This window comes from Haematobia irritans, chromosome 1, assembly GCF_050003625.1.
Source record: "Haematobia irritans isolate KBUSLIRL chromosome 1, ASM5000362v1, whole genome shotgun sequence".
Taxonomy (NCBI): Eukaryota; Metazoa; Arthropoda; class Insecta; order Diptera; family Muscidae; genus Haematobia; species Haematobia irritans.
In genome coordinates, this window is record NC_134397.1 from 29,498,448 (window position 1) to 29,642,626 (window position 144,179).

The 144,179-nt window shown below is 33.6% G+C and overlaps 2 protein-coding genes across 2 annotated transcripts; one reads left to right on the forward strand and one right to left on the reverse strand.

Moving 5' to 3' along the window:
• The first annotated feature begins 15,206 nt into the window (after nt 1-15,206).
• dpr17 (defective proboscis extension response 17) lies at nt 15,207-93,436 on the forward strand. The gene is made up of 6 exons (XM_075309594.1): nt 15,207-16,446; nt 62,457-63,463; nt 85,263-85,500; nt 85,715-85,926; nt 86,168-86,273; nt 92,696-93,436. Exons 1-6 carry the CDS (start codon nt 15,546-15,548, stop codon nt 92,797-92,799), a joined length of 2,568 nt encoding a protein of 855 aa, XP_075165709.1. The 5' UTR covers nt 15,207-15,545; the 3' UTR covers nt 92,800-93,436.
• Nucleotides 71,393-80,372, reverse strand: LOC142238060 (uncharacterized). Its single transcript, XM_075309586.1, has 2 exons — nt 79,874-80,372; nt 71,393-72,856 (listed from the first exon to the last, which is right to left on the reverse strand). The coding sequence occupies exon 2, from the start codon at nt 72,852-72,854 to the stop codon at nt 72,138-72,140; it is 717 nt and encodes a 238-aa protein (XP_075165701.1). The 5' UTR covers nt 72,855-72,856; nt 79,874-80,372; the 3' UTR covers nt 71,393-72,137.
• Nucleotides 93,437-144,179: the final 50,743 nt, after the last annotated feature.

The following is a 144,179-nucleotide window of genomic DNA, read 5'->3' on the forward strand; positions in this document are numbered from 1 at the left end:
CAGAATTTCGCCACGACCCAGAATATATATATATATATATATATATATATATATATATATATATATATATATATATATATATATATATATATATATATATATTATATATATATATATATATATATATATATATATATATATATATATATATATATATATATATATATATATATATATATATATATATATATATATATATATATATATATATATATATATATATATATATATATATATATATATATATATATATATATATATATATATATATATATACTTTACGGGGTCGAAGAGCAATATTTCTATGTGTTACAAACGAAATGACAAAGTTAATATACCCCCCATCCTATGGTGGAGAGTATAGTTAATTCGGTTTTGTAATCAACAGCAATTAAACTTTTAATTGTATCAATTAAAAACTTAATTGAAATTTGCTAATGAAATCAATTAATTTTTTTATCAAGTATTCTTTTATGTCCAATTAAAACTGTGATTGATACTATAATTTTCGTGATTGAAGACATTTCAATTAAAAAATTAATTGAATCATTACCCAGCAAAAAAATTTGGAAGTTCTTTCAAGGGCACAACTTTAAAAGCACAATGAGGTTTTTTATTTTAACTACCCAAGAAGTTCTTTTAATTCAGTTTTTTATAACTTGTTTTTTTCATACTTTTAATGGGTAATTTTAACTTTTTTTGTTTCAAATATGTTAAAAATAGAGTAAGAATTCATAAAATGATACAAATCATTTAAATTTTGTCGAAAAAAGTGCTAAATCCAATCTGAAAAAATTGTGAAATTTTGAAAATATTTGAGGTCAAACGTTTCCGATAGGCGTTATAATCCATTAAAATTATAAAACATTATGAAAATTATTTATTTGACAAAGTATCACAGATATTGAATTCGGATCACACCTAAAGAAGTGATGCAAATTCAGTGCAACGGCTGTTGAAGTAGAGGACTTCTGTCCTATGACAAGCCCATGTTAAATTCATCGCTTCTGCTTCAATTTTGCACCGCTTCCGGTTCCAAAAGAACGTTTTCATTACTTTTTTGGCGACGCTTTTTTTGCTGGGTAATTTCGTGATTGAATCAAAAAAAAAAAAATGTGTGTGTGGAGGTGATTCTGAGTTGATCGGTATATATTTTTTGGGGTCTAAAATCAATATTTCTGGTAGGCACATTTTTTGGCAGATCAAAGTTATTATACCCTGACCACATAGTGGGTATAAGGGTATTATAAAATAAATAAATAATGATTGGAGTGAGAAAATTCGGTAGTCCAAAATTTTAAAAAGTCGAACAATCAACAACGACACAGTCGAAACATCGAACAGCTTCCGAACACCTTTGTGTAGGATTAATGTAGGGCATCATATATACGACTCTACCAGAATTTTCTAAATTACTCGCAGAACATATTTTATGATATTTTTTGTTGTTGTCACAATTCCAATTGCAATACTGCTTTAAGCAATATACACATTTTCCCTTGATATATAAACCAAAGCATTTATATCTCATTCTCTATATCCAATTTAGTATGTGAGTAATACGATTATTTTATTTATACAACAGCAACAACAACAACAACAAAATATCCACTACAATATAATCGCAAATAGTAATGGAAATTGAAAACCTCTTAAAATCCTACTTGGCATTATCATCACTTTTCTAAACACAAAACTCTTGAAACATCTAAAAAAACAACAACATAAATGGGAAATTTCTTAAATCTTCGAAAGCTATTACCCCCAATTCCAAGTCATACACGTAATCCTTTTATCAACACAAAACTGTGTTAAAGCCAGTCTGAATCACTACCTGACTAACTCTTAACCATATAACATGGCTTTCATGGATGTTGAATGGTAGGTTGGTATGTAGGTTCTATGCGTTTGCATGACCCATCTACCACATTGCTGACAAGGACGACGAAACCCCGATTTGAGAGAGAGAGCGAGTATAAAACAACCTCATAATATTTATTATGAAAAGTTCCTTTTGTGTGTGTGCCGTCGTTTGCTTTCGAGGGTATATATATTTATAGTATTTTACAAACAAATAACCAGAAAAACTGTTACTGTTTAAAAGTTCATACCTTTTTCATGGGTGTTTTGGGGTTGTGGCTATTGGGGTTAGAGTTAGAGTTTAAATCGTGCAGTTTATGCTATTGTACCTTAGGCCTTTTTTATTTAAGGCCATTAAGAAAATCCTAAGCATGGGTAAGTGAGAAATAACAAATATATGCGACCTACAGCGGAAAGGAGGTTAATTCGTCAGCACCCCCAATAAATTGAAAATTCAATCCAAATCCTCAAAAAACAAAAATTTTATATGAAAAACTTCTAACATATATACCATATGCTAGCTATATCTAAATCTGAACCAATTTCAATAAAATTAACCACAATTGACTACACTACTAATTGAACTCCTAGTGCAAAATTTCAACCAAATTGGACTAAAACTCTGGCTTCTGGGGCCATATAAGTCCATATCGGGCGAAAGATATATATGGAAGCTATATCTAAATCTGAACCGATTTCAACCAAATTGTGCACACTTGACTGTACGACCAAGTGTTATATTTATGCAAAATTTCAAGCAAATTAGTGAGCTATATCAAAATCTGAACCGATTTCTTCCAAAATCAATAGGGTTCTATTTTGAGCCAAAACAGGTACTTGTGCCAAATTTGAAGTCGATTTGACTAAAACTGCGACCTAGACTTTGATCACAAAAATGTGTTCTCAGACAGACGGACATGGCTAGATCGACTCAGAGACCCACCCTGAGCATTATTGTCACAGACATCATGGGTTTTTATCTCGTCTCCTTCTGGGTGTTGCAAACATATGCACTAACTTATAATACCCTGTCTCAGAGGAAAAAGGAGGTTAATTCGGCCCAAGAACTTAAATATTCTACACAAATCCTCAACGATTTCATGAACGGCATTCGTTTTTCTTTGGCCATGAAAAGTCTTAAAATAATCGTTAGACGTTATTATGGCAACTCCCTCGGTGGTGCAATGTGCTAAGGCGACTGTTAACGCGTATGGTGCAGAAAACGCAGGTTCGAATCACGCTAGCGGGAATCTTTTTATACCCTCCACCATAGGATGGGGGTATATTAACTTTGTCATTTCGTTTGTAACGCATCGAAATACTGCTCTAATACCCCATAAAGTATATGTATATATTCTAGGTCGTGGTGAAATTCTGAGTCGATCTGAGCATGTCCGTCCGTCCGTCTGTTGAAATCACGCTAACTTCAGAACGAAACAAGCTATCGACTTGAATCCTGGCACTAGTAGTTGTTATTGATGTAGGTCGGATGGTATTGAAAATGGGCCATATCGGTCCACTTTTACGTATAGCCCCCATATAACCGGACCCCCAAATTTGGCTTGGGGATCATCTAAGAGAAGCAAATTTCATCCGATCCCGCTGAAATTTGGTACATGATGTTAGTATATGTTCTCTAATAACCGTGAAATAATTGGTCCACATCGGTCCATAATTATATATAGCCCCGATATAAACCGATCACCAGAGTTGACCTCCGGAGCCTCTTCGAAGACCAAAATTCATCTGATTCAGTTGAAATTTGGTACGTGGTATTAGTATATGTTATCCAACAACCATGCAGGAATTGGTTCATATCAGTCCATAATTATATGTAGCCCCATATAAACCGATCCACAGATTTGATCTCCGGTGCCTTTTGGAGAAGCAAAATTCATCCGAGTGGGATCCACCGTGGTGCAATGGTTGCATGTCCGCCTTGCATACACAAGGTCGTGGGTTCGATTCCTGCTTCGACCGAACGCTAAAAAGTTTTTCAGCGGTGGATTATCCCACCTCAGTAATGCTGGTGACATTTCTGAGGATTTCAAAGCTTCTCTAAAGGGTGATACGGTAAAAATTTGGTCAATATAAACTTGACGTATTTCTTTCAATTTTGCATTTAAGAAACCTGGACACCCCTCATTTGGAAGATGTGTGTGTGTAGAATGTTGCTCCTATTTTGATTTTGGAATTCACTCTTCAGTTGTCAAAATGCCGTCCAAGCAAGAAGAGCAGCGTATCAAAATTTTGCTCGCGCATCGCGAAAATCCGAGCTACTCGCACGGAAAGCTGGCAAAATCGTTAAAAGTTGCCAAATCAACCGTTACAAATGTAATTAAAGTGGTTGGGGAACGTTTGTCGACAGCCAGGAAGTCTGGATCGGGGGGAAATCGAAAACCGGAAGCCGCTGAGACGACAAAGAGAGTTGCCGGTAGTTTCAAGCGAAACCCTAACCTCTCTCTCCAAGATGCCGCAAATAAGCTAGGTGTATCGTACCGTGCATCGAGCCAATAAACGAGCCGGACTATCGACTTACAAGAAGGTAGTGACTCCAAATTGCGATGATAAACAAAATACGACGGCCAAAGCGCGATCCCGGAGGCTGTGCACGACGATGCTGACGAACTTTAACTGCGTGGTAATGGACGACGAAACCTACGTCAAAGCCGACTTCAAGCAGCTTCCGTGGCAGGAGTTTTATACGGCAAAAGGAAGGGGAAAGGTAGCAGATATTTTCAAGCACATAAAACTGTCAAAGTTCGCAAAGAAATATCTGGTTTGGCAAGCCATCTGTACCTGTGGCTTGAAAAGCAGCATTTTCATAGCTTCCGGGACTGTCAACCAAGAAATTTACGTGAAAGAGTGTTTGAATAAACGTCTGCTGCCTTTCCTGAAGAAACACAGTTGTTCCGTACTGTTTTGGCCGGATTTGGCATCTTGCCATTACGGTAAAAAGGCCATGGAGTGGTACGCCGCCAACAACGTGCAGGTGGTTCCCAAGGACAAGAACCCTCCCAACACGCCAGAGCTCCGCCCAATTGAGAAATACTGGGCTATTGTCAAGCGGAACCTAAAGAAGACCAAAAAAACTGCTAAGGACGAGCAGCAGTTCAAGGCAAACTGGCTTTCTGCGGCGAAGAAGGTGGACAAGGTGGCTGTACAAAATCTGATGGCAGGTGTCAAGAGTGAGGTCCGTCAATTGGGATTTGGAAAGCGAAAGCCTGAATATTTTTCCTGAATTTTACACTAATTAACTTGAAAAAGAAATTTAATTTAATTTTTTAAATAAACGATTTCACCGATTTACACGCGTTTTCCCTTGACCAAATTTTAACCGTATCACCCTTTAAGTGGTTTCACTGCAATGTGGAACGCCGTTCGGACTCGGCTATAAAAAGGAGGTCCCTTGTCATTGAGCTTAACATGGAATCGGCAGCACTCAGTGATAAGAGAGAAGTTCACCAATGTGGTATCACAATGGACTGAATAGTCTAAGTGAGACTGATACATCGGGCTGCCACCTAAGCTAACCTAACCTAACCTAATCTAAAATTCATCCGATCTGGTGGAAATTTGGTACGTGGTGGTTGTATATGATATTTAACAACCATGTCAAAAGTTGTCCATATCAGTCCATAATCATATATAGGCCCCATATAAACCGATCGCGAGATTTGGTTTTGGAGCCACTTGGAGGAGCAAATTTCATCCGAGTTAGTTGAAATTTGGTACATTGTGCTAGTATATGGCCGTTAACAACCATGCCTAGCTAGGTCCATATCGGTTTATAGTTATATATAGCCCTCAGATCCATATCACTAATTGTATATAGCCCCCATATAAGCGACCCCCATATTTAAATTCTGGCTCTCTACGTACCGTGCAAAAGTCCATAACGATTCGTAATTTGTAGACTCACCTATACATACCTTTTTTGTCTAGTATATACCACGTATGGGCTAACTCACAATTTAGAAAACGATGTTAAGAAGTTTTAAGATAACACAACCCAATTAACTCGATTGTGGATGACAGTCTTTCGTAGAAGTTTCTACGCAATCGATGGTGGAGGCTACTTAAGCTTCGGCCTGGCCGAACTTACGGCCGTATATACTTGTTTCCAATTGTGAAAGTTTTACAATCTGAAAATATTCTCGCTCCGACCGGGAGTTGAACCTGGGTTTGTTACCAATGTAACAGAATGTGTGAGTATACTCAGCAACAAACGCCATTGAAACGCCCCAGCAAAAAATTTGGGAGTTCTTCTAAAGGCACAACTTTAAAAGCACTTCCAAAAATGACCTCCCAAAGAAGTTCTTTATTTTAGCTGCATGGGAAGTTCTTTTAATTCAATTTGTTATAATTCGCTATTTTTCATATTTTTAAGGGAAAATTTAAATTTTTTTGTTTCAAATAGGTTAAAAATAGATTAAGAATTAATAAAATAGTAGACATTTTTCTGAAAAAGATGTCAAATCCATTCTAGAAAAATTGTGAATTTTTTAAAAATATTTGATGCCAAACGTTCCACACAAGCGTAAGAATGCATTAAAACTCATAAAAAAAAATTAAAAAGTATTTATTTGTCAAAATATCACAAAATTTCTTAATTCACATTTAAAACACTGAATTCGCATCACACCTTAAGAAGTGATGCAAATCCAGTGCAACGGCTGTTAAAATGGTGGCCATCCGTCCTATGACAAGCCCATGTTAAATTCATCGCTTCTGCGCCAATTTTGCACCACTTCCGGATCCAAAAATACCATTTTTACTTCTTTTTTGGCGACGCTTTTTTTGCTGGGACGTTGTATGGAAACGTCATTTCAAATGTCCCTTTTAATTCAACGCAAAAAATCCAAATAATTTTCAGGCCACTAATACGAAATCCTTGCGAATTATTCTAAGGGGTTAGTTAAGCGTTCTTTTGTTGACGGTGTTAGTGGTACCGGTGATGTTGGCAATAGCGGTTTGTGGTGAAAGGATGTTGAGTTCTGAAGCGTGATAATGCTTCCTATGGAACAAATCTGAAAATGTAAATGTGCTTAACTTGAAATAGTTAAAACAAAATGCAAATTTCAGCTCCTTTTTTTGTGTGTGTTGTTATGGGTTTTAACCCAAAAACATTTAATGTATTCGAATAAATAAATATCTCTGTGTATAGAGATGTAGTATGAATAAATGAGTGTGAGTTCACTGAGAGTCCTTTTGTTTGAATGAATGTTTGAGTGTGCGTGTGTAAGTGTTCAACATAAGAGTGATTGCGTTGTTTTATGCAAATGGTGTTTTTCTTCTTATGTGTTGCTGTGTGTGTGTGTGTGCGTGTGTATATTTTAGTGACTGAGCGTATTTATTCCATTTCATTCATTCTTTAGCCACAAAGAAACCTTTTAACCCACACGAAAATGCCAAGAAAAAGAACAAAAATATTTGGTCTGATCGGAAACAACTTTGGCATAGATGCCCTAAGACATTTCTCTGAATGCCAACAATAACTTTTGGTTAACACTTCTGGTGATGGTATGATGGCAAGAGGATGCCACGAAGAGATCTGGTATGATTGTATAAATTCCCCTAAGGCATGGAGTTGTTTTAAATTGGATTTAATATAGAGTTTGTGGTGAATAAAAGCAATATCATCATAAAATATAATAAAAATTTAATTAAACATAGTTATTTCAAGTGGTGGTATTGTGAGTCGAATATTTTGTTAACATTGTTTTATGTTGGATTGGAAAAAAATGATGCCAAAGAAATAGCCTTTGGCAAAAAGAAATTAAAATATGCATTTTATTAGAAATAAATTAATTTAGACAAGAGAGTAAGCGTGTGTATATATTTTAAAAGATATCGATGAAATATGACACAAGCAAAGATGGTAGGAGAAATGTCGGTCGAAGCTACTTAATATACATCATGTACTACCACAAAAGCCAAAACATATTTGATAAGGAAATTTAAATGTAGATAAATTTCAATGAAATTTAACATATTAGGATATTTAAAAAAAAAAAAAATCTATTGCCCTTGTAAACCGATATATGTTTGTTCCCACTATTATTGCAATAAATCTGTATGAAAATTATAAAGTTCAGCGGAATCGCATATATGTACTATCAACAAAGGTTTACTTGGAAAGATTTTGACCTTCCCTTAAAGATTTTGGTATTGATTCCGAGCCAAAGATACAGCTTCTTTAAAATAAAGAAATTTTTTAGCTACCTATCTGGCTTTATATTTAGGACCAAATTAAAATTTAAAATTAAAGTTAGAATACAGATCTCATTTATCAAATTTTCATTCTCTTTTCGCGGTTTATTAATAAAAGTAATGACGTGCAAGCAAATGCCAGTTTAAAAATCCAAATTATAATGGATACTTCAAAGTAAAAAATATTTTCTTAAATCAAAACAAGTATATACGGCCGGAAGTTCGGCCAGGCCGAAGCTTATGTACCCTCCATCATGGATTGCGTAGAAACTTCATCTAAACACTGCCATCCACAATCTAATTACTTAAGTTGCGGTAACGCTTGCCGATGGCAAGGTATCTTAAAACCTCCTAACACCATCTTCTAAATTGTATGTAAATCCATACGTGGTATATCTTTAATCAAAAAAGGTCGATCCAATACGTACATAATTCAGTTTGACAAAGTAGACATACAATTTTGACAAAATTATCTACAGAAATAAAATTTCAACAAAATTTTCTATAGAAATAAAATTTTCACAAAATTTTTTATAGAAATACAAATTTTGACAAAATTTTCTATAGAAAGAATTTTTTGACAAAAATTTCCGCAGAAATAAAATTTTAACAAAATTTTCTATAGAAATAAACTTTTGACAAAATTTTCTATAGAAATAAAATCTTGGTAGATTATTTTTGGCTCGAGTGGCAACCATGATTATGAACCGAATAAAATTTAAACAAAATTTTCTATAGAAATAAAATTTTGACAAAAATTTTCTATAGAAATAAAATTTTGACAATGATGAAAATTTTATTATGAACCGAATAAAATTTTAACAAAATTGTCTCTAGAAATAAAATTTTGACAAAATTTTCTCTAGAAATAAAATTTTGACAATTTGAACCGGATCGGATGAATTTTGCTCCTACAAGAGGCTCCGGAGGTCAAATCTGGAGAATGTTTTATATGGGGGCTATATATAATTATAGACCGATATGGATCAATTCTGGCACGGTTGGTAAAGACCATATACCAACACCATGTACCAAATTTCACCCGGATTGGATGAAATTTGCTTCTCTTGGAGACTTCGCCAGCCAAATCTGGGGATCGGTTTATATGGGGGCTATATATAATTATGAACCGATATGGACCAATTTTTTCACGGTTGTTAGAGACCATATACCAATACCATGTACCAAATTTCAGGCGGATCGGATGCAATTTGCTCCTCTTTGAGGCTTCGCAAGCCAAATCTGGAGATCGGTTCATATGGGGTCTATATATAATTATGGACCGATGTGGACCGCTTTTTGCATGATTGTAAGAGACCATATACCAACACCATATACCAAATTTCAGCCGGATTGGATGAAATATGCTTCTCTTAGGGGCTCCACAAGCCAAATCTGGGGATCGGGTTATATGGGGGCTATATATAATTAAAGACCGATATGGACCAATTTTTGTATGGTTGTTAGAGACCATATACCAACATCATGTACTAAATTTCAGCCGGATCGGATGAAATTTTCTTCTCTTTGAGGCTCCGCAAACCAAATCTGGGTATCGGTATATATGGGGGCTATATATAATTATGGACCGATATGGACCAATTTTCGCATGGATGTTAGAGACCACAGACTAACACCATCCATCAAATTCCAGCCGGATCGGATGAAACTGGCTTCTCTTAGAGGATCCGCATGTTAAATCTGGGGATCTGTTTATATGGGGGCTATATATAATTATTGACCGCTGCGGACCAATTTTTGCCTGGTTGTTAGATACCATATTGTAACACCATGTACCAGATTTCAGCGGGATCGGATGAAATGTGCTTCTCTTAGAGGGTCCGCAAGCCAAATCTGGGGATCGGTTTATATGTGGGCTATATATAATTATGGACCGATGTGGACCAATTTTTGCATGGTTATTAGAGACCGTATACTAACACCATGCACCAAATTTCAGCCAGATCGGATGAAATATGCTACACGTAGAGGCTCCGCAAGCCAAATCTGGATGCCCGTTTGTATGGGGGCTATACGTAAAAGTGGACCATTTGCAATACCATCCGACCTACATCAGTAACAACTACTTGTGCCAAGTTTCAAGTCGATAACTTGTTTCGTTCGGAAGTTAGCGTGATTTCAACAGACGAACGGACGAACGGACGGACATGCTTAGATCGACTCAGAATATCGCCACGACCCAGAATATAAATACTTTATGGGGTCTTAGAACAATATTTCGATGTGTTACAAACGGAATGACAAAGTTAATATACCCCCATCCTATGGTGGAGGGTGTAAAAAGATCGATCCAATACGTATATAATTCAATTTGACAAAGTAGACATAAAATTTTGACAAATTTTTCTACAGAAATAAAATTTTAACAAAATTTTCTATAGAAATAAAATTTTCACAAAATTTTCTATAGAAATAAAAATTTTCACAAAATTTTCTATAGAAAGAAAATTTTGACAAAAATGTCTACAGAAATAAAATTTTAACAAAATTTTCTATAGAAATCAACTTTTGACAAAATTTTCTATAGAAATAAAATCTTGGTAGATTATTTTTGACTCGAGTGGCAACCATGATTATGAACCGAATAAAATTTGAACAAAATTTTCTAAAGAAATAAAATTTTGACAATGATGAAAATTTTATTATGAACCGAATAAAATTTTAACAAAATTTTCTTTAGAAATAAAATTTTGACAAAATTTTCTATAGAAATAAAATTTTGACAAAATTTTCTATAGAAATTAAATTTTGGTAGATTATTTTTGGCTCTAGTGGCAAACACGATTATGAACCGATATGGACCAATTTTTGTGTGATTGGACCAATTTTGGTATGGTTGTTAGCGACCATATACTAACACCACGTTAATAATTTGAACCGGATCGGATGAATTTTGCTCCTCCAAGAGGCTCCGGAGGTCAAATCTGGAGAACGTTTTATATGGGACTATATATAAATATGGACCGATATGGACCAATTTTTGCACGGTTGCTAGAGACCATATACCGATACCATGTACCAAATTTCAGCCGGATCGGATGAAATTTGCTTCTCTTAGAGGCTCCGCAACCCAAATCTGGGGATCGGTTTATATGTGCGCTATATATAATTATGGACCGATGTGGACCAATTTTTGCACGGTTGCTAGAGACCATATACCAATACCATGTACCAAATTTCAGCCGGATCGGATGCAATTTGCTTCTCTTTGAGGCTTCGCAAGCCAAATCTGGAGATCGGTTTATATGGGGGCTATATATAATTATGGACCGATGTGGACCAATTGTTGCACGATTGTTAGAGACCATATACCAACACCATGTACCCAATTTCAGCCGGATCGGATGAAATATGCTTCTCTTAGAGGCTCCACAAGCCAAATCTGGGGATCGGTTTATATGGGGGCTATATATAATTAAGGACCGATATGGACCAATTTTTGCATGGTTGTTAGAGACCGTATACCAACACCATGTACCAAATTTCAGCCGAATCGGATGAAATATGCTTCTGTTAGAGGCTCTACAAGCCAAATCTGAGGGTCCCTTTATATGGGGGCTATACATAAAAGTGGACCGATATGGCCCATTTTCAATACCATCCGACGTACATCGATAACAAATACTTGTGCCAAGTTTCAAGTCTACAGCTTGTTTCGTTCGGAAGTTAGCGTGATTTCAACAGACGGACGGACGGACGGACGGACATGCTTAGATCGACTCAGAATTTCACCACGACCCAGAATATATATACTTTGTGGGGTCTTAGAGCAATATTTCGATGTGTTACAAACGGAATGACAAAGTTAATATACCCGCATCCTATGATGGAGGGTATAAAAAAAAAAAAAAAAACAAGTAAGTAAAGTAGAAAGTCGGACGGGGCCGACTATATCATACCCTAAACCACCCTTACTGAATTAGTCATCATAAGCATTTGTGGGGTAACATTGATATAGGTCTGGAAGATAAACCGCAGTTGCATATTTAAGAAATTTAAGGGGTACATGTTTAAGGGTGCTTTGTCTCAATCTGACTATAGCTCATAGTCAGTGTTGCCAGGGAAAATGTTCGGTTTACCCTACAAGGATAAAAAAGTTCCCTACTTTCCCATACATTCCCAAACAATTTGCCCTATAATATTTTCGTTAAATTTAAACAAATTTTACAAAATAAAAATGGTTCTTAGTACTTTATTATCTTAAAACATGAAAATGCAACGTATATAACCTAGAAAATAAATTTATATTACCACCACGGTTGCCACAGTTGGTAGAATTCTACCAAAAATGGTATTTTTTTTGTTCAATCTCTATAGAAATTAAATTTTGGAAAAAGTTTCTATAAACAAATTTTTTTTTGAGAAATTTTTCTTTAGAAATAAAATTTTGATAATAAATTGTATAGAAATAACATTTTGAGACGGTTGCCACAGTTGGTAGAATTCTACCAAAAATGGTATTTTTTTTGTTCAATCTCCATAGAAATAAAATTTTGAGAAAATTTTTTTTAGGGAAATAATATTTTGAAAAAAAATCTATAGAAATACAATTTTGAAAAAATTTTCTCTAGAAATATTTGTTTGGTAGATTTGTGTTAATCTTCAAAATTTTTTTATATTTTTTTTGGCACGAGTAGTAACTATTGTTACCACAAATTGTTAAAGATCAAGCTTTGCCGGCTTCTAATTTTCTCTTCTAGAGCCACCAAAATGTAAAAGTTATTACAAATTGTGTTGAGTGAAAATGTCCCTACATTGTGGCCCTACGTCCTACAAGACGCTAAATATTAGAAAAAACTTACATATAGGGAATTTCCCCTACTTCTAGCAACACTGGCTGTAGTTGATATTGCACCTACGGCATTAGTATGCCACTAATATTGAGCCCATTATTAAAAAAGATAAAATCGCTCAATTAGTGTGGGTAATAAATCCAAGTTTGTAAAAATCGAGCAATATTCTTATGTAAGAGCTACAAGTACGTATAAGTACGATTGGCTAGTACATGAAAATTCGAAATGTGAGTAACATTGGTTAATAAATAAAAGTATTATGGCCAAATTTGGGGAAATCGGGCGGTACATATATATGAGAGCTATATCTAAATCTGAACTGATTTGAATGAAATTTTGCAGACTTGAAGGGCGATAAAAAATTATTTTTTTTTTTTGCAAATTTGGTGACGTTTGTTAAAAAAGCACAACGTAACCCCATTTGTCGAAATCGGCCGATACATATATATTAACATATGTAAAATTTTGCATATGGAGTAGAATTTCCATTGTAACTATATATTTAGCTTTCGCCCGATTTACACTCATACACAGAAAAAAATATCACCAAAATATTCCCAATTAAAAAGTTGATTGAAGTTGAAAACTTTTTCAATTAAAAAATTAATTGATACTATTAACCTTTTAATCAAACTCGGAAGAGTTAGACACTTAATTCTGGATATGTTTTTTGGTAAATCTTAATTAAAAGAAATTAAAACTATGAATTTTTAAATCAAACTAAAATTGATTAAAATTAGTTATAGAAACTCATTGAAATATACTATAGCTCCCATATATATGCACAGAAAAAAATTAACTCTATCAAACAGAATGAACTACCTTGTGGAAAAATTGAACTAAATTATACTCCACATTTTTGAAATTGCTACAAAACGTTGTCTTAACCCCGAAAATTTAATGCCCTGGTGTACTAGAGCTCATGAAACTACAATAAATAAATGAACTGAAAATAAAAAAATCATTGGCGCTAAATCATGACCATTGTAACCACACAGTAGTCCATTCGTACTTTTTTTGAGAATTGTCTTCTGCTTTGGTTGGTATTGAACTTATTGAAATATTTCCCATAAAAATATGGGAAATATTTTAATTCAAACGTTTTGTACCAAGGCATTATCCGACTTAAATTTCAGCACCCAATAATTTTGAAGGATTTAAGATGGTATCAAAAATGTATAATGTATATAGTCGTATAGTCGGCCCCGCCTGCCTTTAGACTTTCCTTATTTTTTTTTTTTTCAGTGTAAAACAAGAAATTTATAATAAAACATCGGAAATAATATGAGTAGTTCAAAGCCATACGACTTCAAATATATGAAGTTTTAATTTAATGACAAAAATTTAAAGCAAAGTCTACACCGACAAAAAAGTGAACTGTTTTATAGGAAGAATGAACTACCTCGCACGAAAATTAAACTAAATTTTACTCCACATTTTGAGATTTCCACAAAGCGTTGTTAAAACCAGGAAAATTTAATGCCCTGTTATACTTTTTAACTGCAGTTCACGAAATTACATCATCTCATAGAAGAAAAAATTAACCAAAAGTAAAGCAGAAAATCACTGGCGCCAAATCATGACCATTTCTTACTATTTTTGGGAATCGTACGAATATCTTCTTTTGCTTTAGTTCATATTGAATTATGTGTACGGTCATTGAACTTTGTGCTATCGTCTAGTTCATAAAATTTTTGAAGCATACTTAAAAAAAGTAAGATTTCATTAAGCTGTGGAAAATTTCGATAAAAATAATAAAATTTAACTACATGCAAATAATTTTTTTCCAATAAAAATAAGTTAAATTTAGCGTTAGTTTAACTACGGAAATTTTTTTCTGTATATAACCTTCCTTTTTGGTTAAATTTCTTTATTTAAAAAAAAAAATATTCCCTAATTTTGTATAAATTTTGTATCTTAAAAATAAGTTTGCATTGTCCTTAATATTATTTTAGTATTTTTCAATGCAATAAAAAAGACTGTTACTCACATACACATTTCATGAGGAATTCTAATGACAGTTGACATTTAAAAACTTCCAGACCTCTGGTGGAATGTCAATTTGTATCCCATATAAAAGTGCAATTTCATATCAATGGTATTAATGGGGGGAGTTCCACGACAGCAAAACTAGTAAAGTTCATAGTATATGTAATTGTGGTTCATTGTGGGAATATAAATCGTGTTCACAAGATGAAAACTTATACAATAATCGATTATTTATTCTATCTTTCACTTAGGTATGAAATGCCAACAGATCATCCATAACATATGCTAGAGCAAGGTGTTAGAGCATACGGCCAGGATACTAAACGAAAGGCCAGAAGTGACTTTCCAATCCAATCCAATCTTCTACTTTTACTTCCACTTTCATCTTCTAAACCATTCTGGCATAATGATGAAGATGACGACGTTACTGGTGATGATAATGGGGGCCAAGTAAAGTACACAAAAGAATATTGAGGTTCCCAGCAACAAACAGCCAACCACAATAACAATGGTAGTGCCATTAAGGATACTGACAGGAAAGTATTAAAGGAAAACGTGTATGCATCCTTTTGCAATTGAATTGGAGAGAGAGAGCAAAAGAGTGTAAGAAGGACAAGAAACTATTTTATAAAGTTAACAAGTATTTGCAAAGTGTATAGTGTCGTCCAAATGAATTTCTATCGAAGTTTAAGAAAAAACCCAAACGCATCGTCAACTCCGATAAAAACGAAGGGGACAATAGCAACAGAAGGCTACGAAGATGTAGCATCGACATCTGTATTGGGGGTAACAACGATAACAAGTGGCACAAATGTTAAAACCACCACAACAACAACAACATTGGCAGCAACAGCATCAGCAACAAGACCACGGCCACCACCAGTATCAGCAACACCAACATCAACATCAAGAGCACTTGCCAACACCCAGGATACCATTTACAGAAATTTTATCTCAACTTCCCATCCAGCCCATACTTCCGCCATACCAGTGGCCTCTACTATTACTATCCCTTATCAAAGTTCATCCTGCAGTAGTAGTTGTTGCTGTCCTACAACTAACGCAATCTGCTGCTGTTCCACCTCCTACTACGCCTTGATGTTGTCTTCCAAAAGCAAGAAAAACTCGAGGCGATTTTGCGATACAACATCAGTAACAGATATCAGAAGACAACCCACAAAAGAAATGGAGGGAGATGTAATGCCACCATCACCTCCACCACCAACAACATTACTAGTACCACCACCATTATTCCATACATCAATGTCGGCACAACAACAAATATCACTAACGAGTCGAGTCAACGCAATGGTGGACAATGGCGGTATGCCAAATGAAGAAACAATAACATCAACCAGAGCCAGCGTGAAAGCATCATCTGATGAAACATCAACCACATCGCAGACAAGCAGAAGAAGGCCAACATCACATTCAACATTGCCATCGCAATCACCTTCAAAGCTGAGAAGGTCCTATTCGAGTGGTGGCAGTCGAAACTTGTATCGCAACATTAAGATGCCCCTAAGACGTTTAATGCTAACAATAATGGCAGCTGTTCTTCTTAGTACGGGTAAGTTCCATTTTCTGTCCATGTGACTTGTTCTTCCAAGGATTTTATGTTCGGTTGGGTAATTTGTCCATGGAGAGGAGAGTGAGGAGAGGGAGGCAATGTGATGGAATCATCTTATTTACTTATTTATAAGAATCTTCACCAAATTGACATATGTCAGCAGGCAATCTTTTTTACTTGTACATCATCAGATCTTACTGTGATTGTTAGTGGTAAAATACACTGAGCAAAAATTGCATAGTAAGGGCATAAAAAATAAAAAAATGCATTGGATTCTATACTATAACCTTTACTGATGATTGATACTTTATATATTCTAGAATTAAACTATACCATCTAATTAAAAAAACGTTCCGAAAACGTCCGGTTAAGACCTAGCGAAAATGTTTCCATAATATGAAATCTAATAAATTTTCCCATAGTGTATCTCTGTAAATTTGTTTGTTCTTTTATTTTCTGAAATAGACTTCCTGCTTGTGTTTGCAATAAAAAACTTGGAACACAAATCATTTTAGCTATTAATGGATTTGATCAAATTGTTAAGAAAAAATCTGGAGGGGGAAAACAACAAACAAGCGCCATCCTTCAAAAATGCTGTGGGATGTTAATTGTTTGTTCCCTGTAAATAGGAAGAATCTTTTAATCTATAAATTAAAGATTTCTTGTTCATTCCAGGAATAATTGATTCGTGCAAGAATGTTACTGGGAAATTATTTTTTTTTTGTCATATTTGCTTTAAGATAAAGTTTTAGAAAAGTATGGGCTCGACCAACAGTTCTGGGAATATTGTTTTAAGTGGGAAATGATATTAAAATATTTCATAGATTTATGAAATGGATATTAGCTTTTGTAATTTATTAATCATATTTGAGTGACATGGAGATTTCATCGTTGAAGATAAGTTTCAACATTCCTCTATTTATTTAAGATACTTTGAAATCTTGAGATTTTTGTATTATGATAGGAATATGATGGGAATTTTTTGATTCCTGGAAAACAAATGCATTGTGAATGAGTAGGAACAGTTGATTGAATTTTTTAGCACTACCTCCCATTCTGCTTCGCAAACACAGTTGCCACTCGAGCCAAAAACAGTCTATCAAAATTAAGCGAAAATTTTGAAGTTTGTCAAAATTATATTTCTAGAGAAAATATTATAAAAATAGTATTTCTATAGAAAATTTCCCCAAATCTTTATTTCTATAGAAAATTATCTCAAAATTTTATTTCTATAGAAAATTATCTCAAAATTTTATTTCTTTAGAAAATTTTGTCAAAATTTTATTTCTACAGGAAATTTTGTCAAAATTATATTTCTATAGAAAATTTTGTCAAATTTTTATTTCCATAGACAATGTTGTCAAAATTTTATTTCCATAGACGATTTTGTCAAAATTTTATGTCTATAGAAAATTCAGTGAAAATTTTATTTCTATAGCAAATTTTGTTAAAAATTTATTTTTATAGAAAATGTTATCAAAATTTTATTTTTTAATAAACTTTTATGAAAATTTTATTTCTGTAGAAAATTTTGTCAAAATTTTAATTCTATAGAAAGTTTAAAATTTTATTTCTACTGGAAGTTTTCTCAAAATTTTATATCTATAGAAAATTTTATTTATGTAGAAAATTTTGTGAAAATTTTATTTCTATAGAAAAATTTGCCAAAATTTTATTTCTATAGAAAATTTTGCCAACATTTTATTTCTATAGAAAATTTTGTCAAAATTTTATTACTATGGAAAATTTGTCAAAATTTTATTTCTATAGTAAATTTTGTCAAAATTGTATTTCTATAGAAAAATTTGTCAAAATTTTATTTTGATAGAATTTTTTTTCAAATTTTATTCCTATAGAAAATTTTGTCAAAATTGTATTTCTATATAAAAATTTGTCAACATTTTATTTCGATAGAAAATTTTTTCAAACTTTTATTTCTATAGAAAATTTTGTCAACATTTTATTTCTACAGGAACTTTTGTCAAAATTTTATTCCTATAGAAATTTTTTTAAATATTTTATTTCTATAGAAAATTTAATCAAAATTTTATTTTTACACAAAATTTTGTCAAAATTTTATTTCTATAAAAAAATTTGTCAAAATTTTATTTCTATAGAAAATTTTGTCAAAATTTTTTCTATAGAAAATTTTGTCAAAATTTTTTTCTATAGAAAAATTTGTCAAAATTTTATTTCGATAGAAAATTTTGTCAAAATTTATTTCTACAGGAAATTTTGTTAAATTTTTATTTCTATAGAAAATTTTGTCAAATTTTTATTTCTACACCCTCAAAAAAAATCGCTTCTCTAACATATGTTCCAAACATATTTTGCAGGAAGCATATATGTTATTGGATACTGCCGAAACATTAATATGTTTGTTTTATGTGAACATATTGTATGTTTGGAAGCATTTTGAGCCCAAAAATATTTTATGCTTAGAAGAATTTTCCTCAAAGAAGATTATGCTCATTCAAATCTTGAGATTTTTATATTATGATAGGAATATGGTGGGAATTTTTTGATTCCTGGAAAACAAATGCATTGTGAATGAGTAGGAACAATTGATTGGATTTTTTAGCACTACCTCCCATTCTGCTTCGCAAACACAGTTGCCACTCGAGCCAAAAATAGTCTATCAAAATTAAGCGAAGATTTTGAAGTTTGTCAAAATTATATTTCTAGAGAAAATATTGTCAAAATAGTATTTCTATAGAAAATTTTCCCAAATCTTTATTTCTATAGAAAATTTTCTCAAAATTTTATTTCTATAGAAAATTATCTCAAAATTTTATTTCTTTAGAAAATTTTGTCAAAATTTTATTTCTACAAGAAATTTTGTCAAAATTATATTGTCAAATTTTTATTTCCATAGACAATGTTGTCAAAATTTTATTTCCATAGACGATTTTGTCAAAATTTTATGTCTATAGAAAATTCAGTGAAAATTTTATTTCTATAGACAATTTTGTAAAAAATTTATTTTTATAGAAAATGTTATCAAAATTTTATTTCTGTAGAAAATTTTGTCAAAATTTTAATTCTATAGAAAGTTTAAAATTTTATTTCTACTGGAAGTTTTCTCAAAATTTTATATCTATAGAAAATTTTATTTATGTAGAAAATTTTGTGAAAATTTTATTTCTATAGAATTTTTTTTAACATTTTATTTGTATAAAAAATTTTATTTCTATAGAAAAATTTGCCAAAATTTTATTTCTATAGAAAATTTTGCCAAAATTTTATTACTATGGAAAATTTTTCAAAATTTTATTTCTATAGTAAATTTTGTCAAAATTGTATTTCTATAGAAAAATTTGTCAAAATTTTATTTTGATAGAAATTTTTTTCAAATTGTATTTCTATAGAAAAATTTGTCAAAATTTTATTTTGATAGAAATTTTTTTCAAATTTTATTCCTATAGAAAATTTTGTCAAAATTGTATTTCGATAGAAAAATTTGTCAAAATTTTATTTCGATAGAAAATTTTTTCAAACTTTTATTTCTATAGAAAATTTTGTCAAAATTTTATTTCTACAGGAACTTTTGTCAAAATTTTATTACTATAGAAAATTTTTTAAATATTTTATTTCTATAGAAAATTTAATCAAAATTTTATTTTTACACAAAATTTTGTCAAAATTTTATTTCTATAAAAAAATTTGTCATAATTTTATTTCTATAGAAAATTTTGTCAAATTTTTTTCAATAGAAAATTTTGTCAAAATTTTTTTTCTATAGAAAAATTTGTCAAAATTTTATTTCGATAGAAAATTTTGTCAAAATTTATTTCTACAGGAAATTTTGTTAAATTTTTATTTCTATAAAAAATTTTGTCAAATTTTTATTTCTACACCCTCAAAAAAAAAATCGCTTCTCTAACATATGTTCCAAACATATTTTGCAGGAAGCATATATATTATTGGATACTGCCGAAACATTAATATGTTTGTTTTATGTGAACATATTGTATGTTTGGAAGCATTTTGAGCCCAAAAATATTTTATGCTTGGAAGAATTTTCCTCAAAGAAGATTGTGCTCATTCCCTCACATAATTTTCATTTCCACGAAATTTTTTAGTTGTTGGCACCTTTTTCTGTAATACAAATAATGTTGAAGAATTTATTCAATTATATAAATTTTTTAAATTTTACCTTTCTCCTGGACGGAGAATCGAACCGAGGACCATACAGTTTGTAAGCCATCACACTATATACTGGGCTACGTAGCTGTTATGGCCATCAATAGACAATTATCGTTATAAGTTATATTTATGTAGCATAGTCTGCAGCGCTCACGAGCCGATGCAAACAAAACATTATTTAACAGAAACATACATTTGTTTGCCACATGAAGCAATGGTTAGCATGTCCGCCTTTCATGCAAAGGGTCGTGGGTTCAATCTCTGCTCCGACCGAACACCATTTTTTTTTAAATTTACACATTTATATTTATACTATATAAAATTTTTATAATGAAACTTCGAAATGTGGGTTATTAAAGATTTACAGTCAGAAACTGTGCTTGATATAAACGAAATGGACTGAGTTTTTGGATAAAATATTATTTTTTTATTGCAAAAATAACAATTTTGTAATAAAAAACTGTTTTTGGTATAAAAGTTTGAAATTTTGGAAGGAATTCAAAAACTCTAACAAAAGAAGAACCAGAGGTCGAGTATAAACATACATAAATTTATTTAGGCGTGAACAGTTTTTTACTAGCATTTAACACCATTTTAAATGCATTTAAAACTTATCATGTTTTGTACTTAATTTAATTTTTAACTTTAAGGCCGGTACTAAGTTGGCATTATCGCTCTAAAATGACCCTGTTTTGCCTTTTACTTTTCTTTAAAAATTCATTCTAAAGAAAATAAACTTTTTCAAATGTTTTAGCTGCAAAACTCGATCTTAATGCCCGCTTTTATATTTGGAGGTGTTGACGGACACCTCTTGGACTACTTATTAATAAAGAGGAACTAAACTTTGTTCTTATACATTTTACTGTTTAATTTTTCACCATTTCCTTTTTTTTCATTTTACTGTCCCAACTCTAAAAAGATTATAATGCCCTTTCGTTATTTTTATGAAGATCCCTTTGTAATTTGTGTATATTTTCCACCGTTTTTTTTATTTCCTTTGCCTGAATATTTTGACTTACATATGTGTCCCAAACATTTAGTGTTAGTTTGGGAACATTACATGTTTGCACTTAAATATTTTGTGTTTAAAAATTGTGCCCGAAACACATTTTGTTTATATCGAAACATATGAAAAACATATTTTTCTAACAGTGTATAGACAATTTTGTCAAAATTTTATTTTGTACAGGAAATTTTATCAAAATTTTATTCCTATAGAAAAATTTGTCAAAATTTTATTTCGATAGACAATTTTGTCAAAATTTTATTTCAACAGGAAATTTTGTCAAAATTTTATTTCTATAGAAAATTTTGTGAAAGTTTTATTTCTATAAAAAATTTTGTAAAATTTTATTTCTATAGAAAATTTTGTCAAAATTTTAATTGTATACAAAAAAAAAAATTGGCAAAATTTTATTTCTGTCAAAATTTCTCTTCTTTGTTGTCTGTCAAACAGTAAAAAATTTACATTCACAATTCACAATTGAAAATGATCCAATCTACTCTTGATTATTTCTGTCACACAAGGGTTGCCTTTTATATTTCGGGATTATACAACAAAAACAAATATTAATAATCGAAAAGCACTTTATTGTTTCTCAAAATATTCCCCATTAAGATCTAAGTACTTTTGCATGCGTTTGAACGCATCAACTGCTACTTCAGGTGTTGAAAATGTTGGACTTCTTATTTTATTTTTTATGTATGTGAATAAAAAGAAGTCAATCGGTGCAAAGTCAGAAGTATACGTCGATGTTTTGGTGTTTGAGCCGATGTGTAATGCGCTTTTCAGACTATCAGTTATTCCGGACGACAGTGCTCGTGTCGAACATATCCCATATATTGTGCACATTATAAGTTAAGTCCGAAGGCATAATCGATACTGCTGCATGTTTATGGGATCGATAACACATTTACCGATTATTTAGTCATCGCCGACAAGTCGTATCGATCCGACACACTGTAAGATTCTTTACAAACACCGACATTCCGTCCGGAATAACTGATAGTCTGTAAAGCGCATAAGAGCTGGCATTATCGTGGTGAAGAGTGTTTACTTTCGGGGTCGTACGAGATCTCGCGATTTCTTAGACCTATTTCGAAGGACCGCGATCGTATTTTTTCGACCAATCGACACGAGCCCTTTTTGAGCGATTGACAAATTGTTTGGGATCCAACGCGAACAATTTTTTTGACCGTCAAATGCACTGTTCTTGAGTTAATCCACGTCGAAAGTATCGCACGAAAATGTTCACGGTTCAATTCGATTTTTTTGAAGCAAGATGAGTCTTTTATTTTCTCGGTTTCTGATTTTGACAACCAGTTTATGTTTGACGAAAAGACAACATGTTTGCAGCACAAATGTTTCATCCAAAAAGAACATTTTGCTCTAGAAATTGATCATATACATTCTGTGCATGTATTTGAGAAGTGCACCGATCTATACCTCGGCATACGGTGAATAGAGATAAAATCCGAAAAAGTTAAGAAAAATTTTATTTTTGTAAATTTTCCCCTAATTTCCAGAATGATATTCAAAACTAATGCGGATGCTTAAAAATATGAAATCTGAAATTTTTTAACTACTTCCGCAGTCAAAAATAATATTTGAATTGCTTGTTTGGCTACGTGTTGTTACTGGGAAGGCCAATGGCCCATAAGGGCGACATGGGTTTCAGTAGAAATTGTACCAATAAAAAAAAAAAAAAACAAGTATGTACGGCCGTAAGTTCGGCCACGCCGAAGCGTGGATTTCGTAGAAACTTCTTCTAAACACTGCCATCCACAATCGAATTACTTAAGTTGCGGTAACGCTTGCCGATGGCAAGGTACCTTAAAACCTCCTAACACCGTCTTCTAAATTGTATGTGAGTCCATACGTGGTTATATTAAATCAAAAAAGATCGATCAAATACTTATATAATTCAATTTGACAAAATTTTCTATAGACGTAAAAAAATTTTAACAAAATTTTCTATAGAAATACAATTTTCACAAAATGTTCTATAGAAAGAAAATTTTGATAAAATTTTCTACAGAAATAAAATTTTAACAAAATTTTCTATAGAAATAAAATTTTGACTAATTTTTGTATAGAAATAAAATTTTGACAAGATTTTCTATAGAAATAAAATTTTAACAAAAATTTTGACATTTTCTGTAGAAGTAAAATTTGGAAAAAAATCTATAGAAATAAAATTTTGACAAAATTTTCTATAGAAATAAAATTTTGACAACATTTTCTATAGAAATAAAATTTTGACAAGATTTTCTATAGAAATAAAATTTTAACAAAAACTTTCTATAGAAATAAAATTTTAACAAAATTTTCTGTAGAAATAAAATTTTGGTAGATTATTTTTGGCTCGAGTGGCAACCATGATTATGAACCGATATCATATGCTGACACCACGTACCAAATTTCAACCGGATCGGATGAAATTTGCTTCTCTTAGAGGCTCCGCAAGCCAAATCTGAGGATCGATTTATATGGGGGCTATATATAATTATGGACCGATATGGACCAATTCCTGCACGGTTGTTGGATACCATATACTAACACCACGAACCAAATTTCAACCGGATCGGATGAATTTTGCTCCTCTAAGAGGCTCCGGAGGTCAAATCTGGGGATCGGTTTATATGGAGGCTATATATAATTATGGACCGATGTGGACCAATTTTTGCATGGTTGTTAGAGACCATATACTAACACCATGTACCAAATTTCAGCCGGATCGGATGAAATTTGCTTCTCTTAGAGGCTCCGCAAGCCAAATCGGGGGATCGGTTTATGGAGGCTATATATAATTATGGACCGATGTGAACCAATTTTTGCATGGTTGTTAGAGACCATATACTAACACCATGTACCAAATTTCAGCCGGATCGGATGAATTTTGCTTCTCTTAGAGCAATCGCAAGCCAAATTTGGGGGTCCGTTTATATGGGGGCTATACGCAAAAGTGGACCGATATGGATCAATTTTGGCATGGTTGTTAGAGACCATATACTAACACCATGTACCAAATTTCAGCCGGATCGGATGAAATTTGCTTCTCTTAGAGCAATCGCAAATCAAATTTGGGGGTCCCTTTATATGGGGGCTATACGTAAAAGTGGACCGATATGGCCCATTTGCAATACCATCCGACCTACATCAATAAAAACTACTTCTGCCAAGTTTCAAGTCGGACATGCTAAGATCGACTCAAAATTTCACCACGACCCAGAATATATATACTTTATGGGGTCTTAGAGCAATATTTCGATGTGTTACAAACGGAATGACAAAGTTAATATACCCCCATCCTATGGTGGAGGGTATAAAAATGGTATGAAATCTTACTAACAATATATCTCTTCAAAATTAGTTTCAGGATACAAAGCGAAGTTAAGATATAGTGGACCTACCTTATATTGACCTCACCTAGAACATTCAGTCCATTGTGATACCGAAGGTAGTGAAATTCTTTCTCCGATCGAGTAAAACTCCTCTACTCAGCTTTTGGTTTCGGCTATGAGACTTAGGGAGATACAGTGTTACAATGATTAGCATTCCCGCCTTGTGTCCAAAAGGTCATTAGTGCAATCCCAATTTCAAACAAACACCAAGACGTTTTTCAACGTTGGATTATTCTTTCTCAGTAATACTGGTGACATATTTATGAGTTTATCAAGGCTTCTCTCGTTCGGACTCGGATATATAAAGGAGGTCCTTTGTCATTGAGCTAAACATAAAATCAGTAGTAGTCTAAGAGAGCCTGAAATATCGGGCTGCCACTATACATAACCTAACCTAGCTATGAGAAGGATAAATTTATTCTTCAACACTAGGATAAATTTTAAGCTTTTGACACAAACAGAATTTTATTAATTTCTGTTATGAATGAAATGAGTTATCAATGAATGAGATCGTTCATATTTTCTGTTTACTATACTAAGTAAACCACCAAATGGTTGTCGACCATCATCTCGCCCACTATGTAATTAGCTTCCAATCAAAATTTACGATTTCATTTCGAAACGAAAATAAACTTCAATAAAATTTTTTTCCAAAAACCAAAAATGCCAACGCCCAAGCCAATTGCTATTAAGATTCTATCTTTGGGGGGTGTTAACCCTCAGATGATACTGTCATAAAATAGAAAGTTCTAATCTAAAGCTTGGAGTGATTTTATCTCTTCGGTTTACTCCCATTCACTTTATCACTGATTGCAGTGCAACATCTTCACTTAATTTTATGACAACAATTTGCAAAGGAAAATTAAGATTTTCCTTTATCTTAAGCATAGCCTATAGGGAAACTAGAATTTCCGTTTTATTGATCTTAATGAGACACGTACTTTCCATGTCGTAAAAGTGACGCAACCTACAAATTATGACCACATGTATGAGTGTGTTTGTATTTACTTGTGTAATTGCAAACGATTTGATAAACATGTAAAGATATACATGAATATATTAGGGTGGATCGAGAAAAATCTATGGTCATGGTATACAAGCTAATTGTAGTTGGATTTCATGTACAGTTGTGGGTTTGTACAATACTGGATTAGATTGTTTCGATAAGAAGAGCATTTTAAAAATTAGGTATGCCGTTTTAAAATACTTCCATCAACCAACTACACTGAAAGAATTTTCTTTTCTGAGGATCGAAATTTTAGACAAACAAAGTTTTTGTTTGGATTAAAAAAATTTTCTTCAAAAGCACATAAAACAAGTATATACGGCCGTAAGTTCGGCCAGGCCGAAGCTTATGTACCCTCCACCATGGATTGCGTAGAAACTTCTACTGAAGACTGTCATCCACAATCGAATTACTTTTGCCGATGACAAGGTATCTTGGACAAAATTTTCTATAGAAATACGATTTTAACAAAATTTTCTAGAGAAATAACATTTTGTCAAAATTTTCTATAGAAATAAAATTTGACAAAATTTTCTATAGGAATAAAATTTCGACAACATTTTCTATAGAAATAAAATTTTGACAAAATTTTCTATAGAAATAAAATGTTGCCAAAATTTTCTATAGAAATAAAATTTGACAAAATTTTCTTTTGGAATAAAATTTCGACAACATTTTCTATAGAAATAAAATTTTGCTAGATTATTTTGGCATGGTTATTAGCGACCATATATTAACACCACGTTGCTAATTTCAACCGGATCGGATGAATTTTGCTCGTCCAAGTGGCTCCGGAGTTCAAATCTGGGGATCGGTTTATATAGGGGCTATATATAATTATGGACTGATAGGGACCAATTTTTGAATGGTTCTTAGAGACCATGTACTAATACTATGTACCAAATTTCAGCCGGATCGGATGAAATTTGCCTCTCTTAGAGGATCCGCAAACCAAATCTGGGAATCGGTTTATATGGGGGCTATATATAATTATGGACCGATATGGACCAATTTTTGCATGGTTGTTAGAGACCATATACTAATACCATGTACCAATTTTCAGCCGTATCGGATGAAATTTGCTTCTTTTTGAGGCTCCGCAAGCCAAATCTGGGGATCGGTTGATATGGGGGCTATATATAATTATGGACCGATGTGGACCAATTTTTGCGTGGTTGTTAGATACCATATACTAACACCATGTACCAAATTTCAGCCTAATCGGATGAAATTTGCTTCTCTTAGAGCAATCGCAAGTCAAATTTGGGGGTCCGTTTATATGGGGGCTATACGTTAAAGTGAACCGATATGGACCAATTTTTGCATGGTTGTTGGAGACCATATACTAACACCATGTGCCAAATTTCAGCCGGATCGGATGAAATTTGCTTCTCTTAGAGCAATCGCAAGTCAAATTTGGGGGTCCGTTTATATGGGGGCTATACGTTAAAGTGAACCGATATGGACCAATTTTTGCATGGTTGTTGGAGACCATATACTAACACCATGTAACAAATTTCAGCCGGATCGGATGAAATTTGCTTCTCTTAGAGCAATCGCAAGCCAAATTTGGGGGTCCGTTTATATGGGGGCTATACGTAAAAGTGGACCGATATGGTCCATTTGCAATACCATCTGACCTACATCTATAACAACTACTTGTGCCAAGTTTCAAGTCGATAGCTTGTACAATACTGGATTAGATTGTTTCGATAAGAAGAGCATTTTAAAAATTAGGTATGCCGTTTTAAAATACTTCCATCAACAATCTACACTGAAAGAATTTTCTTTTCTGAGGATCGAAATTTTAGACAAACAAATTTTTTGTTTGGATTATAAAAATTTTTTTCAAAAGCAAATTAAACAAGTATATACGGACGTAAGTTCGACCAGGCCGAAGCTTATGTACCCTCCACCATGGATTGCGTAGAAACTTCTACTGAAGACTGTCATCCACAATCGAATTACTTTTGCCGATGACAAGGTATCTTGGACAAAATTTTCTATAGAAATACGATTTTAATAAAATTTTCTAGAGAAATAACATTTTGACAAAATTTTCTATAAAAATAAAATTTTTAAAAAATGTTGAAAAGTTTTAAAATTTTGACAAACTTTTCTACAGCCTGAATTTATTCTGATAATTGGTTGATAGTTTTGCTGCAAGTAGAGGATGCTGATGAGGAATGTGGTAATTCCGAAACGTGCGTCCATCCAACCATCTTGCAGTCTATAGGGCTTTGCCCAAATAAATTTGACAAACATTCTTTTCCTCTGTTGGTTAAGCTACTCTTGTAGTTTAGTCAATGTATGGTTTTAAGCTGAAATAAAAAACAACAACAATGCTTAAAGAACAAAACCAACAATAACAAAACAAAACAAATGGAAATAAAATTTTGCCAAAATTTTCTATAGAAATAAAATTTGACAAAATTTCCTTTTGGAATAAAATTTCTACAACATTTTCTATAGAAATAAAATTTTGACAGAATATTCTATAGAAATAAAATTTTGCTAGATTATTTTGGCATGGTTATTAGCGACCATATATTAACACCACGTTGCTAATTTCAACCGGATCGGATGAATTTTGCTCGTCCAAGTGGCTCCGGAGTTCAAATCTGGGGATCGGTTTATATAGGGGCTATATATAATTATGGACTGATAGGGACCAATTTTTGAATGGTTCTTAGAGACCATGTACTAATACCATGTACCAAATTTCAGCCGGATCGGATGAAATTTGCCTCTCTTAGAGGATCCGCAAACCAAATCTGGGAATCGGTTTATATGGGGGCTATATATAATTATGGACCGATATGGACCAATTTTTGCATGGTTGTTAGAGACTATATACTAATACCATGTACCAATTTTCAGCCGTATCGGATGAAATTTGCTTCTCTTAGAGCAATCCCAAGCCAAATTTGGGGGTCCGTTTATATGGGGGCTATACGTAAAAGTGGACCGATATGGTCCATTTGCAATACCATCCGACCTACATCTTTAACAACTACTTGTGCCAAGTTTCAAGTCGATAGCTTGTTGCGTTCGGAAGTTAGCGTGATTTCAACAGACGGACGGACGGACGGACATGCTCAGATCGACTCAGAATTTCATCACGACCCAGAATATATATACTTTATGGGGTCTTAGAGCTATATTTCGATGTGTTACAAACGGAATGACAAAGTTAATATACCCCCATCCTATGGTGGAGGGTATAAAAAATTAGCGAAAATCGTTGAATCGTTTGCTGTAAATATGGATTTGTTTGTTCTCAAAAAAAATATTTGATTACAAAAAATAATTTCGTGTGTCTAAAATGTCGTTCCGAAATAAAAGTATTTTTTTCTTTATGAGTAATTAAAGGGAAGAATGTATTCAAGCCAGTATCAGAGACGATACCGTATCAGTTCGTATCGCACGATAATGGTTGTGGAAATGTTGATGTGAAAGACGCATCTCGCTCTGGTTGACCTATGGAGAAGATTAAACATGACATTCGGGACTATTGGATACATTTTCTTGAAAATCGGACGGTTAAATCAGAGAAGTTCCACGGTCATTTATCTCCGGCGGATGTGTATCGGAATCTAGAGTAAAGGAGACTTTTTTAACCGTTTGATACCCCCGAACTTAAGGCAATTGCTCAGGCAGAAGTGTAAGCAGAGACTGACAGAATTATTCAGTGGTTGTCGGTGAAATACAAAGGCGGTATTAACTTATCTTATATTCTAGGAAAGGGGAAAGAGACAGAAGTTGTTTTCATCCCTAATCTAGTTTGAAGGATTTTCGTCCCATCAAATTATCCTCATTCCGCCTTAAGACTCTAGAGAGGCTGATATATATTTATAGTTCAATATTCAAAAGTAAATGTATTATCAAGTCGAACTGTTGATCGAAGGATACAAAGGCTGTTGACCAAACTTTCAATGAAGAGACGTATTTCAGTTACTCTAGGGCACGCAAACTCTTAATGTTATGTGAACAGTTAATGTGGGAGCCACCGTGGTGCAATGGTAAGCATGCCCGCCTTGCATACACAAGGTCGTGGGTTCGATTCCTGCTTCGACCGAACACCAAAAAATTTTTCAGCGGTGGATTATACCACCTCAGTAATGCTGGTGACATTTCAAAGCTTCTCTAAGTGGTTTCACTGCAATGTGAAACGCCGTTCGGACTCGGCTATAAAAAGGAGGTCCCTTGTCACTGTGCTTAACATGGAATGGGGCAGCACTCAGTGATAAGAGAGAAGTTCACCAATGTGGTATCACAATGGACTGAATAGTCTAAGTGAGCCTGATACATCGGGCTGCCACCTAACCTGTTACGGTCATTCAAAATCATTTTGTGGATTTTTTTTTGATGTTTTCATCGGTAACAGGTTGGCTGATAAGTCCCCGGTCTGACACATAGATGGCGTCGCACCCACGACCTTATTTATGCAAGGCGGGCATGCTAACCAGTGCACCACGGTAGCTCCCTTCTCCCAGACCATAGACTCGACCCTTGCGCACTTCTAATTATTTTATATGCATACACCTATAATGCATTAACTGTAATTGAACCTTAGGAATATCATTAGATTGATATCTATCTTATGTTTCTGTCTATTCCCATCTAGTGAAATTGTATTAAGTCTCGTCCTTAATTACTCTTCATGGATGATACTAATCTTTCTTGCTTCCTTATAGACATTCTTAAGTTCAACTAAGACATCTTAATGTCCAGAGTCATTGTTATTTGTATTTGCTTACAAAAATTCTAATACAAGTTTGTGTACATACTAATGTATTTGTTTGTATACATGAATAGGTTTGTGTGCTGGTGTGTGTGTATACATGTTTGCTCTTTATATTACACCATAGTAAAGATTTTAGGATTCGCATGACATCATTGTGATTTCAATTGTCTTGATGTGACAATTTCAAGATGTTCTTGCCATTTTGGGTTTTTTGCCAATTCTAGTGGAAATTGTATATTTTTATAAGCATGTAAAATAGAAGAGGCTTAAGCTCATAATAGCGTGATTTCTTTAAGAATATCTTTTGTGTTTGCCAAGAGTACTACATATTCAAATGAAATGAAGCCTATAAGAGTGGTAATGGAATATTTTCCAATAGAATTGAAGATGTTTGATTCCTATTTCGATTAGTGATAATGGAATGCTTGGAATGGCTCGGAAATAACACGAGATCAGACAAAGTTGAGATATTCACGGATAGACGCAGGGCAATGAAAGCAAAGCAGATATTACGGTGTGATCGTGAACTGTTGCATTGAAATACGTAAGGATAATCAATGAGTGAAAATGGGAGAAAAGTTAGGATTCACATTATATGGGAGCCTGGATATGCCGGAATAAGATGAAATGTAAAGAGAATGCACTGGCGATAATAGCCAGGACACAAAGGGAAGTGAACTTGGAGAATATAATGACCGTAGAGGCTAAGTGAGCCGAATTACATGAAAGGTCATATAAGAAACATCATAAAGGGTGATACTGTCAAAATTTGGTCAAGGGAAAACGCGTGTAAATCGGCAAAATCGTTTATTTAAAAAATCAAATTAAATTTCTTTTTCAAGTTCAATTAGTATAAAATTCAGGAAAAATATTCAGTTAGGCTTTCGCTTTTCCAAATCCGAATTGCCGGGCCTCACGCTTGACACCTGACATCAGATTTTGTACAGCCACCTTGTCCACCTTATTCGCCGCAGAAAGCCAGTTTGCCTTGAACTGCTGCTCGTCCTTACACTCAAAAAAAAGTGAACTCTCTATTTCACTAAAGCCAATTTAACTTTCGTTTAGTTCATGGAATTATTATGTTTGGAGAAAGTTTCCTCTACTCTAATAATTTTTTATGTACGTTAGTTAAATTAACTAAAACCGAGGAAAAAAATATACACAAATGAAGGATAAAGATTAACTAAATTCGTGTCTTCCACAAAATAGTTCAATATTTCTTTAAATTTGTAAATTTTACTACAAATGCGTTCATCATGAACTTCGTATGTCACTAAAGACATTCTTGCAATTTTGAACTCCAATTTTTTCCTTCAAGCTACAAAATTTTCATTAACAAGTGAAAAAACTTAATTATGTCTAATAAATGTTCTTGAATTTGTCGAAAAATATTTACTCATTTTTATGACACCGGCGTGATGCCAGCGTTTGTTATACTGTTAAGTTAAAATTTTCCAAAAATATTCAAAATTTTCTAAAATTAACCGAAATTTTTCTTCCTGGTGGGTTCACTGTTTTTTCAGTGTAGCAGTTTTTTGGTCTTCTTTAGGTTCCGCTTGACAATAGCCCAGTATTTCTCAATTGGGCGGAGCTCTGGCGTATTGGGAGGGTTCTTGTCCTTGGGAACCACCTGCACGTTGTTGGCGGCGTACCACTCCATGGCCTTTTTACCGTAATGGCAAGATGCCAAATCCGGCCAAAACAGTACGGAACAACCGTGTTTCTTCAGGAACGGCAGCAGACGTTTATTCAAACACTCTTTCACGTAAATTTCTTGGTTGAAAGTCCCACAAGCTATTAAAATGCTGCTTTTCAAACCACAGGTACAGATGGCTTGCCAAACCAGATATTTCTTTGCGAACTTTGACAGTTTAATGTGCTTGAAAATATCTGCTACCTTTCCCCTTCCTTTTGCCGTATAAAACTCCTGTCCCGGAAGCTGCTTGTAGTCGGCTTTGACGTAGGTTTCGTTGTCCATTACCACGCAGTCAATATTCGTCAGCATCGTCGTGTACAGCCTCCAGGATCGCGCTTTGGCCGTCGTATTGTGTTTATCATCGCGATTTGGAGTCACTACCTTCTTGTAAGTCGATAGTCCGGCTCGTTTTTTGGCTCGATGCACGGTTGTAGACGATACACCCAGCTTATTTGCGGCATCTCGGAGAGAGAGAGAGGTTAGGGTTTCGCTTGAAACTACCGGCAACTCTCTTTGTCGTCTCAGCGGCTTCCGGTTTTCGATTCCCCCCCGATCCAGACTTCCTGGCTGTCGACAAACGTTCCCCAAACACTTTAATTACATTTTTAACGGTTGATTTGGCAACTTTTAACGATTTTGCCAGCTTTGCGTGCGAGTAGCTCGGATTTTCGCGATGCGCGAGCAAAATTTTGATACGCTGCTCTTCTTGCTGAACGGCATTTTGACAACTGAAAAGTGAATTCCAAAATCAAAATAGGAGCAACATTCTACACACACACACCTTCAAAATGAGGGGTGTTCAGGTTTTTTAAATGCAAAATTGAAAGAAATACGTCAAGTTTATATTGACCAAATTTTGACCGTATCACCCATTAAAGCGATGTGGTACAGACCAACGGTTGGAAGGTAATGTTAGGTGGCAACCCGAAGTATCAGGCTCACTTAGACTATTCAGTCCATTGTGATAGGACAGTGGTGAACTTCTCTCTTATCACTGAGAGCTGCCCGATGCCATGTTAAGCTGAATGACAAGGGATCTCCTTTTTATAGCCGAGTCCGAATTGCGTTCCACATTACGGTGAAACCACTTAGAGAATCTGTGAAACACTCAGAAAGAACGGTTGGAAAGGCGACGACGAAAATATTATGGATTGATCCAAAACTTAAAAGGACTGAAGGAGAGTAGGTCGACAGTCAGAAGTGCCGTATGAAGGAGAGTAAAGCAACAGTAAGAAGGACCGTGAATATCTTGATCGGGCATTTGAAGTTAAGAGCTCATCTGTGCTGAATGAGGGCATCAAATGATGATGTATGTAGGGCGTATTCTGAAGAGGAGGAAGCCTGGGTAAACTTTCTATGCCATTCATAAGCGTAAAAAGTCCTCTGGGAGAGGGACAAGCAGACAAATTTTAGCCACCCCCCCCCTGAATTTGAAACCTTTTTGATGATTTTCCATTACTGTATATTAGATAGGAGGAGATAGGCTACCTAAGTGGAATTTGTGAAGATACAGTAAAAATGTCACTACCATGCTTTTGCAATATATAGAGTCAATCGTAAGGAAGCGCGTCGAATTCCTGGAATAAAAAAGAAGTTTAATGAAACGAAGTCAAAACCTGGGACGATATAGCCCAAACATGTATAGTGAAGTATAGTGAAGCCTGTAGCGAAATTACAACAGACAGACAGAGCGTGGGTTCTGTTGCAAACTTATTTTACCTTCATCTTATGGTGGTGGCTATACAGGATGGCTGATATGTAATGAAACAATTTCCGACTATATTCTTGATCAGAGATAAATTCTAAAATGATATAACCATGTCCGTCTGTCTGTCTGTCTGTCTGTATGTTGTAATCACCCTGCAATTTTCTTCTTGAAATTCAAAATCTGGAGGTATTTTGGGCCCATATATAAGTGTGCCGAATATGGTGCGTATTGCACCATGGTTTGGTATAGCCCTCCTATAGCCCCATCTCCCGATTTGATTTCTTGGTCTTCTAGACACCACAATTTTTATCCGATTTGCCTCAAATTCAAAATCTGGGGGTAGTTTGGGTCCACACGTAAGTCCGCCGAATATAGTGTGTATCGGTTTACGGTTTGATATAACTCCCATATAGCCTGATCTCACGATTTGACTTCTTGAGCGTCTGGATATCCAAATTTTTTATCCGAGTTGCCTGAAATTCAAAATTTAGACGTATTTTGGGTTCATGTGTGCGGAAGATGGTGCATACTGGTCCATGTTTCGGTATAGCCCCCATGTAGCCCAATCTCATGATTTCTTGGGCTTCTAGAAATGATGCTTTTTATCCGACTTTGCCTGAAATTGGGAACCTAAAGGTACTTTAGATCGACAAACGAGTGTGCATATTGTTTTGATGAGTTTGTTTCTTTTTATACCCTCCACCATAGTATGGGGGGTATATTAACTTTGTCATTCCGTTTGTAACACATCGAAATATTGCTCTAAGACCCCATAAAGTATATATATTCTGGGTCGTGGTGAAATTCTGAGTCGATCTGAGCATGTCCGTCCGTCCGTCCGTCTGTCTGTTGAAATCACGCTATCGACTTGAAACTTGGTACAAGTAGTTGTTATTGATGTAGGTCGGATGGTATTGCAAATGGGCCATATCGGTCCACGTAAAGCATAGCCCTCATATAAACGGACCCCCAAATTTGGCTTGTGGATCCTCTGAGAGAAGCAAATTTCATCCGATCCGGCTGAAATTTGGTACATAGTGTTAGTATATGGTCTCTAACAACAATGCAAAAATTGGTCCACATCGGTCCATAATTATATGTAGCCCCCATATAAACCGATCCCCCAATTTAGCTTGCGGAGCCTCTAAGAGAAGCAAATTTCATCCGATCCGGCTGAAATTTAGTACATGGTGTTAGTATATGGCCTCTAAACACTATGCAAAAATTGGTCCACATCAGTCCATAATTATATATAGCCCCCAGATTTGACCTCCGGAGCCTCTTGGAAGACCAAAATTCATCTGATACAGTTGAAATTTGGTACGTGATGTTAATATATGGCCTCAAACACCCATGCAAAAATTGGTCGAAATCGATCCATAATTATATATAGGCCCCATATAAACCGATCACCAGATTTGACCTCCGGATCCTCTTGGAAGAGCAAATTTCATCCGATTCGGTTGAAATTTGGTACGTGATGTTAGTATATGGTATCCAACAACCATGCAGGAATTGGTTCATATCAGTCCATAATTATGTATAGCTCCCATATAAACCGATCCCCAGATTTGACCTCCGGTGCCTTTTGGAGAAGCAAAATTCATCCGATCTGGTTGAAATTTGGTACATGGTGGTAGTATATGATATTTAACAACCATGCCAAAAGTTGAAATTTGGTACATTGTGCTAGTATATGGCCGTTTGAAATTTGGTACATTGTGCTAGTATATGGCCGTTTACAACCATGCCTAACTAGGTCCATATCGGTCTATAGTTATATATAGCCCTCAGATAAATTGATCCCCAATCACACAAAAATTGGATACATCAAGTTCATAATTGTATATAGCCCCATATAAGCGACCCCCATATTTCAATTCTGGTTCCCTACGTACCGTGCAAAAGTCCATATCGATCCGTAATTATTTGTTGACTTACATACTTTTTTGTCTAATATATACCACGTATGGACTAACTCACAATTTAGAAAACGATCTAAGATACCACAACCCAAGTAATTCGATTGTGTATAACAGTCTTTCGTAGAAGTTTCTACGCAATCCATGGTGGAGGGTACATAAGATTCGGCCTGGCCGAACTTACGGCAGTTTATACTTGTTTTTTTTTTTTGTATAGATTCACATATACCGATCTTCCAATTTGACTTCTTGGGCTTCTAGACACCACAACTTTTATTCGTATTTGCTCGAAATTTAAAATTTTGAGGTACTTTATGTTCGTAAATAGGTGTAGCGAATATGGTGTGGATCGGTCCATGTTTTGGTATAGCTCTTATATTTTAATTCTACCGATTTCTATGTTGGTATATATCTTTACTTGGTAGAGTATGTGTCATCAAATCCACCAGAAATTCTATATATTTTCAAATAACTTGAGATTGAGCCAACTATAGGCATTAGTGAGACCAACATACATTCAATATTTCATGAATTTTTTGTTGGATCATATACAATTTGTCAATTGCTAAAAAAGCTCATATCGATTGGTCGAAAGAAATATTTCAAAAATACGGCCGCGATGCTTCGAAATACGTTTATGTCATAGTGACAGGTGACAAATAGTGGATTTACGCATACGAGCCCGAAAGTCAATAGCAGTAGGAATTTGACGAAGCGGTTGATGTGTTCAGAATGCAATCAAAAGTGCCTCGACAATCGGTTCAAACGTTTGCAAAAGTGTGTATATCTTAATGAGAAATTTTTGTTTTTGTTCTCTAATCCCGAACTATGAAAGGCAACATTCCTAAGTTTGTCAGATGTTCGACGAGTGATTTTGAAATTGATTGCAATATACTTCAGCCACACTGTTTTAGTCTCCAGGACTCTCAATATGTTAAAACTGTATGATATTCTTTGACCATCGTTCGGATCTGAGATCTCAGTTTTGTAATTCTAGGATTGACAAGCTGTATTCCATGAAACTCATCGAGTCAGTGACTATAAAGCCAGCTACAGGAACTATCTCTAGGAAACATGAATATGAGTGAGGTTGTACATGACTAAAGCGGCGATAGAAATATCTTCTGACGTCTGCATAGTTTTGTTTTCATTTTATTAAAAAAAGGTTCGGCGTTCACAGATTATGAAATTTGAAGGTCAATAGAAAGAATTATGGGAAAGTGGTCCCAATCAGTGTTACCGTTGTGCGACTTTAGTCGCATTTTGCAACCTTTTTGACCTCATGCGACTTTTTGTGCAACTTTTTTAAAACGTGTAAAATGTGCGACTTTAGTCGCACGCATGCGACAAAGTCGCACAAAAGGGAAGTGCTTAAATTTTAAGCAATTTTTATAAGTGGGAATTCATCGCCGTGCGCCTTACGCGAAGCCACCGCAATAGCCTGCCTTGTATACAAAGGGCCATGGATTCAAACCCAGTTTCGACCAAAGGGAAAAATGTGTTTCTACGGTGGATGTTGAATGTTACAAAGCTTCTCCACCACAAAGTGAGACGCCAGAACTCGGCTATAAAAAAGTTCACTTTTCAATGACAAGTTGTCATTGAGCTAAACATAGAAGCACTCATAACTAAAGAGAAGTAAATCACGTATAGTATCACAATGGACACCTAACCTACGATACCTACCCTACACGGTGTTCTGGTTGGTTAAGTCGTTGTTTTGTTGCATACCATTTCAACCACTAGCTCCGTTCGAGTACCCACTAATTTTTGATAATTATCACAAATTTTTACTGGAGTCTTTCGTTTACTACAAAAAGCCAGCAAAAGAGAGCCAGAGTTAGATCAAATTTGAAATTAGAGGAATAGATAAGTTGCAAGTTTTTGCTAGTTAGCCATAAACAAATAATACGTGTAGTATAAAAAATAAATATTTTTGTTTTTTTTTTTAATTGATTTAAATGCTTTTAATTGGCTGATAGTAAATTGGCACTTGATGGCGTTCTCGTATATTTCTGCTAATTTTAGGAAAGAGAAAAAATCAATTTTTCATTTATGGCAAGTTTATGTTTTACTGGATTTTATGATACAATAAGTTGCTAAAATATCTCTTTATGTTAAAGGGAGTGTTCCTTTATTGTTTTTGTGTTGATTTATAGAAGATTTTTTGTAATAAAAATACTTCACAAATGTATGCGACTTTTTTATCATTATGCTACTTTTTTGTGCGACCTTTTTTTGAGTATGCGACTTTTTCAAAATTTCCAAAGCAAACACTGGTCCCAATCCCTTGCAACGACGATTTGTCAGGAGGTTACCTAGGGGGTAATGCCAAAGGTGTGGATGGATATAATGTCCAAAATTTTGTGGTGGCCTTTCAACTCATTTTAATTAGTAGTAAAGTCATTTGAAATAGTATCAAAAAATTTTACAATTTGTGGACTTTGTGTAGGGCATCAATTAATTGCTAAAGTGAATGCCCAGGCGTAATTTCACAAGCCATAATCAAATTTACACTTTATATATTCTATAAAAGAATTCATTAATTTCTTACAATTTCACACACACACTCATATAATTTTCATGGACATACGCACATCCATATATACATATCAACTATTATTTTAATATATATTTAAGTACTATAGTTATAGCATCACATCTACGGAAATGAAAGTACACACCATATGTCATCGCATACACTTTGTGTCAGCTCTATAATTAACATTTTGCATTGCTGCAAAATCTGGTGCTATTGCTGATGTAGCTCTCCATACCTCATCCTATTATCACTGTAGTTGACAAAGTCAATTGGCAAAAGTCTTAATAGTTGAGCGTACCACCATAATAATCCTTTATGGCTTTCGTTAAGCACAACCTCATGCGTCGCTCTGTGCTGGATGTTTAATGGCAACTTTTATAAGAAATACATATGCGTAAGGCTATATCATACAAAGTCCTTCTCTGTTATGTGAAGATCATCAAATCTTGGCATATAATAAATCTGCAGTATGACTGACATTATTAATAGAATATATAGTATAAGGCATTACGTTTTCTCATTACTTTGCAGGATGTAGGATAGTTTTATGACAAGTGCGTTTAATTAAATCATACGCTATGATATTATGTAGAATAGCAATGATGGTGTGACATGATGATGACGTTGAGAAGCTTGGAATTCGAAATGCATGAGATTAAGATATACTCATAAGAATTGCGTATTATTTTAGTGTGATGAAGCACTTGAAATTTATAATGAGAAAATTATATGGGAAATACAGAAAGATTTATTATTTGCCTATTAGTAGCATTGCAAAAACTAATAGGAGTTCATTGATATAAATTTAAAAAAAAGTTAAAGAAGTAAGATTGGCCAGACCGAGTTTGATATACAGGGTCAAACGAAAATTTCTCTACAATTTAAAAAAAGTGAAATAATCGAATAGTAGTTTCCAAATATCAATTTCATCTTATATCAGATGAAATTGATATTTGGGAGGGTGCAATGGTTAGCATGCCCGCCTTGCATACACAAGGTCATGGGTTCGATTCCTGCTTCGACCGAACATCAACAAGTTTTTCAGCGGTGGATTATCCCACCTCAGTAATGCTGGTGACATTTCTGAGGGTTTCAAAGCTAAATGGTTTCACTGTAATGTGGAACGCCGTTCGGACTCCGCTATAAAAAGGAGGCCCGTTGTCATTAGCTCAACATGGAATCGGGCAGCATTCAGTGATAAGAGAGAAGTTCACCAATGCGGTATCACAATGGACTAAGTAGTCTAAATGAGCCTGATACATCAGACTGCCACCTAACCTATGTTATATCATAAAATACTAAGTGAAAATTTTTCGACATGAGAGAAATTGTACCTATTTCTGGTGGTTTTAAGTCTCATTTAAACGCTGATTAAGACTAAACCACGGTTTCCACAGATGGTAGAATTCTTCTAAAATAGTAAATTTTTTACTATATGGTAAGTTGGTAGAATTCTTGATGTTTTGGTAGATTTTGCAAAATATTTCTCTCCAACTAAGAGGTATTTCAATTTATAAATAAAATTTTGAAATAATTTTCTATATAAATAAAATGTTTGAAAAATTTTCTATAAAAATAAAATTTTGAAAAAATTTTCCATAGAAATAAAATAATTAAATTTTCTATAGAAATGAAATTTTTAACAAAATTTTCTATAGAAAAAAACATTTTAGCACATTTTCTATACAAATAAAATTAAGACCAAATTTTCTGTAGAAACAAAATTTTGACAAAATCTTCTATGGAAATAAAATTTTTTTCTATAGAAATATTTTTTTTACAAAAATTTCTATAGAAATAAAATATTAACAAAATTTTCTACAGAAATAAAATGTTGAGAAAATTTTCCATAAAAATAATATTTTGAGAAAAAATTTTATAGATACGCAATTTTGAGAAAAATTAAAAAAAAAATTACTAAATTTTCTATAAAAATAAAAATTTTGAGAACATTTTCCATAGAAATAAATTTTTGACAATCTTTTCTAAAGAATAAATTTTCTACAAAATTTTTATAGAATAAGTCTTGAGAAAATTCTCTACCAAAATAAAATATTGAGGAAATTTTCTATAGAAATAAAATTTGTACAAAATTTTATTATTATAGAAAATGTTCTAAAAAATAATATTTAGACGAAAGTTTCCATAGAAATAAAATTTAGCAAAAGTTTCTATAGAATAAAATGTCGGCAAAATTTTCTATAGAAATACAATTTTTTGAAAATTTTCTGTAGAAATAAAAATTTGAGCAAAATCTCCATAGAAATAAAATTTTTTCAAAATTTTCTACAGTAATACATTTTTGAGAAAATTTTCCATAGAAATAAAATTTTTACAAAATTTCCTTTATAAATAAATTTTTGAAAAATTTTTCTATAAAATTAAATTATAAGAAAATTTGCTATATAACAAGTATATACGGCCGTAAGTTCGGCCAGGCCGAATCTTATGTACCCTCCACCATGGATTGCGTAGAAACTTCTACGAAAGACTGTCAACCACAAATTTCAACTCACATGGTTGTTAAATATCATATACTACCACAACGTACCAAATTTCAACCAGATCGGATGAATTTTGCTTCTCCAAACGGAACCGGAGGTCAAATCTGGGGATCGGTTTATATGGGGCCTATATATAATTATGGACCGATATCGACCAATTTTTGCATGGGTGTTTGAGGCCATATATTAACATCAAGTACCAAATTTCAACTGAATTTTGGTCTTCCAAGAGGTTCCGGAGGTCAAATCTGGTTATCGGTTTATATGGGGGCTATATATAATTATAAACCGATATGGACCAATTTTTGCATGGATGTTAGAGACCATATACTTACACCATGTACCAAATTTCAGCCAGATCGGATGAAAATTGTTTCTCTTAGAGGCTCTGCAAGCCAAATCGGGGGATCGGTTTATATGGGGGCTATATATAATTATGGACCGATGTGGAAATTTTGAGAAAAATTTCCATAGAAATACAATTTTGACAAACTTTTCTAAAGAATACATTTTCTACAAAATTTTTATAGAATACAGTCTTGAGAAAATTCTCTACTAAAATAAAATATTGCGAAAAATTTTCTAAAAAAAGAAAATTTTAAGAAAATTTTCTAAAGAAATAAAATTTAGAGAAAATTTTCCATAGAAATTAAATTTCGACAAAATTTTCTATAGAATAAAATTTCAACAACATTTTCTATAGAATACAATTTTGACAAAATTTTCTATAAAAAAACTCGACAATATTTTCTATAGATATAAAATTTTGAGAAAATTTTCTGTAAAAATAAAAATTTCTCAAAATTTTTCGTAGAAATAGTTTTTGCGAAAAATTTTCATAGAAATAAAATCTTAACAAAATGCTATATAGAATAACAATTTTGAGAAAATTTTCTATCCAAATAAAACCATCCAACCATCTTGCAGTCTATAGGGCTTTGCCCAAATAAATTTGACAAACATTATTTTCCTTTGTTGGTTAAGCTACACTTGTAGTTTAGTCAAAGCATGGTTTTAGCTGAAATCAAAAAAACAATAACATAAAAATAAAATTTTGAGGAAATTTTCTATAGAAATAAAATTTGTACAAAATTCTATTATTATAGAAAATTTATTAATGAAATAAAATTTAGACGAAAGTTTCCATAGAAATAAAATTTAGCAAAAGTTTCTATAGAATAAAATGTCGGCAAAATTTTCTATAGAAATACAATTTTTTGAAAATTTTCTGTAGAAATAAAAATTTGAGAAAAATTTCCATAGAAATAAAATTTTTTCAAAATTTTCTACAGTAATACATTTTTGAGAAAATTTTCCATAGAAATAAAATTTTTACAAAATTTCCTTTATAAATAAATTTTTGAAAAAATCATATATATATATCATATCATATACTACACAACGTACCAAATTTCAACCAGATCGGATGAATTTTGCTTCTCCAAACGGAACCGGAGGTCAAATCTGGGGACCGGAACCAATTCCTGCATGGTTGTTGGATACCCTATACTAACATCACGTACCAAATTTCAACCGAATGGGAAGAATTTTGCTCTTCCAAGGTGCTCCGGAGGTCAAATCTGGGGATCGGTTTATATGGGGCCTATATATAATTATGGACCGATATCGACCAATTTTTGCATGGGTGTTTGAGGCCATATATTAACATCACGTACCAAATTTCAACTGAATTTTGGTCTTCCGAGAGGTTCCGGAGGTCAAATCTGGTTATCGGTTTATATGGGGGCTATATATAATTATAAACCGATATGGACCAATTTTTGCATGGATGTTAGAGACCATATACTTACACCATGTACCAAATTTCAGCCAGATCGGATGAAAATTGTTTCTGTTAGAGGCTCTGCAAACCAAATCGGGGGATCGGTTTATATGGGGGCTATATATAATTATGGACCGATGTGGACCAATTTTTGCATGGTTGTTAGAGACCATATACTAACACCATGTACCAAATTTCAGCCGAATGGGATGAAATTTGCTTTTCTTAGAGGCTCCGCAAGCCAAATCGGGGGATCGGTTTATATGGGGGCTATATATAATTATGGACCGATGTGGACCAATTTTTGCACGGTTGTTAGAGACCATATACTGACACCATGTACCAAATTTCAGCCTGATCGGATGGAATTTGCTTCTCTTAGAGGCCTTGCAAGCCAAATTTGGGGTCCGTTTATATGGGGGCTATACGTAAAAGTGGACCGATATGGCCCATTTGCAATACCATACGAACTACATCAACTAATTGTGCCAAGCTTCAAGTCGATAGCTTGTTTCGTTCGGAAGTTAGCGTGATTTCAACAGACGGACGGACGGACATGCTCAGATCGACTCAGAATTTCACCACGACCCAGAATATATATACTTTATGGGGTCTTAGAGCAATATTTCGATGTGTTACAAACGGAATGACAAAGTTAATATACCCCCCATCCTATGGAGGAGGGTATAATAATAGTTTTGCGAAGAATTTCTATATAAATACAATTGTAAGAAATTTTTCTACAGAAATAAAAATTGCAGAAAATTTTCTATAGAAAAAAATTTGACAAAATTTTCTATAGAAATAAAATGTTGACTTAATTTTCTATAGAAATAAAATTTTAACAAAATTTTCTATATAAATAAAATTTTGAGAAAATTTTCTATAGAAATAAAATTTTGACAAATTTTTCTATAGAAATTAAATTGTAACAAAATTTTCTATAGAAATAAAATTTTGAGGAAATTTTTTCTAGAAATAAAATTTTGAGATATTTTTCTATACAAAAAAATACGTATAAAATTTCAGCAAAATTTTCTATAGAAATACAATTTTGATAAAATTTTCTGTAGAAATAAAAATTTGATAAAATTTTCTGTAGAAATAAAAATTTGAGAAAAAATTCTATAGAAATAAAAATTTTTCAAAATACATTTTTGAGAAAATTTTCCATAAAAATGAAATTTTGAAAATTTTTTCTATAGAAATACAATTTTAGCAAAATTTTCTATATAAATAAATTTTTAAACAAATTTTCTATAAAATTAAATTTTAAGAAAATTTGCTATATAAATATAGTTTTGAGAAGAATTTCTATATAAATAAAATTGTGAGAAAATTTTCTACAGAACTAAAATTTTGAGAAAATGGTCTATAGAAATTATATTTTGACAAATTTTCTATACCTGACTTTCTTACTTGTTTTATAGAAAAAAAAATGTTTTCTTTCTCATAAATTTATTCCTTTTTTTAATAAAATCAACTTGCAACCCACTAACTTCCCTAGAGCATATACCCATAAATGTTCTCGAAAAGAATATGTGATTGCTTAATCATTCATTCTCCATGTCAACTGCAGTCTTCCTAAAATGTTGATTATTTTCCCTTCCTATTACCCGGATGCATGTATAAATCAATTTCTTTTGCTTCACTTCCCACTCAACTGCAGTCCACACCACACACACCACACACACAGAGACACATAAAATAAAGTCATATCCTCAACACCTGTCCACAATTACCTTGTCACAAACCGTTGCAAAAATAGTTAACTTTATAACTAAGCTTGGGTAAACCTTATTTCTGGCTATACATAGTCTATTTTCAGTCCATAATTTGTTTTAGTTTTTAAGTTTTTTTCTTTTTTTCTCTTTTTTTTTTGTGGGTGGAGATTTATAAATTCTTTTTATACTGGGTCAGAGACACAGAATTTTTGTAGTTTATTTTGTGTGGCTATACAGTTGTATGGTGTTGCTGTATTCCATGTCAAAATCAGATGACATCATTTGGATGGTTTACACAGTCCAGCAGAGATTTGAAGTAGAGATATTCGGAAAGATTGAATTATCCTGGCAGGATTCATATATACTCTTGGCTATGAACTGATCCAATACCAATAAGGCATCAATGGATCATGCATAGTGAAGCCGACTTAGTAGGCTTTGTTAGATATAGTGGTAGCCCGATATTACGGGCACACAATGATGACCTTCTTTCTTATCACCGATTGCTGCCCGATTTTGCGTTTACTTTATTTCGACTGTCGAAATGGTGGACATCCGTCTTATAACAAGCCCATGTTAAATGCATCGCTTCTGCGCCAATTTTGCACCACTTCCGGATCCAGAAAGAACATTTTCAATACTTTTCTTTGGCGACGTTCTTTTTTGCTGGGAGTTCATGATCGTATACCTCAGGTGGTTATGGCTACCGAGAGTGACATTATTACGCCAGTAAGATGGTCCTGCGAGAATGGGATTCCAAAACAGGTACCATAGGGAAATAGCTGCTACACCGATGGATCGAAGATGGGTGAGAGGAGGGGACTGCGAGTTTATGTGGAGGACCTAGATATCCGATTCTCTTCCGATTGCCGGATAACAGCACAATCAATATTCCGTTATAGCAAAGGCGTGCTATAACGGAGTATGTTAAATTGCATAAGAAGTAAGAGGAATCATAAAGGCAAATGAACTGGCGATAAGTGCTAGAATACATAGGGAAGTGAATGTGGAGAACGTAAAGCCCATAGAAGCAACGCTGACCGAGTTGCATGAATGGACACGGGAGGCATATAAAGCGATGTGGACCAATGCCACAGTTAGAGGGGCGCCGTAAATGCTATGGAGTGACCCAAACAATAAAAAGACTGGAGATATACTCAAGAAGAGTAGGACAACAGTTAGGAGGGTCGTGGAAATAACGACTGGGCACCAAGAATTGAAAGTACATTTGTACCGACTAGAAGCAGAAGAGGATGGTGCATGTAGGGCATTTTTTTTTTTTGATGATGACACCTTGGAAAACTCCCATTGTCACTCAGGTAACCATAGTGGTGAAGAGGACCTGACCCAGTTTAGCAACAGGTACCGGAAACAAATTGGAAAATTCGACGGATTCTAATCCGACTTCCGGACTACAACACAAACCTGCAGGCAGAAGTTCGTGCAGCAACGGAATGTGTTAAATGGCATAAAGAAACGTAAATCGAAATGAACTGGCGATAATATGTAGGACACGTAGTGAATTGAACTTAGAGAACGCAAAACCCATAGAATCAACGCGGGCCAAGATGGATTAATGGACACAGGAGACATATAAAGCGATGTGGACCAATACCATGGTCGGAGGGGTGACGAAAAAGCTAGGGGGTGACCCAAACAATAAAAATACTGGAGATCTACTCAAAGAGAGTAGAGCGACAGACAGGAATAACGACTGGGCACCAATAATTGAAAGTACATCTGTGCCAAATAGAAGCAGAAGAGGATGGTGCATGTAGGGCATTTTTTAGGATGATGAGACCTTGGAAAACTCCTATTGTCATTCAGTTAACCATAGGGGTGAAGAGGTGATTCGGGTTCTGACCCAGCTTAGCAACAGGCACCGGAAACAAATTGGGGAATTCGACAGATTCTAATCCGACTTCCGGACTACAACACAAACCTGCAGGCAGAAGTTCGTGCAGCAATGGAATGTGTTAAATGCCATAAAAAACGTAAATCGAAATAAACTGGCGATAATATATAGGTCACGTAGTGAATTGAACTTAGAGAACCCAAACCCCATAGAATCAAATAGGGCCAATATGGATGAATTGACATAGGAGACATATAAAGCGATGTGGACCAATGCCACGGTCGGAGAGGTGACGAAAATTCTAGGGTGTGTCCCAAACAATAAAAACACTGGAGATCGACTGAAAGAGAGTAGAGGATCGTGGGAATAATGTTCGAAAATATGGTACACATCTGCCGAAAAGAAGCAGAAGAGAATAGTGCATGTAGGGCGTGTTTTGAGAGTGATGAGACCTTGGACAACTACCTCTGTCACTGCTCTGCTTTTACCAGCAAAGAGTTGACTATATCGGTGAAGGAGTGATTTGAGATCGGCCCAGCTTAGAATCGGGGAGGGGAGACAAAATTAGGGAATTCGTTAGAGACACAGAGTTCGTGGAATAAAAGAAGGGATGTTAGGTTAGGTTAGGGGGCAGCCCGATGTATCAGGCTGACTTAGACTATTCAGTCCATTGTGATACGACAGTGACGAGCTTCTCTCTGAGTGCTGCCCGATTCCATGTTAAGCTCAATGACAAGGGACCTCATTTTTATAGCCGAGTCCGAACGGCTTTCCATATTGCAGTGGAACCATTTAGAGAAGCTTTACTGAGGTGGGATAATCCACCTCTGAAAAACTTTTTTTGTGTTCGGTCGAAGCAGGAATCTAACCCACAACCTTGTGATGCAAGGCAGGCATGCTAGCCATTGCATCACGGTGGCTCCCAATGAATATATTAGAGCGCACATTAAGCCGAATATTGATATGATAGCGGGTAACCTGAATTCCCTTTTTATACCCTCCACCATAGGATGGGGGGTATATTAACTTTGTCATTCCGTCTTTGTCAATATTTCCACATCGAAATATTGCTCTAAGGCCCCATATAGTATATATATTCTGGGTCGTGGTGAAATTCTGAGTCGATCTGAGCATGTCAGTCCGTCCGTCCGTCTGTTGAAATCACGCTAACTTCCGAACGAAAGAAGCTATCGACTTGAAACTTGGCACCAGTAGGTATTGCAAATGGGCCATATCGGTCCACTTTTACGTATAGCCCCCATATAAACGGACTCCCAAATTTGGCTTGCGAGGCGTCTAAGAGAAGCAAATTTCATCCGATACGGCTGAAATTTGCTACATGGTCTCTAACAACCATGCAAAAATTGGTCCATATCGATCCATAATTATATATAGCCCCCATATAAACCGATCCCCCGATTTGGCTTGCGGAGCCTCTAAGAGAAGCAAATTTCATCCGATCCGGCTGAAATTTGGTACATGGTGTTAGTATATGGTCTCTAACAACCATGCAAAAATTGGTCCATATCGGTCCTTAATTATATATGACCTCCAGAGCCTCTTGGAAAACAAAAATTCATCTGATTCAGTTGAAATTTGGTACGTGATGTTAATATATGGCCTCAAACACCCATGCAAAAATTGGTCGATATCGGTCCATAATTATATATAGGCCCCATATAAACCTATCCCCAGATTTGACCTCCGGAGCACCATGGAAAAGAAAAATTCTTCCCATTCGGTTGAAATTTGGTACGTGATGTTAGTATAGGGTATCCAACAACCATGCTGGAATTGGTTCCTATCAGTCCATAATAATATATAGCTCCCATATAAACCGATCCCCAGATTTGACCTCCGGTGCCTTTTGGGGAAGCAAAATTCATCCGATCTGGTTGAAATTTGGTACGTGGTGGTAGTATATGATATTTAACAACCATGTGAGTTGAAATTTGTGGATGACATCTTTCGTAGAAGTTTCTACGCAATCCATGGTGGAGGGTATATAAGATTCGGCCTGGCCGAACTTACGGCCATATATACTTGTTTTAGTACATTTGTGCCAAATAGAAGAACAAGAAGATGTCGCATATAGAGCGTGTTTTGAGGATGGTGATCAGACCTTGAAGCACAACCTTTGTCACTGCATTGTCTTTACTAGACAAAGAGTTAACCATATCGGTAAGGAGGTGATTCGGGACCTGGTGCAGCATGGAAACAGGGACAGGAAACAAATTAGAGAATTCGTTAAAGACTCATAGTTCCTGGAATGAAAGAAGGGAACCATGGGAAGATCGCATATTAGGACGAATAATGAAGGTCTACGTTAGCCGGCGTGAGACAGGGCAACCTGAATTCTCCTTGTTAGTACATCTGTGCCGAATAACAGCAGTAAGGGATGGTGCATATAGGGCGTGTTTTGAGGGTGATGATCAGACCTTGGAACATAACCTTTGTCACTGCCTTGTCTTTACTAGACAAAGAGTTAACCATATCGGTAAAGAGATGAATCGGCATATGGCCCAGCTTGGAAACAGATACTAGACAAAATTAGAGAATTCGTTAAGGACTCAGAGTTTCTGTAGTAAAGGAGGGGTACGATTAACATAAGAAGTTAGTTAGAAGAGTATACAACAAACCGAATACTGGCTTAGATCTATGTCAGCCAACATGATTAAATATTTAACAAGGCCTTCACAAAAAAATATTATAACTCCTCTTTTGTCCACTGTTTAACCACACTGCTCCTTCTTTTTGTGACACTATCTGTTTACTCTTTGCGGTTTAGAACAGAAGGAGTTCACTACAACATATTTCATTTTATATGTCTCAGTGACCAAATTGTGTTGGTTTTTTTGCCATGGTCTGTTTTTTTTTTTTTTTTTTTTGCCATCAAAAAGTCACGGCCGGTGTTCTTCTTGTTTTATGTTCATGTTCAATGTCCATGAGTGATATATAGATCACCTCTTGCATGGCATGCACTTGGGAGTAAAAAGGCGGATTGAAATAAATGTACATAGTTGGTCATTTAGTAGATATAAACTGTTTCTTTGTGCAACATAAGCATGTAAGATTCAATGAAGTTGAAACCTAGTGAAGATTGGTGAAGCAAAATACCCTGAATCATCAGACGTTATGGAAGATTACCTTTTTAACCATTTTGCTGTGGATATTCATGGAAAATATTAAATTACTGAATTAATCTGGAATTTGTTAAAGATGAAAATTTTTCATAATCAACACAAAAACTTCATTAAACGAGAGTTTATATGAAAAATCATAATCATAAGTTAATCGGAAATAATGGGAAACCAATGTAACCTAGCATGACATTAGAATAGATAAAAAATATATTTTTTTACTTTTTTATACCCTCCACCATAGGATGGGGGTATATTAACTTTGTCATTCCGTTTGTAACACATCGAAATATTGCTCTAACACCCCATAAAGTATATATATTCTGGGTCGTGGTGAAATTCTGAGTCGATCTAAGCATGTCCGTCCGTCCGTCCGTCTGTCCGTCTGTCCGGCTGTCCGTCCGTCTGTGGAAATCACGCTAACTTCCGAACGAAACTAGCTATCGACTTGAATCTTGCCACAAGTAGTTGTTATTGATGTAGGTCGAATGGTATTGAAAATGGGCCATATCGGCCCACGTTTACGTATAGCCCCCATATAAACCGATCCCCAAATTTGGCTTGCAAAGCCTTCCGGAGCAGCAAAATTCATCCGATCCGGTTGAAATTTGGTACGAGGTCTAAGTATACGGTCTCTAACAACCATGCAAAAATTGGTCCATATCGGTCCATAATTATATATAGCCCCCATATAAACTGATCCCCAGATTTGACCTCCGGAGCCTCTTGGAGGGGCCAAATTCATCCGATCCGGTTGAAATTTGGTACCTGATGTTAGTATACGGTCTCTAACAACCATGCAAAAATTGGTCCATATCGGTCCATAAATATATATAGCTCCCATATAAACCGATCCCCAGATTTGACCTCCGGAGCCTCTTGGAGGAGCAAACTTCATCCTACCCGATTGAAATTTGGTACCTGATGTTAGTATACGGTCTCTAACAACCATGCAAAAATTGGTCCATATCGGTCCATAATTATATATAGCTCCCATATAAACCGATCCCCAGATTTGACCTCCGGAGCCTCTTGGAGGAGCAAAAGTCATCCGATACGGTTGAAATTTGGTACATTTCGTTAGTATATGGCCTCTAACAGACATGTAAAAATTGTCAAATTTTAATACTATAGAAAGTTTTGTCAAAATTTCATTTCTATAGAAAGTTTTGTAAAAAGTTTATTTCTATAGCAATGTTTGTCAACATTTTATTTCCATAGAAAATTTTGTCAAAATTTTATTTCTATAGAAAATTTTGTAAAAAATTTGTTTCTGTAGAAAATTTTGTCAACATTTTATTTCTATAGACAATTTTGTCAACATTTTATTTCTATAGAACATTTTGTCAACATATAATTTCTATAGAAAATTTTGTCAACATATAATTTCTATAGAAAATTTTATCAACATTTTATTTCTATAGAAAATTTTGTCAACATTTTACTTCCATAGAAAATTTTGTCAACATTTTATTTCTATAGAAAATTTTGTCAAGTTTTTATTTCTATAGAAAATTTTGTCAAAATTTTATTTCTATAGAAAATTTTGTCAAACTGAATTATATACGTATTTAAACGGACTTTTTTTTGTTTAATATGTACGCCTTATGGATTAACTGACAATTTAGAAGACAGTGTTAAAAAGATTTACGATACCTTGCCATCGGCAAGTGTTATCGCAACCCAAGTAATTCGATTGTGGATGACAGCCTTTAGTAGAAGTTCCTACGCAATCCATGGTGGAGGGTACATAAGATTCGGCCTGGCCGAACTTACGGCCGTATATACTTGTTTTACATTAATATGTTAAATATTTAGCTTTTGCACAAACCAAATAAATATTTAAATACTTACATTAAATAAACAGACAAAGTAATATTTTCTAATGACCCAAGTTCAGCACATAAATATTTATAACTGCTATTATTCTATTACATTAATTTTGCCCTATACAAAAAATTATAAATATTTTAATTAAAATTTAAATCAACAAATTATGGTTTTTAATTATTATATATGTACAAAAAGATTTAGTTATTCTTTTAATAGGGATTTTATTAAATTTCATTTGATTTCATTTTGCAAAAAACAAAATAAATATATATTCTAAAGTATGTACAAATGTGTGTGGTGCCTTCATTAAAATGAGAGCACAGCACAATGAAATAGCTTAAATCTGACCCAATGCCATATTTTCATTGTAACTGCAACGAATGGTTGACAAGCAAATACAGTGTTAAGCCCAGTTAAATGTGCTGAATGGGAATGTCACAACATTTAGTTGAGGTTTTAGAAAAACTTTTAAATGTTGCAATAGAAAAAGAAAACTTAAAATAAGACGAAAAAAAATTTTTTTAATTAAAGTCTAATTAAAGTCTGCTGCATAGTTGCATGCCAAATGAATATAGATTTTAGCCACATCGGATAAAAATTCTCCGCCAAGAGACTCCTAAATAGAAATCTATGAATCGGTTTGTATACCAAATATTAACAACACGGACCAACTTTTAACGGGATCGGATGAAATTTGTTCTTCCAGAAGGCTCCATCTGTCTATTCAAACCCCATTCATATGGCAGCTAAATCTTAAAGTGGTCCGGTATGGACTATTTGCAATGTCATTCGACGTAGATTAATAGCAACAACAACTACTACTAAGTTAGCGTGATTTTAGCATACCCAACGGGAAATTGTTGCAAATTTCCATCGGCGGTATCGGTGCTCCAGTTTGTAGCAATTTGTAGATTTTCATATACTTTATTGATTTGATATTGATTGATCGACCAGGTAAAAAAAATGCCCAATATTATCAGGACAATATCCTGAATACAGTATTTAAGCCCTGGCTGTCGACCATGGACATTCCAACTCATCACAAGTCAGCACAAAAAATGGCCTAAAAAGAAGGCCACAATGGCCAACAAACTATCCGGATCTTAATCTTTTAGACTTGGAGACTAAGTTTGGCACCAGGGCTGCCAATTTTGACGATTTATCGGCATTTTGACGATTTTTTACTCAAAAAATAGCAAATGCCGATTTTCCGATTTTTGCCCCAAAACTGACGATATTAGCAGCGTTCAAAACTTTTGACTAGAAGCTGTTCGTTTACACGCTTAAAGCCAGCAAAAGAGAGAATATATTTGACAGTTGCCAGATAGAGAAATTGCGAGTTTTTGCTAGAGATTTCATACATGTTGGAGCTATACCTTATTTTACACCTACAGTATTAGTATCACGGTTGCCACTCGATCCAACAATACTCCACCAAAATTTGAAGAAAATTTTACCAAAAATCTACCAAAAAAAAAATTATTTTTATGTTGTTGATCAAATTTTTGTGGTTAGTATATAAAAAAAAATGTTTTATTCGAAAGAAATGTTTTATATTGAATTGATAGAAAATTTTATTTTTACAGAAAACGTTATTTCTACAGGAAAAGGTGCCAAAATTTAATTTTTATAGAAAATTTCATAAAAATTTTATTTCTATAGAAAATTTTGTCAACATTTTATTTCTATATAAAATTTTGTCAACATTTTATTTCTAGAGAAAATTTTGTCAAAATTTTATTTCTATGGAAAATTTTGTCAAAATTTTATTTCTATAGAAAATTTTGTCAAAATTTTTTTCTATAGAAAATTTTGTCAAAATTTTATTTCTATAGAAAATTTTGTCAAAATTTTATTTCTATAGAAAATTTTGTCAAAATTTTATTTCTATTTTTGAGTGTTGTTGACCTATTTTATGTTTATTCTGATTATTAATTTTGTTCGGCTTGAGGTCATAGAAACAATCGATTATTGATTTGTTTTAATATTTATTTCCAATATTTCGGTTAGTGCCACTAACCATCTTCTGGGATTTTGTATGTGAGTTCGTGTGATGCTGTTCGTTCTGCAGTGTACGGTGGCTTGCAGAACGAACAGCATCACACGAACTCACATACAAAATCCCAGAAGATGGTTAGTGGCACTAACCGAAATATTGGAAATAAATATTAAAACAAATCAATAATCGATTGTTTCTATGACCTCAAGCCGAACAAAATTAATAATCAGAAAATTTTATTTCTATAGAAAATTTTGTCAAAATTTTATTTCTATAGAAAATTTTGTCAAAATTTTAATTGTATATAAAATTTTGTAAAAATTTTATTTCTATAGAAGATTTTGTCCAAATTTTATTTCTATAGAAGATTTCTATAAAAAAATGTTGTCAAAATTTTATTTCTATAAAAAATTTTGTCAAAATTTTATTTCTGTAAAAAATTTTGTCAAAATTTTATTTCTATAAAAAAAAATTTATTTCTAGTAAAAAATTGCAAATTTTATTTCTATAGAAAATTTTGTCAAAATTTTATTTCTATAGAAAATTTGTGAAGTACCTCTAAGTTGGGATTGTTTTGTACACAAATGCCCAATATTATCGGGACAATATCTTGAAGACAGTATTTAAGCCCTGGCCGCCGACCATGGACATTCATACTCAGCACAAGTCAGCATAAAAAATTACCTAAAAAGGAGTTCACAATGGCCAAAAAATATCCGGATCTTAATCTGTTAGAGTTGGAGACTAAATTTGGTACTTAAAAATAGCATAGAGTCGTTCATCTGATGATGGTTCGGAATCACGGTTGCCACTCAAGCCAAAAATATTCTACCAAAATTTGGAGAACATTTTACCAAAAACTCATATTTTGCAAACTTTTATTTCTATTGAAAATTTTGTCAAAATTTGTTTTCTATAGAATATGTAAAAAAAATTTCTGAAAACTTTATTTCTATGGAAAATTTTCTCAAAATTTTATTTCAATGTAAATTTTCTCAAAATTTTATTTCTATTAAAATTTTTCAAAACTTTATTTCTATAGAAAATGTTCTCAAAATTTTACTTCTATAGAAAATTTTGCCAAATTTTAATTTTTCTAGAGAAAATTTTATTTCTATAGAAAATTTTGTCAAAATTTTATTTCTATATAAAATTTTCACAAAATTTTAATTCTATAGAAAATTTTGTCAAAATTTTATTTCTAAAGAAAATTTTCTCAAAATTTTATTTTTATAGAATTTTTTTTAAATTTAATTTCTATAGAAAATTTAGATAAACTTTTATTTATATAGAACATTTTGTCAATATGTTATTTCTATAGAAAACCTTGTCAAAATTTTATTTCTATAGAATTTTTTATCAAAATTTTACTTCTATAGAAAATTTTGTCAACATTTTATTTCTATGGAAAATTTTGTCAAAATTTTATTCCTATAGAAAATCTTGCTAAAATATTACTTCAAAAAAAAAAAAAATTTTGTTAAAATTGATTTCTATAAAAAATTTTGTCAAAATTTTATTTCTATAGAAAATTTTGTCAAAATTTTATTTCTATAGAAAATTTTGTCAAAATTTTATTTCTATAGAAAATTTAGTAAAAAGGTTATTTCTATTTAAAAAAATTGCAAAATTTTATTTCTATAGAAAATTTTGTCAAAATTTTATTTCTATCGAAAATTTTGTAAACATTTTATTTCTATAGAAAATTTGTGTTAGAGGTACTAAGTTGGGATTGTTTTGCAAAATCTACCAAAACATCAAGAATTCTACCAATCTACTAAGCCGTAGAAAATTTAACATTTTTGGTAGAATTCTACCAACTGTGGCAACCGTGTTCGGAATTCTTTGGCATGCACGAATTAGCCTATTCGAACATATCTAAAGTGAATCTAATATTTGATGTTAGGTGGCAACCCGATATTTCAGGCTTACTTAGACTATTCAGTATATTGTGATACCATAGTGGTGAACTTCTCTCTTTTGATGTTATTTCCCATATGTTAGAGCGTGACACGGAATTCTCGGGACACGCGAGAATGACAAAATCCAAAGCAACTCTCGTGAATGTGTGTGAATGAGACTGAAAGAAATATGTCGTGCGTGAGAAATAAAATCGGTTCGTGAATGTGCGTGAATACAATTTCGGCAAATTTACGCTGACAAAAAAAAATTAATTTTTACTGGTACGAAATTAATTTAGCTGTCAAACTTAATTTTTTTACTTTTGCTCACTCCCGGCCGGAAAATGCCGTTTGTATCATGAATCACGTGAATTGGCATGATTCGTGCATGAGCGTGAGTTTTTAAAAGTAGTTCGTTCGTGAGTATTGGTTTTCGTTTTGTGAATGTGCGTGAGTATGATTAGCTACCACACTTATCGTGCGTGAATAAACATTTTGCTTCGTCAATATGCGTGAGTTTGAGTGAAATTTTACTCACTTGCATACCTCTAATCAAATGAATATTACATAGCGCTCTATATTATTCTTGCACTTTCTGTTGCAAACGGAATGGCAAACTAACTATAATTCCCAACATATGGTGGTGGGTATAAAAATTATATAGTAATGGTGGTGTACAAAAATATCCATTTCTAAATTTAATTCTTCACCTGCAATTTATTTTAGAGTATTGTGCAGATTTAAGTTAATTTAAAGAATTTAATAGCCGTACGGTACTTTTATTATATTTCATTATTAAACTAAAAAGATTTTCTATTGCATGTGATTTCCCCATATTCCACTTTTGAAAACACCCTTTATGTTAGTTGAAAAAATCAATATGACTGCTCTAAAAAACCTTGACTTAACCTCACATTGAACCCACAATCTCCAATTCAGATTCCAGTTTTTTATGGTTACCCACTTTAATACGTTACAAATTACTCTCGATCTATACTTGTCATCCTTATCATCATTTGGTTGTCAAGGACACTTAACGAACGTGTTCATTTTACTAATATGGCAGATAAATAGATAAGTAAAGAAAAAAAGCAACACAGCATTGGAAATAACATACGCCTACAAAAAGCATTATAGAAGGATATGGAGCTAAAGCCTATGGGGGAAGAGAAATGTTTCCTTTTGGGGTTTTTACAAATTTACTTCTAGGGTGAAGAGTATTTTACAGTCTTACATCCTAATAACGTGTTTGGGGCAAAATGAATGGAAGTAATGGGAAAAATTTGATTATTCTGGTATGTACACCGGGAAAAATATAATATGTAATAATCGTCTAGGCTTATATACCCTTGACATACTTTTCTTGGATGTAAAAGGTAGGTCCTTTGTAATTGATCTCAACACAGCTGTCCGGTTTTGTATGGGGATAAATATGGATACATTTTTGGATGGTTATTTAACGGCATATATTGTTAGAGTTACGCGTACTTGAAACAACTTTTAATTTAATTGTCTTTTTCACCTACCCTCCATAGGTAACTTTGTCATTCCGTTTGTAACACATCGAAATATTGCTCTAAGACCCCATAAAGTATATATATTCTGGGTCGTGGTGAAATACTGCGTCGATTTAAACATGTCCGTCCATCTGTCCGTCTGTTGAAATCACGCTAACTTCCGAACGAAATAAGCTATCGACTTGAAACTTGGCATAAGTAGTTGTTATTGATGTAGGTCGGATGGTATTGCAAATGGGCCATATCGGACCACTTTTACGTACAGCCCCCTTATAAAGGGACCCTCAGATTTGTGGAGCCTCTAACAGAAGCATATTTCATCCGATCCGGCTGAAATTTGGTACATAGTGTTGGTATATGGTCTCTAACAACCATGCAAAAATTGGTCCACATCGGTCCATAATTATATATAGCCCCCATATAAACCGATCCCCAGATTTGGCTTGCGGAGCCTCAAAGAGAAGAAACTTTCATCCGATCTGGCTGAAAATTGGTACATGATGTTGGTATATAGTCTCTAACAACCATGCAAAAATTGGTCCATATCGGTCCTTAATTATATATAGCCCCCATATAAACCGATCCCCAGATTTGGCTTGTGGAGCCTCTAAGAGAAGCATATTTCATCCGATCCGGCTGAAATTTGGTACATGGTGTTGGTATATGGTCTCTAACAACCATGCAAAAATTCGTCCACAATGGTCCATAATTATATATAGACCCCATATAAACCGATCTCCAGATTTGGCTTGCGACGCCTCAAAGAGAAGCAAATTGCATCCGATCCGGCTGAAATTTGGTACATATTGTTGGTATATGGTCTCTAACAACCATGCAAAAATTCGTCCACAATGGTCCATAATTATATATAGACCCCATATAAACCGATCTCCAGATTTGGCTTGCGAAGCCTCAAAGAGAAGCAAATTGCATCCGATCCGGCTGAAATTTGGTACATATTGTTGGTATATGGTCTCTAACAACCATGCAAAAATTGGTCCACATAGGTTCATAATTATATATAGCCCCCATATAAACCGATCCCCAGATTTGGCTTGCGAAGTCTCCAAGAGAAGCAAATTTCATCCAATCCGGTTGTAATTTGGAACATGGTGTTAGTATATGATCTTTTTGGTCCATATCGGTTCATAATCATGGTTGCCACTAGAGCCAAAAATAGTCTACCAAAATTTTATTTCTATAGAAAATTTTGTCAAAATTTTATTTCTAGAGAAAATTTTGTTAAAATTTTATTCGGTTCATAATAAAATTTTCATCATTGTCAAAATTTTATTTCTATAGAAAATTTTGTTCAAATTTTATTCGGTTCATAATCATGGTTGCCACTCGAGCCAAAAATAATCTATAAGATTTTATTTCTATAGAAAATTTTGTCAAAAGTTTATTTCTATAGAAAATTTTGTGAAAATTTTATTTCTATAGAAAATTTTGTTAAAATTTTATTTCTGTAGAAAATTTTGTCAAAATTTTATGTCTACTTTGTCAAACTGAATTATATACGTATTGGATCGCACTTTTTTGATTTAATATGTACCACGTATGGACTTACATACAATTTAGAAGATGGTGTTAGGAGGTTTTAAGATACCTTGCCATCGGCAAGCGTTACCGCAACTTAAGTAATTCGATTGTGGATGGCAGTGTTTAGAAGAAGTTTCTACGCAATCCATGATGGAGGGTACATAAGCTTCGGCCTGGCCGAACTTACGGCCGTATATACTTGTTTTATTTAATATATACCACGTCTGGAGTTACATTCAATTTAGAAGACGGTGTTAGGAGGTTTTAAGGTACCTTGCCATTGGCAATCGTTACCGCAACCCAAGTAATTCGATTGTGGATGACAGTGTTTAGAAGAAGTTTCTACACAATCCATGGTGGAGGGTACATAAGCTTCGGCCTGGCCAAACTTACGGCCGTATATAGTTGTTAATGGGTAAATTTAATTTTTTTGTTTCAAAAAGGTTAAAAACAGAGTAGACTTTAATAAAATGGGACAAATTATTGAAACTATGTCAAAAAAAAAAAAAAAAAAAATCTAAATCCATTCAAGAAATATTGCGAATTTTTCATAATATTTTAATTAAAACATTTTGGACAAGCGTTAGAATGCATTAAATATCATAAAAAAATTATAAAAATTATTTATTTGTCAAAATATGACAAAATTTTTTAATTCACATCCAAAACACTGAATGTGAATCGCAGAGTAAGAAGTGATGCAAATTCAGTGCAACGGCTGTTAAAATGGTGTCCTATGACAAGCCCACGTTAAATTCATCGCTTCTGCGCGAATTTTGCACTACTTCCGGATCAAAAAAAAAAAAAAAAAAACATGTTCACTACTTTTTGGCAACGCTTTTTTACTGGGTATTTAGCTTCTTAGGCGATATAATTGCACTTATCATCCACAAACCCCAAAACAGGATGTCAAATTTTCCGATTTTACTTCTCGTATTCAATTGAGTAATGCTTCGATGAGAAGTTCATGATTCGTGCATACATTCGTGCTTCTACAAGGGTGGGTAACATCAAAACAGCGGTATTCCTTTCGCTATGTGTATCTACAACCAATGTGCACAGAGAAATCCCTGGAAATATTTCCTAATTTGCTCTCTATCTCATTGAAACATTGAAAGACAAGCTTTACGTCATATCGATACCAAAGGTTTTCTTGTATTTTGGGGGAAAATGAAAAGAAATGTGTTTACAGCCTACGTATCACTAATTCTGTTTTGCAAACTGCTCTGAAAAGATTCGCCCATGGATATGCAGTAATTTTTTGATGATGCATACACAAAATAGAGAAGCTAAACACTTCGATGAAAATAAAAAATAGGATTTCTAAGGACTTAATTTGGATAGAAGATAATGTTTTTCAGCCATTCATTCTGGTACTATAGTAAATAATTTGTTATGGGTAAAATCTATTCATAAGAAGCTTAAGAATCCTTCTAAGAGTTGATGTAAGGGTGTGAGTAAATGCACATGTGATTCTTCATAGGCATATAAGCTTATGTTCTTTTAATTTTCCAAGACATGATATAATGATAATTATTTTCAGTTGAAAAAATAAAGGCTGTAGGAATTAACCGCTGAATAAATTGAAGCTGTATAAGCTCAATTTTGCTCTTTTTATACCCTTCAACAGTACTGTGGTAAGGGTATAATAAGTATGTGAATTTGTATGCAACGCCAAGAAATAATTGTCATAGACCCATCTTTTAGTATACCGATCGGCTTAGAATTAAATTCTGAGTCGATTTAGCGATGTCCGTCTGTCTGTCCGTCCGTCTGTCTGTATATGTAATTTAGTGCACAAAGTACAGGTCATAGTTTAAGTCCAATCATCCTCAAATTTGACATAACGTCTTTCTTCGGGTCGAAGACAATCGCTATTTATTTTGGAAAAAAATCGGTTCAGATTTAGATATAGCTGCCATATATAGTTATCACCGATTTGATAATAATTCACGTATTTATGAACCGACGTTCTTCAAATTTTGTACATCTGAATGTTTTGGGAGCCACCGTGGGGCAATGGTTAGCATGCCCGCCTTGCATACACAAGGTCGTGGGTTTGATTCCTGCTTCGACCGAACACCAAAAATTTTTTCAGCGGTGGATTATCCCACCTCAGTAATGCTGGTGACATTTCTGAGGGTTTCAAAACTTCTCTAAGTGGTTTCACTGCAATGTGGAACGCCGTTCGGACTCTGCTATAAAAAGGAGGTCCCTTGTCATTGAGCTTAACATGGAATCGGGCAGCACTCAGTGATAAGAGAGAAGTTCACCAATGTGGTATCACAATGGACTGAATAGTCTAAGTGAGCCTGATACATCGGGCTGCCACCTTACCTAACCTAACCTACCCTAATTTCCTTAAACTTTTGCACGAGAAGAACAATTAGTACTATAGTAAAGTGTGCCAAATTTTATTGAAATCGGTTCAGATTTAGATATAGATCCCATATGATATATATCGCCCGATATGGACTAATACAGTCCCAGAAGCCAGAGTTTTACCCCAATTTGGTTGAAATTTTGCACTAGGAGTACAATTAGTAGTGTAGTCAAGTTTGCCAAATTTTATTGAAATCGGTTTAGATTTAGATATAGCTCCCATATATATCGTTCGCCCGATTTAGACTCATATGACCACAGTGGTCAATCTTTTATTCCGATTTAATTGAAATTTTGCACAGGGAGTGGAATTAGCATTGTAGCTATGCGTGCCAAATTTGGTTGAAATCAGTTCAGATTTAGATATAGCTCCCATATATATGTTTTTCTGATTTCGACAAAAATGGTCAAAATACCAACATTTTCCTTATAAAATCGCCACTGCTTAGTGGAAATGTTGTAAAAATTACTCTAATTTTCCTCAAATTCTAATACATATATATCGAGCGATAAATCATAAATAAACTTTTGCAAAGTTTCCTTAAAATTGCTTCAGATATAAATTTTTCCCATATTTTTTTACTAACATTATGTTCCACCCTAGTGCATTAGCCGACTTATATTTTGAGTCTATAGATTTTGTAGAAGTCTATCAAATTGTGTCCAGATCGAGTGATATTTAAATGTATGTATTTGGGAGAAACCTTTATATACAGCCCCCAACACATTTGACGGTTGTGATATGGTATCGAAAATTTAGATCTACAAAGTGGTGCAGAGTATAATATAGTCGGCCCCGCCCGACTTTAGACTTTCCTTACTTGTTTTTACTAACATTGTGTTTCACCTCAGCGCATTAGCCGACATAAATGTAAAATCTATAAGTATTGAACAACTCTCTACAGATCTGCTCAGATATACAGAATATATATGTATGGGTGCATATAGCATCCAATACATTGGACGGATTTGATATGGTATCGAATATGTGGACTTACAAAGTGGTGAAGGGTATAATATAGTCGGCGCCGCCCGACTTTAGACTTTCTTACTTGTTTAAATCATAACGATGTTTAAAAAAAATTATGCTCTCTAATATTTTATGTATGGGTATTAATTTAAAAAAGAATTTTACATCCATGAGTTCCAAACTTTGGGTTATGTGAATTAGAGACTTCTGAATGATAACCAACAAACTCTCTTGAACAAATAGTGAGAGGGAAATTTTTCGTTGGGTTAGTTTAGATAATTTGAGGTGATGGTGGTCTGTGGCTACAGATACACTTAGACTATCTGACATGGATGGCTAGCTTCTCTTCTTATTTGTATCTTTTTATCTCATTGATAAAGGATTTTTTCCATATGAATATTCTTTGCTTTAGATAGATCTCCAAAAATATAATTTTTGAAAATACCGAAAAAATAAAATCGGTAAAAGTAAATTTATTTTTCATTAACTTACTATCTGGCTTTAATGTCTGCGATCACTTTATGACAATCGCATGTGTAATATTTCCATTACCAATAAATAATCTTATGTTCCCAAAAGTAATTGCTCTAAGATCACACGCACAAAATTTAATACCTTGCGGCTATGTTACCTTAATACCAGGAATATCACATTAATTTCTATTGTGTGTCCCTTTGTTTCTCTTGCAGAGTTTACGATATGTGGTACCACCACTACAATGCTGGGGGAAAAGCTCAAAGTAATTTCATTGGTAAATGACAACAGTTCGCATATACCCGTAGAACCATCATCAGCATCAGCATCGGCAACAACAGTAGTGACAACAAATAAATCTAGCAAAATCAATGACAGTTTACCAAGCTCACCTGTCACATTGACAACGCTTACAACAATACAACCGTCGTTAGAGCCATCAACTCCACCATTGTCGATGTCATCGTCATCAATGGCAACATCATTGTTATCAGCATCAATACCATCATCACCATCGGCAGCAACAACAACAAAGCTATACCCACCATCAATAGAAACCACTTCAATTGAGAGAAAGTCATCATTAAAGTCCTTGGAAACAGCATCTCTAACCGAGGCATTGCCTTCATTGTCAACATCATCACAAACGTCACAAGTGACGCCAATGGCTGAGGCTGCAGTTGAAACTGCTGCTGAAACATTGCCATTTCTATCGTCCCCATCTTTGTCCTCCTCGTCCATGTCCTACCTAACGGCAACCACACAGAATGAGCCACTTACAGTGGACGATTTCAATGCCTCGAGTGAATTATTATCAGTGCCCACATCAATCTTGAATACATACGATGCCAGTGATTTACCGCCACTCACGGAAGCCGAACAGGCGGCCAAGGATTTATTAACGAAGGGATTTTCAATTCCCACGTATTTGCCACCGTTTCCAGTGTTTGCTGTGGCGGATTTACCGGCTTATTTAAATACAGTCTCAACCACGACAACAGAGGCGCCATCGAATCACCACATGTCACCAGACGATGAGATGAGCTCTCTGGAAAATCTTCTATATTTCGACAATGCTGGTGGCAGTGGAGGCAACGGCCAAGACCCACAACAACGACGTTACCATCATCGAAAATTGCAAACTCCCCGGAGAAATTCTAGTTTAGCCGGTGCCAATAATGTGACCGTGCAAGAGGGCAATCATGCATATTTGCCATGTCGAGTGAGTATATCCATCTATCTATCTATCTTTCCCATGTACCATTATAGAGATTTGCCAATTGAAGATTACACTTGGGTATACTCTGATTGTATAATAGGGTCAATCGTGTTAAAATATGAGGACATAAAATTCGAAGGAAATATAGATTAGGCCATACAAAAAGTTTACATCATATCTTGAGATGGTACACGGCAGCACAAAGTATAGGAAAATATCCATGAGGATTATGACCCTATAAATGTGGAAAGGTATGTTTTATATTCTTTTAAAGAAGAAATTGAATAAAAGGAAATTTACAACAGCAGCAAATGATTAAAGTAAAGAAAGCGCCGCCTATACCTCATCCTATTATTAAAATGGAAATGAAAATTATATTGGGCCGTATTTAAGTTTGATCGGTTAATAAGTAAATACATTGTGGTAAAATTTTGGAAAATCAGCAGATATATCTAAATCTGAAACGATTTCGGTGATATTTTGCAGACTGGAATCTTATGTACCCTCCACAATGAATTGCTTACAAAGTTCTTACTAAAGACTGTCACCCAAAATGAAAGGACTTGGGTTGTGATAGCAGTTACAGACGGCAAGGTATAATAAACCTTCTTAAAAATTTCTTCTAAATTGTATGTTAGTCCATATTGGGTCGACTATATTGTACTCTGCACCACTTTGTAGATCCACATTTTCGGTACTATATCAAATTCGTCAAACGTGTTGGGTGCTATATATAAAGGTTTTTGTTACCATATACAGACATTTAAATCTGTCTCGATCTGGACAAAATTTGTTATAATTCTATAAATATAAACAAGTAAGTAAAGTAGAAAGTCGGGCGGGGCCGACTATATTATACCCTAAACCACCATTAGAGAATAAGTAATCATAAGCATTTGTGGGGTAACATATAGGTCTGGGAGATAAACCGCAGTTGCATCTTTAAGAAAATTAAGGGGTACATGTCTATGGGTGCTTTGTGTCAATCTGACTATAGCTCATAGTCAATGTTGCCAAGGAATATGTTCGGTTTACCCTACAAGGACAAAAAAAAGTTCCCTACATTCCCAAACAATTTTCCCTACTATATTTTTCGTTAAATTTAAAAAAATTTACAAAACAAAAATGGTTCTAAGTACTTTAATATCTTAAAACATGAATATGCACGTATATAACTTGGAATATAAATTTGTACTACCACAACGGTTGCCACAGTTAGTAGAATTCTATAGAAATTAGTAACCTTTTTTGTTAAATCTCTATAAAAATAAAATTTTGGAAAGAGTTTCTATAAACAAATTTTTGTGAGAAATTTTTCTATAGAAATAAAATTTTGACAATAAATTCTATAGAAATAAAATTTTGAGAAAAAATTCCACAGAAATTAAATTTTGAGAAAATTTTTTATAGAAATAATATTTTGAAAAAAATTTCTATAGAAACACAATTTTGACAAAATGTTCTATAGAAATAAAATGTTGACAAAATTTTCTACAGGAATAAAGTTTACCACACATTATTAAAGATCTAATTTCCTCCTCTAGAGCCACCAAAATGTAAAAATTATTACAAATTGTGTTGAGTGAAAATGTCCTACATTATGGGCCTACGTCCCTACAAGACGCTAAATATTAGAAAACCCCTACATATAGTGAATTTCCTCTAATTCTAGCAACACTGGCTGTGTTGATATTGCACCTACGGAGTTAGTATGCCACTAATATTGAGCCCATTATTAAAAAAGAGAAAATCGTTAAATTAGTGTGGGTAATAAATACAAATTTGTAAAAATCGAGCAATATTCTTATGTAAGAGCTACAAGTACGTATAAGTACGATCGGCTAGTACATCAAAATTTGAAATTTGAGTAACATTGGTTAATAAATAAGAGTACTATGGTCAAATTTGGGAAAATCGAGCGATGCATATATATGGAAGCTATATCTATATCTGAACCAATTTGCATAATATTTTGCGGGTTTGATTATTACCACAAAAGGTTACCTTGTGCAAGATTTGAGTACGATCAGTTAAGAAATGAGGCCTATATGGTCAAACATAAGGTTATTAGGGGCGAATTTTTCAAAATCGGGTGATACATATATGGGAGCTATATCTACATCTGAACCGATTTCGATGAAATTTTGCACATACCATTAGTACTACAGAGGACTGAACCAAGCCAACTTTGAGTAAGATCGGTTTATATGGCCAAATTTGGGAAAATCGGGCTATACCTATATATTCGATGATTTTTTGCACATATAGTTAGTGCTATAGAAGACTACATTTAGCCAAACTTGGGTAAGATCGGTTGATAAATAAGGGTTTTATGGCCAAATGTGGGAAAATCGGGCGATACATATATATGAGAGCTATATCTAAATCTGAACCGATTTGGATGAAATTTTGCAGACTTGAAGGGCGATGGAAAAGATTACCTTTTGCCAAATTTGGTGACGATCCGTTTGAAAAAACGCGCAACGTGACCCCATTTGTCGAAATTGGGCGATACGTATATATGGGAGCTATATCTAAATTTGATCCGATTTCTTCCAAATTCAATAGCGTTCGTCTCTGTGCCAAAAAAACTCCCTGTACCAAATTTCATCAAAATCGGTTAATAATTGCGATCGGAATCCTGTGAACAACAAATACATGGACAGACGGACGGACGGACACCAAGCGCTAGATCGACTCAGGAGGTGATTCTGAGTCGATCGGTATATATTTTATGGGGTCTAAAATCAATATTTCTGGTAGGCAGATTTTTTGGCAGATCAAACTTATTATACCCTGACCACTATATGGTTTAGGGTATAATATAAGTCGGCTAATGCTCTGGGGTGGAACAAAATGTTAGTAAAAACTATGGAAAGCATTTAAATCGGTAGCAATTTTTAGGCAACTTTGCAAAAGTGTATTAATGAATTATTTGGCCAGTTTTTCCGAAACCAGAAAAACATATAAATGAGAGCTATATCTAAATCTGGATCGATTTCAACCAAATTTGGCATACATAGATACAATGTTTTTTGTCTCTGTGGTCATACGAGTGTAAATCGGGCGAAAGCTATATATGGAAGCTATATCTAAATCTGAACCGATTTCAACCAAATTTGGCATGCTAGCTACAATGCTAATTCTACTCCCTGTGCAAAATTTCAATTAAATAGGAGTAAAAGATAGGCCACTGTGGTCATATGAGTGTAAATCGGGCGAACGATATATATGGGAGCTATATCTAAAACTGAACCAATTTAAATAAAATTTGCCACACTTGACTATAGTACTAATTGTTCTTCTTGTGCAAAATTTTAAGCAAATTAGGGTAAAACTCTGGCTTCTGGGGCCATTAAAGTCCATATCGGGCGAAATATATATATGGGAGCTATATCGAAATCAGAACCGATTTCTTCCAAAATCAATAGGGTTCTATTCTGAGCCAAAACATATACTTGTGCCAAATTTGAAGTCGATTGGACTAAAACAGCGACCTAGACTTTGATTACAAAAATGTGTTCACGCACAGACGGACATGGCTATTTCGACTCAGGAGCCCACCCTGAGCATTTTTGCCAAAGACACCATATGTCTATCTCTTCTCCTTCTGGGTGTTGCAAACATATACACTAACTTATACTACCCTGTTCCACAGTGTGGCGCAGGGCATAGAGACAAATTAACTACCAGGGTTGATAATGTTGACACTTTTGTGCTTTTTTTGATAAATTTCGACTACCAAAATCATCGTGGTACGACCGCGAGTCATTTGGTACTTTTTCGTCACAATTTCTCTATATAGAGTTAATCTGCCCTAAATGTGAACGTTTCCTAAATATCAACTAAACACTAAAAATTATTAATAGCGGATATTAAAGAAATAAACATATTCCCAAATGAGGATAAAGAAATAATATTTTGACAAAATTTTCTATAGAAATATAAATTTGACAAAATTTCCTTAGAAATAAAATTTTGACAAAATTTCATATAGAAATAAATTTTTCACAAAATTTCCTATAGAAATAAATTTTTGGCAAAATTTTATAGAGAAATAAAATTTTGTTAAAATTTTCTATAAATAAAATTCTATAAATAATATTTTGACAACATTTTCTATAGAAATAAAATTTTGACAAAATTTTCTTGGAAATAAAATGTTGACAAAATTTTCTTTTGAATAAAATTTTGACAAAATTTTCTTTTGAATAAAATTTTGACAAAATTTTCTAGAGAAATAAAATTTTGACAAAATTTTCTATAGAAATAAAATTTTGACAAAATTTTCTATAGAAATAAAATTTTGACAAATTTTTCTACAGAAATAAAATTTTGTCAAAATTTTCTATAGAAATATAATTTTGACAAAATTTTCTATAGAAATAAAAGTTTGACAAAATTCTCTATAGGAATAACATTTTGACAAAATTCTCTATAGAAATAAAATTTTGACAACATTTTCTATAGAAATAAAATTTTGACAAAATGTTCTTAGAAATAACATTTTGTCAAAATTTTCTATAGAAAAAACATTTTAACAACATTTATTATAGAAATAAAATTTTGACAAAATTGTCGTAGAAATAAAATTTTCGTTGAAATAAAATGTTGACAAAATTTGCTATAGAAATAACATTTTGCAAAATATTCTTTTAATTTGATGTTATGTAATTTTAGCACCTTTTGGTTACGAAAAGTAAATTCTTAGTACTTTTTCGTCAACATCATTTATCATCCCTATTACATACCCATATAAGCCTCTAAAATAATTGTCTATAAATAATAAGCAACCGATATGAACCAATTTTGCATGGCAATAAGAGGGCGAAATCGAATCTGGGTGTCTATTTTTTTGGGGCTATACCTAAACGAGGTCTGATAATGACGTCGATGAGCCGAGGCTCACATCATACCAACCTAATATCTTCAGTCAATTTCAAACATCTGCTAACATAGCTACAAAACTATGTGTCTTTGATGTCATGTATAGAGCTGTAAGAGAAAAATATGACCTCTAGAATGGACGAATGACTTTCCTTACCCAGGTTGATGTGTTTTTGCTTCGTCTTTTATAGAAGGCACTCTCACGTAATAAACGAATTCAGTTTGGATGATGGATCATAAAAACATTCAACGAGGGTATATTAAACAACCACTCTTTGAATTTGTTGAGTGATATATCTCTAGAGACACTATGCGATGGTACAAACAAAAAAACATCATACACAAAAAAATCATGGCACGTGGTTTATAAAAAGAAATCTTTTATTGGAAATAATTTTGGTTTGTTAGCCATAAAAGTTAACTTGAGAATAAAGAACAGGGATAAAGAAAAACATATTTCAAATAATCGAAAGCAGTCACATACATAGTGATTTATAAAAGTAGCCTGCTGGAAATGGCCTAGTTAAAGTAATAAAGTTTTTGCAAACTATCTGTAGCTGGTCTTAATGAATTTATACCTGTTAATAAAAAATAAAGTTGGTTAGGTTAAGTAAAACTAGAACTATCATCGGTATGGCCAGTGGAAAAAACTTTTGCTGGGATAGTTTTATAATTGTAAAATTTTTAGTAATCATGAATATTAAAATATATGTGGATCTAAAAGAACACCACTCTGACGAAACTATGGTATAGAAAGATGAAAAGTTCAACAGTGCCTTATATCTTAAATACCCACCACCATGACTGGAATACCAGAAAATTCCCCGAAGACACTTCCTTTCGAAAAATTTAACTCTAGGTTTTTGCAATTAATGAAAAAAATTTTTTTTTTTTGACGTCACGACTGTCGATACTGAAAAATCTTATTTTGAGAAAGATACCTAGATCACATTCGCATTTTAATATATAATTATAGAATGCGAAATTAATAGAAATTTTGACAAAAAGACAGAAAGAAGATTTTGACAACAATTTTTATCGAAAAAAATTAACAAAAATTTTTAGAAATAACATTTTGACAAAATTTTCTATAGAAATAAAATTTTGACAAAATATTCTACAGAAATACAATTTTGACAAAATTTTCTATATAAATAAAATTTTGACAACATTTTCTATAGAAATAAAATTAAAAATTTTTTTTAACACAATTTTTGACAAAATTTTGACAAAATTTTCTATAGAAAAATAATGTTGACAAAATTTTCTATAGAAAACAAGTTTTGACAAAATTTTTCTACAGAAATAAAATTTTGACAAAATCTTCTATAGAAAACAAACTTTGACAAAATTTTCTATAGCAATAAAATGTTGTCAAAAATTTTCTATAGAAATAAAATATTTACAAAATTTTCTATTGTAATAAAATTTTGACAAAATTTTCTATAGAAATAAAACTGTGAAAAAATTTTGTATAGAAATAACATTTTGACAAAATTTTCTATAGAAATAAAACTGTGAAAAAATTTTGTATAGAAATAAAATTGTGACAAAATTCTCTATAGAAATACAATTTTAACAAAATTTGCTATAGAAATAAATTCTTGAAAAAATATTCTATAGAAATACAATTTTGACAAAATTTTCTATAGAAATAAAATGTTGACAAAATTTTCTATAGAAATAAAATTTTGACAAAATGTTCTATAGAAATAAAATTGTGAAAAAATTGTGTATAGAAACAAAATTTTGACAAAATTCTCTATAGAAATACAATTTTAACAAAATTTGCTATAGAAATACAATTTTGACAAAATTTTCTATAGAAATAAAATTTTATCAAAATTTTCTATAGAAGTAAAATTTTGGCAAAATTTTCTGCATAAATTTTCTATAGAAATAAAATTTTGACAAAATTTTCTATAGCAATATAAAGTTGACAAAATTTTTTGTAGAAAACAAATTTTGACAAAATTTTTCTATAGAAATAAAATTTTGACAAAATCTTCTATAGAAAACAAATTTTGAAAAATTTTCTATAGAAATAAAAATTTTACAAAATTGTCTTTAGAAATAAAATTTTGACAAAATTTTCTATAGAAATAAAATTTTGATAAAATTTTTCTATAGAAAACAAATTTTGACAAATTTTCTATAGAAATAAAAATTTTAAAAATTGTCTTTAGAAATAAAATTTTGACAAAATTTTTTGTAGAAAACAAATTTTGACAAAATTTTTCTATAGAAATAAAATTTTGACAAAATCTTCTATAGAAAACAAATTTTGACAAATTTTCTATAGAAATAAAAATTTTACAAAATTGTCTTTAGAAATAAAATTTTGACAAAATTTTCTATAGATATAAAATGTTGACAAAATTGTCTATAGATATAAAATTTTGTATAGAAATAAAATTTTGACAAAATTTTCTATAGAAATAAAATTTGACAAAATTTTCTATAGAAATAACATTTTACAAAATTTTCTATAGAAATAAAATTTTGACAAAATTTTCTATAGAAATAAAATTTTGACAAAATTTTCTATAGAAATAAAATTTTGACAAAATTTTCTATAGAAATAAAATTTTGACAACATTTTCTATAGAAATAAAATTTTGACAAAACTTTCTATAGAAATAAAATTTTGATAAAAATTTCTATAGAAAAAATTTTAAAATTTTCTATAGAAATAAAGTTTTGACAAAAAATTCTTTAGAAAAAAATTGTAAAATTTTCATTATAAATTTTTTATTGATTACAACAGACAGACAGACATGGTTATATCGTCTTAGAATGTATCCCTTATCAAGAATATATATTTTATGTAGTCCAATTCGATGTGCTACAAACGGAATGACTAGCTTATTATATTCCCATCACCATTTAATTCTTTGACTCGGAATCACTACCAAAATCATTAGTGTAAAGACAAAATCTTTAGAACCGGGCATGCATTTTGTTGGAGTCACTATCCAACTTTCCAGAGGGTAGTCACCAAAATCCTCAGATTCGGACACCCTCGCTTGTTTGTCTTTACGTTTTCCTTGGATGATCAAGACGTCCCGTCTTTGGATGAAATTTAATTGTTCTTTCCCAATGGGGAAGGTAAATGTATTTCCATGCACTGATCTTATTGGAATGCAAACACACGTCAGTTGGATTCACTAGCCCCTGGGGCAATACAAATATATTTTTTCTTTGGTTAAACACTTTTCCCAAAGGGATAGCTAAGCAATATTTTTCCTCCAAAGAAATAATGTCACAAATAGCTCACTGGTAAATACAAAGGCACGATAGTTCACTTCAAAACCAATGATTTTATTTTTACAAAATATAAATACAAAAAGTTCATATAAATTTGATTATTTCTTTTATTTAGCACTACTAATTGCCTCCTTTCTTGTACACTTTAAATCACAATATGGCGCTTAGAAAGAAAAAAAAACTATATATAAAAAAAGACAATGTCAACAAAAATGAATCTAACGCCGTCCACAAACAAGGACGGTGACGGTCATGCAAGGACTGATTAGTCCACGTTGTGTTGCATACGTCAGTGATACAACACAGCGTTTTCTCGCATCAACATCCCGCCCCCCTTGCGACTACCTCGCAATTACTTATTTCAAAACAAAAAAGGTTGTTAAAACAAAATAAAAATAAATGAATTCATGGTGGCTTATTATCTATCATATATAAATTCAGGAACCAGCCTGGTAATATACACCCCTGGGGGTAAAAACAAAAAAACAAAACAAAATAATTCAGTTGTTGTCTCAGAGGCACTTTATCCGCAAAAATTAAAGTCTCTTGCCACTTCCCCGAAGAATGTCCATCCAAAGATGGTGTTCTGGGCATACGGCAAATCACGCTCCAATTTAGGCAGTCCCAGGTAAATCCTTTCGGCGACGTCTCGTCCCAATATAATACTTACTCCTCTCGGTAAGTGAAGGCCTGGGTCAGCTAATGCTTTGTCTGGGTAAACATCTCTCAAGTATTGTAGATTGAGAGGTTTATCTGGCTTGGTAAGCGCCATCGGCTGTGAGTTGAGCAAGGTGGTGGTTAGTGTTCTGACATTGTTATGGATTGAACTCAGAACCACAGGTATAGTACGTCCAAATTCTGGCCCACGTCGTGGAAGAGGCCAGCCAAGATAAATCTCGCTTTTATTCATAGATGGAATGAGAAGTGCCTTGGCTTGTACAGGAGTTTCGAGCTTCCCAGGGATTTTAACCATAACGAGAGCAGACATTGGTAACCAAACATTTCGACGTGAATTCATAGGGTGTAACAACGTATGATGAGGGAGATGGCAAATGTGACATCCCTTGGTCCTTGGGCAGTGAATTGCTACATGAGACATCCCCATACAATTGAAGCAAAAATTCCTTTCTCTTATGTAGTCCTCCTTCACTGGAGTTGGCAGCTGGAGAAAGATGCGACAATGACGCAGCGAATGCCTGGTATCGCAGAATGGGCATTTGAACTCGTCCTTGAAACTCATTTCTGTAATAAATAAAAATCCAATAGTGAGGAAGAGGCAAATTTGGATACTGAGCAAGAGTAAGTGAGACAACATAAACTGGGCTGGAACTGAGATCTTATTGAGAGCGAGGAAGTAACACAAGCTTATGAATAGGTCGAGAAATAATTCCAGTCTGTGTTCGTAAATCCACAACACGAACACGGTTATCACGACCATGATGAAGTTTTATAACTCGCCCCAAACGCCAATCATTGGGAGCGAGAGCTTCATGACGAAGTACAACTAGATCATTAATTTTTAGATCTTCTTGAGAGTTCTTCCATTTCGTGCGCTTATGAAGCTCCTTCAAATATTCGGCCTTCCACCTTCGGCAGAATTCCTGCTGAATCAACTTCAAACGTCGCCAACGATTTAGCAACGACGTGTTCTTTGCGGATTCCTCTGGCTCTGCTGGAGAAAGAAGAGATCCCCCTATGAGGAAGTGACCGGGAGAAAGGGCACCGAAGTCATCAATATTGTCTGATATCGGAGTTAATGGCCTGGAATTGAGACAAGATTCTATGGTGGCCAAAATTGTAGCAAATTCTTCAAAAGTATGTCGAATTTGCCCAGACATCTTTTTTAAATGATTTTTGCAACTTTTTACTCCCGCCTCCCAAAGCCCACCCATGTGTGGCGATGAGGCAGGAATAAAATGCCATTGGAGCTGTTGATGACCATATCGGGTGACAGCTTCATCCTTCAATTCAGAGACCGTCCGAGCAAAGTTTCTTCGGAGTTCTCTATCCGCTCCAACAAAGTTTTTCCCGTTATCCGAGTAAATATGACGAGGACAACCTCTTCGAGACACAAAACGAGCCAAAGCCGCCAAGAAAGCTGAAGTGGAAAGATCGCTGACTGGCTCCAAGTGTATAGCCTTAGTCACGAAGCAAACAAATAAACAAATATACCCCTTTGAAATACGACAACCGCGTCCATTGAAAGTTTTAACTTCAAACGGGCCAGCAAAATCTACCCCAGAAGTAGAGAAAGGTCGATTAAATGTTGTTCTTTCTTGAGGAAGTGCTGCCATAATTTGACTTTGCCGTTTCTGTTGAGCAATAATACATTCTTTGCAGCGTCGATAATGTGCTTTCACGAGATTCCTGCCCTTTATAATCCAACATTCAAGCCTCGTAGTAGCAAGTGTCAATTGAACACCACCATGGTTCGTTAGCTTATGTACCAATGCAACATAAAGCTTTGCGAAGTAGCTTTGATAAGCCAATATGACGGGATGCCTCTCGTGGTAAGATAAGGCGGTTGTGGAACCCAAGCGTCCATTTGCTCGAATGAGCTGGTCCTTATCCAGAAAAGGAGTAAGAGAAAGAAGAGAACTACCTGATGGCAAATTTTGTTTCCTCATGAGACAATCGTATTCTGAAGAGAAATAAATTCTCTGCGACAATGACATCAAACGAAGACGAGTGAATCTAAGTTCCTTTGCAGAGAGTCGAACGCTTTCAAACTTGTATTTTGTTTTATGAGAAATGTGTATACGTCGAAAGAAGCGAAACATATATGATATTACATGGATAGCCCTCGAGAGGCAAGAAAATCTTTCCAATATATCTTCTTCTATAGTCGATCTAGCAACATGAGCTCTTACAGGTTTAGATTCAACTGTTGTGTCTGGGATCGAAATATTTAAAGGCCATTCACTTTCTTTCTCTTTGAGCCAAATTGGTCCATGCCACCATAAACTACAATCCTTTAATTCTAAAGGAGTTCGCCCCCGGGTTGCTAGATCCGACGGATTAACTGCCGTTGGCACATATCGCCAGTTATTACCAACTTTTTCTTGAATAATAGCAACCCTGTTTGCTACGAACGTTGTCCATGTATGAGGAAGTTTTCTTAACCAACACAGAACAATTGTTGAGTCAGACCATGCAAATAAATTAGTTTTTGGAATTTTCATTTGAGGCAGAATAGAATCAACCAATTCAGACAACAGTAGAGCTCCACATAGCTCTAGTCGAGGCAAAGACATCTTTTTCAGGGGAGCAACCCTGGATTTGGAAACCAGCAAGTTTGTGTAAATTTGATTACCAATTTCTATTCTCAAATATAAAGTTGCAGCATATGCTAACTCCGACGAGTCACAAAATCCATGCACTTGTACACTGCACTCAGGAGAATATTTTACCCAACGGGGTATACAAATATCATCAATTCCTTTTGAATCAGAGACAAAATTTTTCCAACTAATAAGAGTAAGTGGCTTTAAGGGATCGTCCCAGCCTATATCATCGAGCCAAAGTTTTTGCATTAAAATTTTTGCCCTTACAACAATTGGAGACAGCCATCCCAAAGGGTCAAAAATTTTGGCAATAATCGACAAAACTTGTCTTTTTGTGTAAGAATTTCTTTCTTCTATTTTATCCATCACAAAATAGAAACAATCTGAGGAAGCGTTCCACCTAATACCAAGTGTTTTCGCAGAACTCTTATCATCAAACTCTAAAAAGTCCTCTCTCAATAGATGCTCACGAGGAATTCCATCTAATATATTTTTAGAGTTGGATGTCCATTTACGTAATTCAAACCCGGCTGAATTCAAAATTCCAATTAATTCATTTCTCGCTTTCAGACCTTCATCAACGGTATGAACACCAACCAACGCGTCATCAACGTACATATTATCACGCAGTATTTTTGAGCCAAGTGGAAAATTATTTTCTTCATCTTCCGCCAATTTCAAAAGCGTCCTAAGAGCCAAATAAGGAGCGCAATTTATGCCAAAGGTTACCGTTTTCAATTGGTAATCGGTAATTTCCTCGTTTGGGGAAGATCTAAATAAAATACGCTGATATGAGGCATGATTTGAATTGACCCAAATTTGTCTATACATTTTGCTAATGTCAGCATTAAAAACAAATCGGTATAGACGCCAATTCAAAACTAGTGAGACAATATCTTTTTGCAGTGTAGGGCCAACATATAACATGTCGTTTAAACCTTTGCCATTAGATGACGCACATGAGGCATTAAAAACAATTCTCAACTTTGTTGTAGTTCTGTCAGGTTTGAATATCCCGTGATGAGGCAAATAAAAATAAGTTCCATTGCTCGATAATGGCCGATCCACTTTTTCCATATGTCCTAGAGACAAATATTCTAAAATGACTTTGTCATATTCCGATTTATGTTCAGGCCTACGAATCAAAGAAGCCTCATTTCTTAAAAATTGGGACAACGCAATATATCGACTTGAGTCAGAAGCAAGTGTAAATGGTAAATCCGACCGAAAGGGCAAGTTTACAGTATATCTCCCATCAGGACCTCTAACAGTAGTCGATCGAAAATTTTCTTCACATTTTTTATCCTCAAATGAAAGTTTACATTTTTTGGGAACTTCTTCTATTGTCCAAAATTTGGCAAGTTGATCTTGTAATGATACTCTAGTACAGTGAGAAACACGAATCATTCTTCTTCGTGTTGAATTCTCAGTTGGGCCGGTCAATATCCAGCCAAAAACTGTTTCTTGGGCTATCAGAGAACCAAGAATGCCTTTTTGTACTCCATTGAGCAAGATAATTGGATAAATATTTCCTCCGAGTAAGATATCTACGGGGCCACTTTCATAAAATGTAGGATCTGCCAAATCCATCTTTGGGATTTTCTCTATACAACTATTCTCAATAGAATGTGTGGGAATATTGCCTGTTATATCAGGCACAACTAACGCTTCTAATTCCAATGAGAAAGATTCATTTTTTCTTGATCCAATTTTCAAGAAAGCAATTTTGGAACATTTGGTTAAAAATTCTCCACCTAAGCCAGAAATATCAGCAGAGACAGACTTTGTAGGTAATTTCAAAGTCTTTTGAAGACGTGAGGAAATAAATGTATCGTCCGAACAGGGATCAATTAAAGCCCTAGCTTTATACGCAACACCATTTTTCAAAATATTTATCAAAGCAGTGGCTAGCATTGTTCTATTTGAGACAGAAGTATGAAAAGCACGAGCACTTGAGGAAGTCGAGGGTTCGTCGTCTTGTACGCCGTTATTTGTTGTTGAAGATTGAGGAAGATTTCTGTTTTCATTCGTATTCGAAACATTGTTTTGAGGCGATTTATTTTTATGCATTAAACTATGGTGTTTCAAATTACACTTTGAACAAGCAGACGACCTACAGTCTACTGCTCTATGACCCTGAGCCAAACAATTAATGCATCTATTTTCTTTTCGGACAACATTTAATCTATTTCGAAATTCCATATTGAGAAACTTTGGGCAAGATTTTAATGAATGAGTTCCTTTACACAAACTGCATTTACTCTCATTCAATTTTGTATGATGGACTTTAAATTTTTTCGAGTTATCATATTGGTTGAATTTCGGACGAGAATTCTGAGAAAGTTGTGAACCAATAGAGCCAGTTAAATCCGAAACGCTCTCCAACGCTTGAAACCTTTCAGTCAGAAATTTATTCAAATCCTCCCATCGAGGCATTTCTGTTTTATTTACTAAAGATTGTTCCCACAGAGAAAGCGTTAGTTTAGGCATTTTAGTGGAACATTGATAAACAAATATTGGATCCCAAGATTTCACATCAATTTTATATAATTCCAAAACCGAAATACAATTTGTGACATCACGTTGAAGTCTCTTAAGACCACTTGCAGATTCTTGCCCACAGGGAGTCAAATTAAAAAGATTTCTCAATTGAGAGTTAATTAGAATCCTTTTATTTTCATATTGATTCTTTAGATTATCCCACGCAATTGAAAAGCCCTCAGCTGTTAGCGGGATATGACGATTAATTTCCCTTGCTTCTCCACTTGTCTTTTGAAAAAGATGGTATAGTTTTTCTACGGCGCTAAGTTTTTTATTATTAATGTATATGGCCGTGAACAAATCACGAAAACTAGGCCATGATACGTAGTCCCCGTGAAAAATTTCAGTATCGCACGGAGGGACAGCTATTGAGGAAGACGAAGACTTAGCAGAAATCGGATTAGCTTTAATTTTTTCCTTCCATTCTCCCAAAGTACTAACACATTTTATATAGCTTTCATGAGCTAATTTCCTTTTCGTTTTTATCGCTTCTCTATTCTTTTTATAACACTCAGTGTCTGAAACGCAATTTTTGTGTGCCTGTTTCCATGCTGCCCACAACAGACGAACTTCCTCTTCATCTGCTTCAATTGCAGATAAATTATACCTTGAGGAGTCAGTTCCAGAAAGATTTTCTTCGAATGACACAATCTCCTCACACTGAGTTACAAGGTCTTCAAAGGTCGACATTTTACAAGAGAAAACAATTTGATTCACAATTATAAATTTTTTGTTTAAGAGGCAGTGAAACAATGAAATGAGAAAGTTATTTATGTTTGCTCAAGAAGCAAAACAATGTATGGCCGATTAAACCAATTCGGTATATCGAATTCCAAAATTCTCCAAATTTATTTATATATATATATATTTTTTTTTTTCCAAAATTTCCAGAAAATTCCAATTTGTCCCAAGAAACAAAACCAAATGAGGCAATTATGTAGTAAGAGCCAAATAAATTTCAAAATTTTCCCAAATGAAAATTTTTCCAATATAAATTGTTCCAATCAACAATACAATTGATCTCCAAATTTTATCATTTATTGTTATTAACGCCAAGAAGTATTCAGCAAATTTTATATTATGAGCAAGATTTACAAATCAAACGGAAAAATCTCCAATATTTCCTTTTTGCAATTCAAATATTTCGCAAAATTTTATATGCTCATTAAATTCCAATATTAAATTTCAAATATTTCAATTTCTCCCACGAGAAAATTAAAAATCCACAAAATCCAAAGTTTTGTTCAAATGAAAAAATTCTTTAGAGGAAGCCAAAACTTAAAAAATGTTTCGAAAAATTCCAATATCCCAACGGATGAGTACTGATTCATAATGTTCTCCAATTAATTTTTGTGAGTCAATAATTTTTGGTTGATCCAATTATAACAATTACGAGCCAATATTGTCCAATATATAAGTGAAAGAATCCAGTAATTCTTCAACAAATTATTTCTCACAAATTTCTCTCAGTGTAGATACATGTAATGCGATCAATTCAAAGTATACAATTTTAAATCCAAAAATTTCCAAATAAATTTTTCTTCTCTTCTGGCCCACTGTATCAACCATGTACTGTCATTTGTCCAAGTACAAACAATTTTTCAAAACAAAGTCTTTTCCAATAAGACTGTCACAGTGTATGATTTTCCAAGATACTTATATTAAGTAACTGCCTCTTAGAGCCAATATTCGGAGTCACAAAAATCCATAGACACAAACAAGGATTCCTTCGAATGTTACTTTTACATTATTTGTGAGCCAGATTTACCAAGAGGAAGATTATTTCTTAGATTCCATAATTTTCATATACCATTATTTTTTTTACCTTGCGCCACTGTGCAAGTGTATTAGACAATGTATTGTTTTTCAATATCGTATGTGCCCTTTGTTATGATGTATGTATTTGCTATTTTCTCCAAAAAGCAAAACATAAATAATCGTATCTAAATATACGAATCCAAGTGTGTAGCGCACAAGCGATGTGTGAAATCAACGAGGGGTGAGGTAGACAAAAAGCTCTGCAACTGCATACAATGAGAAAGAACAGCGCACAAGCAGAGCAATGTTTTCAAACTCCACATCAAATTGAGACAACAAAATTTCTAATGATCGATGTAAGCATGGGTAACAAGTGAAGAGATGGGGGTTGTTGCCAAATTTCAATGCATCAAGGGAAAATGCAAAAATGTAAACAAGAAATTTGCCGGTTCAATACAACACCAACAAATGAGAAAGGCAATTCAAAGGAGACAAGAAGAATGGAATGGTAACGGTATCGCTTTAAAAAATGCTTGGTCTTTAGAATTTTCTGGACGTGTTATGTAACAATATAACCATTAAATTTGAGCACCATTATTGAGAAAGATCCATGTAGCCGGGCCAGTATGTATGTCCACCACAATATAATATTTTGAATGTAATATTGTGTACATACCTTTTGTCCAAATAATTTCTTGTTTGTTGAATTTACCACTTTTCCACTGGATTTGCTGATGTTGATGTCCAATTTTGTATAACTAGACGGCTTCTGAAGGACCATATGTTGGAGTCACTATCCAACTTTCCAGAGGGTAGTCACCAAAATCCTCAGATTCGGACACCCTCGCTTGTTTGTCTTTACGTTTTCCTTGGATGATCAAGACGTCCCGTCTTTGGATGAAATTTAATTGTTCTTTCCCAATGGGGAAGGTAAATGTATTTCCATGCACTGATCTTATTGGAATGCAAACACACGTCAGTTGGATTCACTAGCCCCTGGGGCAATACAAATATATTTTTTCTTTGGTTAAACACTTTTCCCAAAGGGATAGCTAAGCAATATTTTTCCTCCAAAGAAATAATGTCACAAATAGCTCACTGGTAAATACAAAGGCACGATAGTTCACTTCAAAACCAATGATTTTATTTTTACAAAATATAAATACAAAAAGTTCATATAAATTTGATTATTTCTTTTATTTAGCACTACTAATTGCCTCCTTTCTTGTACACTTTAAATCACAATATGGCGCTTAGAAAGAAAAAAAAACTATATATAAAAAAAGACAATGTCAACAAAAATGAATCTAACGCCGTCCACAAACAAGGACGGTGACGGTCATGCAAGGACTGATTAGTCCACGTTGTGTTGCATACGTCAGTGATACAACCCAGCGTTTTCTCGCATCAACACATTTGTTTTCATTAGTTAATTACCTGGGACTATTGTACTATATCGGCAAGGAACAATTAAGAAAAGTCTATAACCTATTTTCAGATGATAGATGTTCAGACGGACATCGATAAATATATCGATTTACTTTATTGCAATACATATCAGCTACTCGTATATAATATATTTGACAATCTATTAGTAGGAGAATTTAAAAAAAAAATGTAGGCGTTCCATGGTGTTGGGTACATAAGTTTCAACCCGGCAAATTTGAATTCTGGCCCTCATAGAGATCTATATCATACTTATATACGTCCAACAAATTTCCAATGAAGAAGACAATAATAAGACTGAATTTCCATTTGTGAATCTAAGCTCAACACAAATGATGGCCTTCATGACGAGGTGTATATTACATTACGTCTTTAATTATTTCTATGTTTCCCTTAATCATAATCTGTTTTATCAACCTTTAGAAAATGTCCAAAGATAAATAATTTTTTCAAAGAAGAAGTATACAAAAAACACTTCTAGCTTTTTGTTCTTTGCTCTCATACAGTAATCACCACTGTATTCTCACCAAGATACCTGGAAACGAAGTCATTGCACTTGTTCTACATGTTCAATAGATTCAGGCTATTTGTCCGTCCTTTCTCAAGTATTGGTTCTATACAAAATTCTTTCTTTTTTCTCAGAATATTTTTGGACTATTTCACATCACTTTCAATTCAATGTTTGACAATGGACTTTAAAGCTTTATATCATCTAAGATAGCGAATATGTGTGTGTATGTGAGAGTTTTTGCATTTTGTATGAACAGCTTACAATACCATCATCATATGAACAATGAAGCATCATCCAGATTGATTGATTCTACCGTAGGGATTTTTCTTGTTCCAAAAATAGTAGCTTTTCCCCCCATATTGCATGTATTCCTCATGCAAATCAAATAATCATTTATCATTGTCAGCATTGAAATAGAAGTGAGACAGGATTTTTTTCTATTTGCTTGAAAAATGTGAACGTTTATTTTTCTCTTTGATGCCACACTGGCAATTTCAAATACGAAAACTACTAAATATGATCAGTCAATGTCAGACGAATTTCATGAACCTCAACTATCAACTGTGCCATATACAACTAGACAACATGTAGATCGTTCAATGTCATTGTCAATGAAAACATTTTGAATTTTTCATCACATGGTTGAGAGGGTTTTAATGTTGTTTGATTTAGAGTTATTTGCTAGACAGAAACAACCGGCAGAAACCGGCTATGTGATATCCTATACCAACTCCCTTGAACTCGTGCTGTATATCACATATGGCCAATATAATATACAATTTAATTGTATTGACAAAAATTTTCTATAGAAATAAAACTTTGACAATTTTTTCTTAGAAATAAAATTTTCACAAAAATTTCTATAGAAATAAAATTTTGACAAAAATTTCCATAGAAATAAAATTTTGATAAAATGTTCCATATAAATAAAATTTGACAAAATTTTCTATGCCCAACTAAATTCGACAAACATTAGTTTCCTCTGTTTGTTAAGCTACACTTGTAGTTTATTCAATGTATGGTTTTAAGCTGAATTCAAAAAAACAACAACAATGATTAAAGAACAAAACCAACAATAACAAAACAAAACGAATGAAATAAGATTCTCACAAAATTTTCGATAGAAATAAAATTTTGACATAATATTTTATAGACATAAAATTTTGACAAAAATTTCTATAGAAATAAAATTTTGACAAAATTTTTTATATAAATAAAATTTTGACAAAATTTTTTATATAAATAAAATTTTGACAAAATTTTCTACAGAACTTAAATTTTGTCAAAATTTTCTATAGAAATAAAATTTTGAAAACATTTTCTATAGAAATCAAATTTTGACAAAATTTTCTATCGAAATAAAACTTTGACAGTTTTTTCTTAGAAACAAAATTTTGACAAAATTTTCTCGATAAATAAAATGTTGACAAAATTTTCAATAGAAATAAAATTTTGTGTAGAAATAAAATTTTAACAAAATTTTCAATAGAAATAAAATTATGAGAAAATTTTCTATGGAAATAAAATTTTGACAATTTTTTTATAGAAATAAAATTTTGACAAAAATTTCCATAGAAATACAATTTTGACAAAATTTCCTATAGAAATAAAATTTTGACAAAATTTTCTATAGAAATGCAATTTTCACAAAATTTTTTATAGAAATAAAATTTAGACAAAATTTTCTATTGAAATAGAATTTTGAGGAAAGTTTCTATAGAAATAACATTTTGACAAAATTTTTTTATAGAAATAAACTTTAGACAAAAAAGTCAATAGAAATAAAATTTTGACATTTTCCATAGAAATAAAATTTTTAAAAAAGTTTTTCACAAAATTTTCAAAGAAATAAAATTTTGACAAAATTTTCAAAGAAATAAAATTTTGACAATAATTTTTCTATAGAAATAAAATTTTGACAAAATTTTTCATAAAATAAAATTTTTATAAAATTTTCAATAGAAATACAATTTTTACAAAATTTTCCGTAGAAATAAAATTTTGACAAAATTTTCTATAGAAATAAAATTTTAACTAATTTGACAAAATTTTTTACAAAAGTAACATTTTGACAAAATTTTCCTAGAAATAAAATGTTGACAAAATTGTCTATAGAAATAAAATTTTGCCAAAATTTTCTATTTCAATAGAAATCAAATTTAAACACAATTTTCAATAGAAATAAAATTTTGACAAAATTTTCTATTGAAATAAAATTTTGATAACATTTTAAATAGAAATAAAATTTTGACAAAATTTTCTATAGAAATAAAAAAACGACAAAATGAAAAGAAATTTTGACAAAATTTTTTATAGAAAGAAATTTTTTGACAAAATTTTCTACAGAAATAAAATTTTGACAAAATTTACATTAGAAATAAAATTTTGACAAAATTTTCTATTGAAATAACATTTTGATAACATTTTAAATAGAAATAAAATTTTGACAAAATTTTCTATAGAAATAAAAAAACGACAAAATGAAAAGAAATTTTGACAAAATTTTTTATAGAAAGAAATTTTTTGACAAAATTTTCTACAGAAATAAAATTTTGACAAGATTTTCTATAGAAATAAAATTCTTTATAAAATGTTCAATAGAAACACAATTTTGACCAAATTTTCCGCAGAAATAAAATTTTGAAAAAATTTTCTATAGAAATCAAATTTTGACAAAATTTTCTATCGAAATAAAACTTTGACAGTTTTTTCTTAGAAATAAAATTTTGACAAAATTTTCTATAGAAATAAAATGTTGACAAAATTTTCAATAGAAATAAAATTTTGACAAAATTTTCTGTATAAATAAAATTTTAACAAAATTTTCAATAGAAATAAAATTTTGAGAAAATTTTCTATAGAAATAAAATTTTGAGAAAATGTTCTATAGAAATAAAATTTTGACAATTTTTTTATAGAAATAAAATTTTGACAAAAATTTCCATAGAAATAAAATTTTGACAAAAATTTCCATAGAAATAAAATTTTGACAAAATTTCCTATAGAAATAAAATTTTGACAAAATTTTCTACAGAAGTGCAATTTTCACAAAATTTTTTATAGAAATAAAATTTAGACAAAATTTTCTATTGAAATAGAATTTTGAGGAAAGTTTCTATAGAAATAACATTTTGACAAAATTTTTTTATAGAAATAAAATTTAAACAAAAATGTCCATAGAAATAAAATTTTGAAATTTTCCATAGAAATTAAATTTTTAAAAAAGTTTTTATAGAAAGAAGGTTTTCACAAAATTTTCACAGAAATAAAATTTTGACAAAATTTTCTACAGAAATAAAATTTTGACAAAAATTTCTCCATAGAAATAAAATTTTGACAAAATTTTCAATAGAAATACAATTTTGACAAAATTTTCCGTAGAAATAAAATTTTGCCAAAATTTTCTATAGAAATAAAATTTTGCCAAAATTTTCTATAGAAATAAAATTTTGAGAAAAGTTTCTATAGAAATAAAATTTTGAATTTTTTTAGAAAAGAATTTTTGAGACAATTTTCCATAGAAATAAAATTTTAACAAAAATTTCTATAGAAATAAAACTTGGGCAACATTTTCTATAGAAATAAAACTTCTATAGAAATTAATTTTGATAGATTATTTTTGGGTCGAGTGACAACCGTGATTAAGACCCGGAGATTTGCCGCTCCGGGTCTTAATCGTCTGCCGTCCCTAATATTACCCATTTACTTTGACGCCACGGTCGATGAATATGAGCTGGGAGTGACTATCATTTGTTAGAGCGGCCTACACAATTACCTTCGGCTGAGCTTGAGTTCTGGTCATCAATTTAAGGTGTAAGATTTCAGTCGACGTTTTTGGCAAGTTGTAGTGATCATTTGGTTTGTTTATAAACTGCTCAATTTGCAATGACTTCTCGTCGGAAAAACCAAATTCGGTCGGTTTTGTTTGTATAGAAAATTTGGCGATTGTTGTGAACAATCTACTTTTTTCGTAAACACAAAATTTTTTTGGTCATCGTATTATTTTACGGAAAGTTGTGTGCATTATAAAATCTTTTGCTTTGCTACTCTTAGAGCTTCAATTGACATATACTTAAAAAAAAAACTTACTCTCTTCTACCACTTTCAGATACATCGCCTGCAAAATAAGCCAGTATCATGGGTGCGATTACGTGATGGTCATATCATATCGGTGGATCAAACCACATTCATTGCTGACCAAAGGTTCCAGGCGATATTTCAGGATGACAAAGAGTACACATGGTCATTACAAATCAAATACGTTCAACAAACCGATGAGGGCTGGTTTGAGTGCCAAGCCAGTTCAGAGCCAAAAATGAGTGCCAAAGTGTATTTGAAAGTTATTGGTAAGTAAAGCCAACTCAACAAAATGGACTTTTGTGATTTTCTATTTTTATTTCAATGGATGTTTGTCTGAAACCATGGACATATCCAATCAAATGTATGTCATTGTGATTTATTTAACTGTTATGTTTTTTTTCGTTTCCGATATATATGTGTGTGTGTGTATGTGTGCTTCTTTTATTTTCTCCTCTGACTCTATGGATTTTGTTTGTTTAGTACCATTAACAGAATTGATTGGGGACCAATCACGCTTTGTTAAGGCTGGCAGTAAAGTGGCATTGCATTGCATAGTCCGAGGAACTTTAGATCCACCACAATATATTATCTGGTATCGTGACAAAACTCAAATAAGTGAAGACAATAAAATGGGTTGGTATACACAATTGGATCGCAATATATTTGGAAATAATGGTGATAATGAGAATACGGTAAGTTTTTCTGAAAAACAAACTTTCAAATAACATTTGTTTTTAGAAATTTAATTTAATAGAATACATAGAAAAAAATAATAAATTGATTAGACAAAAATTTCCCTTAAAATTTGCAAATCTTCTAATCTTGTTGGACTTAGTTATAGTCCTTTTTCCGTATGAAATTTCCCATCTACCTATAACATATCTAATTCACATCTGCTTTATTCCATTTCTTTCTATATATCTTCGTATTTAGATTGGTTCACTCATTATACCCTCAGTACGTAAAATGGATTCCGGAAATTATACCTGCCAGCCATCGAATAGTGCATCCGTTTCCGTTGACCTGCATGTGCTTAGCGGTAAGTTGGTTTGTTGGTTATTTCATTGTTCCACTTCCTTCAAGGATCCTTTCATTTGTTCTAACGTTCGTTCATTTGTTTTTCTGGCGTTGCTGTAAAGATCTAACCTCACTCACTCCCGCTTTCTGGGGGTAGTTACGTGTGCTCGTTCATACGTGAAAGCAATAGCAGCTTCAATGCATGCTGACATTTTTTGCTTAGTTTTAATGAGCTGAAATTATGCACCAACACTGGGCAATTAGCTGCAGAATAATAAATAGCTAAACCGAAGTTGGCTTAAAGGGACCTCACGTTAATTAACAATTAGTTCAGGTGCATTAGTCTTTGTTTCTTGCTTTCCATGCTAAGCTAACGTCAGCTCAGCATACTGAGTGTATTTGACAGTTGACTGCGATGGTTTGACATCAATAGCGTTTGAATTATCCTTTAATGCAGCATTGACTTTTATACTTTCCAGTTTTTCCTATCGCCCCCCCTAATAACCTTATTAAAGTACCATGTTGCTAATGGCATACAGGGCATCACAACCGATTTGCATCGAGGGACAAAAAATTGTAACAGGCCATTGTTTGGAAAATGTGTCATTGTATATACGCTTAATAACTCGAATATGGAGGGAGTAATTAGAAATTCGTTACAATTCTTTGGTACGGGAAATGTGATATAGATTCGAAGCCATTAAAGGATAGGGCTTGGCAAAATCATGGGATTTTCAAATTGTTGATACTCATTAAAATGTAACCAAAAACCATTTTCCCATGGAGCATGAATTAATATCTTCTAATATGAGGGGGAAGCATTACATTAACTTTATTTTCGCAAAGCATCAAAATATTGTTGTGGAGGGGTTTTCAATAAGAAATATAATTTTTGTATTCCAAAAATGCAGTTTGTTTGAAATTAGTGATGGTTATTTATTTCTAAGTAAAATAAAAGATGTGTCGTTAACCATAAGAAGATATATCAGTCAAATGGCCTTTTGGTGGCCAAGCTTACAGGACCATATTCTCTATACGTCATTTTGTATAAAGAAATTGCAAAGTGTCTGATCTTTATTGTCAATAGCGCTACATATTCTTAGCCTTGGAGTTTTTCGCCCGTCCAGCTGGGTATGGTGTACTATAAGATGCTGCAACAACAGTTTTGTAACGAACTCAATTGATGCGAGCATTGCGCGATAAACGGGCACAATATTTGCAAATGCACGAGAGGGTGACATTACAGTACAATTAGGTAATATCCCACCTCAGTAATGCTGGTGACATTTCTGAGGGTTTCAAAGCTTCTCTAAGTGGTTTCACTGGAATGTGGAACGCCGTTCGGACTCGGCTATAAAAAGGAGGTCCCTTGTCATTGAGCTTAACATGGAATCGGGCAGCACTCAGTGATAAGAGAGAAGTTCACCAATGTGGTATCACAATGGACTGAATAGTCTAAGTGAGCCTGATACATTGGGCTGCCACATAACCTAACCTAACCTAACCTAACCTAGGTAATATCCATACAATTTATTTACAAACGCTAAAATGGGAAGTGCTCCTGCACCCACTGTATAGCCAAAAAGCTACAAAAATGGGAAACACTGACAATACTTCCATTGCTCAATCTGTTAAAATTTTTTCGGAATAAATTCTCAAAGTCTTGAAAAAATCCCTAATTTCTGTAGCAATAAAGTTTTAACAAAATTTTCGATAGAAATAAAAATTTGACAAAATTTTCTATAGAAATAAAATGTTGACAAAAATTTCTATGGAAATAAAATTTTAATAAGATTTCTATAGAAATAAACTTTTGACAAATTTTTCTATAGAAATAATATTTTGACAAAATTTTCCATAGAAATAAAATTTTGACAAAATTTTCCATAGTAATAAAATTTTAACAAAAACTTTGAAAAAAAATTCAATACAAATAAAATTTTGACAATATCTTCTATAGAAATAGAATGTTGACAAAAGTTTCTACAGAAATACAATTTTGACAAAATTTTCTGTAGAAATTTTCTATAGAAATAACATTTTGACAAAATTTTCTATAGAAATAAAATTTTGACAACATTTTCTATAAAATAAAATTTTGAAAAATTTTCTATAGAAATAAAATTTTGGCAAAATTTTCGATAGAGATAAAATTTTGAAAAAATGTTCTATAGAAATAAAATTTTGACAAAATTTTCTATAGAAATAAAATTTTGAAAAAATGTTCTATAGAAATAAAATTTTGAAACAATTTTTTACAGAAATAAAATTTTGAGAAGATTTTCTATAGAAATAAAATTTTGACAACATTTTCTATAGAAATAAAATTTTGACAAAATGTTCTATAGAAAAAAATTTTGACAAATTTATCTATAGGAATAAAATTTTGGCAAAATTTTCTATAGAAATAAAATTTTGAAACAATTTTCTACAGAAATAAAATTTTGACAAAATTCTCTATAGAAATACAATTTTGACAAAATTTTCTATAGAAATAAAAATTTGACAAAATTTTCTATAGAATTTAAATTTTGACAAAATTTTCTGTAGAAATAAAATTTTGACAAAATTTTCTGTAGAAATAAAATTTTGACAAAATTTTCTGTAGAAATAAAATTTTGACAAGATTTTCTATAGAAATAAAATTTTGACAACATGTCTACAGAAATCAAATTTTAACAACATTTTCTATAGAAATAAAATCTTGACAAAATGTTCTATAGAAAAAAATTTTGACAAAATTATCTATAGGAATAAAATTTGTGCAAAATTTTCTATGGAAATAAAATTTTGACAACATTTTCTACAGAAATGAAATTTTTACAAAATGTTGTATAGAAATAAAATTTTGACAAAAATTCTATGGACATAAACTTTTAACAAAATTTTTAATAGAAATACAATTTTGACAAAATTTTCTATAGAAACAAAATTTTGAAAAAAAATTCTATAGAAATAAAAATCTGACAAAATTTTCTAGAAAAATAAAATTTTGAGAAATTTTTCTATACCAAGAATATTTTGACAAAATTTTCTATAGAAATAAAATTTTGAAAAAATTATCTATAGGAATAAAATTTTGGAAAAATTTTCTATAGAAATAAAATTTTGAAAAAATTTTCTACAGAAATAAGATTTTTACAAAATTTTCTATAGAAAAAAAATTATGACAAAATTTTCTATAGAAATAAAATTTTGACAAAATTTTCTATAGAAATAAGATTTTATTATTGTTGTTTTTGATCTCAGCTTAAAACCATGCATTGACTAATCTACAAGTGTAGCTTAACCAACAGAGGAAAAGTATGCTTGTCAAATTTATTTGGGCAAAGCCCTCTAGACTGCAAGATTGTTGGATGTACAGACGTTTCGGAATTACCACATTCCTCATCAGCATCCTCTACTTGCAGCAAAACTATCAACCAATTATCAGAATAAATTCGGGTAATTCACTCATCCCAAAGTGAACTACACTTGAACCTTCCGAAAAAAGGTTTGATAGAAATAGAAATAAAATTTTGACAAAATTTTCTATAAAAATATAATTTTAACAAAATTTTCTATAGAAATAAAATTTTGACAAAATTTTCTACAGAAATAAAATTTTGACAAAATTTTCTACAGAAATAACATTTTGACACAATTTTCTTTCGAAATAAACTTGTAACAAAATTTTCTATAGAAATTAAATTTTGACAAAATTTTCGATAGAAATACAATTTTGACAAAATTTTCAATAAAAATAAAATTTTGACAAAATTTTCTATAGAAACTACAATTTGACCAAATTTTCTATAGAAATAAAATTTTAGCAAAATGTTCTATATAAAAAAAGTTGACAAAATTATCTATAGGAATAAAATTGTGGCAACATTTCCAATAGAAATAAAATTTTGGCAAAACTTTCGATACAAATAACATTTTGACAAAATTTTCTATAGAAATAAAATTTTAAAAAAATTTTCTATAGAAATGAAATTTGGACAAAATTTTCGATAGAAATAAAATTTTGACAAAATTTTCTATAGAAATAAAATTTTGACAAAATTTTCTGTAGAAATAAAATTTTGACAAAATTGTCTATAGAAAAAAATTTTGACAAAATTTTCTATAGAAATAACATTTTATTATTGTTGTTTTTGATCTCAGCTTAAAACCATGCATTGACTAATCTACAAGTGTAGCTTAACCAACAGAGGAAAAGTATGCTTGTCAAATTTATTTGGGCAAAGCCCTCTAGACTGCAAGATTGTTGGATGCACAGACGTTTCGGAATTACCACATTCCTCATCAGCATCCTCTACTTGCAGCAAAACTATCAACCAATTATCAGAATAAATTCGGGTAATACACTCATCCCAAAGTGAACTACACTTGAACCTTCCGAAAAAAGGTTTGATAGAAATAGAAATAAAATTTTGACAAAATTTTCTATAGAAATAAAATTTTGACAAAATTTTCTATAAAAATAAAATTTTAACAAAATTTTCCATAGAAATAAAATTTTGACAAAATTTTCTACAGAAATAAAATTTTGACAAAATTTTCTACAGAAATAACATTTTGACACAATTTTCTTTCGAAATAAAATTGTAACAAAATTTTCTATAGAAATGAAATTTTGACAAAATTTTCGATAGAAATAAAATTTTGACAAAATTTTCGATAGAAATAAAATTTTGAGAAAATTTTCAATAAAAATAAAATTTTGACAAAATTTTCAATAGAAATAAAATCTTGACAACATTTTCTATAGAAATAACATTTTGACGAAATTTTCTATAGAAATAAAATTTTGACAAAATTCTCTATAGAAATAAAAGTTTAACAAAATTTTCTATAGTTTTGTCTATAATTTTAACAAACTCTTCTATAGAAACTACATTTTGACCAAATTTTCTATAGAAATAAAATTTTAACAAAATGTTCTATATAAAAAAAATGTTGACAAAATTATCTATAGGAATAAAATTGTGGCAACATTTCCAATAGAAATAAAATTTTGGCAAAACTTTCGATACAAATGACATTTTGACAAAATTTTCTATAGAAATAAAATTTAAAAAAAAATTTTCTATAAAAATGAAATTTGGACAAAATGTTCGATAGAAATAAAATTTTGACAAAATTTTCTATAGAAATAAAATTTTGACAAAATTTTTTGTAGAAATAAAATTTTGACAAAATTTTCTATAGAAAAAAAATTTTGACAAATTTTTCTATAGAAATAATATTTTATTATAGTTGTTTTTGATCTCAGCTTAAAACCATGCATTGACTAATCTACAAGTGTAGCTTAACCAACAGAGGAAAAGTATGCTTGTCAAATTTATTTGGGCAAAGCCTTCTAGACTGCAAGATTGTTGGATGTACAGACGTTTCGGAATTACCACATTCCTCATCAGTATCCTCTACTTGCAGCAAAACTATCAACCAATTATCAGAATAAATTCGGGTAATTCACTCATCCCAAAGTGAACTACACTTGAACCTTCCGAAAAAAGGTTTGATAGTCGGCTACTGCCTAAATAAATTTGCAAGCATGGAAAAATTTCTGTAGAAATAAAATTGTGACAAAATTTTCTATTTTATTTATTTATTTATTAAAGAATTTTAAACCATAATAAATTATGATTTTAAATGAGATAGGTTAGTAGCTAACAAAGGTTTTCTACCTAACCAAATTTTCTATAGAAATAAAATTTTAATTCGGATAATTCTTTGCACCGATAGTACTATACAAAATTTGATTTAGCCAACTGCGAGTAAGATCGATTAATAAATGAGAGTTTTATGGTCAAACTTGGAAAAATCGGCCCATAAATATATATGGGAGCTATATCTAAATTTGAACATATTTTGTACACTTAATGGGCGGTAGAGTAGATTACTTTGTGTCAAATTTGACGACGATTGGTTAGTGCAAGAGCGCATTGTGACCCCATTTGTCGAAATCGGGTGAATCCTGTGAACACCAAACACATGTTTGGGCGGTTACCAAGGGCTAGATCTACTCAGGAGGTGATTTTGATTCGATTGTTATATATTTTATGGGGTCTAAAATCAATATTTCTGGCAGCCACCTTTTGTTAGCAGATCAACGTTATTACACCCTAACCACTAAGTGGTTTAAGGTATAAAAAGCCTATCCATTCATATTTTAAATATTCTACGAAAAGGTAGAATTTTAATAGATGGTTTAACGGAAGACCTTTTTGAAGCAATCAAAAATGTATTTAAGTTATGAAATCTCAAGCGCATCATATGACCCGTCGTCTTCTTATAAAAAAAGATCTCTACAAATTATGACATCCTTTTCGCATTAAGATTCCTGTCCATCCATATCATAAATATTCCATTAATATTATTGACATTTGCCATAGCTCGTTTTCTATTAATTGTGTTTTTTTTTGTGCTTGCTTCTTTAATATCCTCTCATTACAGGTGAATACTCAGCATCGGCCATTATGTCGGCAGCACGAACGTATGCCCTTAATGATGCTTATCTGTTGATTTTACTTTTATTGATGTTATTACACAATACGTGATTCTGGGGCCAAAATACGAATTAAGTGCTGCAATTAATTTAAATTTATAGACTACAAGATGGGCATGCATTCATCTCGCCCTATGACCCCAAGCCCAACAAAACTTAAAGAAGATTTCACAAGTCATTCATATGGCTGTCTCAGATATCTCGGCCATCATTTCTAGCCATCCAAATGTTCATTCATTCACTCACTCATTCACACAGACATACACTCACGTAGAAATGCCTGAATACGAATCTGAATATGGAGAATGTGTTTGTGATATTGTGAATGTCGGTTGCGGTTGTGGTAAATGTGTAACCAAATTATAGCTGAATGACAACAACAACAACAATACAAAGGACATTGAGGACTTATTTTCATCATCACTTGTAAGATTCGCCTATAGCTGAGACAACAGTTGGAGAACTCAAGGTGTATACACCATGGACTTATTCTGGGAAAATCACTAACCTCAGATGGTGAATGTTGAGCTTATTAATCGAATAACCCAGACACGTTCTAGGTAAGCACTAAGAGGTTAATAATGAAGAACATTTAACACAATTGTGAGGGGGGGTAGGGGTGTGTGGAATGCTATGCTTACTTTTTGATTAGGTTTTGAAACATATGTAAATAAATTTGTTATGGCATAGCGACACAGTAATCCCAAATCTAATAAACTGAAACTTAAATCACCTTATTAAGTAAATGGTATTAGTTGTCTGACTGCTGTTTAATTAATAAATGTAAAATTAAATTTCACATATACATATAAATAAATACAGATAGACGAATATTAAAAAAACCATGGACAATTTTTCATAGAAAAAAAAAAAACAAAGGAGAAAATTTCAAATCAATAAAAGAAATCTACACATTCTAGTATTAAAACTTAAAGTTGTGAAATATCAATAAACGTTGTTCGAAAAAACAGACAATTTTTACTTGAATTAATTAAGCATACAAAAAAAACTAAAACACGTACAAACCAATATTCAGCAAATGCATTTTCTGAAAAATATCCAAGATAGAAGACCATTTAACAATCTTCTATATCATGTGGGAAGATAGTGTCAACTTATTATTCTTCGATTTCAGAATAGTAGATATGGATTCTCACAATTCCAAATAGGAGGGGCGATTCTTTTAGGGTAAATGTAGCGGTACACAGGAAAAAGTAGTCTATGTTATGGGAAACATTAAAAATGATGTATATCATGCGAGAACTAAACGAAATTGTATTTCAAATTTTGATTTTAATTAAATTAAAGAATCTTTTTTGACATTTTTGGAGTTCTACTAGCACGTAAGAAATCAATCCTTCCCCAATTGTCAAAAATTAACTAAAAATAATTTAAACAAGTATATCAGAAGTAAGTTCGGCCGGGCCGAATCTTAAATACCCACCATCATGAATCAAATATTATAGTTTCCTTTGAAATTTCTGGGGGTTTGATGACAGATATTCTTCCAAGCAGATCAGTTCATCAGTATATCAGATTCTGGATTTATAAGAACCATTTTTGTTTGAGTTTTAGAGAAATATTTAACATCTCTAGTAAGTGTGCAAGAAAATGATGAAATAACGCATTGATTTGAAATCTAGGATGTGTAGTTTTTCACCCCGAGAAGTAAAATCTGGAAATTTTACATTCAGTTTCAAGCAATTTTCATCAGTGCGCCTTCTATATCCTCAAGAATCACTTCGGTCTATATGGAGGCCTTACCAAATGGACCGATAAAAAGTAAATCCGATACACGTTTTTGTGAGTCTAACATACTAGTATATTTGCACTTTCAGGCAAATCGGACAAAAACTACAGTTTCTATGAACCCAAGGAGTTAAATCGGAAGATCGGTCTATATTGGGGCTATACTAAAATATTGGCCGATACTCACCATTTTCGGCATACATTTTTGTGGTCCTAAAATACCTCTAAATTTCCAATTTCAGGCAAATTGAAAAAAAAAAACAAGAAAATAAAGTAGAAAATCGGACGGGGACGACTATATCATACCCTAAACCACCCTTATTGAATTAGTAATCATAAGCATTTGTGGGGTAACATTGATATAGGTCTGGGAGATAAACCGCAGTTGCATATTTAAGAAAATTAAGGGGTACATGTTCATGGGTGCTTTGTCTCAATCTGACTATAGTGTTGCCAGGGAAAATGTTCGGTTTACCCTACAAGGACAAAAAAGTTCCCTACTTTCCCATACATTCCCAAATAATTTTCCCTACAATATTTTTCGTTAAATTTAAACAAATTTTACAAATCAAAAATGGTTCTAAGTACTTTTTTATCATAAAACATTAATATGCAACGTATATAACCTAGAAAATAAATTTGTATTACCCCAACGGTTGCCACAGTTGGTAGAATTCTACCAAAAATAGTATTTTTTTTTTGTTAAATCTCTATAGAAATAAAATTTTGGAAAAAGTTTATATAAACAAATTTTTTTGAGAAATTGTTCTATAGAAATAAAATTTTGATAATAAATTCTATAGAAATAACATTTTGAGAAAAAAATCCATAGAAATAGCATTTTGAGAAATTTTTTTGTAGAAATAATATTTTTTTGTGGGTTTGTAATTCAATCATATTTGTTGTTTTGATCTCAGCCTTAAAACCATTGTCTTGACTAAACTACAAGAGTAGCTTAACTAACAGAGGAAAAGAATGTTTGTCAAATTTATTTGGGCAAAGCCCTATAGACTGCAATATGGTTGGATGGACGCACGTTTCGGAATTACCACATTCCTCATCAGCATCCTCTACTTGCAGCAAAACTATCAACCAATTATAAAAATAAATTCAGGCAGTTCACTAAACCCATGGTGAACCACACTTGAACCTTCCGAAAAAAGGTTTATGATAGCCGGCTTATGCCGAAATAAATTCATACAAACATTTCTCTTTTCCTTTGCCACCATCAAATCATCGATTTGAGTGCAGTTGGCTGGGTTTATTTTGAGCGTGCTTCCTCTTACTTCATTCGTGTTTTGTTTTTTATTGTGGGTTTGTACTTCAATCATATTTGTTGTTTTGATCTCAGCTTTAGCCAAAGTTGAGTAAGATCGGTTGATAAATAACGGTTTTATGGCCAAATTTGAAAGATTGGGCGGTACATATATATGGGAGCTATATCTAAATCTGAACCGATTTCGATGATTTTTTTGCACATATAGTTAGTGCTATAGAAGACTATATTTAGCCAAATTTGAGTAAGATCGGTTGATAAATAAGAGTTTTATGGCCAAATTTAGAAAAATCGGGCGGTACATATACATGGGAGCTATAGCTAAATCTGAACCGATTTGGATGAAATTTTGCAGACTTGAAGGGCGATGAAACCAATTACCTTTTGCCAAATTTGGTTACGATCCTTTGAAAAAAAGCGCAACGTGACCCCATTTGTCGAAATCGGGCGATACATATATATATGGGAGCTATATCTAAATTTGATCCGATTTCTTCCAAATTCAATAGCATTCCTCCTTGTGCAAAAAAAACCCCTGTACCAAATTTCATCAAAATCGGTTAATAATTGCGACCGGAATCCTGTGAACAACAAATACATGGACAGACGGACGGACACCAAGCCCTACATCGACTCAGGGGGTGATTCTGAGTCGATTTGTATATATTTTATGAGGCCTAAAATCAATATTTCTGGTAGGCACATTTTTTGGCAGATAAAACTTATTGTACCCTGACCACTATGTGGTTTAAGATATGATTACGATATTGGGAAATCATCACAGAATTTTGTGTAAAATGTGGGTATTTTGGCCATATTTGTATAAACCGGAAGAACAACTATATTGAGGATTTATTTAAATCTGAACCAAATTAGATCACACTTGACACACTTAATTAGCGAATTAAATATATTCTCTGTAGAAACTATCAAGCCAATTGGAGGAAAATGCCATTAAAAATCGGATTAAAATATGAAACATTCTACCATATTTCCCCAACTCTGGCGTACACATACATGGGAGCTGTATCTAAATCTGAACCGATTTTGACCAAATTTGACATGCAGAGTTAGAATAATAATTCTGCAATCTCTGCAAAATTTCACGTAATTGGGAGTATAACTTTGGTTATATCTAAACCTGAACCGATTTCAACCAAATTTGGCACAATTAACGATACTATTAAAAGTACTCCTTGTGTAAAATTTGTGCAATATTTTGCAAGTTTTTCGAGACTCACAAAATATTCGGATGTACGGAATTTGAAGAAAATCGTTTGATAAACACGGCAACTATGACCAGATCGTGGATAAATATATATGGAAGCTATATCTAAATCTGAACCGATTTTTCCAAAATCAATAGCGATTGTCTCTAACCCAAAAACCACCCTATGCCAAATTTGAGAACGATCGGACTTAAACTGCAACCTTAGAATTAAATTCTCAGAATTTAATTCTTAGACGATCGGTCTCAGACTTTTCTTTCTTGGCGTTACATACAAATGCACAAACTTGTTATATCCTGTCCCACAGTAGTGGTTAAGGGTATAAAAAAATGTATATGCTTTTTGAGGAAAATATATTAGTGGTTGTATCTTAATTTATTTACAAATAAACACTACACATCTTTTTTACCAACATTACTTTCATCTCTGGTAATTATTATTTAAAGACCCATTTGCAGTATTTTGAATTTTTGGTAAAAATGTGATTTCTATTTTTGACTGCAGATTACTCAGAAGTACAATAAATTTTCCGGAAAAACATTGTTAGGATTGAAGTTATGATATATTAAATGCAACAAACTTCATTTCATAGAATTTGGTCAAAATTTTAAGACGTAAGAAATTTTTCTGGTTGTATCGTAAAAGATACATTGCGCATTTAAGGATCAAAATTTGAAAAAGCCGACCTTTCCATATTTTGTAACTTAGGAATATTAATATAGATTTTTTGCCTTTCAACTTTTTTAAAAATATTAAAACGTGAAATATTTTCAACACAAGGAAAAAAGGACTATTCGACTTTCTAAAATGTTTGAGCTTCGTTTAAGCCGGGTAGTTTGACACATTCATATTCACCTTATATAGCTTCCTACCTACCTTGATATTTATAGATTCTCTTATAGAAATATTTGCATCATATTTCCCTTTTAATCCAATGGCGAATTTTCGAGTCTTTAGCTAAAAGTCGATTGATCGAGTTTGAACAACATCAAAAGTCGACTGCAAAAATGTGATATTTGTAGTGGACGTCTTTGTCGACTAGTACCGCGTAGACACAAAAATTTCTGATATGCCTCATAAAGGAAAGAAAGACGAAAAGGGGATGAAACCAAGAATTTGTTTGCCAAAGAAAAAAAAAATATAGAAGGTCGAAAGAACACTTTTATTTGTTATACCAGGATCACAAACAAAAACTTGAATTCAATATTCTCATTTTTTTTTTTTTTGGTAATTGTGCTGTCTACGCTGCCTAAATGACTCTTTGTTATAAATCAATTTTTTCTCAAATCCTCACTTATTTCATTTTTTTTTGTCTTCTCAAAGAGTAGTAGAACTCTCTCATATTACTATCAGGCGCTTGTCTCAGACTCAGATCACTTTACACATCATAGTTTTGTTTCATATTTTACTTGACTGTTCATACGTTTGTTACACAGAAAGTTGGAACAGAAATATTAAATAATTAGTCAAAGAATATTTTTGTGAATAAACCAAATTTTTAACATTTAGTGAATATGTTATTCACTAACCTGATAAAACAAATTTTAGTGAATGAATCTCTTAAAGTGATGGTATCTATGAATTTCAATTTATGTTGTGGCAACCCTGAATTTAATCGCGATTTTTCAATGGCAACTTTTGGGACGGTAATCGTACTTACAGTGATTGTTCGATCACACCTTTTGACGTTTTTCTTTAGCCACTTGCATGTCAGCAATGGAACCCCACAAGGCTTGCAAAATTTTCAAGAACTTCCTTTCCATTTTATCCAGTAAGGTGTTCGGATCAAAGTCACAAGAAATTAATTTTTAATTTACTAGAAAAATCGACAAACATCAGTGGAATTTTTAATGAAATTTATATTTCATATAAATTATATTTTCAATCAGAAAACATATTTAGTCGCAAAACGAGGTAGGTTCGACGAATTAATAATTTCGGCAGCGTAATAAAACTCCAATTTCATTCAGGTTTATGCAAATTTGTTGCCTACTCCAATCTGACTTCATCACGTGGAGTCAGCTTTCGACTCATCCAGTTGGAAATTAATATATTCATTGACCAAATTTAATGGGATCCCAGCATCAAGAGAAAATAAGCTTTTCCCATTCGAGAACGAGTTGTGTCCACGAATAGTTATATCATTGTCAAGGGTTCCGCGCCTCCCCACTTACATTAAGTAATATACGCAACCAACAACATTTCCATAGGGAGAGCGTACTCCGAACACTATTTTCCTGAAATTTATTTCTATGGCGAAATGGTAGAAATGAAGTAATAAGAGGAACCATAAATTTCTACACAAGGCCAGTGGGAAATTACAGCAAGTCCCTGGGCTGGCTGACTAAAAGCCATTCACATTTCACCTATTCATCACCATCTGAATTAGGTCGAATCATCTCATGATTTTAACTTAAAATCATCAATTTCATTATGGATCCATCCCAGTTTCATAATTTTTACATAAAGCCATCAGCATGTTATTTCTGAATTAAGGCAAGTCCCTAGTTCGACAGACTACACTTCACAGTTTTATCATAAAGTCTACAAGTAACTACGAGTCACCTCATTATTTCAATCAACTTCAACCAAAATTGTAATCGTATAATGTAATGGAATCTATCTCAGGGTTTAACCATATAGTCATCATTTGAATTAAACCAAGTCATCTCATCATTTCTACTTAAAATGATCAATTTCATCGTGATCGGCATAATGTAAAGAAACCTCCAGACATCCATTCCAGCCTCACCCTAGAGTCATCATTGTTTTACATATGTTTTAAGACCAGCTACATCATCTTTTTCGTTTAAATTCATCAATTACGTCAAGATCGATATCGTGCTATGAATTCAAGGAGATAAGCCTGTATTTTTGACATCTAAACTCTAAGTTAAAAAATTGGGATTCGACCATAACATTTTTATTGTGCTATTGCTGAATGGAATTGCAGATTTAAAAATATTTGCAAGAAAGTATAATCCAATTTTTATCCCATAAACAGCATCTACAGCATCGTTACCTGCGAAGGCCTTCTACGGATCGATATGCTGGTGAGTTTTATAAAAATTTATAATATATTTTGTGATATTATATTTTCTTGCATTGAGGTTTTTGCGTGAGTGTAGAAATCTTTAATATGAGATTGTGACTATTACCAGACACCTGTGCGTAAAAAAACAAAACAAAACAATCATTCATAAATGTTATACTATTGCTGAGTCTTCTTCTTCATGTCTGGAGCTGAGCTCCCACAGCAATGACGTCACAAGCATTAACAAGAATATTCATTCATGAGTACTGTTGATCATCATAAGTGTTATACCCTATATGGCTCTCTGGCATAAGCACAAACTCATAGTAAATATTTCTATCACCTGATAATTGCTTTGTTATGAAATGAAACAAAAAAATAACAAAATCAAATGCACAAAGATAAGGGTTTATAGGGGTGTCCCGAATCATAAATTAATTTTGTAAAATCAATATCTTTCGTTTGTATAAATATATATTTCTATTATTTCTGGTATATAATCAGAACGTATTTTTTTTAATTTTTTTTTTATATTTATCAACTTGAATTCATATTGAAAAACTTAAATACTAGAGTTATGATTTTTGATGATTCCTTCATAAATGCATACTAAACAAAATTACTATGCCATAATATGTTTTATATCAAGGTATAATGTTAAATTTCACTAATTAAAACTTATCTACTTAAAATTATTCTATATTAGCTATTATATCTATATTGCACGATTTCTAAAAATTCTATTTAAAAATGTTTTGAATAAAATTCGATAATTATAATGGATTGCTAAACTAAAATTTTCATGTTTTCTTATTGGAATGTAAATCAATAAAAATGTAATAAAAGCTTTAGAATTGGGGTTCTATGTAATGAAATTAAGCCACTAGAACATAGGAAGGCGAGGGTTATGAGGCTTGTCTCTCGATGTCACCTGAGAGATATATATAATATTGGCTTTCGGAAAATACCATTTTTAGTGTTATTCTTTTTAAATTAATTTTCTCTTGATTAAAGCGGGTGTTTGTTTTTATTTTCTGTAATCATATTGGTCCATTTAGTTTCAGAGCAGCTTAAAAAAATAGGGAGTCTATAAAAATTAATTATTGTAATGGGAACTTAGTCTATGATGAGCAGGACGAGAACCCCCCACCCGACTGAAGTTAGCTAGAAAAAGGCTCCCGCAGTCCTAACTCAGCATAGACGGAAGGATGTTTATAAATTATTAGAACTTGCATCGAGATCCTCCGTGGTCCTGTACATTACATAATTTGGCGCCCAACCGTGTGGGGCCCGAGGGACGCTGTCCCCTGGCTCTATTTTTTATTTAATAACTTTTTCTTTTAGAGTTAATTTTAGTCAAATTTGAATGTCTTAATTTTTGCAATTTCCATTTTATGAATAGTTTTCAGAGATTTTCTGGATAATTAGCATTTTGAACGATCGAAAGAGCTAACCGCTTATCTGCTGTTAACATTTTCGTAGATTGGTGTGAGCAAATGTGAGATATTCTTTATTTTTTTGTACACTTTTATTTTTTTTTTCTCTTGGGATTAGTTTTTATCTTGAACTTAGATATCAGTAGCTATGAATCTATTAGGATTTCGGCAAAACTGCTGACAGCATTTTGACGACCAATGTTTTGTAGGAGAGTTTAAGTATAGAATTTTCTCTTTGCTGGTTTGTTCGGTAGACTTGTATCTTAGAAAAATATAAAAGTGTCCCATAGACCATTAGTATTATCCTGTACTTATCGATAGAGAGCCAATTTTATTCCATTTACATTGATATGCATTCCAAATAAGAAAACATAACTTTATGATATTTTTATATTCAATCAGTAAATATTTTCTGGCCTTGTCAAAACAATTTTTCCGTAATTTTCATTGCAACATTCTAATTTTTGCAAATTGGTTTCGATATTGAGCTGGAAATTTTTCGGAGATTTATTTTTTTTTATTGTTTAGGGAAAATATTTTTCGTTAATTGATCATTAGTAATTTTTTTTGGCTGAAATGCATCACACACCTCCTCCGGGAGCTAATCCAAACTTGGATAGCCAAGGTGACCAAGCATCAGCTTTAGCACCTTTGGTGATAGAACCTTCAGTTTGTCATGTTTGTAATGAGGTAATGAGTGAGGGACAAGATTGTCTTATAATCAATGATTGTTCTCACCCATTTCATAGACGATGTATCGAGGATTATTTATCAAATTCTTCGGAATGTCCCGTCTGTAAGAGACCTGGTCAACTCAGTGAGTTGAGGAGTCACGTGATATCGTCCAAATCAGTTCCTACAGCGAAAGGAAATAAAAGGGGTAAACCAAGGGGTGCTATGTCTAAGCATTATAATACCCGTAATGCTACTCGTAATTTATTTCAAGAACCTCAATACGGCTACGTGGACCAAGGTACTGGAGTACCAGTGACACCGAATCGAAATGTTAATAACACAAATCAGGACCATATCAATTCTCCTGGCCCTGGATTAAGCAATCCACCGGCTCCCATTTCAATCGATTACGGTGAAATAAACCGCATGATTGAATCAAATTTAGCCCGATTGTTACGGGGAATGAATATTTTACCCCAGGGACAAAATTTGTCAAATCGAAATCATGCAAATGTGTCGAATGATGGTATCAATGTTAATGGTGGTTTCCAGGAACACATATCAAATAGTGAGCGTTTGGTAAATATGTCTCCAAATGTATTTTCTGGGTCAAGTGTGAATGGAATGCCATCTGATAAAGTGACATCTATAATCCAAAGTTGGAACATTAAGTTCGATGGATCGTCCTCTGGATTAAACGTTGAGGAGTTCCTTTATAGGATTAAGTCACTGACTAATGATAATTTTGGAGGCGACTTTTCCGTCATAATTAGGAATTTGAATACCCTATTGACTGGAAAAGCGAAAGAATGGTACTGGCGGTATCACAAACAGACGCCCTCCATATCGTGGAATGATTTCTCACAGGCTATTAGGGGTCAATATAAGGAATGTAAAACTTCTTTCGATTTGAGAGAAGAGATCCGTAATAGAAAACAAAAGCCAAACGAAACGTTTGACTCGTTTTTCGAATCTATTTCATCCATTATGGATCGATTACCAACGCCTATTCCAGAAAATGAACTTTTGGAAATTCTTCCTAGAAATCTCCGTCCAGAAGTTCGTCAAGATTTATTGTATGTTGAGATAAATTCGATTTCTCATCTGCGTCAGTTGGTACAAACTCGTGAGAATTTTCTTAATGACGAGTATGTACGACGAAATTTGGTGACACGCAGTCACCCATCGAGTCAAATGCAACGTAGACAGGTTGCGGAGATAGGTATAGATGAAGAGATTGATGAGACATTAGATTTAATGCCTAATGTCGATGCCTTGAATAAGGTTGGACAGAATTCTAAATGTTGGAATTGCAACACAGTGGGGCACTACTGGCAAGATTGTTTGGCCGAAAGAACCATATTTTGTTATGGGTGTGGTGCAAAAGGGATTTTTAAACCCAATTGTGTTGATTGTAAAACCCGAAACTCAAACACGACAAAAAACTTTCGAACCCTGGGTTCTCCAAAGGATTAAATCCAATAGAGAATCCCGCTTTGAATTCTGATTCCCAATGTGACAAATATTTAATTTCTGATAATGACATTCCTAACAGCCATGACTTGAATAAACCGGATACGAATCCTGATATGCCACGAAAACAAATATCGATCCTAAAGCGGATATCACAGTATGAAATACCTGATTTAATTGATAATTCTCGAATACTTTGTCCGAAGTTACCATACCATAAACGGTATGAAATGTATGTTAAGAAACGTAACGAAATTTTTAATATTTCATCTGTTTCCAATTATGTCCAAAAGCGACCTAAACGATCAACCACACGAATGAGGATGTTTTTTAATCGAAGAAAATTGTGTAAGAAATTTTTAATTTCTGCAATTTTCTCTAATCCGAAAGATATGCGCTTTTACGCGAAAATTTCATTTTTGGAATTCGATGAATATGGTCTGTTAGACACTGGTGCTAATGTTAGCTGCATCGGTGCAGGATTGGCAAGCCACAATTTTCATAAATACCCAAATTTTTCTAAATGTAAATCGCAGGTGCGAACAGCAGATGGTAATGTGCAAAATGTACTCGGCTGGCTTGATGTCATTGTATCATTTAAATCCAAGAGCGGTAGTGTAAAGTTTTTCATTGTGCCATCTATCGCCCAAAGGGTTATCCTAGGGGTAGATTTTTGCCGCACATTTGGACTTTTTCCAGATATTACTGGATCTGTTGATTTGCTATTTACGAACAAAACACCTTGTGATTTTTCTGAGTTATCCTCTCTAGATCAAGATCGCCAGATGGAATCTAATCTAGCGCAGGAAGAACGATTTCGTCTGACTGACCAACAAAATAGACAATTGGCATCTGTAATTGAATTATTTCCTAATTTCGAAACCCAGGGACTGGGTAGAACTAGCCTCATTAAGCACACCATTGATGTTGGCGATGCTCTACCTATAAAGCAGAGATTTTACCCAGTTTCCCCTGCGGTTGAAAAATTAATGTTTGGGGAAATAGACAGAATGTTAGAACTTGGAGTCATTGAACCTTCCAATTCTCCTTGGAGTTCTCCAATGAGATTGGTAGTAAAACCGAATAAAGTAAGATTGTGCTTAGATGCTCGAAAATTAAATTCGGTTACGAAAAAGGATGCATATCCATTACCAAATATTGAGGGAATCTTCGCACGATTGCCGAAGGCAAACTTGATATCCAAATTGGATCTCAAGGATGCCTTCTGGCAGATTAGCCTGGACGAAAAGTCGAAAGCATTGACGGCATTTACAGTGCCTGGAAGGCCATTGTATCAATTTGTGGTAATGCCTTTCGGGCTCTGTAATGCCCCACAGACAATGTGCAGGCTAATGGATGAGATTATCCCACCGGACTTACGCCATTGCGTTTTTGGCTATCTGGATGATCTCGTCATCGTGTCTGAAGACTTTCCCTCACATCTTGAAGTATTGGTAAGGATATCATCCCAATTTAGGAAAGCCAATCTTACCTTAAATATTTCGAAAAGCAAATTTTGTGTAAGGACAGTGAACTATTTGGGGTATGTGATTGGTAATGGTGGTATTACTACCGACCCCGAAAAAGTTTCTGCCATTCTGAACTGGCCTGCCCCCCGTAATTTGAAGCAGGTGCGAGGTTTTTTGGGGTTAACCGGTTGGTACCGTCGATTTGTACCAAATTTTGCCTCAGAAACTTTTGCAATAACTGAAGTGTTGAAAAGTAAGAAAAAATTCCAGTGGACCTCAGAAGCTCAGATTGCGTTCGAGAGACTCAAGGGGTTATTAACTTCTACGCCTGTATTGTCAAACCCGGATTTTGCCAAGAAGTTCTATCTTCACTGCGATGCAAGTGATTACGGAATTGGAGCCGTACTTGTGCAGAAAGATGACGAGGGTAACGAGAAGCCGATTGCTTTCATGAGCAAGAAGCTAAACACCGCGCAACGTAACTACAGCGTTACCGAACGCGAGTGTTTAGCTGCTCTGGAAGCAATCAAAAGGTTTCGTTGTTATTTAGAACTTCAAGATTTTGAAGTTATCACTGACCACTCTAGCCTTCTATGGCTGATGCGGCAGCCCGATTTAAGCGGACGTTTGGCCCGCTGGGTGTTTAAGCTTCAGCCATATAAATTCACGATCAGCCATAGAAAGGGTAGAGAGAATGTGGTCCCTGATGCTTTGTCAAGGATACCATTCGATGAAGTTAGCAGTGTAGAAATTGTGGAGGCAGAAGTTGACCTGAATTCTAAATTTTTCGATGCAGAAGATTATGTGGATTTGCGTAGCAGGGTTGTGGAAAATGAAGCGAAATTTCCAGATGTTAAGGTCATTGATAAATATGTGTATTTTCGCACAGAACATTATTCTGGTAATGACGACCAGGAACAGCGCTCATGGAAACTATGGATTCCACATGGTCTTCGAAATGATACCATTTATAGGGCCCATGATACTGCTGTCACAGCTCATGGAGGTACATTCAAAACTTTAGAACTGTTGCGCAGAAACTTTTACTGGCCAGGAATGGTTAAGGACGTTAGGGAGTATGTGCAGAATTGCGATGTGTGTAAAACCACTAAAAACCCAAACATTATTATGAGACCTCCTATGGGTAAGCACATACCTTCCGTACGGCCTTTTCAACGCCTTTATATTGATTTGCTTGGTCCTTATCCAAGGAGCAAATCAGGCTTTATTGGTATTTTGATTGTACTTGACCATCTTAGTAAATTTCATTGGCTTTGTCCACTCAAAAAATTTACTTCGACGGCTATAATGGACTTTCTACAGACGCAGATATTCCATACATATGGTGTACCTGAAACAATCGTTTCAGATAACGGCAGCCAGTTCAAAGCCAATGAACTAAACGCTTTTTTCACCAAATATGGCATTAACCATATGTACACGGCTTTTTACTCCCCGCAGGCTAACGCCTCGGAGAGAGTAAACCGATCGATAATTGCTGGAATTAGAGCCTTTCTGAAAAACGACCATAGACAATGGGATCAAAATCTCAGCGCGATCAGTTGTGCTCTTCGCAATTCATACCATCAATCCATAAACTGCTCACCATATCATGCTTTATATGGATTTGATATGATCACGCATGCTTCGTCTTATGAACTTTTGAAGAAATTAAATTTGCTTAACGAACCGACTACTGATTTATGCAGAGATGATCAGCTACAGCTTCTCAGAAATAGTTTACGAAAGCGTATTAGAGAGGCTTACGATAGGAATCAATGCCAATATAATCTCAGGGCTCGACCACAAAATTATAAAATTGGCCAGGAAGTATATAGGCGTAATTTTGCACAAAGTAATTTTGAAAAAGGCTTTAATGCAAAATTATCACCGGTATTTATTAAGGCTAGAATTCGTGAGAAATTGGGCAATAGCTATTATGTATTGGAGGATATGACTGGGAAAATAGTGGGTACTTTCCATGGAAAGGATATCAAATTATAGACGTCCGTTTTCCAGGTTATTTGCCTATGAAAATCTATCAAATAATCTGTTTTTGTAGTGGACGTCTTTGTCGACTAGTACCGCGTAGACACAAAAATTTCTGATATGCCTCATAAAGGAAAGAAAGACGAAAAGGGGATGAAACCAAGAATTTGTTTGCCAAAGAAAAAAAAAATATAGAAGGTCGAAAGAACACTTTTATTTGTTATACCAGGATCACAAACAAAAACTTGAATTCAATATTCTCATTTTTTTTTTTTTTGGTAATTGTGCTGTCTACGCTGCCTAAATGACTCTTTGTTATAAATCAATTTTTTCTCAAATCCTCACTTATTTCATTTTTTTTTGTCTTCTCAAAGAGTAGTAGAACTCTCTCATATTACTATCAGGCGCTTGTCTCAGACTCAGATCACTTTACACATCATAGTTTTGTTTCATATTTTACTTGACTGTTCATACGTTTGTTACACAGAAAGTTGGAACAGAAATATTAAATAATTAGTCAAAGAATATTTTTGTGAATAAACCAAATTTTTAACATTTAGTGAATATGTTATTCACTAACCTGATAAAACAAATTTTAGTGAATGAATCTCTTAAAGTGATGGTATCTATGAATTTCAATTTATGTTGTGGCAACCCTGAATTTAATCGCGATTTTTCAATGGCAACTTTTGGGACGGTAATCGTACTTACAGTGATTGTTCGATCACACCTTTTGACGTTTTTCTTTAGCCACTTGCATGTCAGCAATGGAACCCCACAAGGCTTGCAAAATTTTCAAGAACTTCCTTTCCATTTTATCCAGTAAGGTGTTCGGATCAAAGTCACAAGAAATTAATTTTTAATTTACTAGAAAAATCGACAAACATCAGTGGAATTTTTAATGAAATTTATATTTCATATAAATTATATTTTCAATCAGAAAACATATTTAGTCGCAAAACGAGGTAGGTTCGACGAATTAATAATTTCGGCAGCGTAATAAAACTCCAATTTCATTCAGGTTTATGCAAATTTGTTGCCTACTCCAATCTGACTTCATCACGTGGAGTCAGCTTTCGACTCATCCAGTTGGAAATTAATATATTCATTGACCAAATTTAATGGGATCCCAGCATCAAGAGAAAATAAGCTTTTCCCATTCGAGAACGAGTTGTGTCCACGAATAGTTATATCATTGTCAAGGGTTCCGCGCCTCCCCACTTACATTAAGTAATATACGCAACCAACAACATTTCCATAGGGAGAGCGTACTCCGAACACTATTTTCCTGAAATTTATTTCTATGGCGAAATGGTAGAAATGAAGTAATAAGAGGAACCATAAATTTCTACACAAGGCCAGTGGGAAATTACAGCAAGTCCCTGGGCTGGCTGACTAAAAGCCATTCACATTTCACCTATTCATCACCATCTGAATTAGGTCGAATCATCTCATGATTTTAACTTAAAATCATCAATTTCATTATGGATCCATCCCAGTTTCATAATTTTTACATAAAGCCATCAGCATGTTATTTCTGAATTAAGGCAAGTCCCTAGTTCGACAGACTACACTTCACAGTTTTATCATAAAGTCTACAAGTAACTACGAGTCACCTCATTATTTCAATCAACTTCAACCAAAATTGTAATCGTATAATGTAATGGAATCTATCTCAGGGTTTAACCATATAGTCATCATTTGAATTAAACCAAGTCATCTCATCATTTCTACTTAAAATGATCAATTTCATCGTGATCGGCATAATGTAAAGAAACCTCCAGACATCCATTCCAGCCTCACCCTAGAGTCATCATTGTTTTACATATGTTTTAAGACCAGCTACATCATCTTTTTCGTTTAAATTCATCAATTACGTCAAGATCGATATCGTGCTATGAATTCAAGGAGATAAGCCTGTATTTTTGACATCTAAACTCTAAGTTAAAAAATTGGGATTCGACCATAACATTTTTATTGTGCTATTGCTGAATGGAATTGCAGATTTAAAAATATTTGCAAGAAAGTATAATCCAATTTTTATCCCATAAACAGCATCTACAGCATCGTTACCTGCGAAGGCCTTCTACGGATCGATATGCTGGTGAGTTTTATAAAAATTTATAATATATTTTGTGATATTATATTTTCTTGCATTGAGGTTTTTGCGTGAGTGTAGAAATCTTTAATATGAGATTGTGACTATTACCAGACACCTGTGCGTAAAAAAACAAAACAAAACAATCATTCATAAATGTTATACTATTGCTGAGTCTTCTTCTTCATGTCTGGAGCTGAGCTCCCACAGCAATGACGTCACAAGCATTAACAAGAATATTCATTCATGAGTACTGTTGATCATCATAAGTGTTATACCCTATATGGCTCTCTGGCATAAGCACAAACTCATAGTAAATATTTCTATCACCTGATAATTGCTTTGTTATGAAATGAAACAAAAAAATAACAAAATCAAATGCACAAAGATAAGGGTTTATAGGGGTGTCCCGAATCATAAATTAATTTTGTAAAATCAATATCTTTCGTTTGTATAAATATATATTTCTATTATTTCTGGTATATAATCAGAACGTATTTTTTTTAATTTTTTTTTATATTTATCAACTTGAATTCATATTGAAAAACTTAAATACTAGAGTTATGATTTTTGATGATTCCTTCATAAATGCATACTAAACAAAATTACTATGCCATAATATGTTTTATATCAAGGTATAATGTTAAATTTCACTAATTAAAACTTATCTACTTAAAATTATTCTATATTAGCTATTATATCTATATTGCACGATTTCTAAAAATTCTATTTAAAAATGTTTTGAATAAAATTCGATAATTATAATGGATTGCTAAACTAAAATTTTCATGTTTTCTTATTGGAATGTAAATCAATAAAAATGTAATAAAAGCTTTAGAATTGGGGTTCTATGTAATGAAATTAAGCCACTAGAACATAGGAAGGCGAGGGTTATGAGGCTTGTCTCTCGATGTCACCTGAGAGATATATATAATATTGGCTTTCGGAAAATACCATTTTTAGTGTTATTCTTTTTAAATTAATTTTCTCTTGATTAAAGCGGGTGTTTGTTTTTATTTTCTGTAATCATATTGGTCCATTTAGTTTCAGAGCAGCTTAAAAAAATAGGGAGTCTATAAAAATTAATTATTGTAATGGGAACTTAGTCTATGATGAGCAGGACGAGAACCCCCCACCCGACTGAAGTTAGCTAGAAAAAGGCTCCCGCAGTCCTAACTCAGCATAGACGGAAGGATGTTTATAAATTATTAGAACTTGCATCGAGATCCTCCGTGGTCCTGTACATTACATATTACAAAAAACTTCCATTTATAAAAAATGCCAAATTCTCTTACTCGAGTTTGAAAAATTCCATTCAAATATTTCCATTTATCAATTTTTTTTTTACCCTTGAACTCCTATTGCCGTTCACTATGTCTGCTAACATTGCCATCTTGGAATATGTTCACGATTCCTGTAATCCTGTTAGAGCTGAGCTATTCGAGAGAGGGGGAAAGAACAGTATATATCCCAGCTACCATGGTGCAATGGTTAGCATTCCCGCCTTGCCAACACGGGGTAGTGGGTTCAAACCCAGTTTCGACCAAACACCAACAAGCTTTCAGCAGCGAATTATCCCACCTCAGTCATGCTGTAGATATTTCTGAGTTTTTCAAAGCTTCTCTACGTGGTTTCACTGCAATGTGGAACGCCGTTCGGACTCCGCTATAAAAAGTAGGTCCCTTTACATTGAGCTTAACATAGAATCGGGCAGCACTCAGTGATAAGAGAGTAGTTCACCACTTTGGTATCACAAGGGAATGAATAGTCTAAGTGAGCCTGAAATATCGGGCTGCCACTATACCTAAACTAACCATATATCCCACACTGTTCTGAATTCGGAACAGCTTAGAGTTGAGTTTCTCCCCACATGATATACAATAAGATCTGAAAACCAACTTAACATAAACAATACAGAAAGTATTTTTGTTTTTTTTTTTTTTTTTTCAAAATAAAATTAGCATAATGGAATTTTATACATATACAATAATAAAATGAAGAAAACAAAAATAAAAATAGTTTTAAAATAATTATAATAAAATAATAATTAAATTTTTGTGCCATATAAAATAATATAAATATTATTTATCTCCAATAAGGTTAATCTTCATCATAAAGGTATTGCAATTCCACACTTGATGATATGACTTAATTTTGCATTTGAACTCATATATAAATATAAATTCATATAGATATATAGAAATTCATTAGGTAGCCTGATATATTTATGTAATATATATACTATGTAAACACTAAAACATTTTAATCCTCATTTAACCCATCTACACATACACACTTCAATTCATATACAAATAAGAAACAATAAACTTCAATATCCTAGTCCAATTTCTCTACTCCTACTAAAAGACATAATCAATTAACAATGTTTCCTTCTACCATTGTTTCATGTAACAAAATAAAATGAAAACAATTAAAAAATTGAAATAAAAAAATATAAAATAAAAATCAACAACACAAATATATATTTAATATTAAATTTAAAGACCTATATTTATTTATTATATAGACTTAAAGATATATTGTAAATAATTTCATACGTAAAATAATCTACCGAAAGAAAACAAAAAAACACATACACACACAAAAATGTTAACATTTTACTTTCAAGTAAAAAAAAAACAAACAAACAAAAACAAATTCAAAAAAAATAAAAATGAATGTAATTCTCTTTCTCATAAAATAAAAACAAAATAACAAAGAATGAACGAAAATAAACCAAACTCATAAACATTTGATATTGCCATGTCATCGTCTTCTGTGATGGATGGCCACTTTGGCCAAGGTAAGTATTTGGGATTTAATTTACATTCATATTTCTTTTTTTTGTGCAATAAAAAGAAGGTAATAAAATTTTTTGCTATAATCCATCAAGTGTTGGTTATTAAGCTACAAAGTTATAGCCAGGGTTAGTTAACTTGGGGTTGGTAATGTAGCTTATTATCATATGCATTTTGAAATCTCGTTTGTCGGTCTTTGGGGTAGCCTGTGGGCTGAAATTAATTTTTATATCCACAGCAACCAAATTAGAAGCAATATGGTATATAAAAAGAAGGCTATAGTCCACTTATATTTTTAATTAAAAAATATTTGAAGAATATTTGCCAAATACCATCATAAAAAAGAGGCCAGCAATAAAATATTTGCGATTTTATACAATTGTGTTGATTTGAATTTTGTTGTAAACCCAATGGGTTATTATAGAACAAGGCACCAGTCAAGGCACAACGTAAATATGAAATGTACCAAACAAATTCCAGACTGTTCAAGATACTCATAAACTTTAGTAAACGTTTTATCAAAAGGAGAAGATTCAATTAATTTGGGGTAGTTATATTATCTCTAGTTATATTATTTACAATTATAAGCATGCTAAAACGAAGCACCCAAAGTTCCAGTATAAAGAAATTCTTTCAAAAAACTTGTACTAAAACGAAGGTGAAGATGAATTAGCAAAGTATTTCCACAACGCTTTTCCAATGGTATATATAGCTTCTCAGATCATCGCTACATCAGTTTCAAATTTGATGTTCATCCCACCAAGACCATATTTCTGCCAAATTTTAGGAAAGCTGATTGGAATAGGTCTAGGGAATCGTTCAATATTCCAGCAAAAAAAAAAAGTTCTTCCAAAGGCACAACTTTAAAAGCACTTCCAGAAGATGCACTCCCAATGAAGTTTTTTATTTTAGCTACCCAGGAAGTTATAGTTAAAATATTTTTTATATCTTGGTTTTTTTCATACCTTTAATGCGTAATTTTAATTTTTATACCCTCCACCATAGGAAGGGGGTATATTAACTTTGTCATTCCGTATGTAACACATCGAAATGTTGCTCTAAGACCCCATAAAGTATATATATTTGGGTCGTGGTGAAATTCTGAGTCGATCTAAGCATGTCCGTCCGTCCGTCCGTCTGTTGAAATCACGCTAACTTCCGAACGAAACAAGCTATCGACTTGAAACTTGGCACAAGTAGTTGTTATTGATGCAGGTCAGATGGTATTGCAAATGGGTCATATCGGTCCACTTTTACGTATAGCCCCCATATAAAGGGACCCTCAGATTTGGCTTGTGGAGCCTCTAACAGAAGCATATTTCATCCGATCCGGCTGAAATTTGGTATATGGTGTTGGTATATGATCTCTAAAAACCATGCAAAAATTGGTCCACATCGATCCATAATTATATATAGCCCCCATTATAAACCGATCCCCAGATTTGGCTTGCGGAGCCTCATAGAGAATCAAATTACATCCGATCCGCCTGAAATTTGGTACATGATGTAGGTATATGGTCTCTAACAACCATGCACAAATTGGTCCACATCGGTCCATAATTATATACAGCCCCCATATAAACCCATCCCCAGATTTGGCTTGCGGAGTCTCTAAGAGAAATAAATTTCTTCCAATCCAGTTGTAATTTAGAACATGGTGTTAGTATATGATCTTTAACAACCGTGCCAGAATTGGTCCATATCGGTCCATATTTATATATAGCCCCCATATAAAACGTTGTCCAGATTTGACCTCTGGAGCCTTTTGGAAGAGCAAAATTCATCCGATCCGTTTCAAATGTGGAAAGTGGTGTTAGTATATGGTCTCTAACAACCATGTAAAAATTGGTACATATCGGTCCATAATTATATATAGCCCCCATATAAACCGATCCCCAGATTTGGCTTGCGGAGCCTCAAAGAGAAGCCAATTTCATCCGATCCGGCTGAAATTTTGTACATGGTGTTGATATATGGTCTCTAACAACCACGCATAAATTGGTCCACATCGATCCATAATTATATATAGGCCCCATTATAAACCGATCCCCAGATTTGGCTTGTGGAGCCTCAAAGAGAAGCAGATTACAACCGATCCGCCTGAAATTTGGTACATGATGTTGGTATATGGTCTCTAACAACCATGTAAAAATTGGTCCACATCGGTCCATAATTATATATAACCCCCATATAAATCGATCCCCTGATTTGGCTTGCGGAGTCTCTAAGAGAAACAAATTTCTTCCAATCCGGTTGTAATTTGGAACATGGTGTTAGTATATGATCTTTAACAACCGTGCCAGAATTGGTCCATATCGGTCCATAATTATATATAGCCCCCATATAAACCGTTCTCCAGATTTGACCTCCGGAGCCTATTGGAGGAGTAAAATTCATCCGATCCGGCTCAAATTTGGAACGTGGTGTTAGTATATGGCCGCTAACAACCATACCAAAATTGGTCCATATTGGTCTATAGTTATATATAGCCGGTCTCCAATCACAAAAAAATTGGTCGTTATCGGTTCATAACCATGGTTGCCACTCGAGCCAAAAATAATCTACCAAAATTTTATTTCTATAGAAAATTTTGTCAAAATTTTATTTCTATAGAAAATTTGTCAAAACTTTATTTCTATAGAAAATTTTGTTAAAATTTTATTTCTATAGAAAATTTTGTTAAAATTTTATTAGTATAAAAATTTTGTGAAAATTTTATTTCTATAGAAAATTTTATTAAAATTTCTATAGAAAATTTTGTTAAAATTTTATTTCTGTAGAAAATTTTGTCAAAATTTTATGTCTACTTTGTCAAACTGAATTATATACGTATTTGATCGATCTTTTTTGATTTAATATATAGCTCGTATGGACTTACATACAATTTAGAAGACAGTGTTAGGAGGTTTTAAGATACCTTGCCATCGGCAAACGTTACCGCAACTTAAGTAATTCGATTGTGGATGGCAGTGTTTAAAAGAAGTTTCTACGGAATCCATTGTGGAGGGAACATAAGCTTCGGCCTGGCCGAACTTACGGCCGTATATACTTGTTCATACTTTTAATGGGTAATTTTAATTTTTCTTTCAAATAGGTTAAAAACAGAGTAAGAATTCACTTTTTTGGCGACGCTCTTTTTGCTGGGATGATGATACCGGAAATACCGGAGACAAATATAAGCACTGTGCAAGATATCGAACACGCATTGGAGCGGATTACTATTTTAAGGCCTTCAACATCTCACTGAAAGCTGCATGCCCTAGAGGGAAGCCAAGGGGGATAAACGACCACCATGGTGGTCTACGAAGTTAAGTAGTATGAGGAAATCGTGCAGGAAGCTCTTTAACACATCCATAATCAGAGATATTATACAGAGAGCCCTCCGGATGTCTGAGAAATGGGCGAAAGAGAATGGTCTTGGGGTAAATCTTGCAAAGACAGAACTATTCATGTACTGTAAAGATCGCAAAATTCCCACGGTTAAGCCCATATCCTTACGGGGGTATTGAAATTCCCTTTGGTGAGTGTGCAAAATATCTTGGCGTTATTATGGACAGGAAGCTGAACTTTAAGCTTAAAATTGAAAAAAGGGCGAGAAAAGCCACGGTAGCTTTGTACTCGTGCCAAAAGGCAATAGGAAAAAAATGGGGACTAAAACCGAAAATTGTGCATTGGAAATACACGGCAGTGGTTAGACCTATAATGCTCTATTGTGTTATAGTCGGGTGACCGGCACTTCAGCAACCGATAAAATAGATAAAATTCAGCGTATGGCGTGTTTGTCTATCTCAGGGGCATTCAGTAAGACAGAAACAAATTCCCTTAATATCATGCTACATCTATTGCCTTTAGACAGTTTGGCCAAACAGTCAGCTGCAACAACGGCTGTGCTTTTGCGCGAGCTATCGCTGTGGTCGGTAAAAAGGTACGGCCACAGTTCGGTCCTCAAAACAATGCCAGATGTGCCTAACGTAGTGGATTACACTTTGGCGAGACCACTTTTCGACAACAAGTTTGAAACTCTAATTCCCAACAGTGAGGCGTGGTGCACACAGGTCCCGGTGAATAAACGTTATATAGATCTCTACACTGATGGCTCCAAATTGGATGGACAAGTGCGTGTTTTTCCGGTTGAAATATTAGCAATAAGAGAGGTGGCGAATTGGCTGAGAAGTAATGTTCCAAAAAATGTTGGCATTGGTATATACACAGACAGTCAACCTGCAATAAAACCCTTGGACTGTGTTCCTTAATTCGAAAACGGTCACCGACTGCCGCAAATCTTTCAATGATATGGCTGAACAGCACAATATTCAATATGGGTGCCTGGCCATAGAAACATACCGGGGAACTGCGAAGAGGATGAGTTAGCAAGGCTAGGGACTACCTTACATATTCCAGGGGAACTAGAATCCGTTGATATGCCTCTGGAAGATCTTACTGCGTGAGAAGGCTGTTGTGATGGCAAATGTTCGATGGGAGAATTGCATGGGTTGTAACGACACCAAGCAAATATGGCCCCAATTAAACTTAAACCCCACACTAGATATGTTAGTGTTCTCAAGACGTCAGATATCATTCCTGATATCTGCTATACCGGGTCGCTGCCTGATAGGTGATTTTACAAAAACCATTGGCGCGAAGTATAATGACTACTGTATGAGCTGTCATGATGCCGAGGAAAAGGAATCAATTAAACACATCTTGTGTGAGTGTCCTGCATTTTATGTATGGCATAAGCAAATTTTAGGGGCATGTAGCTTTAGATTACTAGCGGATCTGGAAAACGTTAATTTAAGCAGTCGGCTAATGTTTTTGGAACAATCTGGGTGGTTCAACAGAAGAAAATAATCGAAAAGGTTCAGCGGTTAAAACTAGAAGTGCCCATATGTAATATGTACTTTTAGTTAATGTGGTATCACAACGGACTGAATAATCTAAGTGAGCCTGAAACTTAATCGGGCTGCCATTTTAACCTAACCTAGGACCGTAAAGAGTTGTGCAAGAAATGACGTGCATCAGTCCATGGTTTGGTGTAGACCCCTCGTAGTTTTTTTCCAATTTGCCTAGGACCGGGAATAGGTGATCAATCCCACCACAAAATTGATATACGTAGTCATGTGAATTTCGAAATTAACTTCCTTTTGCATTGTTTTCAGAAGGTTTATCGAAATATTTTGTAAAGGATAGGGTCTATGTCAACCCTATCTAATCCAACCCTAATCCAAAATTTTCCTTACAAATACGATATTTTTTTACAAATAGTCTCTCAGTTAAAAAAAATCACGAAGGGGCTGCAATACGGGACACGTTCCGCTAATAATGTATGAAACCCTTTATTTATAGTCCCCATATAAGGCGACCCCCAATTTTGGCTTCTGAAGAGGAACAAATTTCATACGATCAGCTTCAGATCTTGGTGATCTATTTACACTGCAAAAATTGGTTCATATCAGTTCATAATTTCTTATAGACTTCTTTCTATAAACCGATCAAAAACTACAGAGTGCAGAAAGGTTTGAATCAATAGCCTTAGCTGCTAATGCTATTTGTTATATGCTTTTATTATAATACATTTTTATACTGACGATTTTAATAAAATAAAATAAAAAAATAAAGTCTTCGATTAATTTTTAAAGAATGTGGCTGTATGAGCTTTGTCCATCATGATGGACCCTATAGCATAATTAAACAATTTCAATTGCATCCTTTTAATGGCCATTAAAAAAAAAAAAAACAGTCGACCACCTTATTCTCGAGTGCCCATCTGTACCAATATTTTTTAGGATATTACTTTTGGAAAATCATAACGAAATAAAAAAGTTTGTTTTTTTATTATTGAAACTTTCAACAACTTTCGACTTTTCGTGCTAAATATTAATGGTCGTAAAAAAAGTTTTTATTGACTCCAGTTAAACATAATAACTTTACACCTCACTGAAATACTAAGCAACAACCATTGAAAAGTGAATGTTATAAATAGGAAAAAATTTCATTTTCTATATCTACATAAGTTCAAAGAAAGCAAAGAAAGAAAAAAAGAAAATATTCTAGGCCAATATTTGGTATTGCCATAAAATATCCGACATCGAAAGAATTACATCGTTTCGATGAGTTACGCAAATAACAAACGCTCTTAATTCCAATAAAAAATTTATTTTTATTGTCTTGTCCTTTTGAACATTTCACCATAAATTATATTTTATTTCTTTCTTTTATTGCCACACCAACACCAAGTTAGCAAAGAGGGCTTAGAAAATTATAAAAAAAAAAACAGAGAGTTGACTATTTTTCTTCAACAGTTTCTTCTTGGAACACCAAAAACCAGTGGTTTGGCTGTGACAGACTAGGCATAGAGATAGTCGCCAGACTACAGGCTTTTGTCACCTCCCTGCTCCCCTTTGGCAGATATCAATTGGGAACTGGTTAAACATAGGCCATAGAGAGGGTAAACTCATAAAAACTCATTTTGGCCAAGACTATGTTATGGCCCAAAGGCAGTTCCTTCAAAAACAATTTTCATGTCTGGATTATTTTCTTTCACTCATCTTTTTCGGTTGCTTGGATATCACCAGCCTATTCGTTGGCCTTTCACAATAAACAAGAAATGACTGTGAGCCTGTGTATGGTGAATGGACTTTGTGTGGCTATGTGGATTTGCTTTTAGTGGGGAAAAATGAGAATTTGTTTATTGAAGTTATAGCTTAAATAGGCCTATTTATATTATTCAGAATTTAGACTTTGAGAAGAGTTTATTCTATGGCTTATTTATCTCATTTTAGCTTGTGGTAATTTTCCATAGCGTAGAGGTCTCTCCAGATATTGTGTGTACCGAAGTGTTTGCATAGGAAAGAATAGGAAAAGGTTGTATATTTGGTTAGTAGATTTTCTTCTTTTATACATAGCGAGGAGTACTTTTAATATAATCCCATTTTTAGTTTATGATATTCTGTATTTAGCCGAGGGAATGGTGATATGAATAGAATTTTATAAGGGCTTAATATTGCATTCGGTGCATATGATGCTGGTTGGACGGAAAATTTAGAAAAAGACAGTAGTAATCAAAGTTGCTTACTTACCGATGTCAAGGTATCTTAAAACATCTTAGCATCGTCTTCTAAATTTGCAAGTCAGTCCATACGTGGTATATATTAGACCAAAAAAGCAGATTAAATACGTTCTTCACCGGTATATATAGGGAAGTTATTGACCGGTATATATAGGGGAGTCTACAAATAATTACGAAACGATATGAACTTTTGCGCGGTAATTAGAGAACCAGAATTGAAATTTGGAGACGGTCTTATCATAGGACTGGTACCGGTGATCCAGTTTGTCGCAGTTTTTAAATAGTCACAATTTTATGATTTCCATACTCGCTTGATATAAAAATCTTATTGGATCTACACATTTAGTGAAGTAGAATTACAAGCATAACCAATTGTTCAACATATTTCAAAAGTTTTTCATTTTGGTGCGATTCGGATAACTAAAATAAAGATTCCTAACAGTTTGTCCGAGACTGGTTCATGAGAACCTCTCTATGGAGTGCTACTACTAAAATTTCCCAGAACTGGCCCTTAGGAACGAGTCTAAGATGTGCCCTAAAGTGTAAATTTACCCCGTCAATGACAAACCAATGTTAAAGTGACCGACCCCTTCCATATGTCTTGACCAGAACTAGGACTGGTTCATACACACCAGGAAGTAGTCCTGTACCGGTTCTGTGGCTGATCCATTTCCCGTAGAGCAATTATGAACCAATATGGACCCATTTTTATACCCTCCACCATAGGATAGGGGGTATATTAACTTTGTCATTCCGTTTGTAACACATCGAAATATTGCTTTAAAACCCGATAAAGTATACATATTCTGGGTCGTGGTGAAATTCTGAGTCGATCTGAGCATGTCCGTCCGACCGTCTGTTGAAATTACAAACAGTTGTTATTGATATAGGTCGGATGGTATTGCAAATGGGTCATATCGGTCCACTTTTACGTATAGCCCCCATATAAACGGACCCCCACATTTGGCTTGCGAGGCCTCTAAGAGAAGCAAATTTCATCCGATCCGGCTGAAATTTGGTACATGGTGTTAGTATATGGTCTCTAATAACCATGCAAAAATTGGTCCACATCGGTCCATAATTATATATAGCCCCCATATAAACCGATCACCAGATTTGACCCCTGGAGCCTCTTGGAAGACCAAAATTCATCTGATTCAGTTGAAATTTGGTAAGTGGTGTTAATATATGGTTTCAAACTCCCATGCAAAATTTGGTCGGTATCAGTCCATAATTATATATAGGTCCCATATAAACCGATCTCCAGATTTGACCTCCAGAGCCCCTTGGAAGAGCAAAATTCTTCCCATTCGGTTGAAATTTGGTACGTGGTGTTAGTATATGTTATCCAACAACCATGCAGGAATTGGTTCATATCAGTCTATAATTATATATAGCCCAATATAAACCGATCCCCAGATTTGACCTCCGGTGCCTATTGGAGAAGCAAAATTCATCCGATCTGGTTGAAATTTGTGGTGCTGGTATATGATATTTAACAGCCATGCCAAGAGTGGTCCATATCAGACCATAATCATATATAGTCCCCATATAAACCGATCCCTAGATTTGGTTTTGGAGCCTCTTAAAGGAGCAAATTTCATCCGAGTCAGTTGAAATTTGGTACATTGTGCTAGTATATGGCCATTAACAACCATGCCTACCTAGGTCCATATCGGTCTATAATTATATATAGCCCTCAGATAAATCGATCCCCAATCACAAAAAATTGGTCCATATCAAGTTCCTAATTGTATATAGCCCCCATATAAGCGACCCTCATATTTCAATTCTGGCCCTCTACCACGTATGGACTAACTCACAATTTAGAAAACGATGATAAGAAGTTTTAAGATACCACAACCCAAGTAATTCAATTGTGGATGACAGTCTTTCGTAGAAGTTTCTACGCAATCCATAGTGGAGGGTACATAAGATTCGGCCTGGCCGAACTTACGGCCGTATATACTTGTTGTGTGATTAGCATCGGTTTATTTGGGGGCTATATATACCTATAGACCGATATGGTATAGTATGGTTGTTAGCGGCCATACACTAACACAATATACCAAATTTCAACGGAATCGGATGAATTTTGCTCCTCCAAGAGGCTTCGGAGTTTAAATATATATATATATATAATTATGGACCGATATAGATAAATTTTTGTTAGAGACCATATACTAACACCACGTACTCAATTTCAACCGGATCGTATGCATTTTGTTTCTCCAAAAGGCTCCGGAGGTCAAATCTGGGAATCGGTTTATATGGGAGCTATATATAATTATGGACCGATATGGAAAAATTTTTGCATGATTGTTAGAGAACATATATTTACACCGCGTACCAAATTTCAACCGGATCGGATGAATTTTGCTTCTCCAAGGGTCTCCGGAGGTCAAATCTGGGGATCGGTTTATATGGGGCTATATATAATTATGGACCGATATAGATAAATTTTTGCACCATTGTTAGAGACCATATACTAACACCACGTACCACATTTCGTCTGGATCGGGTGAATTTTGTTTCTCCAAAAGGCTCCGGAGGTCAAATCTGGGGACCGGTTTATATGGGAGCTATATATAATTATGATCCGATATGGACAAATTTTTGCATGATTGTTAGAGACCATATACTTACACCGCGTAACAAATTTCAACCGGATCGGATGAAGTTTGCTCCTCCAAGGGGCTGCAGGGGTCAAATCTGGGGATCGGTTTATATGGGGCTATATATAATTATGGATCGATATGGACTAATTTTCGCATGGTTGTTAAAGACCATAACAGGTTGGCTTATAAGTCGTTTTTATTATTCAACATAGTTCCATTCAAGAGCGATACCAATTTTTTAATACCATTTTGGTATTACTCCTTCGGTTTTGCCTCAAAATAGCCCTTAGTTTCGGCGATTACCTCTTCATTGCAGCCAAAATTTTTCCCTGCGAGCATTCTTTTGAAGTCTGAGAACAAGAAAAAGTCGCTGGGGGCCAGATCTGGAGAATACGGTGGGTGGGGAAAGCAATTCGAAACCCATTTAATAATTTTGCCATCGTTCGCAATGACTTGTGGCACGGTGCGTTGTCTTGGTGGAACAACACTTTTTTCTTCTTCATATGGGGCCGTTTTGCCGCGATTTCGACCTTCAAACGCTCCAATGACGCCATATAATAGTCACTGTTGATGGTTTTCCCTTCTCAAGATAATCGATAAAAATTATTCCATGCGCATCCCAATAAACAGAGGCCATTACTTTGCCTGCGGACTTTTGAGTCTTTCCACGTTTCGGAGACGATTCACCGGGTGCTGTCCACTCAGCCAACTGTCGATTGGACTCAGGAGTGTAGTGATGGAGCCATGTTTCATCCATTGCCACATATCGACGGAAAAACTCGGGTGTATTACGAGTTAACAGCTGCAAACACCGCTCAGAATCATCAACACGTTGTTGTTTTTGGTCAAATGTGAGTTCGCGCGGCAACCATTTTGCACAGAGCTTCCGCATATCCAAATATTGATGAATGATATGACCAACACGTTCCGTTGATATCTTTAAGGCCTCTGCTATCTCGATCAACTTCATTTTACGGTCATTCAAAATCATTTTGTGGATTTTTTGGTGTTTTCGTCGGTAACCATCTCTTTCGGGCGTCCACTGCGTTCACCGTCCTCCGTGCTCATTTCACCACGCTTGAATTTTGCATACCAATCAATTATTGTTGATTTCCCTGGGGCAGAGTCCGGAAACTCATTATCAAGCCAAGTTTTTGCTTCCACCGTATTTTTCCCCTTCAGAAAACAGTATTTTATCAAAACACGAAATTCCTTTTTTCCATTTTTTTCACAATAACAAAAGTTGCTTCACAAAAGACGCCCTATCCCACAAACTAATTGACTTACAGACGTCAAATTTTGACACGAATCATTTGAAGGTTGGTACTATATAAAAATAATATGCATTTAATACTAGCGACGCCATATATGTGTTAGACCGGGGACTTATCAGCCAACCTGTTATGCTAACACCCTGTACTCAATATCAACCGTCGGATGAATTTTGCTCCTCTAAGAGGCTTCGCAAGCCAAATCTGGGAGTCGGTTTATAAGGGGGCTATGTGTAGTCCGATATGCCCCATTTGCAATACAATTTGACCTACGTCAATTACAACTACTTGTGCCAAGTTTCAAGTCGATAGCTTATTTCGTTCGGAAGTTAGTTGGCGGATAGACGGACATGGCTAGATCAAGTCAGAATTTCACCATGACCCAGAATATATAAATTTTATGGGGTCTTAGAGCATCATTTCGATGTACTACAAACAGAATGACAAAGTTAATATAAAAATTAATTAAAATTGTAGTCCCATTAGGCCTTGATCGGATAAGTCCGTATATACTCAGCAAATAAAATGATTTTTTGAGGGGATCCGGAAGTTTTATTGGCAAAAAACAATGCATTTAACGTGAGCTTCTCATAAAACGGATGTTAACCATTTCAGCAGCCGAGTTGCATCACACCTTAATGCGAATTCAGTTTTTTGAATGTGCTTTGATATTGTCCCCCATTTTCAGGAAGCTCCGTTAGTGCTACGTTAGCTAACGAACTTTTAAACCGTTCTATGGACATGTCTGTCATCATGTCTATATATTCCATATGCCAGTTAGCAACTTAACTGCTAAAAATTTTGCAGTTAAAGTTAACCGGAGAGAAGATATTTTTATTTTACTTTCTGTTAACTGGGAGTTAAAGTCTAACGGAGATACATGAAAATGGCCGTGTATTTGGTAAAATAATTTTGTAATTTTTTATTATTTTAATACAATCTTGTGCTTGTCTGCAACATTTAAACTCATATACTTCCAATCTTCCTAAAACAATAAAACACTGGTTTCATATTTGAAAGAAAGAAATTACAATTGTTCTTTAGAATATTAATTAATCAAACCACTTCCTGTGTAGTTCAAATAAAAATCATCGTTAGAAGGAAGTGCTTTTAAAGCTAAGCATTTAAAATAACTTCCAATTTCTTCGCTGTGGTAATTACGAACCAATACGGAGAATTTTTTTTTTCAATTAATAAAGGGATAGAGAGAAAATTTCTGTCTATTCTGATGAAATTTACTCCTCCAAGAGGCTTAGGATGTTAAATTTGGGTATCGGTTTATATAAGAGCTACATATAGTTATGGATTGATATAGACCAATTTTTACGTGACTATACGTACCAATTTTCAACTAATTAAATTTGCTCCACCAAAAGGTTTCAGAATTTATATGGGGGCTATATATAATTATGGACCGATATGGAAAAATTTAAGCGTTTTTCTTAGAATACATATACTGACATTGGATTCAGTTTGCTCTTCCAGGATTTCCCGGCTTAAGAAATCAAATCTGGTGATCAGTTTATAAGGGGCTAACTTAAAGGTGGTCCGATGTGTATCAACTGATTCTGGTAAGTTGCAAGCTAATGGTTTGTAAATAGTATAGAAAAATCAAATAACGTTAGAACACTATGTACAGTGATACACACTATTCAGTGGGTAGATGTACCCAAATCCAAAGTTAACAAAAATGGTTTCCACGTCGGAGAAAGTGACAAAAAAATCCACCATAATAGAAGGTGCGGCCGATAATTGAAACCATAGGCTTTCAGCAGATTATCAGAGAAATTTTTAACTGGTATTACAACGAAAATAATGCAATTATCAGCTCTAAACCTAAGGAAGATCGACTCTGGAACGTAGAGAATATTCGGCTTGACTAAATTTTAACTCACATTTACATATTTCATATATTTAGAATTCATTATAATATCATTTCTATTTGGTTGAATTGCAAGAACCACTGTATATTGCGTGGAAAATTCTTTGCTTGCCAAAAAATAGTCATCTAACACATTTCAACAATATTGTTGCAACTTGTGGCACGGTGCGTTGTCTTGGTGGAACAACACTTTTTTCTTCTTCATATGGAGCCGTTTTGCCGCGATTTCGACCTTCAAACGCTCCAATGACGCCATATAATAGTCACTGTTGATGGTTTTCCCTTCTCAAGATAATCGATAAAAATTATTCCATGCGCATCCCAAAAAACAGAGGCCATTACTTTGCCTGCGGACTTTTGAGTCTTTCCACGTTTCGGAGACGATTCACCGGGTGCTGTCCACTCAGCCAACTGTCGATTGGACTCAGGAGTGTAGTGATGGAGCCATGTTTCATCCATTGCCACATATCGACGGAAAAACTCGGGTGTATTACGAGTTAACAGCTGCAAACACCGCTCAGAATCATCAACACGTTGTTGTTTTTGGTCAAATGTGAGTTCGCGCGGCAACCATTTTGCACAGAGCTTCCGCATATCCAAATATTGATGAATAATATGACCAACACGTTCCTTTGATATCTTTAAGGCCTCTGCTATCTCGATCAACTTCATTTTACGGTCATTCTAAATCATTTTGTGGATTTTTGGTGTTTTCGTCGGTAACCATCGCTTTCGGGCGTCCACTGCGTTCACCGTCCTCCGTGCTCATTTCACCACGCTTGAATTTTGCATACCAATCAATTATTGTTGATTTCCCTGGGGCAGAGTCCGGAAACTCATTATCAAGCCAAGTTTTTGCTTCCACCGTATTTTTCCCCTTCAGAAAACAGTATTTTATCAAAACACGAAATTCCTTTTTTCCATTTTTTTCACAATAACAAAAGTTGCTTCACAAAAGACGCCCTATCCCACAAACTAATTGACTTACAGACGTCAAATTTTGACACGAATCATTTGAATGTTGGTACTATATAAGCATAATATGCATTTAATACTAGCGACGCCATCTATGTGTCAGACCGGGGACTTATCAGCCAACCTGTTATGCTAACACCCTGTACTCAATATCAACCGTATCGGATGAATTTTGCTCCTCTAAGAGGCTCCGCAAGCCAAATCTGGGAGTCGATTTATAAGGGGGCTATGTGTAATCCGATATGCCCCTTTTGCAATACAATTTGACCTACGTCAATTACAACTACTTGTGCCAAGTTTCAAGTCGATAGCTTATTTCGTTCGGAAGTTAGTTGGCGGATAGACGGACATGGCTAGATCAAGTCAGAATTTCACCATGACCCAGAATATATAAATTTTATGGGGTCTTAGAGCATCATTTCGATGTACTACAAACAGAATGACAAAGTTAATATAAAACTAAATTAAAATTGTAGTCCCATTAGGCCTTGATCGGTTAAGTCCGTATATACTCAGCAAATAAAATGATTTTTTGAGGGGATCCGGAAGTTTTATTGGCAAAAAACAATGCATTTAACGTGAGCTTCTCATAAAACGGATGTTAACCATTTCAGCAGCCGAGTTGCATCACACCTTAATGCGAATTCAGTTTTTTGAATGTGCTTTGATATTGTCCCCCATTTTCAGGAAGCTCCGTTAGTGCTACGTTAGCTAACGAACTTTTAAACCGTTCTATGGACATGTCTGTCATCATGTCTATATATTCCATATGCCAGTTAGCAACTTAACTGCTAAAAATTTTGCAGTTAAAGTTAACCGGAGAGAAGATATTTTTATTTTACTTTCTGTTAACTGGGAGTTAAAGTCTAACGGAGATACATGAAAATGGCCGTGTATTTGGTAAAATAATTTTGTAATTTTTTATTATTTTAATACAATCTTGTGCTTGTCTGCAACATTTAAACTCATATACTTCCAATCTTCCTAAAACAATAAAACACTGGTTTCATATTTGAAAGAAAGAAATTACAATTGTTCTTTAGAATATTAATTAATCAAACCACTTCCTGTGTAGTTCAATTAAAAATCATCGTTAGAAGGAAGTGCTTTTAAAGCTAAGCATTTAAAATAACTTCCAATTTCTTCGCTGTGGTAATTACGAACCAATACGGAAAATTTTTTTTTATACCCTGCTCCACACTGTGGAACAGGGTATTATAAGTTAGTGCATATGTTTGCAACACCCAGAAGGAGACGAGATAGACACATGGTGTCTTTGGCAAAAATGCTCAGGGTGAGCTCCTGAGTCGATATAGCCATGTCCGTCTGTCCGTCTGTCCGTGAACACATTTTTGTAATCAAAGTCTAGGTCGCAGTTTAAGTCCAATCGACTTCAAATTTGGCACAAGTATGTGTTTTGGCTCAGAATAGATACCTATTGATTTTGGAAGGAATCGGTTCAGATTTAGATATAGCTCCCATATATATCTTTCGCCCGATATGGACTAATACGGTCCCAGGAGCCAGAGTTTTACCCCAATTTGGTTGAAAATTTGCACTAGGAGTTCAATTAGTGGTGTAGTCTAGTGTGCCAAATTTTATTGAGATCGGTTCAGATTTAGATATAGCTCCCATATATAGCTTTCGCCCGATTTACACTCATATGACAACAGAGGCCAATTTTTTGCTCCGATTTAGTTGAAATTTTGCACAGGGAGTAGGATTAGCATTGTAGCTATGCGTGCCAAATTTGGTTGAAATCGGTGCAGATTTAGATATAGCTCCCATATATAGCTTTCGCCCGATTTACACTCATATGACCACAGAGACCAATTTTTTGGTCCGATTTATTTGAAATTTTGCACAGGAAGTAGAATTAGCATTGTAGCTATGCGTGCCAAATTTGGTTGAAATCGGTTCAGATTTATATATAGCTCCCATATATAGCTTTCACCCGATTTACACTCATATGACCACAGAGGCCAATTTTTAACTCCGATTTATTTGAAATTTTGCACAGGTAGTAGAATTAGTATTGTAGCTATGCGTGCCAAATTTGGTTGAAATCGGTTCAGATTTAGATATAGCTCCAATATATAGCTTTCGGCCGATTTACACTCATATGACCACAGAGGCAAATTTTTTGCTCCGATTTAGTTGAAATTTTGCACAGGGAGTAGAATTAGCATTGTTGCTATGCGTGCCAAATTTGGTTGAAATCGGTTCAGATTTAGATATAGCTCCCATATATATGTTTTTCTGATTTCGACAAAAATGGTCAAAATACCAACATTTGCCTTGTAAAATCGCCACTGCTTAGTCGAAAAGTTGTAAAAATGACTCTAATTTTCCTAAACTTCTAATACATATATATCGAGCGATAAATCATAAATAAAAATTTTTGAAGTTTCCTTTAAATTGCTTCAGATTTAAACGTTTCCCATATTTTTTTTACTAACATTGTGTTTCACCCTAGTGCATTAGCCGACATAAATTTTGAGTCTATAGATTTTGTAGAAGTCTATCAAATTCTGTCCAGATCGAGTGATTTGGGACAAACCTTTATATATAACCCCCAACACATTTGACGGATGTGATATGGTATCGAAAGTTTAGATTTACAAAGTGGTGCAGGGTATAATATAGTCGGCCCCGCCCGACTTTAGACTTTCTTACTTGTTTCAATTAATAAAGGGATAGAGAGAAAATTTCTGCCTATTCTGATGAAATTTACTCCTCCAAGAGGCTTAGGATGTTAAATTTGGGTATCGGTTTATATAAGAGCTACATATAGTTATGGATTGATATAGACCAATTTTTACGTGACTATACGTACCAATTTTCAACTAATTAAATTTGCTCCACCAAAAGGTTTCAGAATTTATATGGGGGCTATATATAATTATGGACCGATATGGACAAATTTTAGCGTTTTTCTTAGAATACATATACTGACATTGGATTCAGTTTGCTCTTCCAGGATTTCCCGGCTTAAGAAATCAAATCTGGTGATCAGTTTATAAGGGGCTAACTTAAAGGTGGTCCGATGTGTATCAACTGATTCTGGTAAGTTGCAAGCTAATGGTTTGTAAATAGTATAGAAAAATCAAATAACGTTAGAACACTATGTACAGTGATACACACTATTCAGTGGGTAGATGTACCCAAATCCAAACTTAACAAAAATGGTTTCCACGTCGGAGAAAGTGACAAAAAAAATCCACCATAATAGAAGGTGCGGCCGATAATTGAAACCATAGGCTTTCAACAGAGAAATTGTTAACTCGTATTACAACGCAAATAATGCGGTGATCAGCTCTAAACCTAAGAAAGATCGACTCTGGAACGTAGACAATATTCGGCTTGACTAAATTTTAACTCACATTTACATATTTCCTATAGAATTCCTTATAATATAATTTCTACTTGGTTGAATTGCAAGAACCACTGTATATTGCGTGGAAAATTCTTTGCTTGCCAAAAAATAGTCATCTAGCTCATTTCAACAATATTGTTGCAATTCACCTCTCAAACATTATTTTGCCTCATATAATAATGCTTATAATATTCTAGTGTATAACAGTATTTTAATGTGTAATTTAGAATTTGGCTAAGCACGATGTTGGAACATGTTGCTGAAGCTCCCAAACACTACAGTACATACGTATACATACCATCATCATGTAATTTTATAATCCTGTAGTCAACAAAGAAATTAATTTCGTCAGAATAATTTTTTCATGAAAAATGAAAGTTTTTATTGTTTCCCTTTGCAATGACTTTATTCGTGTGTGCAAAGTGAGTGTTAATGACTTCTAGAAAGAGCTGCGTTTTTTTGTAAATGTGTATTTTATAATTGCTTTCATTCTATTTATGGTTATTACAATTTTTCCCCTAGATTTAATAAGTTTATTTCATTTTGTTTCTACATTCTATCCTTGTTGAGCTTTTAATATACAAAGTCTATGGCAAAGGATTCTATTGCACAATGGGTTGATTTGGGAATTTTGGTTTTTTACAACTTGCATATGACATTAATCATTAGTACCCACTATACCGTGAGAGATATGGTTAGCTTGTTATTCATTCCAAAATAAATTGAAATATTGATATGAGACTCTATAGTAGTGTGATCTAGTAGGTCTAAGATTTTGAGCTTTCTCCTATAAAATGGAAGGTTTTGTCCACAAATAAAATTATGCCAAAAAAAGTTGAAAAATGATTTGCACCGAGAAAAACATTGGAAAAATTTACTTTGAAGAAATCAGTTGCACTTTAAATATGCAACACAAGCAAGATACATACACAGAAAAAAATTTTCGTAGTTAAACTAACGCTAACTTTAACTTATTTTTATTGGAAAAAAAATATTTGCTAGTAGTTAAATTTTAATATTTTTTTTCGAAATTTTCTACAGCTTAATGAAATCTTACTTTTTTTAAGTATGTCTCAAAAATTTTATGAACTAAACGTGGGTATAAAAATCAATGACCGTACGCATAAGTTCAATATGAACTAAAGTAAACGAAGATTTTCGTACGATTCCCAAATATAGTAAGAATGAACTACTGTATGCTTAAAATGGTGATGATTTGGCGCCAATGATTTTCTTCTTTACTTTTAGTTCATGTTTTCTTCTATGGGAGGATGTAATTTCGTGTACTGCAGTTAAAAAGTATAACAGGGCATTACATTTTCCTGGTTTTAACAACGTTTTGGGGAAATCTCAAAATATGGAGTAAAATTTAGTTCAATTTTCGTGCGAGGTAGTTCATTCTTCCTATAAAACAGTTCACTTTTTCTTTAGTGTAGTCAAACACAAAACTAAAAGTGGTTAAATAGTAAGGGCCGATGTTGAATGTGAACCACACCTAAACGCCAAGCTTTTTTCCGAATTTTATTTGACATTTCTCTATTTCAGACTTACTCAATTTGAACCATGGAGAGATACACAATCCAACAACGTGTTAAATGGTTCCAAGAAATGGCCACAGTGGATGATCAATTTTTGGAAGAAAATCATCTTCAGTGATGAGGCACATTTTCACCTCAGTGGATTCAGTCAATAAACAGAATTGCCGCATTTGGGCGAATGAGAATCCAAGAGTGATAGTCGAAAAACCAATGCACCCACAAAGAGTGACTGTTTGATGCGTTTTATGGGCTGGACGCATCATCGAGCCGTATTTTTTCCAAAATGAGGTCGGTCAGGCAGTTACTGTGACTGGTGTTCGCTATCGTGAGATGATAACGAACTTTTTATGGCCCGAATTGGAAGATATGGATGTGGACGATATGTGGTTTCAGCAGGACGGTGCCAATTGCTACACAGCTAACGAAACAATGGCTCTTTTGCGCAACAAATTCAATGGCCGTGTTATCTCACATAATGGCGATGTCAATTGGCCGCCAAGTTCATGTGATTTTACACCGTTGGACTTTTTTCTTTGGGGTTATTTGAAAGAAAAGGTGTACGTCGATAAGCCAGCAACAATTCAGGAGCTAAAGGATGAGATAATTCGTCACATTAACGGCATAGAACCTCCATTATGCCTCAGCGTCATCGAAAATTTGGACCATCGGATGAAGGTGTGCCACCGAGGTCGCGGCGCCCATTTGGCCGATATTTTGTTTCATACATAATTGAATAATACCAATATATCATAATAAAATAAAATTACAATAATTTCCTAAACAGTTTATGTTTTATTCAAATTCAACATCGCCCTTGAAATTTTAACCACCCTTTAAATCTAGAAGAAAAAGTGGTATTCTCCAAAAGTTTATGAAAAACGTCAATTTTAATGTGACTACCTCTATGCTTATCATCACAAAATGCGGTGCTTACATATAAATATATAGTTTTTAATTTTTCTCATTGTTGGGCATTTCCAATTTTTCGTTGTCCCCCCTTTTTATTTAAAAACCCAAAAGAATATTATTGTCAATATTTTGAATCGTTTTAAATATATACAATTTTAAATAATTCAGAAATATGCATAATTTCGGAAATATTCAATTTTGAAATTGCAAAAATAAATCCGCGGTAATTTTACTTTAATTTATGGCACAATTTACAGGGTGGCTAATATGTATTACAACCAACTTCAAATTGCAATAATTTCTACACCGCTCGTCTAACGATGATGAGTTTAAGTGTGATTCCTTTATATTTGGCTGGAAAACCACAAGTGGCTATTGTTAGAGCCCTCATTGATTCAAATTTGAAAAAAATCTTATGTTTTTTGTAGCATTCACCATTTCTTGTAAAATTTACAGCATTTTAAGAGCTATGGTCATGCAAAAAAGAGAAGAAAATTGTAAAAAAGTGCTCAAATCGAATTTGGCGAAAAAACTATAGAGGCTAATAAAAACGTGCGCAACCAATCTAAGAAAATCCAGAAATACTTTTCTCCTCTAATCGAGTATTTAGGCTGGGATAAGTGATTTGTTGTTTGGAGTCAAGAAGTTGAATGTTGCGTCATTGTGTAGAAACACCACCAGCAATGACCAGGGTTGCCACACTTGGTAGTATTCTATCAAAAATAACAGATTATTTACTGTTTTGTAGATTGTTAGAATTATTTTAAATTTTTTGGTGGATTTTGAAGTGGTACTTCAATTTTCGATAAAAATAAAATTTGATAAAAATTTTCTATAGAAATAAAATTTTGACAAAATTGTCTAAAGAAATTAAATGTTGACAAAATTTTCTATTCGAGAAAATTGATATTTTGTTTGGAGTCAAAAAGTTGAATATTGCGTCACACTGTAATAACAGCACCAGTAATGGCCACGGTTGCCATAGTTGGTAGAATTTTACAAAAAATTTTAGCTTTTTTTACTGTTCGGTAGATTTTTCAAAACATTCCTCTCCCACTAAAAGATACTTTAATTTTCAATAGAAATAAAATTTTGACAAAATTTTATATAGAAATAAAATTTTGACAAAATTTTCTATAGAAATAAAATTTTGACAAAATGTTCTATAGAAATAAAATTTTGACAAAATTTTCTATAGAAATAAAATTTTGACAAAATTTTCTATAGAAATAAAATTTTGACAAAATTTCCTATAGAAATAAAATTTTGACAAAATTTTCTATAGAAATAAAATTTTGACAAAATGTTCTATAGAAATAAAATTTTGACAAAATTTTCTATAGAAATAAAATTTTGACAAAACTTTCTATACAAATAAAATTTTGACAAAATTTTCTATAGAAATAAAATTTTGACAAAATTTTCTATAGAAATAAAATTTTGACAAAATTTTCTATAGAAATAAAATTTTGACAAAATTTTCTATAGAAATAACATTTTGACAAAATGTTCTATAGAAATAAAATGTTGACAAAATTTTGCATAAAAATAATATTTTAACAAAATATTCAATAGAAATAAAATTTTGACAAAATTTTCAATAGAAATAAAATTTTGACAAAATTTTCAATAGAAATAAAATTTTGACAAAATTTTCTATAGAAATAAAATTTTAACCAAACTTTTCTAAAAAATTTCTTTTCTGACAAAATTTTCAATAGAAATAAAATTTTGACAAAATTTTTATAGAAATAAAATTTTGACAAAATTTTCTATAGAAATAAAATTTTTTTCTATAGAAAATGTTCTATAAAATAAAATTTTGACAAAATTTTCTATAAAATAAAATTTTGACAAAACTTTTATAGAAATAAAATTTTGACAAAATTTTCTATAGAAATAATAATTTTGACAAAATTTTCTATAGAACTAAAATCTTGACAAAATTTTCTATAGAACTAAAATTTTGACAAAATTTTCTATAGAAATAAAATTTTGACAAATTTTCAATAGAAATAAAATTTTAACCAAAATTTTCTTTAGAAATAAAATTTTGACAAAATTTTCTATAGAAATAAAATTTTGACACAAATTTTCTATAGAAATAAAATTTTCATTCGTATTGTTAGTGTTGGTTTTGTTCTTTAAGCATTGTTATTGTTTTTAGATTTCAGCTTAAAACCATGCATTGACTAAACTACAAGTGTAGCTTAACCAACATGGTTTTAAGCTGAAATCTAAAATCAACAACAACGAAATAAAATTTTGACAAAATTTTCTATAGAAACAAATTTTTTTTAATCATTGTTGTTGTTTTTGATTTCAGTTTAAAACCATGCATTGACTAAACTACAAGTGTAGCTTAACCAACAGAGGAAAAGTATGCTTGTGAAATTTATTTGGGCAAAGCCCTATAGACTGCAAGATGTTTGGATGTACAGCTGTTTCGGAATTACAACATTCCTCATCAGCATCCTCTACTTGCAGCAAAACTATCAACCAATTGTCAGAATAAATTCGGGTAATTCACTCAACCCAAAGTGAACTGCACCTGAACCTTCCGAAAAAAGGTTTGATAGTCGGCTACTGCCTAAACAAATTTGAAAGCATATCTCTTTTCCTTTGCCAAACTCAACTCATCAATTTGAATGTAGTTGGCTGGGTTTGTTTTGACAAAATTTTTTAATGAAATAAAATTTTGACAAAATTTTCTAAAGAAATAAAATTTTGACAAAATAGTAATAACAAGTTTACAAATTTTGATATAAATTCAATTTCTGTAAAAATTGAGTGAGTAAGTTTCACATCTTATTGTTGATGCAACCTAATCGTCACTACATTTAAATTTCGACACAATTTCAACTCAAGGAATATTTACACACTGAAATCTTTTTTGTCGCCAATAGGAGGGACCGTTCATTCATTTGAAGAAAAACCCTTTTTTTCCGGTTAACCACAAAAATTTAATCAATAACTTCAAAATATTTTTTTTTTTTTAATTTGTGGTAAATTTTTCATCAAATTTTGTTAGATTATTTTTAGGATGAGTGACAGCAGTGGTAATGAGCTGAAAAGAGAAGGTCATATTTAGTCGAAATCCACGCTTCATTGGTCTAAAACTTGCTCGGGAGCTGGTTATATAACGACAACGAATGCAACACATATTAAACAAGTATATATGGCCTTAAATTCGGCCAGGTTGAATCTACCGTCCACCATGGATTGAGTAGAAAGTTCTAGTCTTCAATCTCTTTTGAAGAATCATACCAATCGATTAATCACAATAGAAGAGGAACTTAGGCTCTAATAGGGAATTCGCATGTACCTACTGTCATATACTTACATCTGTAACCGAGATAATAACTAGTGAGAGGATATGTATGTGGACCGATATGAACTAATTTTCGGTTTATATGGAGGCCAGGAAGCCCCGGAAGTCAGGTTTGTGAGTCAGTTTATATGGGGACTATACAGTGGTCCGATATAGCCTACATCAATAAAAATTACTTATGCCAAGTGAATAGCTTGTTTCGTTAGTTAACGTGATTTCAAAAGACGGACGGACAGACATAGCAAAATCGACTCAGAATATCAACTCGATCCAGAATATATACTTTATGGAGACTGAGACCATTATTTCGATATGTTACAAATTGAATTACGATATGTAACAAATGGAATTACAGATTGTAAGAGATTACCGATTCGCAAAAGAACTTAGACTTGAAAAACCCAAGGAGTTGCTTCACTTGCACGAAAGTGGCCAGGTATCGAATTTGGTTATCTCCAAAAAGAAGCCAATCCAAATTGAATAGTTTTTGAACAATCAGCTGAATACTTAAGCTACGATTGACCACCAGAACTGATGGTAACGGTATAGGCCATCGTAATGAGTGATGGTCGCTCCCTGTTTGTATTCATCGATCGCGGGGTCAAAATCAATGCCAAATATTATCGGGAAAAAGACAATTTTTGATGTTCTGGGCAGATTTCGGCCGCAGATCAGGGAAATTCAAACAAGAATCCAATCCGTTAAACTTTTGGAGGTTGGGACAAGACATCATCGGGAATGTAAAGGGTGATTCTTTTGAGGTTAGGATTTTCATGCATTAGTATTTGACAGATCACGTGGGATTTCAGACATGGTGTCAAAGAGAAAGATGCTCAGTATGCTTTGACATTTCATCATGAATAGACTTACTAACGAGCCACAACGTCGAATTTTCAGTGAATGGGCCCTAGAAAAGTTGGCAGAAAATCCGCTTTTTTATCGACAAATTTTGTTCAGCGATGAGGCTCATTTCTGGTTGAATGGCTACGTAAATAAGCAAAATTGCCGCATTTGGAGTGAAGAGCAACCAGAAGCCGTTCAAGAACTGCCCATGCATCCCGAAAAATGCACTGTTTGGTGTGGTTTGTACGCTGGTGGAATCATTGGACCGTATTTTTTCAAAGATGCTGTTGGACGCAACGTTACGGTGAATGGCGATCGCTATCGTTCGATGCTAACAAACTTTTTGTTGCCAAAAATGGAAGAACTGAACTTGGTTGACATGTGGTTTCAACAAGATGGCGCTACATGCCACACAGCTCGCGATTCTATGGCCATTTTGAGGGAAAACTTCGGAGAACAATTCATCTCAAGAAATGGACCGGTAAGTTGGCCACCAAGATCATGCGATTTGACGCCTTTAGACTATTTTTTGTGGGGCTACGTCAAGTCTAAAGTCTACAGAAATAAGCCAGCAACTATTCCAGCTTTGGAAGACAACATTTCCGAAGAAATTCGGGCTATTCCGGCCGAAATGCTCGAAAAAGTTGCCCAAAATTGGACTTTCCGAATGGACCACCTAAGACGCAGCCGCGGTCAACATTTAAATGAAATTATCTTCAAAAAGTAAATGTCATGGACCAATCTAACGTTTCAAATAAAGAACCGATGAGATTTTGCAAATTTTATGCGTTTTTTTAAAAAAAAAAAAGTTATCAAGCTCTTAACAAATCACCCTTTACTAAAAATGATTCACTTACGTGCAGTGTGTGATGTGTTTGTCAGGCGTTTGAAGGTCATAATTCGTGCAAATAATAGCCAATTCGAACAAGTCATAATTGATTCAAAATTGTATGTTTTTTCCGAATTTTTTTTTTGTTTTTGATTTTGACCTTTACTTTGTTGTATTTCGTAGCAGCCACTCTATATATATGGGCATAATCTTTCGATATATTGACGAATGGTTAAAATCTCTTTTCCAATATGCCACACTTCTCTTGGCTTTACCCATTTATGAGTCATTTCACGCCAAACGAAGTTTTCTGATCGGTATAAAAAAAATGGATCCTAAAGGATAGTAGTTTCTCACTCATTTCATTCTCCATATATTTACATACCACTAATAAAGGGTGATTTGTTAAGAGCTTGATAACTTTTTTTAAAAAAAAAACGCATAAAATTTGCAAAATCTCATCGGTTCTTTATTTGAAACGTTAGATTGGTCCATGACATTTACTTTTTGAAGATAATTTCATTTAAATGTTGACCGCGGCTGCGTCTTAGGTGGTCCATTCGGAAAGTCCAATTTTGGGCAACTTTTTCGAGCATTTCGGCCGGAATAGCCCGAATTTCTTCGGAAATGTTGTCTTCCAAAGCTGGAATAGTTGCTGGCTTATTTCTGTAGACTTTAGACTTGACGTAGCCCCACAAAAAATAGTCTAAAGGCGTCAAATCGCATGATATTGGTGGCCAACTTACCGGTCCATTTCTTGAGATGAATTGTTCTCCGAAGTTTTCCCTCAAAATGGCCATAGAATCGCGAGCTGTGTGGCATGTAGCGCCATCTTGTTGAAACCACATGTCAACCAAGTTCAGTTCTTCCATTTTTGGCAACAAAAAGTTTGTTAGCATCGAACGATAGCGATCGCCATTCACCGTAACGTTGCGTCCAACAGCATCTTGGAAAAAATACGGTCCAATGATTCCACCAGCGTACAAACCACACCAAACAGTGCATTTTTCGGGATGCATGGGCAGTTCTTGAACGGCTTCTGGTTGCTCTTCACTCCAAATGCGGCAATTTTGCTTATTTACGTAGCCATTCAACCAGAAATGAGCCTCATCGCTGAACAAAATTTGTCGATAAAAAAGCGGATTTTCTGCCAACTTTTCTAGGGCCCATTCACTGAAAATTCGACGTTGTGGCAGATCGTTCGGCTATTCATGATGAAATGTCAAAGCATACTGAGCATCTTTCTCTTTGACACCATGTCTGAAATCCCACGTGATCTGTCAAATACTAATGCATGAAAATCCTAACCTCAAAAGAATCACCCTTTATCTATTTCTCCTATTGTTTAGGCTACCCCAACACATTTATTTACTCTTCAAAAGCAAACAAAATTTTTTTTGTTATGTTCTTCACTGAAGGACTCTTTTTTTATCAAACGCATAAAGGTTAAAAATTTCCAAAGCAATTTCATGCTGTATTAGACCTTTTTTGCCAACTAAGACAGCGTTAAAAAAAAACAACAGCAGGACTAGGGACAGTTATAACGGCAGCATACGTAGTTGATGTATCAGCAGGAGTACAAATAATGTCGTTTTTCCGCGGACAATGTTTGAGGGGCGTGATAATTAATCTTCATTCCATGACTACGACCATTAATTCTAGTATAAATCAAGTATATCGAATGATTGTTTGCAAAAGCCTGAATAAATAATGACAATGTTGTTGTTTCGGCTAAAAACGAAATTTATAAAGGAACAACAAATGATCCTAAGACGAAAGAAACAAAAAAATCATGCATAGCTTCAGGATATTTTCTAGGACAAAACTTTAATGAAAATAAATTATTAGACAATGGTGTGGCTAATTACTCAAAATTAGTAGAGAGTTAGGCGTAGGAAATTTTTTGAACTAATGCTTTAATGCAAACATTATTGCGACATATTTCATAATTTCCTAAATACCGCGGTATTACAAAGACAAAGTGTTTTAAATGTTTTAAATATTCTATGCTATTTCCAAAGGAATTTTTATGCGAGAGCTTACAATTATTAAATACTGTCCATTATCGTTATCAAAAGGAGCCTTTATTACAGCCTCCACTAGAGGATGGAAGGGTCTATTAAATTAGATTTCCTAGAACGTATTAAAGCTCTTTGATAAATTTATGTCTATAAACTTCTCAATATTTTTTTTTTATATTTTTTCAAAAGCAGCTACATAACAATAGAGCGAACAAGTATATACGGCCGTATAACAGGTTGGCTGATAAGTCCCCGGTCTAACACATAGATGGCGTCGCTAGTATTAAATGCATATTATTTTTATATAGTACCAACCTTCAAATGATTCGTGTCAAAATTTGACGTCTGTAAGTCAATTAGTTTGTGAAATAGAGCGTCTTTTGTGAAGCAACTTTTGTTATTGTGAAAAAAATTGAAAAAAAGGAATTTCGTGTTTTGATAAAATACTCTTTTCTGAAGTAAAAAAATACGGTGGAAGCAAAAACTTGGCTTTATAATGAGTTTCCGGACTCTGCTCCAGGGAAATCAACAATAATTGATTGGTATGCAAAATTCAAGCGTGGTGAAATGAGCACGGAGGACGGTGAACGCAGTGGACGCCCGAAGGAGGTGGTTACCGACGAAAACATCAAAAAAATCCACAAAATGATTTTGAATGACCGTAAAATGAAGTTGATCGAGATAGCAGATGCCTTAAAGATATCAAAGGAACGTGTTGGTCATATCATTCATCAATATTTGGATAGGCGGAAGCTCTGTGCAAAATGGTTGCCGCGCGAGCTCACATTTGACCAAAAACAACAACGTGTTGATGATTCTGATGTTTGCAGCTGTTAACTCGTGTTCGCAGCTGTTAACTCGTAATACACCCGAGTTTTTCGGTCGATATGTGACAATGGATGACACATGGCTCCATCACTACACTCCTGAGTCCAATCGACAGTCGTCTGAGTGGACAGCGACCGGTGAACCTTCTCCGAAGCGTGGAAAGACTCAAAAGTCCGCTGGCAAAGTGACTCGTAATACACCCGAGTTTTTCCGTCGAAATGTGACAATGGATGAAACATGGCTCCATCACTACACTTCTGAGTCCAATCAGTCGGCTGAGTGGACAGCGACCAGTGAACCGTCTCCGAAGCGTGGAAAGACTCAAAAGTCCGCTGGTAAAGTAATGGCCTCTGTTTTTTGGGATGCGCATGGTATAATTTTTATCGATTATCTTGAGAAGGGAAAAACCATCAACAGTGACTATTATATGGCGTTATTGGAGCGTTTGAAGGTCGAAATCGCGGCAAAACGGCTCCATATGAAGAAGAAAAAGTGTCGTTCCACCAAGACAACGCACCGCGCCACAAGTCATTGAGAACGATGGCAAAAATTCATGAATTGGGCTTCGAATTGCTTCCCCACCCACCGTATTCTCCAGATCTGGCCCAGCGACTTTCTCTTGTTCTCAGACCTCAAAAGAATGCTAGCAGGGGAAAAAAATGGCTGCAATGAAGAGGTGGTCACCGAAACTGAGGCCTATTTTGAGGCAAGACCGAAGGAGTACTACCAAAATGGTATCAAATAATTGGAAGGTCGTTATAATCGTTGTATCGCTCTTGAAAGGAACTATGTTGAATAATTAAAAACGAATTTCGAAAAAAAAAATGTGTTTTCTTTGTTAGACTGGGGACTTATCAGCCAACCTGTTATATTACAGAAGTAAAATTAGGACAGAATTTTCCATAGAAATAAGATTTTAACAAAATTTTCAATAGAAATAACATTTTGACAAAATTTTCAAAACTTTTCAAATTTTGACAAAATTTTCTATAGAAATAACATTTTGCTAAAATTTTCTATCGAAATAAAATTTGACAAATTTTTCTATAGGAATAAAATTTTGACAAAATTTTCTATAGAAATAAAATTTTGACGAAATTTTCTATAGAAATAAAATTTTGCTAAATTATTTTTGGATCGAGTGGCAACCATGATTATGAACCTATTTGGACTAATTTTTGTGTGATTGGGGATTGGCTGTATATAACTATAGACCGATATGGACCAATTTTTGAATGGTTATTAGCGGCCATATACTAACACCACGTTGCAAATTTCAACCGGATCGGATGAATTTTGCTCGTCCAAGAGGCTGCGGAGTTCAAATCTGGAAATCGGTTTATATGGGGGCTATATATAATTATGGACCGATATGGACCAATTTTTGCATGGTTATTAGCGGCCATATACTAACACCACGTTGCAAATTTCAACCGGATCGGATGAATTTTGCTCGTCCAAGAGGCTGCGGAGTTCAAATCTGGAAATCGGTTTATATGGGGGCTATATATAATTATGGACCGATATGGACCAATTTTTGCATGGTTATTAGCGGTCATCTACTAACACCACGTTGCAAATTTCAACCGGATCGGATGAATTTTGCTCGTCCAAGAGGCTCCGGAGTATAAATCTGTGGATCGGTTTATATGGGGGCTATATATAATTATGGACCGATATGGACCAATTTTTGCATGGTTATTAGAGACCATATACTAATACCGTGTACCAAATTTCAACCGGATCGGATGAAATTAGCTTCTCTTAGAGGATACGCAAACCAAATCTGGGGATGGGTTTATATGAGGGCTATATATAATTATGGACCGATATGGACCAATGTTTGCATGGTTGTTAGAGATCATATACTAACACCACGTACCAAATTTCAACCGAATCGGATGAATTTTGCTCCTTTAAGAGGCTCCGGAGGTCAAATCTGGGGATCGGTTTATATGGGGGCTATATATAATTGTGGACCGATATGGACCAATTTTTGCATGGATGTTAGAGACCATATACTAACACCACGTAACCATGATTATGAACCTATTTGGACTAATTTTTGTGTGATTGGGGATTGGCTGTATATAACTATAGACCGATATGGACCAATTTTTGCATGGTTATTAGCGGCCATATACTAACACAACGTTGCAAATTTCAACCGGATCGGATGAATTTTGCTCGTCCAAGAGGCTGCGGAGTTCAAATCTGGAAATCGGTTTATATGGGAGCTATATATAATTATGGACCGATATGGACCAATTTTTGCATGGTTATTAGCGGCCATATACTAACACCACGTTGCAAATTTCAACCGGATGGGATGAATTTTGCTCGTCCAAGAGGCTGCGGAGTTCAAATCTGGAAAGCGGTTTATATGGGGGCTATATATAATTATGGACCGATATGGACCAATTTTTGGATGGTTATTAGCGGTCATCTACTAACACCACGTTGCAAATTTCAACCGGATCGGATGAATTTTGCTCGTCCAAGAGGCTCCGGAGTTCAAATCTGGAAATCGGTTTATATGGGGGCTCTATATAATTATGGGTCGCTATGGACCAATTTTTGCATGGTTGTTAGAGACCGTATACTAATACCATGTACCAAATTTCAGCCGTGTCCAAGAGGCTCCGGAGTTCAAATCTGTGGATCGGTTTATATGGGGGCTATATATAATTATGGACCGATATGGACCAATTTTTGCATGGTTGTTAGAGATCATATGCTGACACCATGTACCAAATTTCAACCGGATCGGATGAATTTTGGTCCTTTAAGAGGCTCCGGAGGTCAAATCTGGGGATCGGTTTATATGGGGGCTATATATAATTATGGACCGATATGGACCAATTTTTGCATGGTAGTTAGAGACAATATAAAGGGTGATTCTTTTGAGGTTAGGATTTTCATGCATTAGTATTTGACAGATCACGTGGGATTTCAGACATGGTGTCAAAGAGAAAGATGCTCAGTATGCTTTGACATTTCATCATATTAGACTTACTAACGAGCCACAACGTCGAATTTTCAGTGAATGGGCCCTAGAAAAGTTGGCAGAAAATCCGTTTTTTTATCGACAAATTTTGTTCAGCGATGAGGCTCATTTCTGGTTGAATGGCTACGTAAATAAGCAAAATTGCCGCATTTGGAGTGAAGAGCAACCAGAAGCCGTTCAAGAACTGCCCATGCATCCCGAAAAATGCACTGTTTGGTGTGGTTTGTACGCTGGTGGAATCATTGGACCGTATTTTTTCAAAGATGCTGTTGGACGCAACGTTACGGTGAATGGCGATCGCTATCGTTCGATGCTAACAAACTTTTTGTTGCCAAAAATGGAAGAACTGAACTTGGTTGACATGTGGTTTCAACAAGATGGCGCTACATGCCACACAGCTCGCGATTCTATGGCCATTTTGAGGGAAAACTTTGGAGAACAATTCATCTCAAGAAATGGACCGGTAAGTTGGCCACCAAGATCATGCGATTTGACGCCTTTAGACTATTTTTTGTGGGGCTACGTCAAGTCTAAAGTCTACAGAAATAAGCCAGCAACTATTCCAGCTTTGGAAGACAACATTTCCGAAGAAATTCGGGCTATTCCGGCCGAAATGCTCGAAAAAGTTGCCCAAAATTGGACATTCCGAATGGACCACCTAAGACGCAGCCGCGGTCAACATTTAAATGAAATTATCTTCAAAAAGTAAATGTCATGGACCAATCTAACGTTTCAAATAAAGAACCGATGAGATTTTGCAAATTTTATGCGTTTTTTTTTTTAAAAAAAGTTATCAAGCTCTTAACAAATCACCCTTTACTTACACCATGTACCAAATTTCAGCCAGATGGGATGAAATATGCTACTCTTATAGGCTCCGCAAGCCAAATCTGGGGGTCCGTTTATATGGGAGCTATACGTAAAGGTCGATAGCTTGTTTCGTTCGGAAGTTGGGAGCCACCTTGGTGCAATGGTTAGCATGCCCGCCTTGCATACACAAGGTCGTGGGTTCGATTCCTGCTTCGACCGAACACCAAAAAGTTTTTCAGCGGTGGATTATCCCACCTCAGTAATGCTGGTGACATTTCTGAAGGTTTTAAAACTTCTCTAAGTGGTTTCACTGCAATGTGGAACGCCGTTCGGATTCGGCTATAAAAAGGAGGTCCCTTGTCATTGAGCTTAACATGGAATCGGGCAGCACTCAGTGATAAGAGAGAAGTTGACCAATGTGGTATCACAATGGACTGAATAGTCTAAGTAAGCCTGATACATCGGGCTGCCAACTAACCTAACCTTCGTTCGGAAGTAAGCGAGATTTGAACAGATGGACGGACATGCTCAAACCGACTCAGAATTTCACCACGACCCACAATATATATTTTTTATGGGGTCTTCGATCAATATTTCGATGTGTTACAAACGGAATGAAAAAATTAATATAACTATGTGATTCTTTTCATAGCAAATCGAAATATATGTCTCAAGCTTCTAATGTTTGTATATTCTGCGCGGTTGGGAAATTTTGAGTCGTTTTAAATATGTACGTCCGTCCGCTGAAATATCGATAACTTCCGAACGAAGCAAGCCATAGTACAATTGGTTGTTTGTTATTGATGTAGGTCCATTTGTATTGTAAATGAGCCATATCAGACCACTTTAAAGTATAACTCCCATATAAACTGACCCCCAGATTTGACTTCAAGAATCCG

Bases quoted from the DNA above. Each gene is read 5' to 3' on its own strand.
- dpr17 (XM_075309594.1), top strand. From the start codon at position 15,546: ATGAATTTCTATCGAAGTTTAAGAAAAAACCCAAACGCATCGTCAACT. The intron at 85,501-85,714 runs GTAAGTAAAGCC...TTGTTTGTTTAG, and splicing joins AGTGTATTTGAAAGTTATTG to TACCATTAACAGAATTGATT. The intron at 86,274-92,695 runs GTAAGTTGGTTT...CTCTCATTACAG, and splicing joins TGACCTGCATGTGCTTAGCG to GTGAATACTCAGCATCGGCC.
- LOC142238060 (XM_075309586.1), bottom strand. From the start codon at position 72,854: ATGAGTTTCAAGGACGAGTTCAAATGCCCATTCTGCGATACCAGGCAT.